This window comes from Brachyistius frenatus, unplaced genomic scaffold, assembly GCF_029030835.1.
Source record: "Brachyistius frenatus isolate BFR_SWC_R1_liver_20210118 unplaced genomic scaffold, ASM2903083v1 Contig_15, whole genome shotgun sequence".
NCBI classification, from domain to species: domain Eukaryota; kingdom Metazoa; phylum Chordata; class Actinopteri; family Embiotocidae; genus Brachyistius; species Brachyistius frenatus.
The window spans coordinates 424,613-566,938 of NW_027210614.1; the positions used below are offsets into that span (position 1 = coordinate 424,613).

At 38.8% G+C, this 142,326-nt stretch overlaps 1 protein-coding gene across 1 annotated transcript; it reads right to left on the bottom strand.

Moving 5' to 3' along the window:
• Positions 1 to 1,077: 1,077 nt before the first annotated feature.
• On the bottom strand, positions 1,078 to 78,893 carry galnt18b (UDP-N-acetyl-alpha-D-galactosamine:polypeptide N-acetylgalactosaminyltransferase 18b). The gene is made up of 11 exons (XM_069693439.1): positions 78,411 to 78,893; positions 43,858 to 44,053; positions 40,083 to 40,249; positions 32,411 to 32,594; positions 31,250 to 31,447; positions 30,975 to 31,089; positions 13,784 to 13,969; positions 10,944 to 11,081; positions 8,151 to 8,246; positions 5,547 to 5,711; positions 1,078 to 1,702 (listed from the first exon to the last, which is right to left on the bottom strand). The coding sequence occupies exons 1-11, from the start codon at positions 78,646 to 78,648 to the stop codon at positions 1,556 to 1,558; spliced, it is 1,830 nt and encodes a 609-aa protein (XP_069549540.1). The 5' UTR covers positions 78,649 to 78,893; the 3' UTR covers positions 1,078 to 1,555.
• Positions 78,894 to 142,326: the final 63,433 nt, after the last annotated feature.

Genomic DNA, 142,326 nt, shown 5'->3' on the forward strand with positions numbered 1-142,326 from the left:
TGTTAATGTGCAAGGGAGTACTGTTTTGGTGTTCTTTCAATTAAAATTTTGAGCATGCAGCGGTGCTCTTATTGCATATATTAAGATTAAGATGTTAAAATGTGTTAGTAGGGAGGTCCTTTTGATGAAAGTGGGTTTCCATGTATATTTAATGCCATCGTTTGCCGAGCTCTGCTTGAATGTGGATGGTAACGAGGACAGGCATGTTGAAAACAGGCTGTGCCACTCGTCTCCTCCCCAGTTACACACAGCCGTCAGGGCAGCTCAGCTTCTGCCCCGGCATGTCATTACAAACCGACAACATCACATCCATGGCTGTGCACGTTCTAAAAACTGCTGTGCATGTTTATTAGTCTGATTGGGTGCACATTGTTCAATAAAATGTCAAATCTTAGGCCAAATCTATGTTGGCTCTTCAAGTTCAACCCAAAGACAATAATAAAAAAAACAAAAAACACATGCTGTAACACAAAAAAAAACCTAAAAGGAAATAATGAGGATATCTTTAGTAATTTTCCTGCACGTGCAGAATAATGAAATGACGAGCTTTTCTCAGCTCCTCCGTGTTGAATTTCGTTCTTTAGTTCTCCTTACTTTCTTTTACTCCTCTGCTGGAGACTTGGCAGTAAAGAAATGTAACAATAATGAAGTTTTAACAGTCACATTGCATGAGCCACATATTATTGAATTGAGAACATGTCTGATGTATAGATTTATACAAAACAACATAGCCGGCATCGAGCGATGCAATAAGTAACTCCATGAGCCACAAACCACAGCAGCAACTGTGGATGTGTTGGTCGGGTTTTCTTGCCCCCTGGAAACTTGTTTTGCCTCGTAAATCAGTTCCGTTTTGTTCTCTGCAACTTGCAGCATTTCTGTATTTGTGTTCTCTAAATTTGCAGGGCATCCTGATGCTGTATATGTGATGTCGGCACACAAAGATTTCTGACAATAAAAAAAACAATTTGGGATCAATGGCAGATTCCAATCCATTTAATTTCAATGATACAGTGTATTTTGTATTTGATTGTGCATTTGGTAACACCTTTAAAAAAAGGCACTTGGACTCAGTAGTTTACATCAGTTCTTTTACTGTTATATATTACAAATATTCAAAATATTTACATTTAGAAAATATCATTTTAAGATGTATTAGAACATTTCCCACAACTTTACAGCTGATTTATAAAACCTGAGACACTAAAATAAAATAATTACAGCAGGGACAGATTCAGAAAGCTGCTACACAGTAGCAAATATGAACAAAGTAGAAAAACATATTGGACCCATTATATCTTTTAAGTTAACAAAAATCAGACTGTACTGTATTTACCACAAAATATACTAAATATACTACCTAGTCAAATCTGCAAAATACCCGCCAACTATGGCTGATCCTGTAGGCAAAATAAAATGTTTAACATTTGTCGACCGCTCATCAGAGGACATCATGGTGCTCCAAATCAACTAGTTCAAACATGCACTGCTCTCCTGCTGCTTATCCTTATTCTAACAAAGGAAACGAGTCCATCCAGTGTCTTTCAGAAGTCGATCATAGGGAGCTGCTAAACAGCACATTTGTGATGAACCATTTCTGTCCAGTGCACTTCTGCAGAGCCAGTTGGTAGCCAAACTCATTGTCACTGTTCACTACGAGCTCTAGGCATCTCTTTGATTTCCTGTTCTGAATGGATCCTCCCTGAAAAGATAAAAGCAGGCTGGTTAAAACGCTGGGCTCCAGAAGAACAATTTGTGTGCACAATATAACTTGCCTCCTTTAAACCCACACTGCTGTGAATGGATACGGATGTGAGCTGCTGAAGCGCCCTAAGCTCGCCGTTTTGGCTGAGTCACTATCATCCTCAGTGGGCCCACCAGATAGCATCAACATGGTTTGAAGGCAAAAAACAACAACACAATTGCCAGCACCGTCATTAGCTTTGTTCCTAGGAATGCCAAGATGTTGAGAGAATACACCGAATGAAGAAACTCAACCAAAATAGGAAAAATAGACATGAACAACACAGATTGGAAACAAAGGAGGTCGAAGAGAAATCAAAACAAAGACATGAAGGACACATTAAGTTTCACAGCCATTACAATATTGTTTAAAATCAATTATTTAATAGACAGGAAGCTTTTGGTTTATGGGAAGATGAGAAATATAAGAGCTAATCAGTAAGTGGAAAACAAAATAAGCTCCAACAATTTATTAACTTTAATATGACAGCTGTTGCCAGCGTCTGAACAAAATGAATCACCCTCATAAAATTATTGCACCATGTCCTCATGAAATGAGACAGGATTTTCTCATTACAGTGTCAGGACTGACAAAGGGCAAGTGACTGAAGAGGAGGCCTTCAACAGTCAATACAGCGCAGATAGAGCTGTGAGAAGAGATCTCTTTTCAGCGCTATGAGAGGAATGCAGAGGGATGTGGGAGGAAAAAGACCCAAGGATTGGACAGGTTGTACAGACTCAGCACTAAATTATTCTTTCTATATTTCCACAAGACTGTGGCCTGTCTATGAGGTTCAAGAGACATTTTTATAGATAACAGATTGGTAGTAATGGCTGGGAGTGGGCATTTATGGACTATTATGTAGGGACTGCCTGAGCCAGCCCATGGTGCAGTGTGTGGCACAGTCAAGGCATTAAACCAAAGGCTGTCAGCTGTATAGACCCTGACCTGCACTAGATCCTGTTTGCTGCTACAGTAAATCATTCTGAAAGAGTGGACTGCAGATAAACAGATTATATTATAATGTCTCAAATTCCACACTGCTGTTCTGAACTTACCAGAAATAACTGTGACATTTGAAATGCATCATCTGCCAACATATCGGCCAGCTTTAATTATTTTACCCAGAAATGAACATGTTTTTATGTTCTCTATTTAACACACTCAATAAACACAACGGTGGCTTCTCTCCAGCAGCATTATGGTGGTACTTAATGAAAAATAAACACTTTTCTGGAGTGTTCAGCAAAAGCTGCAGCTTCGTCAGACACTACAGTTTGAAAATTCTTTACGTCGGAGGTCCCTCTGTTTCCACTATGTAGCCAGGATGGCAACCATTGAGTGGGGAAAGTGTTGATTGTTTCACACTCAATGTTTGCACTGTTTTGATTGCATCATCCCAGTACTTATAGTGCACTGCTTGTTTCTGTACTTGACAGCGTGATCGCACTCATGTGTTAGTATGCAAGTACACCATGTAAACACAGCAACTGTGTGTTACTTCACCTGTTTCAGCCCTTCTCAGAGATGGCACACAGAGTTAACCCTGGTCAGTGCTGTTTAGGTTCTGAGTTTTGTGTACAGACGCCTGCATAACTACTCGGAGATCTATTTATTACTGCAAACCTTTAAGATGAGGTAAAATTGCATTGTTTTTAGCCTGACCTGTTCTGTAATTAAGTGACTCACTCCAACATATGTACTCCATGCTGAACTATTAAACCAGCAGGTAAAATATGTCTTATGGTACAATATATGCCAAATGCAGACACCTTCATTACTAACAGGTTAGCGTACCAAAGACTGCACCATTGGTTGTTTCATTTAGAGCAGACACTTTCCAACTGTGAGGTGGACCTCCCCAGAGGGACACCAGAGAGATGAAGGAGAGATGAAGGAGGGAGAGACATGAGTCACAGCTACTACGTGAGGTGAAGGGGACCAGAGGGACATGCAGGTCTTCTCCACAGCAGGTTGTTAGTCATTGTAGTTGTCCTGCTGATTTGGCTCACTTACCAACGTCGTTAGCAGTTAGAGTGACAGCTGAGGCTGAGATAGAACAGGAAGGATGTTAAGGGGCTTTAAAAGTCTCTTCCTATTTTTTATATTCCGTTACTCATACTTTGAGGACATCAATATCTCCGTTGCAAATAAATGTCCATAAATCCACTTAGAAATCTTGGAAAATATATGCTTCTCACATTAACTTGAGAACTTGCCTTGAGTTTTATCCCATTTTCTGTTTCTTTCAGTCTAAAAGTGATCCAGTGTCATATTTCTGTGCATCCATGTGTGCCCTGCAAATAGGCTGCACATTTTCCAGATTGTAAGCAAATATGTGTAGAGCTTTTCTCGTACAAATGACATCCTTATATTCTTAATCCTGCCTACAAAGCTGTGATTGGCTGATTGTTTCTCGAACAGCTCTTGGTAAACACATGACAAGATCTCTATGAATCTCTGAACCAATTGAAGACGTGGGTGGTGATTAACAGGTTTGGAATAAGGCCAAAGTAAAATCCAGAGTCCCTCCTACATTAATTTGTAAAAGTAGCTGCTCTGGGTTTTATTCAGCCAATTTATCGACATTCATTAAAATCTTGGTGCTGCTTCTTAAAAAAGTCTCCAGGATTTTGCAAATTAATATATTTATGAGCACATTGGAAGGTTTTCATTTGATTTAGGTTGCTATCGTTTTACACGAAATTTACAAAGCTACATGCAGAACAATAGATACTTGTTCGAGAAAAATAAAAAAAGCTGCACTTATCCACAAATCGAACTATACAATCCCAACCACTGATCATCTGACCTACCAGCATTTACCGAATCTTTACTTTCAAGGTTTCATTATTTTACAAATCAATGTTTACAAAAATCACTGTGGCTAATGAAAAGCTTTTAAAAGGAGGTGAAGATATTTTCCACATTTCATAAAAAATATCTTTGGTTAACCTGGTTTTGTGCAGAACACTTCAATATTTGAATTTAGATCAAATAAACTTATTCAAAGACTGCTCCATATCCCAAAGTTGCCATGGCTGCATCAGGGTGATCTATTTTAGTTTGAGCTTGACACTTTGCACAAGTGCAGTCAAAATTGTGTCAATAATTGATACCATCTTTCAGAGACATGATATGCTCCAGCCTTGATAATACATCCTCATCATCCCATTTACTGAGTTATACAAAGTTATCTAAAATAAACGCTTTGGGATCACTGTGAGGATATGTGACATATGAGTAGGAGTATGAAAAACCTTTTCATACTTTGTGCCTACCCCTTCGTAAAAACATAAAACACAGGTGTAGTGTTGACATGGTCAAAGGAATATTGTTCTTAACTAACAAGCCTTTTATAAAAGCACGTTGGGGATTTTATACATATTTGACTAAAGAGCAAAAACAATCTGTGATTACCACTGAACTGACAGCATACCAGACAACAATGTGAGGTCTTTTGAGCCCAAATCAAAGCGTGCAGTAAATCTAATTCACTTGCTGTCAAGGGGCATGTTGCTGCTTGTTCTGCTGAAATACAGTTTGTAACCACAGACCCACTAATGAAGAAAGACAATCATTAAATTTCAGTGAACTTCGTGCCCAAATAAGTCACAGAATTGAAGGGAATTCTGGCCAAAAGGTACATCAAACTACTTGCATGATAAGCTACCTGCACAGATGGTTCTCCTGTCACTTTCAACAAATTTCCCAAATGGAGGCTTTTTGAGAACAGAAAACTAAATGCTAACTATTGTTTCCTAATTATACTAAATGTGGGTTGTGTATCACGGGTGGTCACCTGAGAGAAGAGCCAGTGGAGCTTCATGTGTTTGGCTGCAGCATAGCTGCACTCAATGAGGCGTGGTCTGCTATTCATATCCACCAGGCACTTGTTGTCGTCGTCGTCAATGGTGGGACTGAGGAGCCCGATGTGGAGCTGCTGAGTACTGGTGTAATACACATTCTGAAAGAAACACCACATGCTGCTGTGAACAGATAACTTGACACCCTCCTGCACATTCAGACTGCTGCGGTTGACAGTTAGATAATGGTCTTGATGGAGCTGTATATGACCATACAGAGACTAAAATATGCAGCAAATGAGACTTACTCTTGGGTTGTCTTTGTAAATAAAAGGGACATCTCTGAGGTTGATTTACATACACATAATATACATATTCATACCATTTGCCTGACTGAATAGAGAACAAGGAAGGATCAGGCAAGGCAAACAAATGAAGCTCATTATTAATTCAGGAACGGAGACAAAACCTGAATAATTGTGCTCTCGCTGATGGAAAGCTTCCTAACCGCTTTTTTCAAGGGCAAATGTTTGCTCATATTAAGCTGACAAAATGCTGTAAATCATTCGCAGGAATACAGCAGAAGAAGCATGTCAATGTGTTCACTGGCACAAAGCTGGCTTTAGCTTGATCTAGTGCACTCAAAAACAAGAAGTCTGTGTACTGTCTACTGACAAGCATAAAACTTTTTCTTCTTCTTTTTTACACATCAAGGCTTCAGTGTCGCCATCTAAAAATGTCACAGGACCCCTTTTTTTTGTAGAACTAGCATTTTTACTTTGACATATCTTTTGCTGATTATATTTGGTTTTACTTAAACAGAGTTTAAAATCTAGCATTTTTACATTTTTTCTGGTATCTTTAGTAAAGGACCCGAGTACTTCCTCACTAGTGGCAGCTTAAAGCATAGAAGTGAACGAGAACTCAGGAGAACACATTCAATAGTTTGTGGTATTGAAATGATAAAAAACTGCAAAAAGAAAACTGGAAAGTGTGATTTATATTAGAGTATAAGTGATTGGGAGCAGACAATTACACAAGAGGTCTGTTTGTAGAAATGAACGAAAGGTTGTCTCCACCATTGTCTGTTATTTGCCTATTCTGCTGCTTGTGTTACTTTTACTCTTCTCATTTGTCAGCCCCAACTGCCTCCTTCACACGAGATATTAAGCAATCAGATTTTCTGTTTGTGCTGCTCATTTTTGGAGCGCAGCAGCCTGCCAGGCCGCATGTGGCGGTGTTTTCTACTGTAGCTGTGCTTAAGTCGGTATGTTTTAGTATAGCTAGAGCTGAAGCTTTGTACTGTATGTTTGCTGACAACCTGCTCTTGTAAAGTCAGTCACGTGTTGGACTGTAAGCTTTGTAATACTCCTCCTTTCATGTGTGCCTTTGTAGTTTCCTTTTAGCACGTTGATGTAGTGCGTTTAGTGCAGCACCTCGGGTACAAAGTCTATCTCTCCCAAAGCAACATCAATGAAAAGTAGCTGACGCTTACAAATGACACATTTTGACTGACTACAGCAAACATTTGCAGCAGCATATGTGTCTGTTTCACTATAATGGCAATCCAGAGACTAATTCCTCTCGATGATGTAACTGAAACATAAAAATAGAGCAGACAAGGTTTGTCTCGCAGAGGAGATCCCTAATCTCATTAGAAATGCTGGTGCCACTCCAATCCTTTTTTTGTTATGGCTGGATTCATAGCACATAACAGAATTATAATTAGCAAGTTTTAAAGTTATCTAGGTCTCAAAAAGGTCTTTGGTCGGTGTAAATATCAATGCCGTCTCAATGAGTGTGAATCACATACAGCAGAATAATTTGAATTGAGAGGGGTAATGTGAGATCAAGCCACACTCTATGAGACAAGTTTACAACTGTCACAGCAAGGTTAAACAATCTCTGAAAACAATCTGCTCCGTCGTAATGGGATGGAGGGATCGATATGAGCTGGAAGAGGCTAGAGAAAGTAAATGATAATCAAGCTGTGCTAACACTTGATGACACTTAAGCTACCCGTTATTTAGGCTGAGAAACATCCTGAACAAGTGGTCTAGAGATTTAAAGACACTGATGAATGAAAACGGATGAAAAACACATTGCAAGCAAGTCATTGAGGTCTATCAGGCTGCATGTTTAAAATTAAAACTGTTTTGCTCTTTTACAAGAAAATAAACCTTTTGACCTTTAAATTAAAAAAAAAAAAGCTGGAGACAAAGGATCAGGTACAATATAACTTTACCCAAAAATAATTTTACACTGTGTTTCCTTAATAATGTAGCATTTTATACGGATTCAGTGAGGACGTGTCATCCCTAAATGGAGAAGTATGAAATCAGAGACGAGTTTGATACGGATTCAAAAACAAGGACTGTTGTTGTGGAAGACAAAACAGAAAACATGATCCCGTTCTATGAGGCAAAGCTACTGAAAGGTTGAGCAATGGTGAGTTATTTCTCCGCAGGCTGGTGGAAGTTTTATTGAGGAAGAAAAACCCAAGATGGTAATAAAATAGAGAGGTGATATATTAAATGTGGCGATAGACTCAATGCTGCAGTGGTGCAGAGACAGAGAAGGGGGCCCGGGAGTGCTCTAACCTGTGGTGTCATCCCGTGACAGAGATACAGGATGGGGACGTTGTCGTTGTCCGGCCCCTGGTCCAGACACAGATCGTTCTTCAGGGAGTTTTTCAGCTGAGAGACAAAGAAAGAAACACACAGATGAACACAAAGAAACAGCAGATGTGATCTTTAGTCAGTGGTATGACAGCATTTACATGTGCAAATATGTAAACCCAGATATTAGTCACAGACACGTAACAGTGTGAAGAAGATCAAGTCGGTCACAATATATGCTGCCATCAATAATTATTTCTAATTTAGAGAAGGCTCACATTGTGAGGTGCAGACCAGTAGGAGCTTCAATTCAAGTTCATTACAACTAAAACAAACAACAATTTTCCAGAACAACATGTGTTATTGACCAAATGTGTTGATGAAGACATCAAGAAAAGAGAAAGGAAACAAAGTGAAGAAGTCTGTTTCTGCTGGATTTTATTTGATCTCAGAGAAGGAGTTTTTAAGAAGAAACTGAGCAACTTAAGTTTAAGTCACTGGAAACAAAATTTACATTTTTGAGTAAGTAAACTACATGTCGCTCTTCTTTTCTGCAGGTAACCCAGTAATTCTTTTGACGGGAGGTCAAAAATCTGTGAAGGACACTGTTGCATTTCTACAATTCATAACCATCTGCTGAGGAAAACCGAACATTGAAGATGGTTGAAATATTATGTTTTGTATGTACAGTCAGTTTTTTTTTATGTCGTTAGAGTAAATATTGTATTTCCTAAACGGTTTAAAAAAAATTATGAAACCATCGTTTTGAATACTTAGCATAATTTGAGAGTAATTTATAAATCAGATGCCAGGTCAATGGAGAACATATTCTGTAAGGAAACTGGAAATAATCTACGTCAACACCCTGATGAAGGCAGGATGGCTGAAAATTTCAGCTGAAATGAACAAAGCATGTGGTGCAGGAGAGTCAGGGCACGTCTTTTAATTTTGATGGACTGTTCCTGATCATGTGTGGCATCCAGTCTGCAGACAAAATCTAGTGCCACAACAGAGGCTGACTGAGGAAGCTGCAAACCACCTGCTCTCTTCAACTCTGCAGTGCATTATTTCTTCTGCAGCGGGACAAAATTATTATCCAAACATTAAATTCTGCTCACTGCTGTGCTTGTTTTTTTTTTTTTTTTTTTTAATGAAAATGTGCTCACGAATTTGTGTGACTTTGGACAAGTGTTACAAACCAAAAGAGGAAAAGCTGTTTACACAGTAATCACCTAATACCCACATCAGCCTGGCACCTTCACATGAACAGAATATAAAGATAAAAAAAAATAATTACAGAAAATACAGAAGAAGCTCAACCTGAGTGGGCTGAAACATCCAAAATGTGAATCATACTCTGAATCCTCTTGAAGTCATTTTTGCTTTATAAAAATGTAAATCAGAGGCGTCACGCTTCACGAACATGACTCAGTCTTTGAGGCCCAGAGGGTTATTCATGCACGTCATGACAAAGGTGTGCCTGATTACAAGATACAAACTGCACTATAGGGCGCTCAGGGATAGTGGTTTGTGTGAGGAGTGAATTAGGCAAAGATGCGATAAGAGGAGCACAGCTTGGGATGATTCCAGCTCCCCATTGGCTCCAGAGATGTCTGTCTATGTGATAATCAGTAAATCCACAGGCAATGCATGGTCCTGTCAATAGCTCAGCTGTAAACATCTCTAGTGCGGTGAAAAAATAGTAAACGTGCAACACTAAGTAACACCTGTGGGGACACAGTCACACTGGAACCGTGTTTAGAGCACCGTGAGCTTCTGTAACATGATGTATTTCTGAGTGAAACATGTAGCTGGAGAATAATACAAGAGGGTGTGATCAAACTGCTTTAACTCGTGCAGGGCTTAGCAAATACAAAAGATATGGACAGTTGGCCTCCATCCATCGCTTCTTCACTCACACTTTTAGATCAGGAGGGGAAGGGAGAAATAAATCAATTGGACCTCAAAGACTTTCTTCATAATTGTAATCAAGAAAGAAAGAAAGACATGTATACCACGAGCAATGTATTTCTGATTTCATTGTGTCTTCGTTGAGCTGTATGGTCTCTTCTGTTTTTTCCTCATACCAGTGTGCTAAACAAGGATGACAATCTGCTGCATGTAATGAATCCTCAAACCTCCATAGCTGACTTGCCCATGAAATGCATGTCACAAATATAGAAAAAAGAGGTCAACTAACTCCGATAAATTAATGTAATGAGGTCCGTCTATTTCCTCACTATATCCATCTGCCATTTGTCGGTGTGTAAAAGAAAAAAAAACGAATCCATGAAACGCAGAATGCAGTTCCATAATACTGCAGTCTGTGTGTCACTTCATATTAGGCTGCATCATATTGATGTGAGGTGGGAGGACTGTTGAAATAAAGCTGTTTGAGAACAACTAGGAATGGGCAAACAGAAACACTGCCAGAATGCCCTGTTGGCTGTCAACGTTTCTGGCTCCTCTGACTAATACATTTCTGCTGCAAAACCTTCTAGTGCTATATTATTTAAAGTAAGCTTTAATTAATCTATACATTAGTGTATCCCAGTAACTAAGTACAATGATCCAACAGAAAAGTGTTCTTCAGTAAGTTTGTGGGAGCGAAGAGTCAAAGTTGCTGCAGCAACTGAACTGTTTGTGTTCCTGACTGCAGCCATCCGGATCCCAACACAAGAGATTAAAATGATTCGCTCAGGTACACTTTAGCCCTGTTTTGGCTTTTGTAGATGGTGAATTGAATTTGGGATGAAGAGGGAGGCGGCAGCTTACCACTCCGTATGCGATGGTGTCGCTGTACATCCTCATCTCGGGGTAGATGTTGACCAGGTACCAGCGGAAAGTTTTACACTGCAGCCTCTTCCTCAGAGCCTTCCTCTCAGAGATGTCGCCGATATCAATCCCTGAGTCCTGGGTTTACGCAAACAGTCACGCATGGCAACATACAGACACACACACAGATGCACAAGAAGCATAAAATTGATTTACTGTGGTTTGTGAAGAAGAGAATCAGATAATGGGCCATTGAGGAGGATTGTGCAGCCGTGTGTTGTGCATTTGAACAGCTTCTACACGGTTTAGATTTTTTCCTGTTCCGACTTGAAAACCATCCGCTATCCAGCTGCCACATCCCACATTAACACTCAGAGACAGTCCCATGTTACCGGTGATGGAAAAAACTGAGTACATTTGCTCCAGTAATGTATTTGAATGCAGTTTTAAGGTGCCTTTGGACTTCAGTGTTTACCTTCTTATGCTATTTTAAGACTTCATTTCTGAAGACTTTTTACTCCACATTTATCTTATCTTACGTGTGTAGTAACTGGTTACTGGTCAGGTTAAGACTGTACATAGAAACCCTTGATAAGCCCACAAAATGCAATACATTGTTAGCATTAAACGAGTGGCTCCCACAGGAGTAATGATTTTAATGGTCTCATTTCACAACCCTCAGATTTAAAGCATCTGTGATTTTACTGCAGCAGGGTTTATAAGCAGTGTTATTTACAGAGTAATTAAACTTTGGATCTGAATATTTCTTCCATTACTGAAATGTTACCATCTGCCCTGTGTTGTCCACTGCAACTCATTGAACACCACTGACGCTTTTCTTTAATACCCAACAAACTGAAGTGGGTGCTAATGTTGCTGATGCGGCTTTCTGGTGCTCAAAAACACTAAAAACTTAACCAAGACCTTAAAATGAACACTGTGTTGATTCTTCACACTGAGATAAATTAACACTGACAATTTTGCTGTGTAGTTAATTCATGGGCTAAAGCTGGGGGTAAATTTCATGCTTCTTGAGTATAGACTCTGTTAAACGCCTCATTATTGACTGAATGAATTGCCTGCAGATGTTCATCTATTCATAACGTGGATTTACATATTTAAACAGATTATACAGGACAAGGAAAAAAACGACTCCGCGAACAAACATTTGACTTCGCCTCAGAGGGATGCTACATTTAACATAAGACGACATTGTATAATTATTTATTTTAATCGACTGAATCCAGTCCAAGATAAAATAAACCTCTGTCGCTTCTGAAAACTGGGAAAAATAACACTAATAGAGCTGTAAAATCACAAGTTTATGAGGTTGTTGACAAGGCAGATATCTTTATTCAATATCTCAAATAATACCAAAAAAAAACTAAAACAGAGCTTCAAGAGAAAAAAATCTGTTGCATTTCTGCTGAAAAAAACCCCAACTTAATAGGAATTATGTCCCTTTTCTATCTTTGTATCTATTTTTTTCTGTATTATTAATCAGTGTGCTTCCAAGTCACAGCTGTAATCCAGTTAGTTTCTTTAATTAATCTTTTAAAAATGTATTGCCCGCTTTTACAATGAATTTTCTAACTGCTAATGTCTCCATTTGGACCATTTTATTGACTCATATTATATATTTATATATTCAGAGGCACATATTTAATTCAGGCCTCTCTGTAACTGACGAGAACATCATTGAATTTGAGCCTTCGTGAGGTGTTGGGCCTCGTTCAACACGACATTTGCGACGGGAGGAGAACAGCTGATAACAGCTGATACTCAACCCGGCAGCATTTCGTTTAGGTGGCTGCAGAACGGACTGTGCTTGTTGGTCCTGCACATATATGGTAGTATTGGCTGATACCATCTGTGGCTTTGCGCATAATTTTTTCACATCTAACCTGGACGACTGACTGTATCAATACTCCCCCCTTTGGATTGCGACACAAAAGAAAAAAGATAAATCAAACTATGAAGAAAGCTCTTCGTCTTGTCATGTTTCTACGAGGGATGGAATAAACAATCAGCATTGCAATATTTCATAATGAGGTCTTTTGTGATACGTTATCAATACAATATCCCAGCGTAATATGCTTTTTAGGGTACTGATCGTTGTCTGCACCCATCTGAAGTGTCAGTGGTTCTGCTATCTGTAACCTTGAGCTGAATTATAGCTGACATCCGACAAGACTGTGTTAAAAAGGTATAAAGTCTATGCAGTTCAGCGTTCATGGTTTCTTCTCATCTGATTATTAAACTGTGAAACGTAGGACGGCTTATAATCAATCTCTGCTTTATGAGAAGTTACAGAAAGGAAGGCTTTTTAAAAAAAAAAATTTTTTTTACTTCTGAGCATTTGTCAACAAAAAAAATAACAGGTACTATTTTTAAAGAAATAGATTATTCTCCAGATTTTCTGTCCCTGCACATCCAAAATTGTTATAATTCCAGCTCCAAGAAGACCCTGTTCAGAGAAATAAAGCCTCCTCTTGGAGCGAGCACAGGTCAGAGCACTCTTCTATTATTATAGATTGAAGATAAAAATGGCAAATGCCATAGGATTCTTTGTGGCCTGGGGCAATACTAGTTTCTGAGGCTAAGGGTCCACTGATTTTTTCCACAGAAGAATATTAGATCTGTTCTTATTTTTGATACAAATGATTGACAAAACACATTTTCCTTGTGGTTGTAGTAAGTAAACCATCGTTATCTGTAGACACTGAGGATAAAATGTTTGCTTAATCAAATATGTAAAAAAAAAAAACATTTCAATAGGATGTTTTTTTTTTTTCTTTTTTTAATGACTACATAAAAACATGATTAATAATGTCACTGACCTCCATGGGAATATTCCACGCCATGTAGACATGGCTTTTAAACTCATCCATCCAAACCTGTGCGACTCTGAGTGCATTTCGCCGCACGTGAGACGTTAGATCCTCAGTGTAGGGTTTATGAGCACGCTCTATGTGGGCGATGTGAGCACAGGGCAGGACCTCCACGCTGCCTCCACACTGCCACACCTGGTTTTAAACATTGGAAATAAAAAGAACAGAGAATATTGTCATTGTTGTACAGTTGTAGCCCAGCAGTCAGTCAGTCTTCTTGATTTGAGAGAGTTCATTTGAAACATTTAATTTGTAGCCTTACAGTAATTCAAAAATACAAAACCAACACACAACCCTCAAGAGTTAAAACCACAGCGTACCAAAGGCTGCACAGACATTGCTGTTCCTCACTGTAGGGTCTTACACCTGATGCTCATGCCAGCTAGAATATGTTCAATTGAGCACCGAAAAATGCCCAAGGTTTTCTCTAGAAATTAATACGTTTCAAAGAGCAAGAAAAACACAATTTCACTATCAAGTCATTTCATTCACTCAAATTGTCATTTTTTCTGTTTAGAACTGCGAACACTTTCAGTTGGTTTATTTGGACAATGTTTCTAAATTAAAAATATCATGTTTGTCTAGTTTTTTTATCCATGTCTCCGTTGTGATGGCAACATTAGACATTAAAAACCAGACTGTGACTCAGGTGTGAGAGTTTGGGGAACTCCACGCTGTCAGTGCAGCGGGTCATGATGGCACCACGTTGAGGCTGCTTAAAGCACGTACTGGCTGACAAGCAGAGGCCCTTCATCACCTCAGCCGCCGACTGCATCCCTGCCTGTGAAGGGGAGTCCCCATGGTGCGGAATGCGAATAGCGCTCAGTGCCCTGGAGGAAAGGCATGACTCCTTGATGACTAAAAGCCAGCGGCACTGAGTCCTCACATAATGAAAACCTCTGGGAGCTTCAGGACCCTGGTGCAGGAAACTCTGCAAAGTCTTCCCAACTGTGATACCTCCATCGAGCAAATGGTGACGGATCACAATAAGTAAAGGGACATTTAGGTTAATACAGTATGTTCTGAGTTGGTTTTCTGAATGGATATCTGCCTTGTGAAAAACATTCCTCCAAGTACTTCTAATTAACATGTAATCCAGTTTTAAAAGTGATAGTTATGTGGTTACATTTTTTTTTTTTGACATATATAAACCCACTTATATTCTTATTTACATTCTTTCCTATGATCACTAAAAACCCATTCGAACATATTGGTATTTCAATTAATTAATAAATCAAAAGGAATTAGAATTTCTGAGTTTAAATAACACTTTGAAAAGAACGAGCAAGAATTAAAGCTTGGAGGGAAATGAATTAGAAAATAAATTAGGCCTTACAATGCTGCTGATTAGTATCAGAATAATTTGAATGGTATCTCAAAATAATTCAGAGACTGCAGAGCAGCAATGAAGATGCGCTCTTCTGTTTACATGCTCACACTGTGTGTGGTCATCAAAGGAGACGTCAGTGTCAGAGCCTGTGGAGGATGCTCAGAAATCACTTACATGTGCTGAGCTCAACATTAGCCCAGGACACCTGGTGTTTCAGCATGAATGAGGTTGAAATCATCACACTGACCAAAATAGCACAGCTGACATCCTTCCTGTCATTTCCATCAAAAAACCCAAAGAAACATGAAAAGAGTTTGGTGCAAATGAGCATCATCAAGGACAAAGAACAAAAATCAGATGTGACCATAAACTGTGGATACGAGTGGGACACAAATAACAGGATACTTGCTTTAGACATTAAACTGTCTGTCAAGAAGATGTGGCTATTACTTTGTCAGTGTGTTGCCGCAGATAAATATTCAGGAACCAAAATCACCTCTTCTTTCTTTTAGAAACATTTCTTTGACTAAACAAATGTTTTTATAAAGAGAAAGAGACGAGTTTTTCAGTTTCTAAACCATGAACCCGCAGGTCCCAGGATTTGAATTTAGAGCTGTTAATGAGCTGAGCATTATGTACTTAATAACACACTGTACCTATTTATTCATGCTCTTATTTACTGGGCTACAGAGAGATTTCTCTGGGACCAGTTCAGACGATAAAGCTGTCTGAAGAACAGCTTTGTATATTTATTGCCCAATTACAAGGTGGACATAAAGTTAAGCTTGTCATGTCATTATGAGTTGATTTCAACATGTAGTACAGAGTTATTGGCTCATGTGGTTATTGACTGGAAAATTGTAGCAGCTATTCAGGTATTTTTTAAGAATAAAAGGCCAGAATTTTTAACACTTCTCTGAATTGCTAATTTGTTCTGTTTCTATTACAAACTTAATATCTTTGAGGTTCGGACTGTCGCTCAAGCAAATGCTAACATCAGTATGCTAACATGCTCAAAGTCACAATGTTGACATGCTGTTTAGCGAGTATATTTACTATGTTTACCGTCATGGTTGAGCAGGTTAAAATCATGATATTTTCCCAATGCTGTTATCTTAGATAAAAGTCAAAAGATCAATTGATAAAGTATGACTGAATTTGTTGCAATGTTTTATTGCGTCTTGTTCAGCCTGAAAAATTGTACCAGCAGTTTTCTAAAACAGTCAATTACAGCATGAAGCCTCAGCCCAAAAAATAATTGTCCCCCCATTCGTTGGTGTCAACTTTCCTTCCTCACTATAAAACAAATGCCTCATGGCGCTTTGCCTGTGTGATGCCCCTGCAGTTAACTGCTAATTGTCTGCTGCCTTTTTCCAAATTCATTACAAGAAAAGGGCCATTACTGTCAAGACAGAAGTCAGAGTCCATCCAGTCGATTCTATCCAAAATACAATAGCTTTATACATTTGGATATTCCTAACAGCGCATTCCCCTTGGATAATCAAGCCCACCAACTAATTTGCATGTTGACTCAGACAAATTGTTTCCACTGCGCTGTTGAAGTGAAAAGCGCTGCACCAGAAAAGTACACTACCCTTTACTCCAGGGTGGTGGCACAATCTTGGATGAGAGACTGCACTCCACCTCCATGCTGTCAAATACAAGTTTTGCAAACCTAATTGCTGACACTTGGTCCATGTCATTTAGGGATGGCAGCACAGTCCACCAACACCAGGGTACAAATAAATCACCTCTCCACCACTTACAGTCCATGTTTGAGTCTACTTTGAGTTATTAGGAGTCAGGTCCTCACTCCACCAAGTCTCCCTGACTGCACAGGAACAATCTCGGTCAGGGAAGCACAACCACTCTCTTTGCTTGTAAACTTAAAACTCATCTCAAGAAATACCTCACGTCCCTTGCTCTGCTCCCTCTTCTATCAAACTGCTTTCTGCCATATCCTTTTGCAAATATACTCCTGTCTAAATCTCATCTTCCTTACCATCTAGCTGCTCTTCCTCAAATTTCTTTTTGTAGAACTTTCTGTCAGAGAGGCCGTTTCACATTATAGCTGTGTTTACTTGGATCTACCATCAGGGCACCACCAGTCTGAGCCTGAGCTCATGTTACTGCTGCCCTCATCATAATTTGCTTTGGATAAGAGCAAGAGTTAAATACCTTAATGTAAATGTAATGCGAGTGGAAGTGCTTTGTTCATTTTTGTGTCTAGTGGTGCCAGTTACAAAGCAGAGTGTGCAGAGGCTTAAGGTGAATTTTGAGGAGAGTATTCCACAAATTCTTTAATGTATACACGTTTAAGATTAATAATTGAGGTGTCAATCAAATTTTCATAAACTTTAGCCAACCTCTGGTTTATGTGAGCTTCACAGCCTTAAAGTACCCCACCTAAAATCTATCTTTAGAGTGTGAACCACTAAACCCTGCAGGCTGGAAAGGCGGCTGTAAGATGTTTGCGTTTCACAGCGGCCGCTTGAAGTTGTGTTTGTAACAACATATTCCAAAGTTTTCACAGCTCAAGAAGGATGAAGATGTAGATAAAACATCTGAAAGCACTCCACTGCTGCTCATGCTCAGGGTTGGCTAAATAGCCCTTTTTTTAATTAATAGATTAACTAATACTACCAAATTATTATGCAAAAGACCAGAAAATTTAGGTATTGTGACATCTTGTTGACAACTGACTGCAAACGGTCTTACTGCCAAAATATTACCATTGATTCACTTCCAAGGCTCAGAGTTAGCATCTCATTAACTAACTACATTTTGTGTTACAATACAAAAAGATGTAATCAGGACTATATATGTGTACCAAACTCTTTGTATGTGAGAGTTTAGGCCAGTGTTAGCAGCAGTTAGCAGAAGACAGAGCTGTCAACAAACCCAGTGAAATAGCATTAATTAGCTTGGCAGCTAGAGCTGAAGAAGTCTCAACGGTTGACGAGAGTTGAGCTGACAAAAGTGATGGTTATCGGTTAGAAATGAGAAACATCTTCTGTTGACTTCTGTCTGAAATCAAACAGTCATTGCTTTAAAAATTTAAATGAATTTTGGGACTAAATTGGCCACTTTCATCTTTGTTACCTGCATAATTTTGCATGCAAGACGGTAAAGCTGACAGGCATAGCAACAGTAACTAAGGGGTTGAAGCCTTTCAAACTCTTTACTGTTGGATACAAATTGCTACATTATAACTAGAGAACCATATTTATTACCTTGGGGAAGCACAGATATTATTAGGTTACAAATCACTACAATTATGCCCAATAATTAACTGTCAACATTATCCTTCATTAACTTATTATTACTGAGCTATGAAGTGATGCTCTTTATTTTTCATTCCTTAAGTCATGGAACACAATTAAAAGCTTTATTGCAAATTATTTTACAGCCTCTACATTCACTGGATTGTAAATACGTAGCCTACTTTGGTTTGCAGTCCTTTTCTGATGGAGCTGATGTTCTGTCTGAGTGAAGATGGGAAACAGTGGAGAAACCACAGGACCCCAAAAAGATTATATGGTATAATTTCAAGCTGCAGACTGAGATCTGAAGAACCATGAGTTCATGCATCAGTCATACCATGAGTCATCACTGCAAGCTGGAGTTGGGGTGCATTTTCCTGCTAAATATCATGCCTCTTAATAAATGCTGGCAGACATTTGATTGCCACTAGATGTGATATGATGCATCTATCTCTGAATAGAGTTTTCAGCAAGGTAACATAAGAAAAGATTTTTCTTTATTTGCACTTAAAACAATAAAGAAATCTCATGGAAATGGCTCAAACTGGAGCCCAACGTTATTCAAATGAGGATGTCCTCCTTTGTTAATTTAGTGTAAAACAGGTGTAGCAACGATGTCACAGGCATCCTGATTTTGATTTACACTTTTTGACAGTTTTTGATGTGAATACTGTGACACCTTATTGATGATAAATGTCAAACTTGAAAAGAAATGCAACAGCAAAAGAAATATATACTGCACATCCACGGTCTCCTTTCAAAGTGAGCAAACCCAGGGAACTTTTTGCTCCATATATTCCTGTGATTTATTATGCTACTTTAGGAATTTTCTTTTTTTTCCATTTCATACTTGTCTGTATATCTGAAGCTATCTCCTTTCATCTTCCTGCACCTCTTCTGTCCCTCCAGAAACCTTAACTGCCGTTAAAAAAAACACCCTAATATTTCCCACTGCATTCATTTCACATTTCCCCAGTATTTTGTGATAATAAAACCCTTCACATCAAAGCGCAGGCTCACTTTTAAGGTAAAGCTTAGCTTCCTCTTCTGCTGCCCAGAGCAGAGTTGAAGCAGTGCAGACAATTGGCATAGTTTCCACTGTGCATCAGCTCGTACAGTCTGTTGACTGAAAAGGGTTTCATCCCTCATCTTCTCCACAGAAACGCTGAACCTTTTACAGACAAACCTAACTTGGGGTGCCGAGGCAGGATATATTTCTGTCTCCACAAACATGTAGGGTCATACAGAGATACACAAATGATGTATTTATAGATGAGGACTGTGTTTGTCTTACTTGTCAATACCTATAACCAAATCACTCTTATTATGTTTCATATTATGGCAGAAAACTGGTTACATGTTTGTAAATTTGAGCCCCTCTAAGAAGTGCACTTCATGTAAATGTGCTGGCAAACATTTTTCATGTTTGAATTAAAGTCAAAATCAGAACTCCATAACAGTCAGACCATTAATTTCCCCAAACCCCAAAGAGGAGGACTGTAGACCAGAACTGGACTGAAACACATTTGAATTTGGACGAGAAGCAAAATTTTTAATGGAGCCTGACTCAGACCGCTTATAAGTGTCATGCCAACTCGCATGCATCTTTCAACTGCTAATTGCAACGGTAAGGATCAAAGTTAGAGGCTTAAATTCAAAAGAGTACAGGCCTATTTAAATCTATGCCTGCAAATAAATGTTGACTGTGAAAACCCTTTCTATTTTCCATGGAGAAATCATGAGACTAAAACTGTATTTTGTCAAAAACAGACATGCACAACTTGAACAATTTTGCCCCCAGACCTCAGGGGTAACAACTTCAAACCTTCACCAGGTGAATTGGTCACATTAAGCTAACAGCAGGACGATTGAAAAACACAGCAAACCAGTATTTTCTACATGAGCAACTTCTACTGCCTCAAACTCCCTGATCAAAAGTTTGATCAGTGTTTCTGCCTTGCCATCACTAGTTTTTTGACCGAGAGACCTGCAATTAAGCCGTTAAATCTTCCATTAATACAGAAAAATATAGTGTATTGTGCACATCATTCTGGAGTTTTAAGAATTTATCTAATTAATCTATAAAATATCTCTAAGACTTGTACTCCTGTCATAAATGTTCAACTTTAATCTATAGACAACATACTACAGCAAGAATATCCAGCAAAATGCTTCAAAGACAACATGTGATAATAGGAATTACATTTTTAAATATGCTTATGCTGTTGGACTGCAGGCAAATGACATAATTACCTGAATCTTCAATTCTATCTAATAAATGGTGACATTGATGAGAAAATTATTGGGGGATCTCCAAGCTTGATTCGAGGAGTGAAAGGAGGCAGTGAACGTCCCTCTCACTAACTGTATGGTTGTTAATTAAATCACAGAGATAAACAGTCAGTCAAATGCAAAATACGTTTTAAAACCCTCTCACTCACAGTGTGTGAAGGGACTGAGAACTCTCTTTCACATGATTGTTTTCCAGTGCGACTGTTCACTGTTGCACATCAGGTGCCAAATATTGCTGAACCATTGCGACCCAGTGCATCAGTTTGATCAGATTCAAATATTTATTACATGCCTTCACCTGAAAAGATGGATAAAACCAGCAGTGTCAACGATTCCATGTCTGAATTTTGACAGTCCGTTAATAGTTTCAATGAGGTTCACTCGTTTTTAGCATCTTGATTCTGAAGATGTGGTTGATTACGTTTTTTTGTTTTAAACTGGATATCGTTGGGTTTTGAATCGTTTATTGAACAGAAACAAGGAATTGTAAATTTTCCTGTGGGCTCCAGATTCTGTTTAAAAAAAATAAAAAAGTCTGACTTTATTTACGGAATGATTTATTAATCAAGATTATGATCAAATGACTTGATAATTATTAGTTATAGCCCTACACTAAGGATACTGAGAAACTCTTGTCTGTTCTTCTGTCCTTGACTTTTCTAATGGTCAAGTTATGAAAAGTATCTTTAATGTTGTAGGCACAACAAACAATTTCAATTACTTCCCCCGAAATTGTAATGTGACAGAAGCAGAAATCTCTGGCTCTAGACTAATTAAGCTAAAACTATTTTCGTGACTAGATACCACATGAGAGAAGTGAGGAAAAAAAAATACAGTATATACAATACTGTGCCAAAGTTTGAGTCACTTTTAATGTTTAGATTCTTTTCCATCATGTAATGCCATCAGGGAGGCATCTGCTCAGTGCCAAATGTATTCTGCAGCAGGACAACAACCCCAAACATACAACCAGAGTCATAAAGAATATCTTTAGAGTCCTGAAACATATGGTACTGCCCCTGTGGGATTATACAAAGAGACAAAAGACACAGAGACAGTCTAAATCCACAGGAGAACTGTGGCGAGATACTCAGAAAAGCCTACCTGCCATATATGCTGAACAATTGCCTGTAAGTGGATGAACTGGTGGCATTTTAAAGGCACAGGCAGAAATCCTAGCACTGAAACAGGCTGGCAGTGTTGTGGGTTAAAGTTTTACATGCCCGTTCACCACCCCATCCTCTTGGTATTTTTGCTGGCCCCCAGTTAGCTCTGAATATTGTTCTTGAAAATAAATCGCTCATGAGGAATAAATGCATAGAAATGGAATTTGTAGGAGACAAGGCTGAAGTAATCCATACAGACAACCATTTGAAGATTCATATCCTTGAATTATTAATATACCATCTACCACCACATCTTGTCTAAAACATGTAGTTTTCTATGATGACAAATTTGTTGATTGGTTCATGTTAACTAATTATCCAGTGTCTGTTCATGTCAGCCGAACAAACCTTCTTTTTAGGACAAACCTTTAGAAATCTGATTGTTGCTTCGTATACAGAGAAACAGGAAGCCACTGATGTGTTCATTTGTGATGAAACATAGTGGTAGGAATGAAGTGTTTAATGGATAATAAAACCAAACAGTCAAGGATTTGTGTGATTCAGGATTTGAGACTAGCTCTACAGAGCAAACGGGAAGCTTCTTTTATATCCACGAGTCTGAATCACAGCAGACGAGTACAATGTTTTCCTTCAAAATGCTGCTGTGATTGCTGTGGACCGACTCTACCTCCAGAAGCAACACTATAAAGAATTTAATTCAGCAGACTTAATGATGAGAATCTCTTGGCACGTCTGTTCTGGGGAAATCCCACCAGCGACCACTTGAGAAGTCCTTATTACAAAATAAAAGCCTGCAGTCTGAACGCCAACGTGCAGTTTTGCTGTTTGGATGCGATATTCATTCCACTGAGAAAACTGTACTTTTAAACTAGGGACTTGATGTTTTTTTTCTTATTTCCTTCCACTGCACAAAAATGTACACACATGCTGGTATATTGCACAACTTCTTGCACACTGGAATCTTCTGGGATGAAACATTTCACACAATCATCAAATAAGTTTTCTATCCACACAATAATGACCTCAAAAGGTATATTTATTTGAACTTTAATATCATAGTTACTTCTAGCTGTGTGAGTTTTAAGATAGTGTGGTCTTCAACAAGATGTTTCACACCACAGCACATAAATCACAGCATATCTAGATTGTACTTTGATATCACAATACACTGTACAGTAAATATAACTTTCAGCAGGGTAAAATAAAACCAAGAATTCTGTAGTAAGTTATTGGAGAGGTGGCTTAAATGCATTGCTTAGCTGTAATAAGAATAACCTTTTATTGTGTAGCACTTTTCGGTTTCACTAACAAATGAGATTAAATGAAAGGTAGTTTGGTTTTAAAAGGTTAGTTGTTGTCAAGTTCATTGATGTACTTTGATGGCTTGTAAACCCTTGTAGGTAATACAAATATTTTGTAAATCAATTCTAAAACAAACAAGCCAGAGTGAAGAAGCCAATCAGAGTAATGTGAGCAGACTGGTGTTCGTTAGGAATCGTGGATGCTGTAGACTGTGAAAAATGGCTCCCGTCAAAATAATGTCCCTTTTCTTTTTTTAGCATTGTAGGAAAAACACAAATGTCCTGCTGCTTACTGTAAACTGATTTTAATTACGGTTCAAGTAGCACAACACGGATCATTTCATAATGCATGAAGATGTGTCATTTTTGAAGTAGGGGGCTGCATTACTATTCACATTACCTCTGTTAGACTTTCTCATTGATTGTCCTGTTGGTCTGAGATAACGCAGTGGGGTTTGATAGATTTTTAGCAGCACAGGGGTCATGAAACACAATCAGTGCTGTTCTACAATTACAGACAGAGTCATTCCGGTATAATGCTTTGTTATTCATCCTGCATAATTGCACAGAACTCAATTGTTTGTGCTTTTCATATGACGTTGAAAGTCAAAAGAGCGATATAGTTAGTGAATACCGACAAAAGTTTAAGTGTCATATATTCGTGGTTACTGTCAATGTGTATTTCTATTGTTTTAGTTTTAGTCACTTAAGGTTGTCTTCACAAATAAAATTATTAGATCCAGCAATTAAGAAAAAGTTAAACTAAATATGTTTTACAAACCTAGAACAGCTACATTTGTATATTTATGATTATGTTGTACTGTTGCTGTTTGATATTGTATACACTGTGTGCACAATTATTAGGCAAGTTGTATTTTTGAGGATTAATTTTATTATTGAACAACTACAGTGCTCTCAGTCAATCGAAAATGTTAATAAACCTCAAAGCTGAATATTTAAGAAAGTAAAAGTGAAGTTTTGGCTTTCTTAGGAGAATATCTGTGTGTGCACAATTATTGGGCAACTATTAGTGTGCAGAATTATTATGCAACTAAATGAAGAACAAAAATTTTCCCATCTCATTTGTTTATTTTCATCTATTAAAGTGAAAATGAGAAACAAACAACTCAAAATTTACAAATGGTGGTCGGGTTTCAGCCTTCCTTACCTTGGCCAGGTCTCTGAACACTGAACATCTTGTACTTCTGGGGGCTCCAGGTAGGTTTCAGTTCTGGAATATGAGCACTGGAGGATAACGGCTTCCTGGTAGCTTCGCGTTTGATTCTTCTCAAATCTTTGGCAGTTAATTTGCGTCTTTCCCTCCCAACACGTTTCTTGCGACCCTGTTGACTATTTGCAACAAAACATTTGATGGCTCTTTGATCACGCCCCGATATCTTAGCAATTTCAAGAGTGCTGCATCCCTCTGAAAGACTTTTTAAAATTTTTGACATGTCAGAGTAAGTTAAATCTCTTTTTTGGTCCATTTTTCCAAAGGAAAAGAAGCTGCCCAATGCTTATGCACACCTTGATATAGGGTGTTGATCTCCTTAGGCCACACCCTCCCTCATTACACAAATACACATCACCTGATATGCTTAAATCCAATAGGCATTCAAGTTTATACAGCTTGGAGTTGAAAAAAATATGCATACAAATGATGATATGGTCAAACTACTCACTTGCCTAATAATTGTGCACAGTGTATATATAATTGGGGCTAATAAATATAGATTATTTTTAAAATTTTTACCTTACAGTACTTCAAATCTGTTAGTAGTTGCTCACAATGTGCAAGTTTACAAGGTCTGGTCAATAACTACTGTAATTTTGAGTATGATAGCAAAATAAAATAACAGTGAAACCCTGGCCCTGATTTAGCATTCCTGTGAGTTTGATTTATTCTGTCCTATCTGTGCTGTTCACACTGCTATTTAAAATACCCAGAGACATTACACTTGGTTTAAATTGAACACAAATTGCATGCTGAATATTTGGCTCAATTCTGCTGTGTAAATCATTATTATGACAGTAATGGTGTTTTATTGCCACTTCCGTAAATACTGTACACAGAGCTCGCTGCATAATTGTTTTTCATAGCCCTCAATGATCCTCATTTCTCAACACAACCTTCTTGGCACTGGCTGAGAGTGACGATGTCTGCTTTGGTCTTGTGATGCATTGTCCCAGGCTGGCTTCACTGGCGCAATACCCAGCATTCACAGGTGTTTTGGGAAATCATTTGTATTATAATTCCGTTTCAGGGTCGAGTGGCAATTTGCTGTGTCCTACCCTGCAGTCTGACTCGAAAAGATCCCTTCACAAGAACTTCTATATCTTAAGTTTGCAGCACATACACCTCAGGTTTTAAAAAACAAATCAACACATTGTGACCTGAAGCTCAAACAGACAGACAGTACTGTGAGACGGCTGTGACAAGCCAGATTTGTGCTGTGGATGTAATGCTGCATTGTGCTTTATGGTCGACACAAATCACACTTCTCAGGATTTTTTTTCAGCATTTTACTGCAAGGCGGCATAGACGGCTTCAATGTGACTTCCCCGTATTCGCAAGGTCTCTTCTGTATAAGTGATCAGGACTAAGGTAAAACTAGTGGAAGAACAACACACATACAGTGGTGTGAAAAAGTGTTTGCCCCCTTCCTGATTTCTTATTTTTTTGCATGTTTGTCACACTTAAATGTTTCAGATCATCAAACAAATTTAAATATTAGTCAAAGATAACAAGTAAACACAAAATGCAGTTTTTAAATGAAGGTTTTTATTATTAAGGGAGAAAGAAAATCCAAACCCACATGGCCCTGTGTGAAAAAGTGTTTGCCCCCTAAACCTAATAACTGGTTGGGCCACCCTTATCAGCAACAACTGCAATCAAGCGTTTGCGATAACTTGCAATGAGTCTTTTACAGCGCTGTGGAGGAATTTTGGCCGACTCATCTTTGCAGAGTTGTTGTAATTCAGCCACATTGGAGGGTTTTCCAGCACCAACTGCCTTTTTAAGGTCACGCCACAGCATCTCAACAGGATTCAGGTCAGGACTTTGACTAGGCCACTCCAAAGTCTTCATTTTGTTTTTCTTCAGCCATTCAGAGGTGGACTTGCTGGTGTGTTTTGGATCATTGTCCTGCTGCAGAACCCAAGTTGGCTTCAGCTTGAGGTCACGAACAGATGGCCGGACATTCTCCTTCAGGATTTTTTGGTAGACAATAGAATTTATGGTTCCATTTATCACAGCGAGTCTTCCAGGTCCTGAAGCAGCAAAACAGCCCCAGACCATCACACTACCACCACCATATTTTACTGTTGGTATGATGTTCTTTTTCTGAAATGCGGTGTTACTTTTATGCCAGATGTAATGGGACACACACCTTCCAAAAAGTTCAACTTTTGTCTCGTCAGTCCACAGAGTATTTTCCCAAAAGTCTTGGGGATCATCAAGATGTTTTCTGGCAAAAATGAGACGAGCCTTAATGTTCTTTTTGCTCAGCGGTGGTTTTGGTCTTGGAACTCTGCCATGCGAGCCATTTTTGCCGAGTCTCTTTCTTATGGTGGAATCATGAACACTGACCTTAACTAAGGCAAGTGAGGCCTGCAGTTCTTTGGATGTTGTCGTGGGGTCTTTTGTGACCTCTTGGATGAGTCGTCGCTGCGCTCTTGGGGTAATTTTGGTTGGTCGGCCACTCCTGGGAAGGTTCACCACTGTTCCATGTTTTCTCCATTTGTGGATAATGGCTCTCACTGTGGTTCGCTGGAGTCCCAAAGCTTTAGAAATGGCTTTAGAACCTTTTCCAGACTGATAGAGCTCAATTACTTTCTTTCTCATTTGTTCCTGAATTTCTTTGGATCTCGACATGATGTCTATCTTTTGAGGATCTTTTGGTCTACTTCACTTTGTCAGGCAGGTCCTATTTAAGTGATTTCTTGATTTTGAACAGGTGTGGCAGTAATCAGGCCTGGGTGTGGCTGGAGAAATTGAACTCAGGTGTGATAAACCACAGTTAAGTTATGTTTTAACAGGAGGGGGCAAACACTTTTTCACACAGGGCCATGCGGGTTTGGATTTTTTTTCTCCCTTAATAATAAAAACCTTCATTTAAAAACTGCATTTTGTGTTTACTTGTGTTATCTTTGACTAATATTTAAATTTGTTTGATGATCTGAAACATTTAAGTGTGACAGACATGCAACAAAATTGGAAATCAGGAAGGGGGCAAACAATTTTTCACACCACTGTAGTTAGTAAAGCCAGTTGATTTGAGTGTTGTTCTCTCTCACACTGCTGTTACTCAGAAGTCAAATCAAATGCATTCACTCTCATGAAAGCATGAATACTTGATGACCACAGTTGATAGTTGCCCCCTTCTGATACATGTGAATGTCTGATCTTTCAGTTTCAAATCACTAGTGTTGAAATCAGTTATGACAGAGTTGTGGTTAAACAAAAATAAAGGTGTGATTTTCTTCATTGTACTTGATGGAAAACATAGTTTCATAAAAATCTTTAACGTGCATTTAAATAATTCATCTTAGACAGTCCTTGGTAGGCATGGCACTCAGAGGGCAAACATGAGAATTTAATGGAAATGTGTTGAAATGAAATTAATTGCACATAGCAAAGCTTTGTGTGTTTTTTCATAGCTGGTAACAGAACAGAGGAGTCGGTGTGATTTTTGAAAGGATGTCTGTTTGTCTGTCAAAACTGTATCCAATTTAAACAAAGTATTTGTTTTTCAGATGATATTGTTGAATTCTATTGCATCTACATGACCATAATTTCATAATTTCAATATGTAACCAGTGTAACAGAATCTCCTGGTCATACTTTCATGTCAGAAGCCCCCACAACATGTACAGTGAAAACACTTGACGTCTCTGCTTAATTCACATAGAACTTCACAGGGCTTTATAATGTCCTGCTCATAAAGTATCTCAACATCACTCACCCCACTACAGTAGACTTGTCACAATGAGACAATGCACCTGATCGCAATCAATTGAGCGGATGCAATTATTTTGCATAATTGTTAGAACCGCTCCCATTCATCTGTATCAAAACAGCTGGATGAAACTAATAAAAATGTTACGTTTCCATAACAAATACCAAATTGTTTCCCACCATTTCAGGTTTAACTGGCGCTCTTTCACTAATGTCACATTGATGCGGCCCACTCTTCTTCTATGGTTTAATGGCACGAGTGGACAATTAGCGACAAGAGCTGTTATTCAACTTGCCACATTGCGTTGAGCATCTATTGACATTGCCATCATGGATTTAGTTGCAAATCCAAACACCACAGCCAATAAATTGCTCTTATTCAACAGGCCCATTTAAGATATATGTGTATTAACTGTTATTATTACTGATAAAATAATAGTGACATAAATTGATCAGAAAAAGTGAATTGTTAATCGTAAATATTTGTACGTCATGATCATTTTCAGTGGAAAGTTTGCAATCGTGACAGCCCAACAATCCAGCTGCACACTCGATATTGTTCTATGAAAACAACACATCATGCACATCATGATGGAAATATGATGCTTCCACTCTGTGACCAACTGTGGGCAGAGAGCAGCGGTTCATTTCCTACTCACACGACTGAGGACAGCCCTTTCAAGACCCAGCCAAAGCCTGCAGCCATTGGCCTGGTTTGCGTGTGTCTCTGAGGATCCGTCAGTAGCCAGTCTGTGGGCTGGCAGGTGGTCTGGAGGCATGACCAATACGCTACAGACAAGCAGACAGACCCTACTGGGGCTCTATGGGACTTCTAAACTGGGGCCAAGCCAGGGTCCTCCAGTCTTTTAGCTCTTAGCTCACTGTGTCACCCTCTGTTTCAGCCGCACCACACAACTATAAACTACATTTAACTCCAGGCAAGGGCGAGTTCCTTCACTCCAAAATAACCCAGCAAGTAAATAACATGTTAGGACAAAACTGAATTCAAAACTAAGACACCAAGCAATAAACCACAATGATGGTTTATAAAAAAGTGATAGAATTATTGATGTGTCTAGCTATAAAGCAGTAAGTGGGGCTATCATACAGACCAGGGATTCTAAAAGCATGTAATTTAAGGAGGTAAAAATGACTTGCAGGACTTATCTTCCTTCTTTTCCGATGATTGCATCTCTGCCATTAGTCAGGATGGATATTTCCACATTCGGCATCCTGTCATAAACTTGTCTCCATTTCCTTCTCACAATGCAATCTAATGAAAGTGCAGCTGAGGAGGAGTCCCTTGCTTCTTGCTGATATTGAACAGGCTCATAGCTACATTAATGATCTTGGTGCACTATCATTAGCTATTCCTAAGGAGGGTAGTTCTTACTCTGGCCCATCTGCTTGAGGCACTGCTGAACTGAATGCACACCGAACGATTTTCAGCTCCCAGTCAGAGCTGATGATAGCATGCGAATTAATTACATCACTGTGAGAAGAACACAAAACACAACAACAGACGCAGTATGTCTCTCTGCTCTGAGAAATGTCAGCATTCTCCTCACACATCATTGCTAACAGTTACAATGACTTTGAGCCCTACAAGTCTCACATGTACTTCAGAGGGATCACCAGGGGATGAAGGTGATCATTCAGACTTCAGAATTAATTAGTAGTGATCATTTGTTCTAGCTAAAACCACACACGAGAGAGGGAGCATGTCGCAGTGTGTTCTGGGGACACTTGCTGTCAAATCATCTAAGCGTTTGCACCAGGCTGCTATTAAGGCCTTTTGAAGGATCAGTTGGGTAATATTCTCTATGGACCACACGGTAGGTATTCTAAATGCTGATTCAAGTATTTCTAGAAATTATATACTTTTGGGTTGTGGTTAGATTATTTTGTCAACTGCTTTTATTAAAGGTAAACAATGAACTTTGAGCCTAAATGTTATAGCTGACATGCAGGAGCATTTTGAGGTGCTTAGGAGAAAATGGGACATCTCCAATTGGATGACAACTGCAAACACGTCCCAGGTAGCCAGCTTACTCATACTGATTGAGGCTAAATGTCGGCTGTGTTCTGGCAGCAGGTCACTTTTGGTGAGCCAGCTGTGGTCCCTGTAATGGCCACCAGACGTGGCTCGGTTTTGGGTGTGGGGATTTGGGATTTGGGCCTTCTACAGTATGTACCACGTTTGGGGACCTGCATTTTGGCAAGACACTGACCTGATTCAGTTTTAACACCCAGACCCAGCCAGTGTACTTTTTACGGTTCTGGGAAGTTATTCATAATGTACCTGGGCCAAGTTATTACTTCTAGTCTGCTGGATTTGGGCCATTAAGAGGCCAAACCATTTTGGCTACCTGGAAATTTACTGAAAAACCATGTCATATGAACGAAAGCTCAACGATAAATACTACATGGATCTTGAGGTGAGATTGTTTCATTATAGTTTCAATATATATTTGTACCCAGTTTCTAAATATTTGGTCCTCAGTAGGAATTTGAGGCCACGTCCCACCGCCTTATTCTATAATGCAAATTGTTGCAAAATAATAATCTTGAGGTTTTGCAAAGAGCACCAGTTTGACAGTTTGCAGAATTAATATTTTACATTTGCTGAAATGCTTCTTATGATCTCTTTAAGAAGTGCCACTCCACCTCTAAACAATGTTTAAATGCACAGCTAAATTACACTTTTCCAGGTTAGTATAATGAGTTAAGTATTTTACATACATAAAGTGAGCGAAGCCCTCTGTGACCTTGCTCCCAACAGCCATTAGGTGTCATTATCATAGTTAATTTTCCACATATTACCTGGATGAACAATGGCCCATAGCCACAGGAGTGACATCATTACTCACCCTGATGCCCAGCTCCACATTTTCTCCCCCGTACACCTCCATCCCTTCATCCAGCAGACCAATCTCCTCAAAGTAAAGCCTGTCCACCACGAAGCAGCCAATCAGGGCAGGGCTCCTGGGGGATTTAAGATGATGAAGATCATTTTTGTTTGTCAGTTGCTGTCCTCTGCACAGGTAATGTTAATGTTGCCCATATGCACAGTTGCTATAGTTACAGCAAGGACAATGAAATGTATCTGACTTCAGGCTATCAAGTCATTGTTGTTTTCACTTACTGGATTGGTGCACTCTTGTTACCCTTGTGCCACCAGGACTTGGGTGGGTTGAGGTAACGACACCACAGCTCCCAGTCAAAGCCCTGGGCAGACAGCGGATACTCTTCAATCTCAAACGTGTCATACTTGATGTTATCGAACGACGGGGAGATTATGCGGGTTCTGTCCTCTTTAATTCTCTGAAGGATGGGTTCAGCCCTAAAATTATGAAAAGAGAGAGTAATTTCAGTGCGAGTATCTGCTTTGACAGGTTTTCTCCATTAGCTTTGTGATAATGTTTGTCATGCGACGGCACTTTAAAAAAAACAATTTCACAAAATGATTTCAGTTCAATTTATTAGGCTGACAAAGGATCATGGCCCATCTCATAACTTAATGGAAATTATATTGTTTGAGCAAAATATGAAGATATGCTTACGCAGTTGCGAACACAATGAAAAGGAAACACTGCACAGTCAAGGTCATGTAGTTTGACGTCACCTCTACTGTTGAATATATACAAAAGGACTGACGTTTTTTGTGTTCCACTTCTTAAGGTGTTAGTGTTAAAAACTGGCTCAAAGAATCCATGCAAGAGATTTGTTTTAAACAAATGTAATTTATTAAAAGTAAACCTGACACAAAATGATAATCGATTTTGGATTTGCATCACAGGTGAGCGATATAGCGAGCAAACAGGCCACTGTTTATAACCTGGTAGGCCTCGGTGAACTACATCAGTTGACAAATGAAAGAATGTAACAAAGATTTGAAGCAATAGTTCAACATTTTGGGGAATATGCTGATTTCTTGCTGAGACTTAGATCAGATATATACGACTGTCCAGTAAATATAAAGCTTTAGCTCTCAAAGACAATTAGCTCAGGTTAGTATAAAGACTGGAAACAGGGGCAAACAGCTATCCTGACTCTCTCTGAAGGGGACAAAATCCACCTAGCAACAGTCATCAATCTTTAATTGATATGTTGTACTGAATGTTGTTTGTGGATTTGGGTGTTTTTCGTCAGACACAGAACACAGGCAGAAAGGAGCAAACCTGCAGGCTTTGTTTCAAAATGGAATAATTTTCTGTGAACCCACACACGGCGATATGACTCGAGAACCAGAGCTCTTCTGTTGAGCTGAGCTAATCACATGCTGCACTCATTGTGAGTGACTCACCATCCGACGTTGAACTCGACGTGGGCATCAAACAGGGCAACAACTGGGGCAGTGGCAGCCCTCCACCCACTCACCCTGGACCGTATCAAACCCTCCTGCTTGGTATGCCGCACCACCTTAATGAATCCTGGATGCTGGCTGTTTTTCTCAGACACAAAATCCTGCAGTTTCTCCTTAAGGTCATCTACAAAACACACAGACACACATGAATTTTACTTCAATATCTGAAGAGTTTCTGAAGATCTCATTTGAGATAGGTGAGTAAAGTGAGAGCTACTTGTGAATAAACCACCCACAAGACGTCGTCATGTCCCCCTCCAATGGGCAGTATTTCTTTGGTCAGAGGCCAAAAGCACTCATGCTTCACTGCTTTGATCACTGGACCAAATAGGCAGTAGCTTGAGCCAGCACTGAAGACCTCCATGGGGCTTACCAGTCATAACGGGATATTGCAATATTGAGGACTCAGCCTGCAATGCTTTTCAAAACACGGGGGGAGGAGATGGAGGAAGTCCATGTGGTTTGATGTTTGGCTTCAAAGTTTACCTCCATTATTACCTGAGCTATATATTGTATGATGAATCATAGCCCGCAGGATAAGAGCCAGTGCTACTTGTATAATAAAGAATCATCACTTTTAAGTTGGATAAGTATTGCTACTAATTTGATCAGAAATACAATAACGGCAGTGTGTTAGACGTTCCCCTTGTGTTTCAACGAGAAAAATTGTCAAAGCAAGCTTCGATGACTGCTGTAAAATGTCAAACCACAATATATCACAACTACATGCAGTTCTGTACTGTCAACTGAACAAAGCAAATATAAAATTTAAAATACTGTTTCATCATTCCTTTTACAAATCACATTATGTGAGTGTGTTCTCACTATTTCACTTTTAATCAGTGTTACCTTGAGAGGCTGAAGAGAAAGGGAAGCAGCTGCAAGCAGATGGAGTGGACGCTCTGAAATCTGTATCTGACTTTTTTAACAGACATCGTGGTGCAAATTTATCTCGGCAAAAAAAGTTTGACTATCTGGTAGTGAAGTGAAGTGTATGGAGACTTTGGAAGTTTCGTTCCCACCTTTCATCAACTCTACAAGCAGCATCTTTTCTTTAAATGAAAATATTTTACACACTTAGCACAACATGTAAACCTCATCATTGATTTAGCAAAAGTAAATCCTTAAAATGACATCTACTTCACCTTTAGGAAAAAAACACGTGTAAAAACTTGTGATGACATGTGACCACGTGACATGTGATAGTACATGTAAAACGGATTTTGCCTGTGAGAAACATGTGGTTTTGGAACATTTTCATGTAATGTGTGAAGCCCATGTAGATTCCCAAGTGAAAACTTTTCCACATATTATCCCCATCTTATAATATGATGCAACATGTGGTAAACATGTGACATACAGGTGAACACATGTACCATGTGGAAAACATGTTTTACTGTAAGGTTCTTATTCATTCGAAATTCCAGAATTCATGTGAATAAATTAAATTTCTAAAATTTAAAATGATGTCATACTTCACTTTAAAGTCCATTCTCAGTGTTTGCACACTGGATGTTTCAAGTTTCCCCATCACTTTTATATAAGACCAATATTGAAGCAGGATCTATTTTAGAACTATTTGTGATGTCACACATCCAGTCGTAGGGCTCGCCCCATAAAATGATATTTTCAATGAGAACAGAGAAAGTTTACCCTTTCAGCAGATTATTATGAAAATAGCCTTTGAGTTTTAACTTCTGCACTGTGAAACTCAAACATTCAACTGTAGAAACAACAACAAAAACATTCTCTTTGAAATACTTTTTCAGCAGTCTTATTTTCTCCTAGATGTTTGCCTTGATAGTTAATGTTGGCATCTGCTTTTAACAAAGTCTCACAGCATATCACACATCTACAGCCTTTAATTTCAACAGAAAAAGCAGGAATATGTATGAGGATCTTATCTTTTAATCATCAATCTTTAGTGGTTGGAAAAGCAGTAATTATTTTCAGCCATACGTGGAGTGTTAGAATTTCAATCAGTTTTTGCTCTGTTGCAAGAGGTCACACTACATCTCACATATCAGATAAATTCCCAACAGTATATTATATTTAATAAAGATAAATCAGGAATCTCAATTTTTTTTAAGACACTCTACTGCTACTCTTTTCTGCAGACCCTCTCAAGCTCTGTTAAGTTGAATGGGGACCATCGTCAACATCTATTTTCATGTCTCACCAGAGATGTTTGAATATGTTACAGTCAGGGCTCTGATTCAGCCTTTTAATTTCATGAAAATGTCCCCATAAAACGAAACTGCAATGTCCTTTGAGTCATTGTTCTGTTGGAAGTCCTAAGCACACTGGATCAGGTTTTCATTAACGATATCTCTTTACTTTTCTCTTTTCAGTTTTCCCTGTCCCTCCAGCTGAAAAACACCTCCATAGCATGATACTACCACCACCATGCTTCACTGTTGGGCTGGTATTGGGCAGGTGATGAGACATGACTCTTTCACTTGACAAAATCTTTGTTTCATCAGACCAGAAAACCTGATTTCTCACAGTCTGAGAGTCCTTTATGCTTTTTTGCAAACTCCAAGCTGGCTTTCATGTGTCCTTCACTGAGGAGAGGCTTCCATATGGCCACTCTGACATAACGCCCAGGTCAGTGTCACAGTAACCGTTGTCCTTTCAGAAGTTTCTTTCATATCCATACAGCATCTCTGGAGCTCAGCCAGAAAGATTATTGGGTTGTTGGTCTCCTCTCTTACCAAGGCCTTTCTTCCCTGATTTCTCAGTTTGGCTGGGCGGCCAGGTCTAGGAAGAGTCTGGGTTGTTCCAAACTTCATTTAAGAATTATAGAGGCAAATATGCTCTTGGGAACCATTAATACAGCGGAATGTTTTTTATAGTCTTCCCCATATCTGTGCCTCGACATAATCCTGTCACTGAGCTCTGCAGGAAGTTTCTTTGACCTCATGGTTTGATATTTGCTCTGATACGCATTGTCAGCTAAATTTCTACATACAGGTGTGTGCATTCCCAAATCATTTCCAACCATCTGAATTTACCACGTCTACCATAACAAAATGTGAAAAAAGTGAAGGGGTCTGAATACTTTCTGTACTCACTGCATGTTTGGTATAATAGTAACTCTTACAAAGACCCAGCAGTGGTCAGTTTTTATCCTGCCTGGTTAACTGCAATCAGTTAACATTCCATGTGTAAATTTGTCCTTGATTATATACTTTATATATAGCTTGAAGCAAAGGGATTCTTGTACTAATTCAGGTTTTAGGATATTTAGTAGACAGATTAGCTCAACAATTCCTTTAATTTGGACTCTTATTTCTGGTTAAAGGAAAGCTGTGCTGTAGTTACTCATGATCAGCAGAGATCTTTAATAATTTATGGTCTATCAGTAATTAAGACATTCTGATTTGCATGTAAATTAAAAGTAAGAACGATGCAGTGTTATGCCACATAACAAATCATAATAAAGCACACTTCATTAAACCAGAAATGGTCAATGGCCAACGCTCATCAATTTTCCAGGACTGATATCCTGCTGAAGCTCTGCTAGAAAGCAATGTGTTTGAGGATGAAGTTAGACTGCAACAACAAGTGAACAGATTTATAAAATCACTGTGCAGCCAGGCAGTAAATCCACGAACATATTCTAAATGTAACTAAGAATGCTCAAGGTTTTATCTCAGAAGATAAACAGCAAAGCTAATGGTGAGCGGCAGAACGGCGAAAACGCCATTTAGCATCTGTGTCCTCAGTCACATACGACACAATAACAGCAACTACCTGAATGTTTAGACACCGTTTCCTGAATCCAAAACCACATACTATGAAAGCTTTCGGTATTTGAAACGTTCAAAGTTGAACGTCGCATAAAAATTATTCTGTTTAGTTTTCCTTTGACTGTGCAGAGAATGAGTTGTCAGAGTACATATTTTTCTGTCTAGGCCCGTTTGCATCATGCATGTTCAAACTAAACACCATTTATCACCATGCGGGCGTTACTGCTTGCACAGCAGATGGCAAATCGGCATGAAGACAGGTCTCACACTTGCTGTGTAGTTTGCACTGCACCACTTGGCAATTTCTCACTACAAAACTCGGCGTCAGTGAAAATCTGTGTTTAAAATATCCAACTGACACTCGCTCTTCCTCCACAATCCAACCCTGGGTCCACTAGCAGTTTGTTAAAAACATTGTGGACACATGTTGCTGATGTGCCAGCATAAATATGCACTGTTTGTATATTAAGGTTGGCAGTACACATTGTAAACTTACGTTTTGTGTACCCCCCGGCTTTCATTGGCTAGATCTGCAACAACTGCTTGCTGGATATCCAATTGGTTTCCAACAGTTGCTGGAACTTGTCTGCACACCTGAGGTGCTGAATGAATCCACATGAAGTCAGGGATGCACAATGCTTCAAAGAGAGTAAAGCAAGCCAGAGGTTCTGGCCAGCAACAATTTTGTCTCACAAAATGCGAAGAAAACCCTCCTCAAATGAGAACATTTGCTGTTTTTCTTTGCGCTTTAGTAAACTGAATATCTTTTCATTTTATAGGGAAAATTTTATTCTAAACAGTTAATAAAGGATTAAATTACGAACTGAAATATTCAAGTCTCTTTCTTTGATGGGCAGAGAAAGACTCCATAATCTTCATATATGGGAAGATGACCGATTCAGAGAGTTCCTGACAACTAGAGATCCTGCACAGACATACTTCAACAGTAGACTTCTCAAAATATTTGATTCTGTCTGCTATCTATGATTTGCTAGACGTTAGTGGTTCATCACAAAATATTTTTCCCGAACATATTATCATGTAGGGTAAAGGATGGATTAATAAGTCCTCTGACAGCCTCTCTAATGAGTCAGCCCTTCTCAAACCCTGCTCTTACACAGACGAGTCTTTCTCGGGCCACAGCTTGGGACATTATCCAATTAAGGAGGAATCAGTTAGGTCAATTTGCCCTTCTCTCCCTTGATGGCTACACGTTCTCCTGCATGCTAATGGGTCTCGGAGGTGACCTGTGACAATGGTGGATGACTAACGTAAAGCTGTGGATGATGACCCCTTGAACAATCTCAGCAGCATCACGGGTCAACGGGCTAACGACATTTAGCACCGATAAGATTCACAGTCGTGGTGATAATGATAACACCAGGCCTATCAGACGCAGTGTGACAGAGTGCTCAAGCAAACAGGGTGAAATGCCATCAGCAAAATGTCAATGCATGACTTGGGTCCCTGAAGGAGCTAAAGGAGACTGCTATCCAGCTCTCAATTATGCGATAAAATATGAATGTTTACTGGCTATGATGTGGTAATCCTCCTGCTCTAGACCGAGCCGGAACAAACTTTTGGTTTTTCACCTTTACATTTTTTTAATGGAAAACTCTGGATAATTCAACTTTCTTGTCAATAATAGCCTGAGGGAGAGCGATCATTCTTATTCCAGTGTGCGCAGATAAATTACAAAATTACACCACAATGATATATATTCTGTTCCAGCGGGCTACAGGTCATGTACATGTTTTGCATTACTGACTTCAGTAAACATACAGCATTCCTCCCATTACCCGCATTTCCCCTGTTGTTTGTCCCTAAATACCATCTCAGTTCTCGTTACTAGCAGCACAGCTCATTTAAAAGTTTGTAACCTATAAATGACTTTGGCACGGTATCATTACCTTTTTATTGCCTGCTTTCTTCCTTTGTAATGTGGTTAAGTCTTAAACTGTAAATTACCAGGTCCAGTTTTCACAGGACTACAGTCACCTATCAGTGGTCCCACACATTACTCATCTCAGTGATAACAGCACAGAAAGAGTAGAGCTCAGCACTTGCACATTGTCATCATACATTAAATGTATTTTCGACCTGTCACTGTTTACACCACATCCAATGCATGCAGATGCAAGAATTAGGTTTACAAATGCATACGAGATATCTGCTAAAACTTCATCACCTTTCTGGATTGTTATCTGGCTTTGTAGCTAATTAGTGTTATTTATCTATCAGTTAGACCCAGTGAACACAGCCTCTAATTAGCATTAAAGGAGTGTGGAGGTGCGGTAAATATCACAGACACACATTTGTTCACGTGTAAACACTGACAGGTAAACTATAAAGGCTTTTCTGTACTTGCATTATCGTCTGTACTCTTGTGGATAAGCTATGATTTTCATCCTTAAACGGCTATAACATCACAACATATACACATATTTTTTCAAGTGAGAAAGTAATCATTTGAATTTGGAATATGTGGCAAATGTATCCTGATAACACTTATTCTGAAATTCACTTCAACATCTTCAGAGATGTGAGGGCCTGCAGCTGGGTGAGGGCATATGGTCACCTGGCAGACCTGCTCCAGTGATGACCGGGCAGTTAATGTCTATCGTATCCCGGGAGAACACTCTTATCTCGGCAAGCCCTTTGGTAATTTATCAAATGTCGCGGTGCTGCTCTGTCTCCGTAGAGTTTGGTTTATAATTCCTTCTGGAAGATATTTGTTGCTGGCATGTTGGGTTGTCTGAGGGGAGAGTTATGGTTTGTTCAGCGGAGCCTTTGTCGACTTTGGAGTTCTTAGACGTACAGATGTCCCATTTCAATAAAAAAAAAAAAAAAAAAAAAAAAAAATAGATAGATAGATAGATAGATAGATAGGTAGATAGATAGATAGATAGATAGATAGATAGATAGATAGATAGATAGATAGATAGATAGATAGATAGATAGATAGATAGATAGATAGATAGATAGATAGATAGATAGATAGATAGATAGATAGATAGATAGATAGATAGATAGATAGATAGATGTAGTTGTTACGATGGGGGAAATAGTTGGAGGAGCTGCTGCAACATCTAGAAATATACAAATAAAACATTTATAAATTCCAAATAAACAGAGGTGGCATAGTCTATATTGATATACATTTTATTTTCAGTTCACTTAGTCGGTAGGTAGGTGTAATTAGGTTATAAATTCAAATGAAAAGGGATTACTTTGTTGCAGTACATTAATGGATAGTTGTTGTGTTGAAGTGAAACTCTGTATGGCTGCTTAGATTACACTTCTGTTTTTAAAGTATGTTTTCATTTTTAACATTACAAGAAAAAAGGTCTTCAGGATGAGGACTAATAGTAGTAAATGGAAAATATAAAGCTATCTCATGTAAACTGTGTAAACCAATAAAGGTATGTTACACTCTAATGGCATCCAGAACTGGCTTCCACAAAGTTGTTTGTATAACCTGCAACGCAACAAAACAACATTTATCTGGTGATGTTCTCCTTGGCCTTTGAAGTAATGCTGGGTCAAGTAGATGTATGTTATATGAAAACTATATCATGGCATTTGAAGGAAAAGTAGATTACGACACTGCTTAATCCAGTTTTACCTTGTTATTTGTTAGTGCTTGTGTTTTTTGGTTTTAAAATAAGGCTAAATAAACAAACAAAAACAACATTTCCCAAACTCCATAAATTCAGACTGAAGAATCTCTCCAACTACAGACAAAAGACAATTGCTTCAACATGTCAATAATTATATACCTTGAAGGGCCTGCGGTGTCATGTTGTGATTGCTAAGCTACAACTGGACAATCACTGTTTGAGAAGGATGATGCGACTTACTGTTACTGCTGTTGTCGTCCACCAGGATTATCTCTTTGAGAAGGTTGGAGGGCGTCCTGTTGATGGCCGAGTGAATGGACCGCAGGATGACAGACAAAGCCTCATTCACAAAAATGAACACAATGCTCACTTGAGGGAGGTTCAAATGATAAGTGACGTTTTTGCACCTGTGGAGGACAAGTGATAAATCCTTGGTGAGGCAATGTTCAGGCCTTTAGCTTGTCTAAAGGCTGACAAGATGCATCTGATGTTGATTCCTAAAGAGCAGAGTATTGTCAGGTCTCATGCCAGCTCAGCTTCTTGGCAGACTCTATCAGGATCTTATATTCATTAATCAAGGCATAAATGCTGGCACTGTCACTGGTTTATGGCCAGCAGATTTTTTTTGACATTTAATAATTAGAGTTTCTGCACTAGTGGTGAGACTGCAATGCAGTTATAAAATGGATCGGTTCAGGAGGAACCAATATTTGGTTGTGTTGTAAAGTCTCTCATCAACCAAGCTCCTCTCTTTCCCTTTAAAACACAGGTTTCTGGAGCCACATGTTGACATTTGCATCGTCTTATCCCAACAGGAAACTGATGCCTTCTTCCAAGAAATGCAGAGTGAGAAAGCTCCAGGTAAAATGCCTTTCAGTTTGAATTGAGGTTTTTGAAATAGAAATATGAAGAGTTTTCTGTGTGTCTGACCGTAGTGGACTGTGGAGACAAATAATAATCCTCTTGAAATGACCGTTTAATTTAAATGTAAAGAGTGCATTGTGTTCTTATCTTAATTTCATTATCTTATCCGTTCTTGTCCAGCCTGTAAAACTGATCTGAGCTCTCCATGTTCATCACGTGCTCCCTCCTGTTGTACTTACAGGATGCCATGACTGAGGCAGACACACAAAATGTGTGTGATTAATGTGTCCCCTGGAACAGTTTTGGATGGGTGTACAGTCAGTATTAATGGAAATGAATGGTCTAAAGGGAATTTAGTGATGCGCGGTGGAGAAAATGCCCTGAAGATCACGAGTTTTTTGCTTATCACTGAAAAGTGAATGATCATCAAGCCAAAAATTAGCGCAGAACTCCAATGAAGATACGTATATCCAATGAGATATGCAGTGAGACTAGAGCAGAAACTGTTGGAAAGTTAATAGTTTGATGGGTCAATGGTTTATTTTTTCAATGAAACTATAAAATTTTGTTTAAGTTTCATAATTTGGGACATTTTATTAACAAATACAAATTATAGGTGGATTGCCATGAAATGTATTCGCAACATTTGTGGAGGATGAACAGTGACTTTATTAAGTGCAACTATCTGGTCAAAGTTTTCACTCATTCTGTGAAATATATCAACATCCTCAATGGATTGGCACATTAAGTACAGACATGGTCCCCAGATGATGAATCCTCAGATTTTTCTACCGGCGCCACCAAATCTGTGGTTTTGAGTGAAATGTCTCAACAACTGGTGGATGCATTTCAAAGACATTTACAGGATACAGTGCATCCAGAAAGTATTCACAGCGCTTCACTTTTTCCACATTTTGTTATGTTACAGCCATATTCCAAAATGGATTAAATTCATTTATTTCCTCAAAATTCTACACACAATACCCCATAATGACAAAGTGAAAAAAGTTTGTTAAAATCTTTGAAAATCTATTAAAATTAAGAACGAAAATATAACACGTACATAAGTATTCACAGCCTTTGCTCAATGCTTTGTTGAAACACCTTTGGCAGCAATTACAGCCTCAAGTCTTTTTGAGTATGATGCTATAAGCTTGGCACCTATTTTTGGGCAGTTTCTCCCGTTCTTCTTTGCAGGACCTCTCAAGCTCCATCAGGTTGGATGGGGAGCGTCGGTGCACAGACATTTTCAGATCTCCCCAGAGATGTTCAATCGGTTCAAGTCTGGGCTCTGGCTGGGCCAATCAAGGACATTCACAGAGTTGTCCCGAAGACACTCCTTTGTTATCTTGGCTGTGTGCTTCGGGTCATTGTCCCGTTGGAAGATGAACCTTCGCCCCAGTCTGAGGTCCAGAGCGCTCTGGAGCAGGTTTTCATCAAGGATGTCTCTGTACATTGCTGCATTCATCTTTCCCTCCATCCTGACTAGTCTCCCAGTTCCTGCCACTGAAAAACATCCCTGCAGCATGATGCTGCCACCACCATGCTTCACTGTAGGGATGGTATTGGCCAGGTGATGAGCGGTGCCTGGTTTCCTCCAGACATGACGCTTGGCATTCAGGCCAAATAGTTCAATCTTTGTTTCATTAGACCAGAGACTTTTGTTTCTCATGGTCTGAGAGTCCTTTAGGTGCCTTTTGTCAAACTCCAGGTGGGCTGTCATGTGCCTTTTACTGAGGAGTGGCTTCCGTCTGGCCACTCTACCATACAGGCCTGCTTGGTGGAGTGCTGAGGAGATGGTTGTCCTTCTGGAAGGTTCTCCTCTCTTCACAGAGCAACGTTGGAGCTCTGTCAGAGTGACCATCAGGTTCTTGGTCACCTCCCTGACTAAGGCCCTTCTCCCCCGATCGCTCAGTTTGGCCGGGCAGCCAACTGTAGGAAGAGTCCTGGTGGTTCCAAACTTTTACATTTACAGATGATGGAGGCCACTGTGCTCATTGGGACCTTCAATGCTGCAGACATTTTTCTGTACCCTTCCCCAGATCTGTGCCTCGATACAATCCTGTCTCGGAGGTCTACAGACAATTCCTTGGACTTCATGTCTTGGTTTGTGCTCTGACATGTCAACTGTGGGATCTTATATAGACGGTGTGTGCCTTTCCAAATCATATCCAATCAACTGAATTTACCACAGGTGGAAGTTGTAGAAACATCTCAAGGATGATCAGTGGAAACAGGATGCACCTGAGCTCAATTTTGAGTGTCATGGCAAAGGCTGTGAATACTTATGTACATGGGATTTTTTTCGTTTTTCACAAACAATGTTTCACGTTATCATTATGGGGTATTGTGTGTAGAATTCTGAGGGAAAAAAAAAATATTGAATCCATTTTGGAATAAGGCTGTAACATAACAAAATGTGGAAAAAGTGAAGCTCTGTGAATACTTTCTGGATGCACTGTATATTGGTATCGTTCTGGTGATCCACTGGCTGTTCATCTAGCATGCAGCCAAATTACAACCAGTCCAATACTTTGATTTATGACCAGCAAAACTCATGAATTTCCATCAGCATCAGCTGAATTTTGAGTTCACTGCTGTTATCAGGCTAACATGTTAAACAAAAATGGTGAACATGGTAAACAGTATACCTGCTAAGCAACGGCATGACGGTATAGCATTTGTGGGCATAATTTCATACTAACATCACCACTGTGAAATCATAGCCTCATAGTGCTCTTAATATGGCTGTAGACCCTTTTCATCAACAGGTTGTGGTACTTTGATTGTTATGGTGTGACTTTGATCGATTATCATATATCATGATAAGATGTGATAATGATTATGATATAAGGACTTCAATATGGAGACCCAAACATGTTAGCTGATACCATAACTAAACTACAGCATAAATAATTTTTTAACACTTTTGCATTCAACTCCAACTATTAAAGTACAATTGATGAAAAAAATATGTTTGCAGACAATAAAACTGCCACACTCACTCCCTATCTGTAACTCTAATTACTTCATAAAATAACAGTGAAATAAATAAGTTACTCAACCATGGGATACTTTACAGATCTATATTATTGACTAACATGTAGTGTGGGATGCTCGTGCTTGAGCACCATTCTACCGGCAAACTTACCCATCAGGCCTGAGGTCTGGTATTTGCCTGTCTAAAGAGAGACGATCACTGAGGTAGGCGTTATATCCATAGTATTGGAACATCTTCAGTGCCACCCGCCGGTTGTCTGGACCGAGCTCCTGACCCCAGTGAGCAAACAGCGACGAGTCGGAGAATGATGTGTCCGGCTGACCATCCTCTCCCCTCCCTGGAGTCTCTAGGAGGCACAGGAAGACAAATAACATATGAATAATTGTCTAGGCCACAGCATCTCTACCTACTGCTGAGGCTGAGCGTGAGGTGACATTTAAGGAATGTGGAAAAATGATGGTGCTAATATTATCGCTGTGATGAATGTTGTTTCCCTTGTGCTGTAATGTATGTTAGCAGGTGAAGGATAGCCTGTAATTTAAAGAGACTGACTGGTTGTCCTTCAGCAGAAACACCAGGAGTTCATACGCATGAAAAGAGGCTCTAGTGTCCATGAACAAACGATTGGATCCCTACCGAGCTGTTCTTTGCTTTTTGACCTGCACAGAAAGGACAAAGTAAAACTAATTTCCCTAAAGGCATCACTACAGTAACACACACAACCTTTTTGTTAATAATAAATCAAGTGGTAATATTTGAGTTTTTCTCTGTGTTCGTACACTAAGACAGAAGGGGTGTTTGTGTGTTTAAAAGGCTGAAAACAATGGTACAAAACAGCGACAGCACAGACAGCAGACAGACATCTAACAAACACACCTTCAGCGTGACAAACAACTGCTTATGGTCCTTGTCTATCGATTCCCTTCATGCCCAGACCTCATAAAAGTCTGGTGGCATCTTTTAAACATTCTGTACTGTGTCCAAGAGGTTTTAATGCACTTCAAGAGACAAACCTCAGAGTGGGCTTAACAGTCAGGGAGCTCTACCCACATGCGGCTGGTTTAAATGCCCAAAATAATGTAGATAAAAAATGAAGCAATACCCCCTAGTATTGAAGTCCACAGTAAAAGTTTCCAAACTGCTTTTGCATGATTACACTGTCTAGCTTGGAAAATATAAGAGAAGCCTGAGATTTCCCAGGTTTTTCATTTAATATGATTCCGGGGACCTGTGGGACATTATGCAGAGACTCAATAGTGTGCGGCAGTATAGTCTGGTATATAGTGGGTGTGTTATTGAACAGCACAGTGATATTTATGATTCGTGGAAACATGGGGTGCAGGTGAGAGGTTGATGGTAAACTGGTGAAAAAAAATCTTGACTGACATTTGAGTCTGTAAGACCGCAAGCTGCACGAGGAGCTGCCTCCGTATCGAAATTTGCCTAAAATTATACAACCCACACAAAAAAAAATATATACTGAATAAGGATTTACCCCTAAGCCATGGATAATAATGGCATATTGTTAATTAAAATGTCCTAATCAGCAGGAAATTGAAAACTAGCTCTGGTATCATGACTTAATAATTTCATTAAAAGAGAAGGCTTCAGTCCCCAGCAGCATATTGAGACTAAAGAACAATAAAAAGAAAGATACGTTTCATCACAAAGTTTCAGTATTTCAGGTTGCTGCTGACAGACTGGGGTTATCAGGGACAATTCCCATCCTACCTGGCATAATAAACAGCTTCGTTTTCTTTTTCAGAGTAAAATTAAATCCAAGCTCAGAAAAGTGACAAGTTTTCTTCCATTAATTGATAGTATTTGTCATCGTTGTGTTTTCTGCCATTTTTATAGAAACTGTTTTGAATTAGTACGTGTCTAAAGTGTCAGAATACAACAAAAATGAATGAACAGTTTAGGCTGTGGTAAATGAAGACTGAGATCCGTTTTAAAATCTCAGACATGAAATGAAATAGTGAGGAAGGAACATAAATGAAGCAGCTTCAAAGACCCACAGAGGAGAAAGGCTTTGAATTCTCAGTGACAATGCATGCAAAGGATAAGGTTAAGTTTGTGTGTGTGTGTGTGTGTGTGTGTGTGTGTGTGTGTGTGTGTGTGTGTGTGTGCGTGCGTGCGTGCGTGCGTGTGTGTGTGTGTGTGTGTGCATGTGTATGCATGCAGAGTGTGTGTTTTAAGCAGATTGAGAATGGTTAATATTCATGAGCAGATTGTTTTAACGTTGGAGTGACAAATCGTGTCAGCCAAGTAAGAACTAAAACAACAATATCGAGGGGAGGCAGGTATAATAGGATTACATTATTAACCAAAACAAAAATAACTTCTCCTGAAAAAGCAGGAGATAGCACAAAGTTTCTTTGAAAGATAAACAATACTTTTGTATCAGTAGTTTAAAATTAAAACACACATGCCTCTCTTCCACATCTGGTTATTAAAAAGGACATATTCATGTACCTCAAGCCTGAGTCTGATGTTAAAGCAGACACCAAAAGAAGCTTTCAACAGGCATTTGGTGATAACAACTTTCACTCAGTATTCATATAAATCTTCATTTACAAAAATGAAATTCAAAATGATGTTATCTGTCCAGCACCAAACAACACACACACACACACACACACACACACACACACACACACACACACACACACACACACACACACACACACACACACACACACACACACACACACACACACACACAAAGTGGAGAATTTCGTGGCTGGAGAGAGATTTTTCTCCTCAGGAGTTGGTGGAGACCAAAATAGAGATAAAGGGGAGTTCATATTGGACTTATATTTCCTAGTCGGTGAGAAAAATAAATAAATCTTCTCAATACCTGACGGATGTGTAAATGACCAACTGCTTGCAAACAAATCAAAATCGCAACATAAAATGTGATGATGTGTCAATGTTGTATTCAAACTTACTTTCGGCTGCCTCCAAGTGGCAACGAAATGCTATCATTAGTTTAAAGAAAAAGATCGATAATTTGTGGAAAAATCCCTTTTGTGTACTGAGAGTTTGATAAGAAGATACCGCCCTCTTTATTTCATGGTGTTGAATGTGAGGCTACAGCCAGGAAATGATTGATATAAATATATTATTTCTCATTTAGCCTGATAAAAAAAAAAAACAAGATGTCAAAACGATGAGTGTTATCAGGATAACTGGCTATAGGCTACAGCCTCATATTTAGTGGTCTCTAGCTAATACAGTGGGTACGGAAAGTATTCAGACCCCGTTAAATTTTTCACTCTTTGTTTCATTGCAGCCATTTGCTAAAATCAAAAAAGTTCATTTTATTTCTCATTAATGTACACTCAGCACCCCATCTTGACAGAAAAAAACAGAAATGTAGAAATTTGTGCAAATTTATTAAAAAAGAAAAACTGAAATATCACATGGTCATAAGTATTCAGACCCTTTGCTCAGTATTGAGTAGAAACACCCTTTTGAGCTAGTACAGCCATGAGTCTTCTTGGGAATGATGCAACAAGCTTTTCACACCTGGATTTGGGGATCCTCTGCCATTCTTCCTTGCAGATCCTCTCCAGTTCCGTCAGGTTGGATGGTGAACGTTGGTGGACAGCCATTTTCAGGTCTCTCCAGAGATGCTCAATTGGGTTTAGGTCAGGGCTCTGGCTGGGCCAGTCAAGAATGGTCACAGAGTTGTTCCGAAGCCACTCCTTTGTTATTTTAGCTGTGTGCTTAGGGTCATTGTCTTGTTGGAAGGTGAACCTTCGGCCCAGTCTGAGGTCCAGAGCACTCTGGAAGAGGTTTTCTTCCAGGATATCTCTGTACTTGGCCGCATTCATCTTTCCTTCAATTGCAACCAGTCGTCCTGTCCCTGCAGCTGAAAAACACCCCCATAGCATGATGCTGCCACCACGTTTCACTGTTGGGATTATATTGGGCAGGTGATGAGCAGTGCCTGGTTTTCTCCACACATACCGCTTAGAATTAATGCCAAAAAGTTCAATCTTGGTCTCATCAGACCAGAGAATCTTATTTCTCATAGTCTGGGAGTCCTTCATGTGTTTTTTGGCAAACTCTATGCGGGCTTTCATATGTCTTGCACTGAGGAGAGGCTTCCGTCGGGCCACTCTGCCATAAAGCCCTGACTGGTGGAGGGCTGCAGTGATAGTTGACTTTGTGGAACTTTCTCCCATCGCCCTACTGCATCTCTGGAGCTCAGCCACAGTGATCTTTGGGTTCTTCTTTACCTCTCTCACCAAGGCTCTTCTCCCACGATTACTCAGTTTGGCTGGACGGCCAGGTCTAGGAAGAGTTCTGGTCGTCCCAAACTTCTTCCATTTAAGGATTATGGAGGCCACTGTGCTCTTAGGAACCTTGAGTGCTGCAGAAATTATTTTGTAACCTTGGCCAGATCTGTGCCTTGCCACAATTCTGTCTCTGAGCTCCTTGGACAGTTCCTTCGACCTCATGATTCTCATTTGCTCTGACATGCACTGTGAGCTGTAAGGTCTTATATAGACAGGTGTGTGCCTTTCCTAATCAAGTCCAATCAGTTTAATTAAACACAGCTGGACTCCAATGAAGGAGTAGAACCATCTCAAGGAGGATCAGAAGAAATGGACAGCATGTGAGTTAAATATGAGTGTCACAGCAAAGGGTCTGAATACTTATGACCATGTGATATTTCAGTTTTTCTTTTTTAATAAATTTGCACAAATTTCTACATTTCTGTTTTTTTCTGTCAAGATGGGGTGCTGAGTGTACATTAATGAGAAATAAAATGAACTTTTTGATTTTAGCAAATGGCTACAATGAAACAAAGAGTGAAAAATGTAAAAGGGTCTGAATACTTTCCGTACCCACTGTACTTTAACTCTCCACAATAAACCAAATAAGAGAATATCCTAAGATGTTAACTTTTCTCCTTCAAGATTTTCATGAGACTTTTTCAAACTTTTAAGTTCATATTACTAAAAGCTGGAAGCTCACATTTATCATGTGTGGTGCAGTGTTGTACACGCATATTTATCTGTTACGCATCACAATGACAGAGCAGTGTTTTAAAAGTGCTCTGAAACATTAACAAAGCAAAAAGTTGAGGAACATCCAAGTTGAAGGAAGGCAGTGAACGATGCGAGCCTGAGGCAGAATAACTTCAACTCCTCACATTCAACACACAGTTGTTAAAGTTTCTCTGCTGTGAAGAAGACAGGAAGTGCCTCAGCTCTTGATGAGACAACACTGTGATTAGACTAAGGACAGAATAAAAGTTATGCAAGTCTTCCAATCTGAGCAAGTGTAGCCTGAAGTCCCATTCATCTGACTGCCTGTGCATGTTGGCGATTAATTAAACCTGGAGACAGTTTCCTCAGTGGTGAATCCCTAAAGCAGCAGTGAGGGCAGGTTGGTGTTGTTTGGACAGTTTAGTAACTTGATCTGTTCAGCATGTGCACATAAAACCAATGTTTGACAAACATGCTGCCCCAACCTTACGATAGAGGTTCAAATACATCACATCTAATGAAAAAAATTCACCGTTACCCAGCCTGTCACATGACTAGTTTTTCAGTCAAGCAGATCATGTGACTGACTTTAACTCCAGGCGTGTGTGGAGGGCAACACTAAGTGCTCTTTCATTGCGTGCACGGCAAAGCAACTGAGATATAGAAGCCATCTGCTCCCACATTCACAGAGGACAGGGGCAGGAGAAAAGATATGCACATACAAGAACACACTCATTGTCATTAACCGTACAAAATCATTTGGGAGCAGACAACACACAGCAGACACATCGCTGAGAGAGAACAATCAACCTCCAGCTCTTACACCGACGATAACTTTTTAGAGGCAGAGCAGTACACATGAAATTACAACATTTGATCCCATAGTTCATAGTGATGAAATCCTCCCACAATGTGCAAAGATTTTATTAAATTATATTTGTTCATCCACACCTGCCTGTAGTGAGGAAATGTTTTGAATTTCAAACACGTCATTATCATTTTTGACACCTCTGAGATAAATATCTGCTATGTAATGCTGGCTCAGTGGTTCAGATGTCAGACTTCTGATATGACTGCTGTAGGCAGTAGGAGTTTGCCTCTCTACAGTATACAGTTGGAGAAAAGAGGAAAACATTTGGCCATTGTAACTATTTGAGTGAAAATCAATAAAAGGGTAAAATCTCAGTCAAGAAATCCCCACTGTGTTCCCGATGCTTACATCAGTGCATGAGGAGTAAGGACGTAGAACGTCCTTCTTCAACTCATTTGTTATCAAAATGTCAAAATTGTTAACAGATTTTGTTTTGTTTTGTCTACATTTGATATGTTACAGTGCCTTTAAAGATGTAAGAGTGTTTGGGTTCTCAGTACGTAGCAGACCGGCGAGCACTGCAGCGCCTCACCAGCCATAAATTCTTCAGTGATTGGGTACATAGCCAGCTGAGAGCTCGTACCCGTTTGTTTTTCCAGCAGTATCAGTAACTGTAGCTTGTATAGAGAGTATTGTTCACTGTATTATTCCATTTTAATAAAGTATTATAACAGGTCAAATATACAGTGGTGTGAAAAAGTGTTTGCCCCCTTCCTGATTTCCAATTGTTTTGTATGTCTGTCACACTTAAATGTTTCAGATCATCAAACAAATTTAAATTAAACACAAGTAAACACAAAATGTAGTTTTTAAATGAAGGTTTTTTATTATTAAGGGAGAAAAAAAATCCAAACCCACATGGCCCTGTGTGAAAAAATGTTTGCCCCCTCCTGTTAAAACATAACTTAACTGTGGTTTATCACACCTGAGTTCAATTTCTCTAGCCACACCCAGGCCTGATTACTGCCACACCTGTTCTCAATCAAGAAATCACTTAAATAGGACCTGCCTGACAAAGTGAAGTAGACCAAAAGATCCTCAAAAGATCGACATCATGTCGAGATCCAAAGAAATTCAGGAACAAATGAGAAAGAAAGTAATTGAGATCTATCAGTCTGGAAAAGGTTATAAAGCCATTTCTAAAGCTTTGGGACTCCAGCGAACCACAGTGAGAGCCATTATCCACAAATGGAGAAAACATGGAACAGTGGTGAACCTTCCCAGGAGTGGCCGGCTGACCAAAATTACCCCAAGAGCGCAGCGACGACTCATCCGAGAGGTCACAAAAGACCCCACAACAACATCCAAAGAACTGCAGGCCTCACTTGCCTCAGTTAAGGTCAGTGTTCATGACTCCACCATAAGAAAGAGACTGGGCAAAAATGGCCTGCATGGCAGAGTTCCAAGACCAAAACCACCGCTGAGCAAAAAGAACATTAAGGCTCGTCTCATTTTTGCCAGAAAACATCTTGATGATCCCCAAGACTTTTGGGAAAATACTCTGTGGACTGACGAGGCAAAAGTTGAACTTCTTGGAAGGTGTGTGTCCCATTACATCTGGCGTAAAAGTAACACCGCATTTCAGAAAAAGAACATCATACCAACAGTAAAATATGGTGGTGGTAGTGTGATGGTCTGGGGCTGTTTTGCTGCTTCAGGACCTGGAAGACTTGCTGTGATGAATGGAACCATGAATTCTACTGTCTACCAAAAAATCCTGAAGGAGAATGTCCAGCCATCTGTTCGTGACCTCAAGCTGAAGCCAACTTGGGTTCTGCAGCAGGACAATGATCCAAAACACACCAGCAAGTCCACCTCTGAATGGCTGAAGAAAAACAAAATGAAGACTTTGGAGTGGCCTAGTCAAAGTCCTGACCTGAATCCTATTGAGATGCAGTGGCATGACCTTAAAAAGGAGGTTGGTGCTGGAAAACCCTCCAATGTGGCTGAATTACAACAACTCTGCAAAGATGAGTCGGCCAAAATTCCTCCACAGCTGTAAAAGACTCATTGCAAGTTATCGCAAACGCTTGATTGCAGTTGTTGCTGATAAGGGTGGCCCAACCAGTTATTAGGTTTAGGGGGCAAACGCTTTTTCACACAGGGCCATGTGGGTTTGGATTTTTTTTCTCCCTTAATAATAAAAATCTTCATTTAAAAACTGCATTTTGTGTTTACTTGTGTTATCTTTGACTAATATTTAAATTTGTTTGATGATCTGAAACATTTAAGTGTGACAAACATGCAAAAAAATAAGAAATCAGGAAGGAGGCAAACACTTTTTCACACCACTGTATTTGTTATCAATAAGAGAGGAACTTTGCTTCACTGTTCTATTAAAGATGTGTTCCTTCTGCCTGTAGTGTTGTAGTCCCAGCCTTTTTCTGCACGCACTACAAAATACAGTTCATTTCTGGGTTTTTCCTCAATAATTCAGAAACTATTTGCTTCCTGTCTGAACTCTCATTCAGATACAGAACACCACAATCCATCCATTATTACATGGAATGATAGAGCTGCTTGTAGGCAGCTACTGCAGAAGTCGTAGATTTTTAACAACAAACTCAAATTGACAGGCGACTTTTGCTTTAATTAGTTAAAGATCCCTGACCATGACAACACAACCATTTCAAAACCATTTCAAAACGACTGCAGGTCTTTGTCTGTTCTCATGATTTCATTGTCTGTAAATACTCTCCAATTAAAACGGACAGTTTGCAATTTACTCTCCTTCATTGTGTCATTTTACATCCAACATAATGAGGGTGGAGTACGAAGCCAAAACATCAAACGCTGTGTTGCAGTAAAAACAGTCATTGTATATTAGTTCTGACACAACTGAGAGTGAGGAGAAGACCTTGACGAAGTCTATGGTTTGTTAAAAAAAAAAAAAAAAAGCAGGTCTCATCATCCACATTAAGATTTCAGGACACACTGGTGTTTGTACAGCTTCATATCAAAGAAGCTGTCAGCTAAAAAGGAACAGGATTAAAACATGTTTTTACATTCAAGCCAGTTTTGACAATCGTGCAAAAAAGAAGAAAAATAATTATTGCCACAATCATATTTACAGCCTCAGTTGTCAGTGTCTTGTTTATCTGATAACTAGAAGAAGGAGAAAAAGAACTGTGCTTTCTAATACCCAAACTACAATACTATTAGTATGCCAGAATTTGTTTTTGTATGTGCTAATACATAGTATGTTAAATGTAGTATGCCAAAAGTACCAGGATGTCCTACTACATCTGGTTGTATTTTGCAGTATGCAGGCCAGCACGCTATTCTGGCTGTTCTGACCCACAATCCTCTGCACGGTGGAAGATACGTCGCATCGCCTGATCTGCCGATAGAGTTGGTGGTGATAATGCAGCAAAAGGAAGAAAGAGAAGAAGAAAAATGCCTTAAAAGGAAGCGTACTCGTTCCAACTCGCATCCTTTGTCCTTTTACTTCAAATGTGGCGCTACAGATTGAGATGGATAAGACCAAGAGGGTTGAAGTTCAAGGCAATTTTTTTTGATACATTAGTATGTCCCAACTATGTACATACTACGTGCAACAGTAGATACTTTGTAAATGTTACTGCCGTATGTATGAAAATTTTAAAGACAAAGTATGCAATTTGGGACGCAGCTAAAGAAGTAGAAGAAGGTTTTAATTATAAATTAACAAAAAGTACCAAAGATCTTATTTTACACGTGAAGAGCTTAGTGAGATGTAATGCATAACAGTGGAACACAATTCATTGCATTCGACATCAACTGCATTGATATATCTAAAAATACTCCTTAATATTGTGGTATTGATTTCAACAATACAACAGTCCTTTTTAAACATCTGTGTAGGTACACAATACATGGCTTAGCACTGGACTGGTCATCTCAACTACTTAGGTTTACTTGCTCTACAGCACAGATTACATGGGTGTTTCACTGCAGCTCTGTCATCTGTACAACACTTTTCAGTCAATATGTTGCTCCCCTTGGTCCCATAATTCAGAAATATTGTTCACAAATGGCATAGAACAGTGTTGGAAAGATGTTATTGTTCTTACAGTTATAAATGGTGCAAGTTCAAATGGTTTATTTAGCCTTCTCAACACAATAACTCGACAAATATCAAAACTCGAAGCGACTTGAAATAAAATCTAGGTGGAATAATCCGCCCTCGGGCTTTAAACAAGACTTGCTAATATGTCTTGCGGATGTTCTGCCTCTCATTAAAGCCACCAGCATTACTGAATGGAGGAAAAGCAACATCCCTGACATTGAGGTGGACATCCTTCACCATAACGCCGTCCAAACAACAAACCCTGAATACAAACGAGGGTCTTGATTTCTCTAATTAAACAACGGAACCTCAAGTGAGTAGATGTGTTAGGTATTGGGAATATTTTTAATTTGAACATAAGGAATGCTCTGAAGAGACGTGGAAATAAATAAATATTTAAATGCTTTAATGTTGCAAAAGCATCCTGCTAAATGAATCAGTAAGACAATGAAATATGAACCAGGAAATCAATAATGAAATAATAATACCATTTTCAATAATAGATTTATGAGTTTCACACACCAAATTGATGTTTGCAATAATCTGAGGATAGATTGTACAATTCTATGAAGGTTATCATGGCAATAATCTCTATGTATTTTTCGCCTCATCGACTGCAAGGTAAACAGCAGAAACACAATGTCCACACTGCAAAGTAGTTTATCAGGAATGTGAGCTTGCATATACAGCGTATGATGACAGGGCAATGCCAAGTTTTGCTGGGAGACAACATTTTGTTGGTTCAGTTCAATTGGTGGTTCAGAGAGCAGCGAAGGAAACAGGATTAATAAATCTGACCATTGTAGTGAATATCTTGTCCTTTATCTTCATGTTTTATTCCCAATGCAAACTCACACTGATCACTTCCACATCCAATCACTAGCATAAGAATAGTTCATATCGATATACATCAATTTGCATTTTAAAACAGCTTGACATAGATTGCATTCAAACGCCTTTGTCTAAATGTGTAGCTTCAAAGAAAGTTATGTTTTTATTCTTGACATGTCATTAGATTAAGAGACAACTTCAACCATGTTTCAGTTCATAAATACTGTGAAGACAAGACTGCTCTTATCTGAGATCAACATTGAGGAGGTCAGTCACACTCTCATCGCTATTTAAATGAACTTGTTCTCTTCCTGCCTTTTCCATTTTCACTTGTAGTAGTGGGAAATATTGCTGTGAAACGCTTAACAGAAGCTAAATGACACAATCACATTTCTCTAGTTTTATCATCTTTGCACTGGCTGTCTCTGAGGTTTGGAATGAGTTCAAAGATTTAATTGATTCTGGCATCGCCTGTTCAAAACCATTTCCCAGGTCCCCTAAGAGCCAGGCCGCAAGGGTCCTGGATCTTTAGAAAGAAGGTTTTGACTCGTCTGCAGTCTAGACTGCAGAAGGACAGGGCCTTCAGTGAAAGCTCTTTCATAAACAGATATTTATACAACTGCTTTGAATCAGAGTAGGTGGCGTTATTGTTATCACTCTTTAATTCACATGTTGTTTAGGTGTGAGCATAAACCATACACTAATAATATCCCTGAAATCAGAAAGAATGAGCAGAAAGAAGGCAGAATCACGCAGGCTACTGTCAATTTGTCAATTGACGATTATTAAACCCGCCCTAATGTGCAGGTTTTAGTATTCACTGCAGTTACTTTACCGTACTGGGCTGCAGTACACCTTCTTGCCGGCCCCTGACATGGCCAAAATTCGAAATCAATCAATGCTGAATTAATGAAGTAATACCAACGCTTGTCGACAGAGAGGGAGGAAAATGAGTGAGGTTTATAAAAGTATGTATAGGTTACTTACTTAAAATGACTCGGCACTACCAATGCACTCATGCAAGTGTACTATGAAGATTCTCATGTTTGCATAACACAGAAACTCTGACATCCTGACTACGATAATTTTTTCATGCTTATATAGCACAGATACACGTTTGTTATTACTCCTTTCTCACTATAAGACCAGTCTTTCCCAACAATAAAAGCAGCTAATTACCAATTAGTCTGTTTACTGGCTGAGTCCACCACGGTATAGGTGCTGTAAGGGCCTCTGTGACTTGAGGAGGGAAAAATTCTCTCATTAGGACGCATCAGTAGCTGGCACGTCACACTGACATTTTCCTCTTGTAAGAGTAGATGGGTGTGTGGCTTTGTCTTTCTCTTTGTTTATTCCCAAGAGGGGATATGCAGTGGCAGAATTTAGGAGGAGGGTCATGTATACTTGGAGCGGCCTTTGTCATCTCTACCCCTTTTGTTCATTTCTCCTCATTAAAGCGTTGAAATCACCCGTGCCCTTCAGAAGGTTACAAAGGCTTTCTCTGTGCCTTTTCATGGTTTAGTAGAAAGATTCTCCTCCAGAAATTCAATGTCATTAATGGCAAAAAAATTCAGAGCAACTAGCTGCAATATTTTCCTTCTTTTGAAGAACAGCAGATATCGTGAGACAGTGCCAGCATAACTTGATATCAGGCTCTGGACACTTTGCGTCAGAGCCCCATTTCTCATTCCCACTGTTCTACTTGAAAAGCTGGATTTGTCATTCCATTAAATTCAGTCATCTGAGATGCCTTATAACCTCCTATCAGATCTGACTTCCTCAGCACTGAGTCTGTAGAAAAAGAAGCTCCTTCACTGCATCTTTTCACTTTTTATCTTGCAATTCTTACCTGTGCCCAGCATTTAACATCATTTGTCCTTTACGGGGGAGTTGTTTTCTTGGAGTCTGGGGTGTAGCCTCCTCTCAGAAAAGCACTCATCGGTGTAGGATATAAATCAAAAATATTTCAGAGCATTGAGAGCAGAAAAATAAACTGATGCAGCCCAAGGCATGAAAAAGTACAGGGTGAAGAATCCCATGAATCTCTAACAAAAGACATCCATCTTTCTGAGCCAATACTTATTACTCACTGACAATGAAGTTTTAAAGTATAACCTACTAAGACCTACTTTTCATGTCATTTTCCATCTAATCCATATAATAATAACACAATTATAAAACAACAGGACTATAACAAAGGTGCACATTCTGATACGCAAGAGACAAATTGTTGAATTAAGAAAAGAGTAGAGAGATTTGTTCTGAATTGGGATAGAAACTCAACATCGAACTGCAATCATTGTTTTTAAGGAGAAGCCACAAAACAAAGAGAAAATCCTGGAAATTGCATGAGTGGAAGAATGAGAACAAAGGTTTTAATATATTTCAGCAACCCAGTGAGCTGAACAGAAAAGGCAAAGTCTCTGTGGAAACAAAGAGTGTAATCAGAAAAATATACAGTTTTCTGGGTGTGAAGCTGCACTAAGGCACAGCTTTGAGCGCAACATCAGCGAGCGAGCATGTTAACTACAACAGGGCCAAAATGCTGACATTTAACAGGTGTGATGTTCAACATCTGCCATCCTGTTAGAATTGCTAAGATTTACGACTCAATAGTAGCAATCAATCAATATTTTTGACCCCAATCCAACTCCTTTAACAATGTGTATCTACCAATATTACATCTGATATAATACTTGCATTTATTTATATGCTCAGATATGTTACCTTATTTTTCATGAACTACTTGAGCCAAATACTGAAAGTCCTGGTTCAAAAATATCACATTTTATAAGTTTACATTTTACATGAATTGGAGTTTAACTAGAAATGTGATTCTTTAAGCTGACGTGATGTAATCTAAAGAACGGATGTATCACTGTCTGAGATGTTTGAACTACAGAAATGCTCAGTCAACTTCCAGCTGAACACTTTCAGCCGATAAACTTTTAAAATATGCCTGGATTGGCCCCTGTACTGATCTCTTGTCATTAGTTGTTACAGGTATTCTGTCACAAATCAAGTAATTGAACAAAATGGTATACTGTCAGCTGCGCTGCAAGTGTGGCTAAAAGCCAAAAGGTTTGTTTGTATATGTTTGTGTGACGCACATAGAGTGTATATAAAAATGGACGTTGTCTCTGGGTCTGAAAAGTGAAGCCAAAGCGAAAGTGCCTCAAAAATACAATACCACAAAAGGCCACTAGGGTCTGCCTCCAAAAAAAACGTGTGGCTCCAATAGACTCCCACTCAAAGAGCATCAACTTCTCTCATGTAATACTAAGTTAATACATTTGACCACCAGTATTATGATGTATTTCGTTTAATTCACTCCTTCCGATCAGTGTTCTGGTCATCCTTCTGATAATAATTTCACAAATTAATTAGATATTAGGCATCAAAGAGAGGAATGTTTCGGGGCATGCCGGGTTTGATTGACAGGCCTGGGGTGCAGTCAGGTTGTCGGAATAGGTGGAGTCGTCAGGCTCTCAGTTATATCCACCCCTCACTCCTCCCCGCCAGGTGATACGGGGAAACATTTTAAAACAGCCGAACTGCCTTAAGTAATAATAAAAAATAAAAAAAAGATCTAGAGTAGTATATGAATCAAAGTCAAAATAGACGTGCCAGTACTTTATTCTCATTAGAATACATATTTTGTTAAAGTGTTGTGACAAATGAGCAATAAGTCATGGTCTGTCAGTAATTGTTATATTATCATAAATTATTTTACCTTTGGTATTTCAAAAGAGACATATTCAACAGTGACGCCACTAACTTCTCAGTTTCTTTTTCAATATTTCCCTATTTGATGGCTTTCTAGCAATAAAAATATATCAAGCTGAGCTGTAGAAAAATGTTCCCCTACAATAGCATGACTCCATGAAGAGACTATTTTAATGAATACGAAAGGATCTTAAGATGTGAAGGACTGTGACACACTGTCTTTAATATTTCACTGACAAGGAGTAACAGAATCTTTGAAACTCTGTGTTGAGAGTCGAGTTTGTCTTTTTCTTAACCACTGCATGTAGAAACAGAAATCTCTGCTCTATATTAATGAAGTCGACACGGATTTATATGGCAGATATAGACATCGAGTCTTTTATTTCATGTTTTATTTTTGATCATGTCCTCTGTTGGTGGCTGGTGAGGGGTGTATATCAATTATTCAGGTGGAGAGCGCCTTGATTTTTCACTTGGGGAGTTTTGAAGGAAATAAGTCACAGGTCACTTAACAGAAGGAACTTTTGTGAGAGTGACTATTCAAAAAGCTGCTCATCTCCTGAGGCTTTGGTTGTGATTCTCCTCAAATGAAAGCGCTAACAAACAGTACAGGGCACACTAAAATGTACTATTCACGCTTTTTACGCTACTACGGGTAGGAACTGAACAAGACAACATGTGATTGATGTTTTTGTTGTTGCCTCAGTTTGGTACAACTGCTGAGCTGCTCTTCAGAGTAACTAAAAGGATTTGAGTTCGCTGTCTGATTTCTGAAACAATATGTGTAAAAGAAACTCAGCTTCTGTAATCAGGAAAGGGAGATGGAGAAACCTTAGTTTGCCAGATATATTTATTTCACCAGCCATGTTTCTAATTGTCTTTTTAATGTACCATGGTGTATGACAAATACCTCAAATGCGGGAAGTATAGCCACAGCATGACGCTAAAAGTTTCCTCCACTGAACAGTTGAGTATTTATTTAATTCAGACTCATTCACACTGTCGAGAAAAGCTGTACAGGCACCGATCGAGACTCTTCTCTAATTGAACAATCGCCTTCCTGACACACAAACCAACTTAGTCTCCAAGAAATTAGATTTATATTGAAGTGTGATCAAAACATTCTGAGACTGCTTCTTTTGCTCGAGAACAGATGCACAGCACAGAGATGTGCACGGAGAAGCAGAGGGCGCACAGCAAATGTCGCGTCCAACACAGGAAATCGGCATCAGGGACCTTTCAAAAGCTTCAGAAGGCCTACGGCGAAGAAGTGATGAGCCAGGTGAAGTGTTTTGTGTGGCATTCGTATTTTGAAGAGGAGAACATCAATGTCCAGGACCGAAGAAGGCACGTCAGGTCAGCGGAACGAGGTGGGTGTTGTTTGATATTTGTTTCAAGAAACAGCAAAAAGCAAACTTAAATCTCGGTTGAGTCACTTGCTCACACGTTTGTCCTGAACAAGCTGAACGTTGCTAATGAAATCAACCAAAGATTTGATTGATTTCAGCGAGGAAATAATTAGTTTAGGGTTTAAGTCAATATACTTCACTGTTATTTGGCTGGCCTTGATGCAGAATTGTTTCAAAATTAGGACTTTAGTTAATTTAGGTTTCATCACAATATACAAGGAAGCAGAGGGAACAAACCCCTTCTACGAAAAGTAAAAACTGAAGAAAGACATTTCTGTAACGGAAATGAATATGAGGCATGTGAGTTAATGTTCTGAGTTAAAATCAGTGGCAATAACAAAAACATTATTGTGCCTGGAAATGCTGACAAGAAAGTGAAGTGAAAGTAAAGTGAGATAAATGTTGTGGAGTAGAAAATGGGCTCTTGGAGTAGATAGGCTGAGACAACAACGGTCAAGCTCCTAAGGCTTGATAACCAACTATCAATTCTCAACATCTGCAAGTAAGCTGAAAGCCTGGACAGTGATATCAATCAAGATTTCTCCCTTTCTGGAGGAGAGGAGGAGAAAAAACCTCAGGTCAACCTCCAGAGCGGTCTGCAGATGGGGGAAACAAGTTGAAATGTGGTGAAGCTGTTGTCAAAACCAGAAGCCACAAAATTTCATCAGAAAAATACACATGCTGATTTTTTTTAATTTATTTTTTATTGTGTTCTTCTGCTCTAATTTACTCATTGACTTAACTGGATAAATAGCCTTCCCAAAGACTGTTCCTCAATTTCCCTTTTACACTTCTAATGAATTACTGAAATTAGATGTGTCAACTGTGATCATGGAGAAGCAGATCATTTAAATCACCTGGACTTGGGTGTGTTTTCAACTACAGGGCCAAATATAGTCAGGTTTCAACTGAAAACATGCACACTCATAGCACATGGTATAATACACCTCAATATGTTTAACAATCGCTAAGATACTAACAACAAGAATAACTTGATGTTTATCTCACAGGTGTGTCACATCTTTGTCCTCCAGTTCCAACTACACTGATGTGAAATGAGATAAGAAACGCTGCAGCTGTGAGACGAACTCTGCATTTTTTTTGTGTGCCTACATCACATTTACATCTTGTGTTATTGATTATCTTGTGTACAGTTTATGGAGGCCGAATCAAAAAAGTTTCACCTTGATGAGAGCTCCCACACTTACTTTTCAGTTCCGTCAATGTCCTTATTTGCTGTTTGCCCTTGCCTTTAATGGAGGCATTTGAAAAAGAGCCCTATGAGGTTTCTTTTTTTTTTCCTTCTCTCTTTCTCTCTCTCTCTGTGTGTGTGTGTGTGTGTGTGTGTGTGTGTGTGTGTGTGTGTGTGTGTGTGTGTGTGTGTGTGTGTGTGTGTGTGTGTGTGTGTGTGTGTGTGTGTGTGTGTGTTAACTGTCTTCTCTTGCCTCTGTTTTATAGCTTTCATGTTAAAATAATGACAGCATCTGGTAAGTTAGGAGCTGTTAGACGGACTAGTGGACTGAAGGTTCTGAATCCCAAAATTCTGTGGAAATTAAGCGTTTAACAGGAAAAATATTTTCACAATACTGAATACTGAATGTTTTGAAGGTGACTGTGCTGGTACATTTAATGTGTGTAATTTAAAGTTTCTCAACAATAGTTGGTTGCTACACTTGTTCCGTTTTTGTGACTCAGGTGAGAGATCAATAAATCCGATGGTGCAGTGATTGGTTGGAGAAAAAAAAAGGCTCAGCTCTGTCAGGCCTTGATGACACTTGGTTGAGAACAACTTGACAACAATGCTCCACTATCAATGGATATGCTAACATCTGTATAACAATGCATTGCTGATTATTTGGTGAAGTAAGGAAAAGACAGGCCAGAAAAAAATACAAGATGTAAAACCCTGAGGAACTGTAAAGCATGGAGGACAAAATGATTGCTGCAGTGATTCAGCTCTTCTGGAGTCACGTTATTGACTGTAAAATACAAGAGTTACATTTTGTAAGAGCTGTTTGCAGTCTATACTCCATCGAAGTACACAAATTAGAGGTAAAACACAGGGAAAAATAAAACAGAGGTAAAAGGGAAATAAACTTCACACCAAATAAAATTAATTTTATGATCATAGATGTCATTAACTTCAGTCACATTAAACCCAACAGTCCAGATGGAAATATGAGCTGGCGTGCTCATTCATGAGGAAATTGAGAAAAATAGCCTCAGGCAGTCTTCTTTTGCAACACCAGCTGGCCAAATGCGCTGCACCTCTCACATCACCCGTTAAGGGTGAAGAAACAAGCTAAAGGCCAATAATGAGGCTTATCAAGCCTTTAGAGAAGAAAAAAAAGGATGGCCAGTGATTTATAAACGAGTATGAACACCAACAATATCACATCAGTGGTAAATATGTTAGAAAGATGAGATCTTTTTCAGGGGAGGAAATAACTAACCGAGTCAAAGCTAAGGAGAAATTTGAATTCCTCCCATTTTTTTTATAAAATAGAAACTATAATGACAGTGAGACTATTAACTGCATATAGTTTTTAACTTTTAAAATGGTGCTGCAATCCTGTCCAATTTTGCATCAAACTCCTTAAAATGCTTCAGAAAGTCTACAACAATGAGTCGAGGATCTAGGTGAGGAGTTTTGAGTGGTATTCATGTTTAAAGAGAAGCAGAAGGTCACTGAGAGCAAAAGGTCAGGTCAGGAGCTCAACCGGGAATTTGGCATTTGCGGGGTTGTGCACAATGAATTTGTCCCCCAGGGTCAGATTGTCAACACCGAGTTCTGCTGAGACTTTGAGGAATCTGAAGAAAAAAATTCTGTGCAAATGACCTGAGGTGTGAAGGGATAGCACTTTGGTTCTCCAACATGACAACGTGTCTGCTCACAGCAAGTTGAAAACGCACAAGTTCCTTAACTTCAACAACACAACCGTTGCTCCCCACCAATGGATTTGGCTCTCTGCAACTTCATTCTGTTCCCCAGAAATCATACACAAAATGTGATGAGCGCTCTCTGCTCAAGTTTCATGTCCATGGTGAAGTCACAAATGAGCCCACGGTCACAAAAACATGTGTATCTTGGGTGTTAATTTGGATCAAGCAATGTAATTTGGAAAATTTATCGCGAAGGCTACAGCTTCCCTGTGCTCTGTCCATTTGAAATCCATCTGAAAATAATCCCCTCATTATTTAGAAAGAAAGCCTCAAAAAGCTGTTTTTGGGGGCGTGTCTGTTTGATTGACAGGCCTGTGGTGCAGTCAGGTTACAGCTGTCGGTGGGTGAGACGTAGTATTGCCACGTTTCCAATCAGATCAATTCAAATCCACCGCTCGCTCCGCCCCCAGCTCGTCCAAATATGGTCGCTTCCTGCTCCAAACCGCTCCGAATTAGTAGGATGGTGCCGGACAAAATCCAAACAGGAGGCTTCACTATGGCTGTTCACAAACTGGTCACTACCGAAGCCAACTATGTAGGAGGCCCTATTGTTGTAGAAAAATAAAGTCAAAGTTTCTACTATTTGTACTTAGCTACTACATAAATGTTTAAGTCAAAACAAACCAAGAATTTCCGATTCATTTGCTTTTAGGAAATAATTTTAGTTTGACTTAAAATGCAGAGTATTTGTATGATGGAATACATCAAAGAGTGCATCCTGCCTCCACTGTCTTTACAACGAAGAAAGGGCTGCTACATTATTTGTCTGTTTGCAGCTTCAGCCGAGGAATGGACGGACAAGCTGTTTTAACGTACCACCCAAAATGAAACCACCATCCAACAGTAACTGTTCTGCCCAGGAGCCCCTTCAGTGTTTCAGCTTGTTGAGCCAGTGATCGCTGGGAAGTCTGGTGAGTCCATGTGTTGAACCTGAGGCTGCTGATTCAGAGGAACTGCCAAAGCGAGATCTAAGTAAAGAAATATGCAGGTTTGGTTGCTTTGTGTTTTAGTTCTGTAATCGCAATGGAGCAGATGTGCTACAACGTTTCACCCATTCCTTTGAAAAAAGCTTTACATCCTGCTCTGTACTCCCACTATCACCAGTCATGACTCTGCTACTGAACGTATAGGTTGAACATTAATTCCAACCATAATACAATGGTATATATAATTAGCTCCAAAACTCAGTGCTTTGTTGGAAAAAGTGAAACAGCCGAGTCCTTATCACCGTATAGCAGACACCCCACAAAAGCACATGACAGGGGAGTTTTTGCATCGAGTTGGTTTGTACCTCAGGCCAGGCAGACTTCATGGCTGCCGGCTGGTTGCTGATGGCAGTCACTGGCCTTTCTAGCAGACTGGCAAAACTCTGCCTGATGGCTGAATCCCCCAATCATGTTGTGTCAGAGGATCCAAAAGCTTTTAGAGAGCTGTCTCAAAAAAAGGTGGACAACGAAGGAAAGTTATTCACAAAAGTCATAATAACCTGAGTCAAGGTAAAGTTTATTTTTCATTTTCTTAAAAAATAAAAATGCACCACAGCTTCTTATTACAAGAGACAAGCTGACCCGTGACCACATGTTGCAGGACAAAATACACAACCCTTCCACTTAACATGTCTAGCAGCAGCCGGTGTACAAACCTTCAGAGGAGTACAGATGGTAACTAAGGGTGTTGTAAAAAATATATTTCTGGAGCTGTGATGCACCAACTGTTGTTCTCTGTGTACAACTCAGCTGAGACATCCCCATGCAAATACAAACCAAGTTCTGAGTATTATCTGTTGGAAGAATATGTAATGACTTCATTTCTGCACCGAATTACCTCCTTAAAAAGGATTGCATCTATTTTTATGCCAAGCATTTGCATTCAAGAGGCATTTGTGAATATTTGATGGCTTGCACTGGCACCAGGAAGAGGCTCAGACATGCAGGGGATGTCAGTGGAGTGCTTTAGGCATCCACTGCTTCTTCATGTGACCAAAATCTCTTGTGTGCTCATAGTTGTGTTGATTTAATACAAATAGGAGCATATGTGTTCTTTTTTTTCTTTTTTTGTAGTCTTTTAATTAATTATGTCCTCTGGAAGTTAACGAGTCTGATCATCAGTTGAAGACCTGCTGGCGGAGGTTCTTCAAGTAAAGCAGTCATTTTTGGCTTTTTTTTTTTCTGTATTTCAAGATCTCTGGTTATTTTACACACAGACAATAAAGCCCCTGAGGATGTGGTAACAGAGCCTTGTTAACCTGGCTTTCTAAAGCCGCCGCACCGCGCTAAAGTAGCGAGCCAGGGTGTCACAGGACGTAGACCATGCACCGGCCTCCATGGGCACTGTAGTGCCAAGTTCGTCAGGCCTCAGAGCACACTGCTAGGAGTCTGTAGCTTAGGTTTAGTTGGTGGGAGACTGAGGGTTGATGGGTTGGGAGTGAGGTCTAGACTGGGGGATGTTTTTGACCTCCCTAGTTCCCGCTGGTGGTAGCCTCAACCAGGGGAGGTCTGCAGGCACTGACAAGGGCAATGAGAGGCCCAGGTGGCAGTGGACTTATGTGCCTACGTGGAAGCCACTGAGAGAGCGACAGAGGGAGACAATTTGTTGTGTGGTGCCAAAAGCAGATCGGGTGAGAGACCCTATTGAATTAAGAAACAAAAAAGAGTGCACTGAGGATTTTCTGGTGACAGATATCTATATGGAAGACAAGGAAAAAATATCATGATGAACAGCCAAACCCGCATCAACTGAAATTCAGAATTACAAGTTGGGTGCAGCCCTACTTTCCATTTGTCACTATTTTCTTTTTCTTTTATTATATTCATAAAATGTGAGATTGCTCATCTGTAGTTTTTGGGAAGGGGGAGTAAACAAATTTTTGTTTAAGTCACAATTATTTATATTTCCATTGATGTAGGTAAAACTGTATGTACACTGTATCTGAATGGCTGTTTGTGAATGGCAGAACTAAACCTGAGGGGATACACATATGTCATGTGAATGTGGTGATTTAAGGAAAATGTTCTTTTTAGAGTGACAGAAAAACCAATGTAGCATTCAGTTGAGCGGCTTAAAAAAGATTATACTATGCAAAGAGTACTAGAAAAAGACAATTCATTGCATTTATGATTAAAGTAATCTGGTTGTAACAATTACACTAAACCTCCAAACTAAAGATTAGTTTCATTAGTGACTGGTCTGGCAAATACTTTACAGATTAATCTCTTGTTTGTCTGGTTAGAAAATGTCAAAAAAAAACTTTAAAATGCCAGACACAAGTAAACAGAGCCAATAATGATTCCTATAAAATGCTTTTTTTTTTTCTTTTTTTTTTTTTAAATCAAACAATGCTTCAAATGCAGATGTTGCTGCTAAGAAGCTACAAACTCTACAACGTGAATACTTCACACACATCTTCAACCCAAAAGCACAGAAGTTCCGGCCAATCACCACAGTTTAAAGGTGGACACCCAAAATTTGTGTCACCAATTCAGTATCTGCCTAAATATGAAATATGGTCACAATCTCCTTTTCTGTTCCCGAGTTATGGCGTTGAATAATGTTCAGAATTATTTTTTTTTGCAGAACATTATGATGTCAGAGAAGTTAATATATCATTTTATCCAATAAAGATATTTATATAAGTTTAGTCATAATTCACGTATAAATTCTTAAATTATGGCCACAAAACTGTTCTGTGAGTCACAGTGACCTTTGACCACCAAAATCTAATCAGTTTATATTTCAGTCCAAGTGAATGTTTGTGCCAAATTTGAAGAAATGGCCTTATTGCATTCATTAGAATGGGCCTGATAGAGGAGACAGACATGAGGTCACTGTGTCCTTGAACTTTGACCTCTGCCGGCTAGGAAGCGTAAAGATAAATCTACATGACCATTTTTTTTTTTATGTCATCACTATAGCTGTTGTTCTCTGGATTTGTCCAGTGCCACACTTTGTTGCAGCTAACTACAGTTCCAGATTTGTATGCATCAGTGGTGGATTAATGATGATTGAAGGTTGAGAAAATGTATTTTGATGGAAGATCTCAATTATAGTTAGCTATGATTAATCTCATTTCGAGGCCACAGTAATTCACTTCTGTCTTGTCGAGTCTCACCCTGTAATCCATTTCCACCTTCCCCATCATAGCCTCACATCAGCAACAGCTGACCCAACAAAGATGAATAGAATGCTGACAGCTGAAGAGCACTCTCTGGTACACAGAAAGATCTCCTCGGCAGAAGAAAATGCAGCTTCAATCTAACGCCTGAAAAACGTTGCTTCTTCTGACACAACTCCCTCGGTCAGATTAAAGAATCAAATGTATTTATCATAAATATAAGTTGATGTGCGAGCAGACTGGTTTTGTGTACTGACTGCACACATGAACTGCACATTATACATTTGCTATGCAGGCTGACACTGCATGCAGGGCCACATGGTTCATGAAAGTAAATCCAAGCAGCTGTCAGCTGGGTGATGGTCTGTGAACACAAACAGCCTGACAGACACTGATGCACCAGCAGCACACAACAGTCTCCTTCTCAATCTGTCCTGCTTTATGTGTCGAGATTAATCAGTTTTAAACTAAATTTATCATCATCTATTATACTTATACATTTAATTAGTGTTTTTTTTTTTTTTAAGTGCTTGCCTTTGCATTGTTACAAACTCAACGAGCTTGATGTGCGGGGTCACATTCCCAGGAAAAATCTACAGCGGAGTTAACCACAAAGTTTACATGGTTGCTCCGCCAGAGAAGGTGGACGGAGCTAACAACACATGCTCACTCTTCAACTGCCAACTCTGGGAAGTGAAGTTCAAAAACACAGCTGCAATTACAGGTTATCGCCACAGGTTCTGCCAAGAGAAAAAAAAAACGGAGGTCTTCGAGATACTGACTTTCAACAAAAATGCCAAACATGACTTCGTAGAAGCCTCGAAAATATAATGACTTACTGTTTTTTTCTCATTCAATAGTAAACTGAACTTGAACTTTAACAAAATAATTATATTCATTGATATTATCTAATTAACCTGCAGGTTAATTTATAATTAAAATAATTGCTTGCTGCAGTCCGAATTGCATGAAACTGCTGATGTAGATGGCAAAATATGAGCCGTTGTGTATGAAGTGACATAACTTAACATAAAAATGGGAAATAAATTTGGATATGGTTGGCAATAAGGTGCATTTTTTTTTCCTATTAGTTGCCTTTGTTAGTCCTAAACCTTTTATTTTGAATAAGATATTTGTTGGTGAGCTCACTTATTTAAAACACTGATGAATATTAAATAGAATTTGACACAAACTTATATATATATACGATTCATATATATATATATATATACAGTGGGTACGGAAAGTATTCAGACCCCGTTAAATTTTTCACTCTTTGTTTCATTGCAGCCATTTGCTAAAATCAAAAAAGTTCATTTTATTTCTCATTAATGTACACTCAGCACCCCATCTTGACAGAAAAAAACAGAAATGTAGAAATTTGTGCAAATTTATTAAAAAAGAAAAACTGAAATATCACATGGTCATAAGTATTCAGACCCTTTGCTCAGTATTGAGTAGAAACACCCTTTTGAGCTAGTACAGCCATGAGTCTTCTTGGGAATGATGCAACAAGCTTTTCACACCTGGATTTGGGGATCGTCTGCCATTCTTCCTTGCAGATCCTCTCCAGTTCCGTCAGGTTGGATGGTGAACGTTGGTGGACAGCCATTTTCAGGTCTCTCCAGAGATGCTCAATTGGGTTTAGGTCAGGGCTCTGGCTGGGCCAGTCAAGAATGGTCACAGAGTTGTTCCGAAGCCACTCCTTTGTTATTTTAGCTGTGTGCTTAGGGTCATTGTCTTGTTGGAAGGTGAACCTTCGGCCCAGTCTGAGGTCCAGAGCACTCTGGAAAAGTTTTTCTTCCAGGATATCTCTGTACTTGGCCGCATTCATCTTTCCTTCAATTGCAACCAGTCGTCCTGTCCCTGCAGCTGAAAAACACCCCCATAGCATGATGCTGCCACCACCATGTTTCACTGTTGGGATTGTATTGGGCAGGTGATGAGCAGTGCCTGGTTTTCTCCACACATACCGCTTAGAATTAATGCCAAAAAGTTCAATCTTGGTCTCATCAGACCAGAGAATCTTATTTCTCATAGTCTCGGAGTGCTTCATGTGTTTTTTGGCAAACTCTATGCGGGCTTTCATATGTCTTGCACTGAGGAGAGGCTTCCGTCGGGCCACTCTACCATAAAGCCCCGACTGGTGGAGGGCTGCAGTGATAGTTGGCTTTGTGGAACTTTCTCCCATCTCCCTACTGCATCTCTGGAGCTCAGCCACAGTGATCTTTGGGTTCTTCTTTACCTCTCTCACCAAGGCTCTTCTCCCACGATTGCTCAGTTTGGCTGGACGGCCAGGTCTAGGAAGAGTTCTGGTCGTCCCAAACTTCTTCCATTTAAGGATTATGGAGGCCACTGTGCTCTTAGGAACCTTGAGTGCTGCAGAAATTATTTTGTAACCTTGGCCAGATCTGTGCCTTGCCACAATTCTGTCTCTGAGCTCCTTGGACAGTTCCTTCGACCTCATGATTCTCATTTGCTCTGACATGCACTGTGAGCTGTAAGGTCTTATATAGACAGGTGTGTGCCTTTCCTAATCAAGTCCAATCAGTTTAATTAAACACAGCTGGACTCCAATGAAGGAGTAGAACCATCTCAAGGAGGATCAGAAGAAATGGACAGCATGTGAGTTAAATATGAGTGTCACAGCATGTGATATTTCAGTTTTTCTTTTTTAATAAATTTGCACAAATTTCTACATTTCTGTTTTTTTCTGTCAGCATGGGGTGCTTAGTGTACATTAATGAGAAATAAAGTGAACTTTTTTGATTTTAGCAAATGGCTGCAATGAAACAAAGAGTGAAAAATTTAAAGGGGTCTGAATACTTTCCGTACCCACTGTACATACATGAATTGTATTATGCTATAGCCTCACCCAAAAAAATATAAAACATGGATTTTATTAATGTTGAAAATGTGGTCTGACAGATTAGATCATACAATGAGAATCAGAGGTCTGAAGTCAGAACAGAGGCACCACAGTGCTCTGCTGCTTGAGAAAATGACTCTTGTTTATACAGTAGACGAAAACATTTTGCACATAATGGCATGAGCCTGTTCAAACCAAAGCACACCTCATCTCACTTATGCCATTAATTATGAAAAAGTGCAGAGGAGTGATAAAAAAAACAGACTGCTCGCAAATCTTGAAAGCAACCAAACACTTCAGTCTGTTCTTTACTGCTGCTGCCTTCACTGAAGCACAGTGGTTTTACAGCATGGAGGTGTAAAGACATTACAGAGGATTAGAAGATAACTATGAGGAAAAACTTAGTTGGTGCATTTTTTGTTTTAAATACTTAGAAGCATTGATTTATGTCCTCGAGCTTCATCACCTCATGCCTAACCAATGTGTAGCCAGGACCCAAATTCTGTCTGAGTGGTTTGAGTCGCCAAAACATAACCGTGAAACAGGTAATGATTTAGCAGTGGGTTGACTGTTAATATAAGCAGAAACACTCACTATGAAATTTTGCTTTTGCAGATGCTACAATACAAATATTTATTTGTGGTTAAAAAAAAAACTGTCATTGCAGCCTTATGTTTCCCGAAAAACACACTGCATTTAAAAATGCTAATTTTATATGGATGTAATTTTATGATTCCAGTTTTGGGAGTGATAATGATCTTTCTTAGTAAAGCCACTGAAGGGAAGCTCATGTTGCTCCATGTCCACTGAACATAGACAGTAACTTCCCTGGCTACGTCTCCATCTATAAGACTGGGATTGTTTGGCTGACTTTCTGTTGCATGCTGATCAAAAATAGTTTGATGCAGCTGTGATTTTATCCTGAGATAATTTATTGTTTCTTTAACAGACTCCATGCAAGGAAGTTCTTATCAATACATCATAGTATATCATTGTAGGGAGATAAATGACTTGGGCTATCATGTAAATGTCATTCAGTCACAGCTAAACCATATTTCCAGCTGACTGACGAGGGTTAATTTCATATTTTTGTTGTAACTTGAGGAACTCAGTGATTAAAAAAAAAAAAAAAAAAACTACACTGAGAACATTTACAATAGTGAACTGATCAATTTAGTGTGAATTGTCACGGGAGGACTCTTGTAAGAGGGTCTTCTTTGTCTATTTTAGTCTCTTCATGATGATTTAGCCTTCTGGAGTAAAAATAATTAATTGCTTTCATTACTAAACACTCTCCAGTGGATTTATAGCCCTGTATTTCAATAACTTATTGGAATTACAACCCAGAATATTCCCTCGTTTTATATTCCCAGTCCTTACCCCAGACTCTCACACTGTCTGCAGCCCTGCCTACAGGCTGCAAACAGCAAGCGCTGACAGATGAATCAGACATCATAAATCTACAGCAGAATGTTTACGGCCACAGTTTCATTACTATATGAAGAACAGTGAAGCTTTGTGCAGTCTGGTAAAGTTGTACAGTAAATTCTCTGTACTTTTTCAACAGATGCACCGTACGGTGATCAGTTCACAAAACCCTTTTCGGGGCTTTGGCTATTATGAGCATGAAAATGTCTTTGGGGGTCCAGCACCATGACACACACGGAGCAGAGGGAAGCTACTTTAGAGATACTTTTAATGGGCAAGGATTCCAAGTTATGTTGCTTGATCAACATTGGTGATATATAATTGCTGACTTTTTACCATTTACTATTTTTATGTATGTGCAGTTATCTGAGCACACCTACGATTTCACTATAGACTTGAGCAGAGTGCACGTCATCTTGTGTGAAACTCGAGAAATTGGCACTGAAACCCTTGAAATGTTTGTGAAGCATTTCTGTTCTGTGGTGTGATGGCACTTGGTTTCTCCAACATGACAATGTGTCAGCTCAGTGCTTTGAAAACGTGAAAGATTCTCGCCTGCAACAACATATCCGTAGCTCCCTACCAGCTGGATTTGGATTCCTGTGGCTTCTATCAAATTCCCCAAAAATTTGACACAAAATAAATTGTGCACTCTCGGCTTAAGTTTCAACATCAAGATGAAATTGCAAATGTACACATCCCTGGTCACAAAACTGTGCTTGCCAAAGCTGCTGATATTGCCAAGCTGTGTAACTTGGAATATTTACTCACAAAGGTTATAGCCTCCTCTCACTCCGTGCACATCTCTGTCAGGAGTTCAGTTTTGCCCCCGATCACCTCTCCTCCTGTGTCCCCTGTCTTTGCCTGTGGCCACGCCACTCACCTCCCGTGGCCACGCCCCTCACCAGTCCCAGCAGATGCAGCCACTCATCCCTGATCACCACCTGCAGGTGTGCTGCATCTCCCTGATCACCTCCCCAGACTATATGTACCCTGCCCCTGCACAATTCTGGTTGTCGGTTCATTTTTTGTTAGCCACCCGTCCGTCTTCCGTCTGCTCCCCGTCAGCTCTCTGTCAGTCCTGTTCCTGTTCCCGTTCCTCCGGCCTCTGTGTCTCCTGCGGATATCCCGGTCAAAATCACCAGTCGGTGGAGTTGCCCTCCCGGCTAGGAGGATTGTTGACGCCGTCCCTTCTGCTGGTCTGCCGGCTGCCCTGTTACCCGTGTCCCCCTGGAGTTGTCGGTTGAGTTGCCCTCCCGACTGGACGTAAAGTGGACACGCTCGGTGCCACGTTTTGGTTTGTAGTTTTTTGTTTGTTTATTTTTTGGACAATAAAGACAGTATTTTTTGGAACTTATACCTCGAGTCTGTGTGCTTGCATTTGGGTCCTGGAAGAATACACCCACCTCATAACACATCTCTGTACTACACTCTGTACATGTGGAACAAGAGCAGTCTCTGAACTTTTAGTTCACTCCTCATAGTTTGTCTACTATGTAAACCAGTGACGGTAAAATACCTCACTCAGCAGAAATCTAAATTCTATAATAAACAAATTTAAGGGGTCCTTTAAAATGTTTGATGTTATATGGTATAAAAATGAATATCAGATGAAGTACTGACTTCAAGCGTAGTTCCAACATGGCAACGTTTGCCTGTCGGTTAGTCCATCACTTTGCTCTAAACTGAAATATATCAGGAACTACTGGATGTATTTTAATCACGTTTTGCTCTCCATCATCACATTAATTTGTCCAATACTTTGGTTTCAGACCAAATAGCAACTGCAAGTAATCTGGAAATGCTTATTTGATATCTATATTTTTTGGGTTGGTGTATGACTAAAGATATTAGTGAACTGCAGTTCAACGACTTGTCATGGCAACATATTTTTTTATCTTAAGATACTTTTGGATTTTTCTGCTCAACAGCCTTTCCAGCCAGTCCGAACCTGTCCCTTCCTTTCAGGCGCTGCCGCCTCTATCCATCCAGCAGCAGTCCTCAGCTGTGCCTCACCTGCCAGCAGCTGCCTCAAATTCACCTTAATCAACCACTCAGCTTATGTCCACTAACATCAACCTGCTGCCTGACTGTAGTGCGCCCCTATAGACAAAAGATCAAAATAATGAAGTAGAGAAGAAGGGCTTCCCTGGCTTTAGTTTTGACAAATATTTCCTGGCAACACAACACGTGAGCAGCCGTACGTGATGATCATCTTTTACATTTGAAAACAAAATTGATGGAAAAATAATGAACTCATCATACTTGTCGAATGTTTGTCTATCTGTTGCACAACATGTTCTTATTGTCTCAGACAGGACATGTTCTCAGACACGACGTCTCCGTGTCTGGATCCTGTGACCTACAACCTCACTCAGTACTATCTGTCCACAGCATGATCTAATTTTACGACATCCATATGTCCTTATCTTGTGACCTACAACTGAACTCAGATGTAAAGGAAATGGGGGTGGATGTCAACTGCTTGTCACACTGTATAAAAGCTGCCCAACGGAGGAGAGACGCTGAGCAATGCTGGACATCTTTCTTTGAGTGTACATGTATTTGTTCCTTTTTGCAAGAATAAATGTCTGATGTGTTTGATTTTGAATCCAGCCTCTGAGTAATTTTTCTAACAAAAATAAACATCACAACCTCTCAATATGTTGAACATCAGGCCACATCTGTAAGGAAAAAGGCTGCATTTTACCCCCTCACCATGGCAACAGCATTTGTGTGGTTAGTTGCACCGTTCACCTGCGGAAGAAATGAGCTCTGAGTTGGCAAATGAACATCTGTTTCAGAAGAAGTTACATGAAACATTTTTAACAGCCTTATAATCACTGAATTTCAGCAGGTCTCTGCAAATGACCATCATTTTAAAAAGAGAGATTTCCACATTTCTGCAGTGAAAAGGATATTTGAGTCAGTATAATGATTGTGGCTTTTTAAATTGTTCTGCATTTAATATATTTTTCATACCTTTATACTCATTCAGGCATTTTTATATCTACTAGTGTGTTATGTTATATTATCATCTATTATCTTTAGTAAATAGAAAAACAAACTGTTTATTCTGTAACAAACAAGGTGCCTTCTTCAAAAACTGTATGAGAATGAATCTTTTGACTGTTTTTCCCGTTTAAGGCCTGAGAGTCCGGAAGTATGTGTGAGTGTAACTTGTACTTTCCATAGCTGCATACCATAGCCTGCACAAGCATGCACACAAACACCTGCACACATGCATGTGGACGAACACGCTCATGCACTTCTCTTAGTTTTCACCCTCACTCATTCATTCCAACGCTGCACTCATTGTCACCCTGGATAACTACGTCAGATAAATAGCCAACTACAAGTGTCCTCTGAAACGGTGATTTACTGAGCTCGTCAATTGACTTAACGGGTGGATTTGCTTGAAGCCATCATAGGAGCTGTCACGATCATTTGCAGCTAAATCAGCAGCACGTTAATGACTAACTCTCATAGGCCTTCATGTCCATTCAATCAGACAACACACTTGTAATACATATCCTCAGAGGTCGAACGCAGCGATGAAACAAGCTGGCTTTGACTAAACACCACCCGAATGAAACATCATGACAACAGCATGTCTGCCACGGCGAACATCGTAACAATATAAACCCTGCACGGATAATATCATTATAATCAGAATTCCACATAAAGTTTTGATATTTTTTAGCTTTGAGGCTGCACTGACTCACTTTTCTAACAGAAACAGAGACATCAGCAGTATTCAATTCATAAAGCTGCTATCACTAATTAATTAATTGACAAGTTGTTTGAAAGAAATTTATCTGCAATTATTTTGGTAATTGATTAATTGCTTCTAAATTATGACAGCTGAATTCCTTTGTTATATATGACAGTAGACCATGAATCTTTAGGTTTTGGACTGTTAGTTGAAAAAATAACAAATTATCAGACGTCACTTTGGACTCTGGGAAACTAGAGGGGATGGGGGGGGGCACTGTAAAAAACAATCAAGATGATATGTGGAATTTTTATAATATATACACTGATAAAGAAATATATAAAAAGTATGTCAACATATGCACAGAGACAAAGCTGTACAGTAGCACAGAAGACATTTTGAAGAATAACCTGGTGTTCTGTAAACTGTAACAAGTGCACTAACATCCAGCTGCAACATTTGTCCCTGCTTTTTTGGTTTTGGTTGGATGAAGCAGGAGAGAGCAGCAAAGAGCCCTCATGGTGGGCATGTGTGAACCTGCTTGGTCGAGCTATCCAATAAATTCCCCTCGGCTGACTGTACTTAATACAAGACAGAGTTCAGGCGGTTTACGTGCTGTTGCCATGCTGCTTTGTGCTGGTAACAGGCCACTTCACGACTTGGTTACACCAGTGAAATGTTTCTGTCTCATCCCCGAGTGTGAAGCTGACACCAGAGACATCTCTGTCGACTGTCCACAGCGAGTCGGCTGCAGCAAATGTTTCATTCTCACATGCAGTAATGCTCTCCGGTGTGGGAGCTCATGTTGGCCTCCAGTGCACTAAAACTAAGTGCACGTGCAATTCGTAGCTGTGTGAATAGTGGACGAGGTCGCTCTAAGTGTACACAAGTCACAATATTAAACTAAAGAATGCATGAGACAGAACATACAATTTCTGCACTTATCTCACATCATGATACAGGAAGTGAATGTATTTTTAGAGCTGTCAAAAGTGCACTAATGACTCTCTGGCTCTTCACTGACTGAGGATGCTGTCGGCACCCCTTACAGACTCAGATTATGAGTCTACATTAGCAGCGAACCCATTCAAAGCAATTATCAAGGAAATCCACACTATGTTTTGTACTTAAAATGACAGGTCATTTTGATGTAACATGTTTTTATTGCTGCAAATGTGCACTGATATGTCATCAACAGTCTCCTCCAGCATTAGCCCCAACAGTTTCTGTTGTCTGCAGCGGCACTGTGCTCCCAAACTCTAAAAATGACAAGCACGGAGACTTATTGTTGCTATTAATGTGATCTCTGTCAGGTCCCTGCAGTTTATGTCAGGGGCCTGGAAACAGGTTCACAGACTGAAATGAGTACAAACTCCCAAAGCAGCCAATAATGATGCTGGCTGGCTGACTGTGCGAAAGCCTGAGAGAGAGAATGGGTGCAGAAGAAGTGAAAATGTTTGATATGCATGGCATTATTAAAACTAATTACAGAATGACTGACCTAGTTTTAACACTAGCATAAAAACAATGAGGCACGGACAGTTTTTAAAGGAGGAGGTTTCACATTTGGGAAACACGCTTTACCCTCTTACTGCCCATGAGTTAGAAGAGAAGACTGATACCAAACTAATGTCCGTATGGTGAATACTGTATGAAGCTACAGCCAGCAGCCAGTCACCTTAGCATTAGGAACTTAAGAAACAGCAAGGCTCTGTCCAAAGGTTAAAAAAAGAAAAGAAAGAAAATGACCTACCACCACCTCTAAAGCTCAGTAATGAATATGATGTATCTTGTTTGTTTAATTCATACAAAAGCCAAAGTCGAAAAACATGAAGTTGTGGTTTACGGAGGGTTATGTGTGGACACTATTTCATGGTGCGGGTGCAGAAAATTCGGAGATATGACATGTTAATTAGTGCGCCTCAGAGGTACCGCAGGCACACTTTTATTATAATTATATGTTTTACCTTTGGACAGAGCCAGCTGAGTTGTTTCCTTGTTTCCACTCCTTTCTGCTGAGCAGCTGCTGGCTTTAGCTTCATATTCACCAAACAGAAAGGAGGTGAGTCTCATCATCTGATGTAATGCATTTAAAGTGAATAAGCACATTTCCCCAAATGTCAAACTGCACCTTAAAACTGGAAGAAAGTCCTAGTACTGCGATTTAGATTGTGTGGTCCATCTGTCAAATAAGTAGCTTAAAATGAAGAACCACTGATTATAAAGACCAGAGCTTCTTCTGTACAAGCAGTTATGTTTATGAGTAATCTTATTAACTTTCATTTCAGAGAATAAATGACAAAAATCACTGAAGTCACCTCGTAGACCAAGCTGATTTTTTTTTTTAACGCAAATCTAGCATGAAATTATCGTCTCTGTCAGAGTAACAGAAGCAGCTGAATCGTGCTGTGGAGGTAAGTCACTGGGGGCACCTCAACAAAGCTCCACCCTGCAGCTTGATGCCTGTGGGTGCCAAGCTGAAATGGAGACCTGCCTCCAGGAAGAATGTTTACCCAAGCTTAGCATAGAGCTGCTCAAAGGAGCCTGAGTAGATTTCTGTCTGCATTTCACTTCTGCACCAGCTTTGTGCCATTTCAAATTGAGACCTGCCCAAAATGAGCCACCTCCTCCCTCCCATGTGATGACAAGAATAGCTCTTCTAAAGTCACAGCCTGGAGAAATTATCAAGCGGTAAGTAACTGTACACCAGCAAGGAATTTGCGCAAAAAGGATTCCTGACATTTCTAAAAGTATATGAAAAAGTTGAAGTGGAACAGTGTTTAGGGAGTAGGGAATTACTTTTTAACGGTTTAATTAATAAAAACCAGTCCATTCAGATGAGGCAACCAAGGAAGGAATGAAAAGAATATATCAGAACATTATCTTTCTCACACACAATCAAACTCACTGCAGCTGGAAAAGAAATACTGTGATGTGTTTCTATTAAAATTCAGATTTGTTTTCTATTGCCTGCACTAAACAATGAATAAGACGTTGGCTCTCAAAAGGGAATACATAATGTTGTGTCACAGTACATTTTCAGGTGAATAAAGGTTAAAGTCATATCAGTTTTGCATTGTGCACTTTCTACTGAATAAGCAGCTCATTTCAGCAAAACCAACATCCAAATTGACCCTAATATAGAAAAATGGATTTAACATCATGAATGAATGAGGCATCAGGAGAGAAATGTTGATCAGACTTCTTTCCATTTTATCTTTTTAATGCCAGAATTTCAATTAAATACTCAAATATTGGAGCCTAGGTAATTATTCAGCTCTTTTATAAGTAGTGCCGTTCTCATTTACGTGTATATTACAGTAGGTTACAGCCTCAGTGTGTTGATCCTTTGGGGACACGCAGCTTCTCTTACTGTGCTTTGTCCTCAATCACATACTCCAGTTAACCTGATCTTCAACAGACAAGAGAAGTTCCTGCTGTATCCATTTCCAAAAACAAGCAATGCAAACTACACCAGCACGTCGCAGTACCATACACCTTGAGAGCACACGTTGCTGTAAAAAGTAAAAGGTATTAGCCCACTGAAACTTTCTCATGGTGGCGCACAGATACCAATGTGTGTGTGTGTGTGTGTGTGTGTGTGTGTGTGTGTGTGTGTGTGTGTGTGTGTGTGTGTGTGTGTGTGTGTGTGTGTGTGTGTGTGTGTGTGTGTGTGTGTGTGTGTGTGTGTGTGTGTGTCAGCAGTGAGTGCAGTTTTCTTCCAGCAGTAAGTTCAAATAAGTCTTTACCTTGTATGTGCCGGTTGACCACATTCTCCAGCCGATCAAGCCTCTCCATGATCCGGAGAGTATCCCCTCTTTTGTCACCCTCTAACTTTCTCTCCGGTAGAGGCATTGGCACCTTGATGTAAATATTGGCGATGTAGTTAGTAACCCATCCGACATAGAGCAAGCAAACAATGTTGGTCATGCCGCTCAGGATCACGCATGTGGACACCAAAGTTTTGGTTCTCCTGGTGCAAGCCATCCCAACATCCCTCCATACAGCCTGCAGTATCCCGTTAAACCGGAGAACGGGGCGACAGTCGCCCGCAAAAAAAACCTGGAAAAATGAAGTTATTTCCAGAGACTGTGCAGCAATGCAATATCCGAGACGCAGAGCATTTACTTCAAAAGTGCCGTGACTTTTTAGTCGATGCTAAAACACGGACTAATGTCAAATATCTACAGGTGAAGACTCCCTCTCTCGTTCCATTGTAAACCTCCGTCAGCTCCAACTGCATGTGAGGATTAAGGAAACAGGAGAGACACCGAGCATCCTGCTGCAGCCAATGGGAGGGATGGTGAGAACTGACAGCCTCCCCGCTGCATGCGTCCCCGCTGCGCACTGATTCGCTATGAAAGTGGATCTGACCGGACTATTTCTATAGTTCAGGACAAAGTATCGCAGCCTGTTTCTGTTTAAACGGCGAGATATTTGCGCCACGCCAACATTACGCTGCGTATTTGTGTGCGTACTTGATTTCTTTCCTTTAGGGAATCCAGCTGAATCTCTGACAGCTGTTGGTTATGTTTTTTTGTCCCATTCATGAGTAGAGGACACTTTCGAGCGATGAAATCTCTTTTTAACGAACTACCTGCTGCAATACTGGGTCAAACCACGAGATAGAGACAACGTGTCTCCATGAGAAATCGAGGGCGTGGGGTCATTTTATAGGTTTGGCTTTGGTAGACCTCAGGATGCAGTCATCTCACATGCTGCCTTAATCACACCAGAGCAGGCGGAGATACCAGACAACTAGGCAAAGAAGGTCATTTCTACTAAGCTGTAAGTTCTGGTTAACTTAAACATCTACACTTTTGAGGCATGTTATATTGTTATTGCCTTTGTGTATTAGGTTCACTTTTCATATAGCATATGGTGATGACGGGCCTTTTACAGGAGCACTTTTCTTAATGGTTTTGGTCTCACCTTGTGTCATTTTTGCAGCAGAAGAGAATAGAGCTCATTTATTGACATGAAGCTCAAACAAGAAGCTTAAAATGTGGCCTGTGTGTAGATGATTTTTCACATGTTCGCTCTCATAATATCACTAATTATCTGCAGGAGTGTAATATGTTTGGTGCACTTATGCAAGTGGTTAAGTTATTTTCTTTATCTGTGTGTCCAATTCTTGTTAACCTGTTATGTATTTTTCCTCTGTAAGAAGATCAAATCTATTTATATTGTAGTGTGTTGGGATAGGTAATGGGGTTTTCTCAGAATGCTCTGAATTAATGTGTTAATGTTTCGCATTCGGCACCACAAGTGACGTAAATTGGGCGTTATTGTAATGCCCTGGGCATCTCATTAGTTTTCTTAAACTGAAGATCTACATGAACAAGGAAACCTCAGTGTTTGACTGATTGTTGGGTCTTTGACTGTATTTCTACAGACATTCTTAACAATGTTTTGACAGCTCTTTTAGTCTCATCTTTGTCAGTTGATTATTTTCTAATAACAGCCTTTGCCATCCAATCTGCCAGGCTGCTACAACACTGCGGGCTGCTCGAGTGATACATCGATGTGATACATTAATTGTTTTTTAAATGGAATAAACAGCATTATTGTGACATTTGATTTCCCATATTTTTGCTGAATGACTGAAGCCTCTGAAAACAGAGCAAATGCTGCAGATTTCTATGTTTGTAATCATTGAGTTTTCAGAGCAAAAGGCAATTGAATTGTCTTCTTTGTGATTGGCTGCTGTCACACTTTGATTATAAAGAACCGAATCAGTCCATTAAACTAACAACAGGCAATGTGCTGTCATTTGAGAAGCAAGTTTTAAACCTCATTGTTTTAATATGCAATACATTTCTGTCTTTTTACCTTCACAACACATAAGGATATCAGCAACTGTCTTTATTTTGTCAGTCTAAGATTATCATTGTTTCTTTATTCATGCTTTCCTCCTGTGATGCCCACAGCAGTCATTGTTGTTTGGTATTAACATTTCCACTCAACCTCATGTTCAAAGTAATTCTACCCTTTTTAAAAAATTTTTTTTACACACTTTGGTTTATAATTAAAGGGAGATTTTCAGAGAATTAAACATCACCATCTTGCATTTTAGTTTCAGTAGTTGTAAGTTATTATTTGAAGAAAATTATTTTATTTCATTTGTACTCTCGATACAAAGTTTTGTTTAAGACAAATCAATAGGCTACACTTTTCTTTTACTTGAGTTGCATTTCTGCTGTCACGGGGGATTGGACTGAGCTCATGAGTTTTGTTAATTACCTTCACCTGGGCACAAAGGCTGTACCAACTGCCTGCTAAAGAGGAGTTTGGGAGAAGGAACAGTGTTTTGTTTAATTGTTTGATAACTTTCAACGTTTATTTGCTACTTTCATTTTGTTTCCTTTGAACGTGGAAATATCAAAGTATTTTCTAGCTGTCTGTGTTGTTTTTTTTATGTGTTCTTGATTTTGTTCTGTTTTGTGCATCCGTCCTGTGTCTTATTAGTTTGCTCTGAGTTTAGTTACCTTGTGTTGTCCTCTTTTAGGGCCCAGTTTAGCTGATAGTTCTCTTTTCCATATGTTTTCTCATTTTTCGCGTGAGTGAGCTAAAACTTCACCCTCTTTCAAATTGAATCCCTGCATCCAGTGTCTTGGCTCCCAGCACCTCTATAACCCAGCTCTAATGACGGACTACCTTGTCTGTCCTGTCCACTCTGCAGCAGCCATATATGGCTGCGAGATGATCAATGCAGGAACATGCTGCCCATTCATCTCAGCTAACAGACCTGCCACAGAGCAAAAATGCCCTTTATTAAAGTCTGCAATATCAGAAGCATTTTTCTACCTGCTCATCACATACATGTGATGAAAAAGCATTTTCTTGCTTTGCTGCTCATTTCTACTCGTCTTAACCCGTTAGATACTGAGATTTGATATAAATTGTTTGTGCTTCCAAATCAGAGTAAACTATCCTTAAATAAAGGTCCATTATTACTTCTGAGCCTGTTAGAGCTGAGAGGATTGGTCACTTAATTGATCAGAAAAAAAATCCGATTTTTATAATCAGTTTGTTTAATTAGTTTTTTCACATTGAAGTTCTAGCACCTCTATCGTGAGGACAGTCTGCTTTATTTCTGAATCAGTTGAATTTCTTTGGTTTTTGATTGTTGGACAGACGCTTTAGCAATTACTTTCATAATGGTTTATCAAGTCAGCTATTTTCTTGATAAATATCACTTTCAAAGCGACAACTTAAAAGATGTCTTCTTTTATCCAAAACCCAAACACATTTGATTTACAAAGATATAAAACAGAAGCTGGAGAGAACTTTGGCATTTTACCTTAGGAAGTAATTCATTGTTGTAATAGTTGCATATTTATTTTGTTTTTCAGCTAATTGATTCATGGACTAATTGTTTCAGCTCTAAAATAGTGTGATGCTACTTTTTGATTCCCATTTTATTGGCAAAGCAATTTATTTGGGATAATGTGATTAATCATTAATAGAAGATTATTGGTGCATCACTGAAGTCTGCAAACTTTTAATTTAAGTCAATATTTGATGTAATTGAACCGTGGTCATGATTGATAAAATATTTGAATCACTCGGGGGCTTTATTTACAAATTTCAGATCACCTAAAAATACTTTTCAGATGTGAAGTTCAGACATAATTCACTGGAATAAAGAGATTTTATTATTCTTATCCAAACTTGGGATGATTTCTTTCACTGAGTTCAAATGGCCTGTGATGCTTCTCAGACTGCAGGAGATGAATACAATTATTGAAATTATAATGAGTAAATTATATCTCTGCTAAGTCACCAGACAGTCACATTGAAAAGATTGAGATTGAAGATTAGCTTGTTTTCTAACTAAGTGGTACACTATGATGTATGAGTAGCACTGGTGTTCTGGTTTGACGTTGTCCTTGTTGTTGTTGTTTATGACTCTCCTCTGTTTAAAGGGCAGCAGTGAAAAATGAAGCTTGTACATGAGTGTACAATCACTGGATGTCCGGGTAACACAGACAACCTTAAAGTCGTGTGTGCGTTTAATTGACGGATCATAAACACCTGCAGGTGTTAGACTGACAACTTCCATCGATTTCTTTCCAACCAGTGCCGGGCTCGGGGACACTGAGGTTGGTATCAGGGACCTATGATCCTCCTGCTGAATGATGCACCCAGCCAAGCAACTGTCACATTTAGTCTGAGCGAATGAGCTTCTTCTCAGCTGATTAATTACTGCGTGCAAGAGGTTATCCTATAATCATCACTGTGAGGTCCCTGAAACAGAAGCACTAGCCCTTCAGCTGTGGAGACAGCAACCATTAATCAGCAAACCGCACGCTCAACATGTAAGTGTTACTTAAGTTGAAGAGAATGTTAAAACGTGTATATAAAACATCACAACTATCTTCTTTTCTATGTTTTCAAGACCGAACACTTACATGTTGAGCGTGCGGTTTGCTGATTAATGGTAACTGCTACAAAGGGTGGAGAACTATCAATAAAAAAAGGGATTTTGGAAAAGACTTCGAGGGTGCTGTTCTGAGGCTGGCACGTAATAATCCCCCCTGAACTGTGAACTGTCAGTGGTAGGGGCCAACAAGAAAAAGAAAATAACCTACAAAACACAGGATCGCTTTCAATTAATTCAATTTTAAATGGTGCACTCTGTTCATTGTTGTACAGGAGTTGAAAAAGTCAATTAATGTGAGGTTCAAATAATCTTTACACCATAAATAGATATAAAGTAACTGTGGTGCCACGTTTGAGGCAGATTTCCAGTTTGGTTGTTGCTATCATGTACAATATTAAGTCTTACATCCACGGTAGAAACATAACTGTTTACAACATGGCATCATGCTCTAAACACAACCAATATTACACATTTATCCATATACATATGTACTCACCAATGCGCTCATAGTGATCCACACATGTACACACAGACATGTACTACATTATTTATTAGACTTCTGGTTTTGTGGGTGGGGTGAGGCAGCCTTTTGATTTCTGCATATTTTCCAGTTTTTTAAATTTTTTTGGAACAAGAACAAATTATTCAAATAACTTGTCTGCAGTTCAAATAGCGGCTAAATTAAGAAAATAAAAACAATATTTATAAACGTTATGTTATTGTTCTTTAAATGTATAACTACACATAACAATTTACACAAGAACCAGATTGATGCATTTATTTTTAATTGAGATCGCACATGCTTTCAGTCTCCATTAGAATTTGTATCACCTGCAGCTTGTTGAAAAACATGATTTGATTTAAGTGATATTACTCTTCACTGGCAACAGCTGAAATTCAGATTTGAATAGTCTCTTTTATTTTTTTGAACTCTAAACACTGAAGTCTTCTGAACATTTGAATTTTTAAATAGGCTCACATATTAAGGGCCATGTCTGTTTCCTGATGTGAACGCAGGGATTGTGAGAAAAGAATCACGTTAAGTTCAAGCTCATTTATTTATAAAGCCCTTCATCTCAAGCCCTTCTCAAAGGACTCGGCAGAGAGAAAGCACGAACCTATGCTGATACCTCTAATCATAATCATTCACATGACAAAATGAAGTGCTGTAATACATGATGAAACAAGTGAAATGCAAGGCAACAAACAAAGTGCAAAACTGGGAGTAGCTTCATACATCCAATTAATTTACAAGAGGTGGACACAATATCAGGAGTACTTGTACCATTTAATGCTGGAAAATCCAATTGAACAGGCATGTTATGAATAATACAGTTTACAGTATGATGCTGTTTTGGTTGAGAGTGGGTAAGAGAGCGGCTGGAAAATTTGACTTTGTGGTGTTTGTATTGGATTAATCAGGGGCCTACAACCAATAGCTATTGGTTGAATATATGTTGGGTGTTGTAGCTCTGAGAGGAAAAATGGTTTGAGACCCCTGGATTAAATATACGTCATACAGTGTTGACCAGGGCGGGTGTGGACACAATACAATGAACACTTTTATGATTTTCTGCATTTGTAGGTAGTGACTATTGTAAGATCTATAAGGCTGCACAGATATTGTGCTCACTTCCTGTACATATTGCAGCCTTGTCTTGTTTACGTGACGCATAAACAACTGAGACAGTCAGGACAAACCTCCACCCTCTCCGCTGCACATTCAAAGCTGCATCCACCTGGTGAGATCTCATTTGAAGAATAGCATCCTTTCACAAAGAGTGATTTCAATAATCTCATCTGTGCATTCTGAGATCAGTGCTCTGAGTGTTATTAACATGCTGTTTTCTGCAGGCTGCCTGTGAAATACAGGGTCCCATCTTTTCAAGTAAAACCACCAAAATGAGAAGACACAGGTGTTGAGTCAGTAATGGCCTTAATGGACCAAGAAAGCAATATGTGTGTCTTTAATTTTGGAAAGTATTTGCTAAGTAAATGGGCTCACAAAATGTTTGTAAATGAAAAGCCAGAGCCAGAGGGTAACCAATGAGGGGGTTTTCACTTTCTCAGCTGGGGAAAAACAATTCTTCAGGATAAAGGCAGTGGAGTCTTTTTTTTCTTCTTTTCTTTTCTTTTTGATGTAGAAAAATTAACTGATGCATCAGAAAGTGATGGCAGGGGGTTTAAGGAGGAGCGGAAGTCTGGTTTGGCAGAACATTGAAGGAAAACAATAGAGGTGAAATCACCCGGGCTTTGAGAGGAAATAGAGTTTGTAAGCTCAGTTTGGGGCCCTAAAAGAGAAGTCGCAGGACTCTTTTTTTTCAAGCAGGAAGGAAACAACTAAGGCTGTCACCATCTGTGTTAACAGGAGGAGTCTAAAAACAAAAAGGTAAGCTAAAGCATAACTTCATTTTCATCTGCTTAATCTCCTGTATTGTATTGCAGTCAAACACACTGGAATTAACAACTAAAAAGGAGGCAAACAGAGAAACAAAAAGAGATTTTGATTGAACCACCGACATGATGGCACCCAAGTGTTAAGGATTAACTTCCAAATACGCTCTTGCTGCATGCTAAACTCTCTGTAAAGATCCTTTTGTGAGGGATCTTGAAAAATATTTTTGATTCACAAACACATTATTCTTAAATTGTGCTGTGATGACTCAACCTAATCATAAACTATCAAAAATATTGAAATATAAAGTCACAGCTTTAAGTGAATATGAGTATCACATAATATATCTGTAAAACATATTTGCTGACACGTTAAAAAAATAAAATAATTTCTAATAGTGCAGCAAATATAGCCTAAACTCAGAATACATCAGGCTTCAACATCACACGCTGTCCTTGTTATAAGGAAGTGATACATTATTGTAAATTTTTATGCAAATGATACCCAGCTATATTTATCTATAAAGCCAGACAAAACAAATCAGTTGGTGATACTTCAAGCATGTCTCGAAGACATTAATGCCTGGATGACCTGCAACTACTTTTAAACTCAGTCATAATTGAGGTAATTGTTTTTGGTGCTAAACACCTCAGGAACTCACTTTTTGACCACATAATACTCTGAATCGCAATGTTTTAGCCTTCAGCACCACTGTGAAGAACATCGGGGTTATTTTGATGAGGACATGTCCTTTAATTCATAAAGCAAGTTTCTAGGACTGCCTTCTTCCCCCTGTACAATGTTGCTAAAATTTGAAACAACCTGTCACAGAAAGATGATGAAAAACTAGTCCATGCTTTTACTACGTTTTGGCTTTAACTTTGAGTCTTTGTGTTCATGGTATTAATGCAAACAGGGTTTCCCCCTCCTGCGTAACCAGCTCCCAGCTCCAAGGATTTAGAAGGCAGACACCCTCTCTACGTTTAAGATTAGCCTCAAAACTTTCCTTTTTGACAAAGCTTAGTTAGGGCTGACTCAGGTGACCTTAAACCGTCCCTTAGTTATGCTGCTAACAGCCGAGGCTGGTAGACCTCCCATGACGCACTGGGCTCCTCCTCTCCTCTCTCTTTGACTCTCCATGCATTCATATCCCACTATTACAGCTCATTATATTTATGCCTTCTCTCTCCTGTTGTTTGGTTTATTGCTTATTGTTCCTCTTTGCAGTTTTCCTTGCTCCCATTTTTGTGCTTTTTCTGTCGGTATCCGTGAGCCTGGAGCTGCATGTTTCTTGTCTGTGATTACTGGCCCCACCGACAGTCTTTTATAGTGTCCTGTATATACAGTATCTATGCTGTTCTTTTCCCTATCCGCTCTCCTGACACCCCAACCAGTCGAGCCAGATGTGGTGCCCACCTCTATAATGTTTTAAGAAGTTATGTTGTGATTTGTATATACAGTATATACATAAAATTAAATTGAATTAAATTCCCAGTGGGGAAATAATACAGAATGGAAGTTCTAATGTAAACAGATTGAACTTGTAGTCATAACCATTATTAGTGATTCTTACAAAATTTTTGTCATAGTTTTAAATAGTAAAATTCTAAATTTAGACAGATATTTTGCAGCTTCATGGATTTGAGAATTACTAAACTGTATTCAGAAACGATTTTTACTCAGTGAATGTGGAGCAGAAATGAAGTCATCATCACTGACCATTATAATAGTGGAGCCTAATGCCCAGCATAAAATCTCCTTTCTTTGCCCTAGTTTTTCCCGTTTCAGCTTTGGGTTTTTCATCTCATGCAAGAATGAAGTGAATTTGGTCAAACTCAGCAGCAGAGTACAGCAGAATCCAGTTTTTGACATCATGCATATAGATATGTTGCACAAAATGAGAATCCCCTACAGTATGTATTTTTTTTTATAAGGGTGAAGATAAGTAAATTTCCTCAAGGCTTTGTGTGGCATCACAGGGATTTGAATCTATTTAGAGTCAATTAAGACATTTTTTTTCACCTCATTCAATCATTTCAAAGTGAATATTCTTTGTAGATTTGTTTTAATTGTATAATATACTGAATTATTCTTTTTGTCATTGTCACAGTGAATGAATAAAGAAACCCTCTTTATCCCTGAACACTTCTTTCTCCAAAAATTCTGTGTCCTCTCTATATTGTACGAACCCTCAGGCGCTTTAAGTTTAATCCTTATTATATGAGCTTTGTAGAAAAAATTAATCTGTCCTAAATCCATTTGTTTTCCAAGCCTTTAAGCCATGAATGATTCACAATTCCTAACAAGCCTAAACATTAAATGCTGAACCCCAGTTTGTCTACAAAAAAAATCCTAATAAAATGTAAGTTGTAATGTGCAGAACATCCATTTAAATTATTTTTTGACTGATATTAACGATGGCATTTCTTTGCTGTGGGAGACCGACTACAAAATGAGTTCTAAATTTTGAGTCAGAAAAAGTCTTTAAGGCGGTTATGACCCAATACATTCATGGTTGTGTGTTTGTGTGTGTGTTGTGTGTCCCAAATAAGACAAAAAGAGAAATTATGTCTCTCACAGGACTTAACAACATAACAGGTGATGTGAAAACGACACCTTTGATTTCTGAACCGCTGTGGTCGCAATCAAAGTCCTCCAGGAGAGAAATGGTACTGGATGTTGAATGGGTAATATTGACCTATATGTAGAGTTTCAATCGTTACTTGCTACAGAAGAATATATCATAATCCTCTGTTGTATTGGTCTTCTTTTGATCATCTACTGCACTGAGAAGGAATCTGAAAAATCAAACTGAGAGGTCAATCACAGCAAAAGCAAAAATACAACAAGTGCTGGTATCGAATGGAAGTGAGTGATGAAAAATTACTAATTACAGACATGACCATATACTGTACAGCACATACTGCTGACTGCACAGCTTTCAAATATAAATCAAAGCCTTTCATGCTGTAAAACTGTGGTCGACTGATTCTGATGCTGATGCTACACTCGTACTGTGGCTATAGCTTATAACAGCTGAACTTTGGGCAAAGGCGAGGTACACCCTGGACACAGGTCGAGAGTCCATCACAGGGCCAACACAGAAGACAGACATGTATTCTTACGCTCACATTCACACCTACAGACAATTTAGAATAATCCATTAATTTAACATTTAAGTCTTTGAACTGTGTGAGGAAGACGAAACACCCAGAGAAAACGCACGCATTACAGAAACTTTTACGGTTTATTATTGTATAAAGACAATACCATAAGTAGCATGCACAAGTGGCCCCATTATATTAAATGTTGATTTTAGATTTGTTGAAACATAAAGTGTTATGTGTTCTTTCTCGTCTGTGGCTTTTATAGGTTTTGATGAGGATAACCATGACAAATGCAATTGTAATCTACATGTGGTGGTTTAATTAAAGACTGACTAAGAGTAAAGACAAAATTGGCACATTACTCCGTACACCATAAATCAAAACACTCACGCACTAAAAAAAAAATAAAAAATTAAATGCTAAATTCTTTTCTGAAACATTCACCCACAACTGAATGTTGATGAAGTTTTTCCTGAAAGATGTGAGTTTTTTTTAGCAGAAAGGATTCAGAGCTGCACATTTGTGCATTCAGAACCAGTGCCAAATTTGATAAGAACCCGGGTGTGAATGACAGGACATGAACAGATCGATTTGACGGTATGTAACATGTGACAACAATACAAAACGACTCCCTAATAATAAAAAAAAGTTCTGACTTCATCATCAAGCAGGCTTCTCTAATAGTATACAGATGTGAGCTCTAATTATACAATTTGCTTATTTTCTTTTAACTGTAAAAGCTGTTTAATTGAAATCTCCAACAAAAGAAGACGACATTGAATGTACAAGTACGAAGCTAAACCTTATATTATATTGAGGGAGGAAGAGTGCCTGTCAAAATAACATGCCACTCGGTGGTTATTGTGTTTGTGTCTACAGCTGATGCAGAGATAAAGGACAAACTGAAGGTGTATCTCTGAAAAAACATCACGCTCCTATCTGTGTAGCCTCATGAATTTTAATTGGCAGTTCCTTTGGTAAGTGGCTTTACACACACACATGCTCGCAGGGTATTGTAAAGCATTATTGACCTATACATTTGGTGAAAAAGATACACTTACATCTGGTTACACCCTGCATGCCCTCAGTGCTGCAAAATGGTCTCTGGTGTATAGTCTGCACTTTACTTTCATACATCAGTAGAATCTGATTTACACTTCAAAGCAACACAGAAAATGGGGGGAGAGAAGAAAAGACAGAGGCAGGAAAAGGAAGAGAAAGAAAGAGACTGAGAGGCCCGTGGCTTGGTTTTGATTTGATTTTCATTAAGGAGAACATAAAAGTAAAATCAATTAAAGTGTGAATCTCTGTACCCTGTGGTCACTGCAGGTTAGCGTGTCTCTGCCATCGGGGCGAGCAGGGAAGAGCTCTCCACACCCGGCTGTAAAGTTACAGATTCAGGCGCACATTTGATTAGAGACTTGATCTCCTGCCTCTCAATCGTGCTTCTCCTTCTGTTTCCCTTCCCTTTTTCCTTTGTTGCTCAGAAGGAGCATGAGCAACTAACCTTTGCCTCCCGCTAGAGCTTCCTTTTATTAGACGCAGCTATGAAGTCGGCACTGTGAACTGCCTGATTTGTCATAATAAAACACAACGAACGGACTAGCCTCAGAGATGAGGTGTTGCTTGGCGTTCTTAAAATAGCTCTGACCTTATTCTAATAACTTAAAATAGCAGGCATCTTTTACTTTATGTTAAACTAGATCATGAACAGCCTCCAACACGGCTGTCTCTGGGGATTCTGATTTTGCATGGTTGAAGGGTAAAATTCACATGAATAATGTAATCATGCATTGTTTTTTATGCTTCTTTAAAACAACATGCAGATGACCAGACTGATAATTACAAGATGATGTTTGATGATTTTGGGACTTTTTCACTTCATATATGTTTTTTGTGCTCTTCATAATCAGTCGAGCATGCAGAAAACAGCTCATATCCACATATCACAGCAGGCTCACCAACACAGACTCTCTCTGTATATAGACGCTATACTGTAGCCTTGGAAAGGCTTTATAGCAAGACATGGATTTTGTTCTCTTGTTTGCTAATTCCACATCAGACTGTATTTTACAATAAACCATTCATCCCCGACAACACAAGACCATATGTTGCTTGACTCATTGGCATACAGCAATGCACATATGTTCGTTCAGCTGAAATGAGATGGACAAGACAAAAAAAGCTAATTTGGATCAAGTGTAATTTGGAGAGAAAGTGTGGTGACTAAAGTCATCCTTTCGACCATCAGAGGAACACAGGGAAGCAACAGTGAGCACTTTGTAGCTATTTATAGGCAAAACAAATCGTTTGTCTTCTATGTTGCAGAACTCCTTTCATTGCAATTAGTGCTTGAATGAGAGATTATACAGTAACCCAACAGAACAAGAAACGACAAGCCTTGCTCTTCATTTGTCTTAATTAAGGGGTGTAATAAGAGAAAAGATTAATCTTCGAGCAAACGTATGTCTGACCTGCTCAACCATGCGTAGTTTAATTTAATCTTGGCTTTTACACTTGTGCCCTATTTCAAACCCACTGGTTCTCACTGCTGTCCCGGCTGCGAGTATTCACAGGTTTACATGCCAGAAGAATCAAACCTAAATAAGTGATGCAATTATAGCTCTACACTCAATATATAACGACTGCCAGGGCACAATCAAAACCATTAGCCTACTTCACTAATTATCTACAGATGAAAATATTTCACATATCATTGTTCACATTCAAGAGACAAGATGCCTTGTTAATATTCGTGCAATGTAAATGGATCATACGAAATCCCCAACTATCTCGCACCAATTTAATGAAAATAGTTGCATCAAATGTGGCACAAAGGAGGGGTGTTACAGGAAATTAGTCTGATGTCACCAGGCCCAAATTCACAGCATGAATAGATAAGTCTGTTTACACTCTTCAGGGGTCTGTTTCTAACCTTTGCATCCTACCGAGCGTAGACCTCGGGTTGAGTTTGAAACTGAAGCCTTGAACCAATCAGCATTGATCACCATATGACATGTCTTTCCTCGCTGCCATTGTTGGAAGTCGTTCAATTTCGTTGCTCTTAGACTACAATCATGATGAAGACTGAGGCTGTGAGTAATACTCGGGCAGAACCAGCCTCAGAGGGAATAGGAGGAGATTGTTTTTCTGTTCACGCCTTATGCATTGTGGATCTCTTTAATAATTGGTGTGAAATCATCAGAATTGAAGATAAGATCATTCAGTCTTTGTAAACTACAGGCAAAATATTATATGTCTCCTTAATGGAAAGAATCTGGAGCGTCAGTTGATAATCAATGGCCAAGTAGCCTCTCAAGTTGCCTCGCCATGTAAAGCCTGACCTTTTACAGTACATTAGAGAATGATGGCTATTGAATTGTATAGTTGATATTTTGTTATTGTTTTGTCCTAAATATCTGTGTGAGCAAGTACGAATATGAAAACCAATTGATATACTCAACCATAAGGCAAGGCCCTAAAACTCTAGTAATTATGACGGGAGAAAAGAAAGTAGTCTGGTGATGTTGTTATAGAGGAAGAGAACAGAGAAGGAACAGCTTTCTTTTTTACTGCCTGACTGCCATTATCCACTAAACATTACTACATGCTGTAGTTATTATACCATGTCGATGAGGTACCCCTAATCTTAATGAGACAGATCATTATAACTCAAACAGTCATGATAACCCAAACTACAATGTCCCTCCAACCTTAAAATAATTGTTTTACCTCAAACCATGATCCTTCCTGAAACCTAAAATTTTCAAGTCTAAAAGTAACCAGGCTGTAACCACAGGGCTATCACATCATAAAACAAGACATTTTTCAACAGTGATTTGTTTTCGAAGGCAGACAAATGATGTTGTCTAGCTGACAGAGGCGTCAGACCATAACACATTCCTGTGTGTTGGTCTAGAGGGCATTGACAGATGAGGTATTTTGTCATTCAGTGTGGCGGACTTGTTGGGCCAAAATATTTCTCTCTTCTTTCTGTTCAAATACATCTGTTTCCCATTTTAACATGTCACAGCAGAAAAAACACAGGTGTAACTGTTAAGAATGACTGCAGCGGTGCTCATGGTATTGTGCATGCCGGCTCACTATTACAGCTTATTGGGAACTGAACGATTAACTGAACTATAATAAATTACCAGTACAAGCAGAAATAGCGGGTTACACACTGCACTGTGTGCTAAAGCAAAACAAACAAAAAACACAAACATAAAGGAGTCAAGATAATTGAGTGAGTTTGTTGTGTAATTTAAAGAGGGGTAATAATAAACAACACACACACACGCACACACACAATGTACATTGCAGTTGGGATTTCCATATTTAAAGTCTCTTTTCTCTTAGTAGATAAAAAATAATAATAATTGTGATACTTCTACTGTGGCTGAAATGGAAGAACGTAATTGTAGTGGCGTTCATGAAGGAAATATACAGTATATCAGTTTTAAGTGTTTAGGTTACTGAGGTTTCTCTTAAGCCCTGTAAGGTCCTTGTGTAGCCTATTATTCCTATAGTGTAAAGATGTGACAAACCTGCTGCAACCTTCACAAACATGTTTCCAGGGACATCTAAAGTCTCTGCCTGAACCTGTGAGCTCCCACGACTCACAGCTTCATGTTATGCCGGAACAACATCAGCAGTGTCAAAACAGCCTTTTTTCTTTCTCAGTTGAAAAGCACAAAAAAACCACCATTCTTGGTGTAAACACCCTGTGTTCTATTCCCAGAGTTATCTGCTGGTAATGTGTGCATTGATCTGTAAATTGAAACATCTGTTCTCCTGCAAATCTGTCACTGGTCATGTAAGTCCAAACCGGCAGTGTCAATCCTCCCCGGGGCTGTAACATTTCTCCTGTTACAGGTACCTACATACTAGAGCTGCACCTAGTAGTCGATCAATCGATTAGTTGATGGACAGAAAATAACTGCCAACTATTTTGATAACCAATTGATTGTTTTTGGACAATTTTAATGAAAAATCCCCAGACTCTTATTCCAGCTTCTTAAATGTGCATGTTTTCTGGTTCCTTTAGTCCTCCATGAGAATGAACTGAGTGTCGTTTGGTTGAGACAAAACAAGACACCTTTAGCTTTAGGAGATTCCGATATCTTAATCACTAATGAAAATAAATGCTATCTGTAACCCAACTCTTTTTATTTATTTTTTTTTTTTTACCAAAAGCTACTTCAGATTAGCAATATAAACAGAATTTTTTAGAAAACAGGGTGTAACTTAACTGTAATATGACTGTATAGCTTCAACTAAGAGGTGCTTTCTATAAGCTCTGAAGATGTTCTTGTTGCACACAAACTTTTGCACTTCTGCTGCTAAACAGAAGCCATCAGTGTGTTTATTGATTGTGTTAAACAGCGGGCACAAAAACATGTTCATTTCTGGGTAAAATAATATGCTGAGGTCATTGCAGAATGGCAGTGTGTAATTTGAGACAACACTAACCTGTCAAAATTCCTTCACTATAAGTAATGTTGAGTTCAGACCAAACACGAAGCAAATTTTTGCCTCACGTTACTTGCATGAGTAGAGCTGCTCAACTTAAACATTTTCAACTCAAGCGGACGCAATTTCACGTCCCTTCACGTCCCTTCGCGTCCCCCAGCGGACATTCGGGTCTTTGCATTAACTTTGTATGTAATTGCGCCAAGGGAAAAATTGGCTTCGCATTTGGTCTGAAAACAGCTTAAGGGTCCTAACATGTAAGAGCACATATTGGTTATTGTACTAAAGGAAGTATGTTATTTGGAACACAGCACTGGTGTTGACAGTCTGATCCTGAGGGACCAATTCACTAATTCAGTGCACAACCCTGTGAATGTCAAAGAAAACCCTCCCGGCTGCATTCTTGACCAAACAACATCTTTTGTCTTGGACAGTGACGTTCTTCCCCTCCTCAAACACAAATGTCATTAAAACCTCACAGCTTCATTGCCATAAGCTTTCTGGATCGTTTCAGGTTGTTTTTTTATTGGCATTTTATTTGAATGCGCATGTACCACTGCTTTAAAAAACAAGTGTGATACAAGTGCTGATGTTGATCAAGCAACGTAATTTGGAAAGTTACTATTTCACACACATCATGGTGCTGTGCTCCATTCGTGCGCAACAGGAGCAGTCTCTGAATCTTTCGACGGCAGTTGAGATGTTGAGGAAGATGAAGGGGCCATGGCCTGAATCCGTCATAGTTCAACACAAACTGCTTGTGTGGATGTTGTGTTTTCACTAACCTACTTACTGTGTTTTGCTTCCAGAACTACAAAATAAATAGCCTCAGATTTGATATCTAAATCTAAGTGATGTTTTGTGTTATATTGTTGTATTATCTCCATCAAATATATATTTCATTCCTCACCACAGATTTTATTTCACTGTAGGGATTATTAAAGTTTCATCTTAACCCCCCAAGAATGAAACAAGGATCTGACTTTCTTGCATCTGACAAGAAACAATCTTTGAAATTCCTCATGTTGCAGTTTGATACTGCAACTTTCTGAAATTATGAAGCTTTTCTTCAAGAGCCTCAGAGCAATTTCTGGAAATATTTCTGGCTTGTTATGGAAAATAAAAGAAGAAAACAAATCAGGGGAAGGGATAAAAATACATACGACATCACAGAAACAGTTTGTAGATATACTAACTCATATAATCTTTGAGGCATACTGAGCAGTAAAATTACACTGCCCTGCTCAAACACCCGCTTCAAGTCCCAATGCATATGTTTGCAAATGGGATGTAATGGTGGCTGCTTGGTATACATGCTGAGCGGGCGAAATAGTTTTTCTCCCCAAGCTCCCTGCTGGGTCACTATGGGTGTTTCGCACAGCATGAACACACGTTCAGTAGCATCATCAATGAAATGTGCAACCCACAGGCCAGCTCTGTTTAAAAGCTTCAGCATCGGAAAGTCTGCCCATCTTAACTCCCTCTGATCAGAGAGCTAATGGTCCCCACAGGGAAGGAGTCTGAGGTGTTTTGCTGAGCAAAGTGGAAGTTCTTAGTTTTTTGTGATCAATAAATGGAATCCGTAAAAGAGCTTGTGCCTCGGTTAAACTAAAGAAATTGGCAGTGACTACAGGTGACAGATTCATTTTGAGTCTAAATCTGTTTTTTGGGTGAACAAAGTAGGAGAGGTAAATGCGGTGGACAGTCAGCTGATGGTTTTCACCATTTGAAGGGCAACCTTTGGGAACAGGGTGAGAAGGGCAGCTTTATATATCTCAGAGAAACCTTCCCATTCCCTGTCCTCCAAGTATGAGAGGCTGAGAACTAATCCATTTTTTCCATCACTGCAGTGGGAAGCCTGACATCATTTTTGTCATCTGCCTGAGCCCATAAGGATCCTTGTGGACTCCTCTGAGGTGACTGTACACACTTCCAGCACGGCGATTGCACATGTGCCAGGAAATGTGGCGTAAAGAGGAGATTTGCCATTCCACCCGAGAACCCGGAGAAAACGTGAAACTCCTGGTGAAACTGTTCTCCTCGAATATGTCACCATCACTTTCATAACTGTTGACCCCATGTCCACCAGTGTGACATGATATAACGTGCAACACATGCAGCCATGAGAACAATGGAGACCATCCGTTTGTAATTGAAGTACTTGACTTTGGAAGTGCTTTGATCTGTAGATGCTTCCCATCAATGGTGCCCAAACACAGAGGGAAGTTCTAATTTCTTTACAAATCCTGTGTCAGAAATCAGAAATCTCACTGAGCTCGGGAAGGACAGCAACAAACTCTGGCTAGTGTGTAAATAGTAAATTCAAGCATCCCAATAAACTGGAATATGAATAGAAACTAGGGATGGACCGATTATTCTGCCTATATAATGGCAGAAGTTAAAAACACCACAGTCCTCTTTATTTAAGTTGCAAAAACACCTCAATCATGTCATATTTACTATTTAAGAGTTTAACGTTTCATAAAAGTTGGTCTCACACCGTAGTGACTCATCAGTGTTTCTCCCACTACTGTCTGGGGAGGCCGACGGGACCTCCTGCCCCCCAGAATAAAACAAGTTATTATGTTATTGACTGAGTCTCTGTGCTCCCGCTTCATTTCAGAGCAGTCTGAGAGTCACTCGTGCATTTTTCTGTCACTGAAAGTCACGCTAATTTCTGTGCTGCTGCTCTTGTGTTCCTCTCTGTGTCATGAAGACGGTGTGTTGCTCACACATCAGAACAGACGGGACGCAGGTGAACGTTACTCCACTTGATAACAACTACACTCGTTACGTGACGGTAAAAAAAAGCCCAATAAAAGTCCAAAGTGAAGCTATCAATGATCAAACCCCAAATGCATTTTAAAATAATGTATCAAACATTCTGCTGGTGCTTCAATACATTATTTTTTTTTCCAATAAATACCCCACATTGCAGTATACCTTCATAATAAGATTAGAGAGTGGCTGCATTTGTTTACTTAAAGTCATTTGAATTAAGTTTTGTGTTAGAATTTGTTATTACAAATTTTCACACAAAGATTTGTAATTACTGCAACTGTATATTGGTTTCACATATCAGTTTATCGGTCTCCTTGACTACCAATAATCGGTATCAGCCTGAAAAAAACATATCGATTGGTCCCTAATAGAAACTATAAATTGGCCTTGTGAATGCTACAGGATGTTTCTAACACAAGAACGCAGAAGTCGAGAGGCAGCGGTCATTGTAAACTTTTTCTGCAGGTGGTTTTGTTGAAGCTTCATAATCTATGTTTTTTGTATTTTCAATGGATCACATGACAACAGTCAGCATCTTTTAGCTGTTTTGTTTTCAGCACCAAAAAGCTGCTGCACACAACCTGCTGAGCATCAAACAGCTGACAGTCACATTTAGTGACTAACTGATGAACACAATGGAGCATTTAGCAGCCGAGGAGCCAGATATTTCTCTCAGCAGAGGGAGAAAAGGAGAATTGCCATAGTTAGCCAGAGACATGACTTTAAATTAATGTTGCTTTGTACTTTTTTAGGTGTGAAGAAGAAATGCTTCCTGGGACATTGTTTTTCATATCAACTTAAAAGATCAGAGCCTTTTTCTGCTGCTCCCATTGTACAAAAGGCACTGTATATTATGGGTTTTGAATGTTTTAATAAACTGTCAGACTGGATGGAAAACAATTTTAGACCTTTGTGGGCAATAAAAAAAAAACAAGATTTCAAATAAGTGCGTAAGGCCTGTGCAGATGCTGATCGGATGGATTTAGACACAATTTATTTGTATTTGTTTACATAAACATAACAAAAAGAAATGTGTGTCACCCGAAACATTCAGCGCCATTTACCAAATACAAAATAGCATAAGATACAAACATTCAGCGTACCAGTTGTAATTGAAACAGCATAATAATAATAAAACTATAGTTTAATCTGACACTACAGACTTACAGTTTAGGCCTCTATTATTGTCACATTATTTTCTTGTTTTGGTAATTACTCTGTGTTGAATTGAATGTTTTAATCATACTTGCTCTGTCAGCCCAAGTGTCGATTAAAAGTCAGTTATTTCTCAAATCTCATTCGAATGTTTGATTTGGAACAGTTTTTTTTTATTTTTTTTTTACTAAATCTTTGTATTTGCTTTTTAGAAAAAAAAATGTTTTGTGTAAAATTAAACTGTAATTTAAAACGTTAAGTATGTTTTAATAACTGGAAACTTTTTGGAAACTTTTTAAGCTCTGTCTCAGATGACAGTTGTCAGATCTTTCATGGTCAATTTCTGATTATTTCTCATCCGGTATGTATTAATCAGATGTACAGTCAGTGAGTGGGACTCACTGGACAGTGACCTTGACAAAAGCATCTTATCATACTAATTAATTAATTACTGCTCCTCCAAGTCCCATAAATCAACGTGTCACTCTCAAACTTGAAACAGATGTAGAGGACAGTAGACAATCTATTTTATTCATGTATAAGTGCTGATAGAGAACATCGTTATGTTGTTGAGGATGAGAGGACACGGCAGCCTGATACAGTCAGCAGAAGGACTTTCAGCTACTTTCAGCAACATAATTTGCTGAGAGGTGATTGTACATTGATTTATACCTTCACCAAGTCTAATTTAAATCAGGCCAAGTGATAAAAACTAAATCACCAAATCTTTTACCATATGATATAAAAAGTATTTTTATATTTTAGCTCAGAAAAAAAGACAATAAAGCGTGAAATTTAAAATGCAGAAACATATTCACAGTAGTGTAATGTAACAAAGTACTTAGAGTATCCGTACTTTTCTTGAGTTTTTATATTTTTGTCAACTTTCACATTTACTCCACTACATTTCCAAAACAAAATATAAATTTTCCTCCAATACATTTCCTCTACTCATCTTAATTACTTTATTACCACAAAATAAAATCTGAAGAAATTTGACAGCCTGATGATTCAGACTGCATTTAAGCAGGTATGGTGAATAGGTCGTTTTGGCTTGCAAGCTATCACCTTAAAGCACAAGTGCAAACCAGTTCTCTCATGCGTCCACTCAATCCCAGGCATGGTAGATGCTAGGAAATTGGGACTACATCATGATAATTGAATAATATTTATCCTAATTTTTTACTCAAGCAATTCTCTTAATTGGTGACTTTAACGATTACCAAAGACATTTCCTGGTAAGATATCTGTAGTTTTACTCAAATATGACTTTAAGGTATTTTATACACCACTGCATGTAAAAGCTTGGGACATGAACTTACACAATACAGAGAAGACATGCGGACAGAAACAATCACACTGAGGAAAATAAAGATGGTTGAAGGTTTGTTCATGTGTTTGTCCTATTTTCTATTGCAGAACTGATTTCTTTGATTTTATCATTAAAGCAAACTGTGAAAAACTGAGAAAACAGGTCCTTTAATCTGGCTGACTTCACTATCAAACAGGATCTTCGTGGATCTTATGTTACCCCTGCTGCAGTGTGCACTGATACTCCTCCAGTTCATGCAGTATGTTCCGCCCAGTACCCTGTGTCTGACCGACAGGGTTTTGTTCCGGTGTGGACCTCTCTGAACCTCACAGTCTCGCTTACCTGGCTGCACCTCCACCCACACACCCCCTTTAATCCTCTAAGTGTAGGGTATTAAAGCTCAGCACCTAACAAAGAATGTCCTTTAAGCTTTCTGCTGAATGGATGTGTTCAGGATTTGATTTTCAATATGTAAAGGTTATTGGAAGTCACATGCTGCTATCGGCACTCCAACAACTGAACAAACAAATAACTCGAAACTATATGCACAGATGAAAGGCAAAAACCTGTGGGATCCTTGTGAAATGCTTACCTCGGGCTACTCAAACTGATTATGTACGGCTCTCACATCTATTAGTATTGGCGAGTGGCTGTTTCGAGCCTTTTTCAAATATAAAAATTTCCACACTTTGTCACCTGCGACCTCACTTTATTGCATGTCCTCTAATACAGTTATTTTTTTTCTAATTCTTCTTCTTTTTTTAAAATAAAGAAACATGAGGGGAAAACTGAGTGTGATGGTAGAGAGCAAGCACAGTTGTTGTTTCTACCTGGTCACGACTGCAATGTGGTCCGGCTACACACCATGTATGATGCAACAAACACAATCTCTGACACTTTCATATTCATTCATCCATTGCTTTCACAACACAAGAGCAATAGAGAGTGGAAGATATTCAATACATCATCGCATAAGTGCAGGCCTTCCTGACTGGTACTCCTGTTTGCCCTTGCTTTCTGTGGCTTCACCCTCCCCCCTCAGAGGGTCTGACCTCGTCATGGCAGATCCTTCCTGAAGCCCTCCCCACAACACAGCCATCATCCTGCTGCACCTTTCTGTCTTATATTCAGTAAACAATCATGAAGACACTTCAAGGTCCTTCCCCCTGAAGAATCACCTGGTCACAGCATGTGAAGAGCATTTACAAAACAAGTCTCTGTATGTGCGTGTTGTCTTCTTCTTCTGCCAAATTTCTCCAAGCTTTTCATACGGGAGCATTAAAACCGATCACTTTGACATTAGACTGGATAAAGGCAAAACAAAATCAACGTGTTTTAAAATTTTTCCAGACTGAAAGCGGTCTAGGCCTTGAATACGTTTTTGATAAATACTGCATGCTCTGCCAAACCTCACTGCAGCCTTCTGCAGAGCAATAAAATAAACAGTGCATGACGTGGTATTCCAATATAAACAAACAAGGCAAAGGGCACACGTTACACACATATCTGCTGTTTAACACAATCATGTCAATCAAATTAGTTTGGTTTACCGTGTGTGGACATGATGTTATTGTATCTTTCTTTTTTTGGGAGGACTACCACAAATTTTACAGTAAGTGTGAGAAGTAACTCCTAATCAAATAAACAAGATCTCAAGCAATACCCACGAAGCCATTATAATCAACATTCTAAACATCATCATCCTGAGATGGTCTTAATAATATTCTTCTCTTTACTCGTGATTGAGATCATGGAGGTTTAATGGCCTCCAGAATATAAAACTCCTGACAACAGTCCGAGATTCATTTAAAGATGTTCCTTTCAAGAAGAATCAAACTTTTCTAATGATCTCTAAATTGCAAAAATGAACAGAAGTGAGTGGAGATAATTTAGAAGTCAAGTTATTCCCTGTTTCCTACCAACATCTGTTTTACACTGACTGACTAACTATGCAAACATGAACGGTATAATGTTCCACGCATGGCTTGCTTCTGTTCTACAAATCACATCAATCAGCTTGTACATCTGCTTCTCTGCTTGAAATGTGTCATCTGCTAAGTGAAAAAGAAAGTAAGATGAATTAATGATGATGTGCAACTGTGACAACTGAAGAAAAAATCCCTCATTTTGATTTTCTCCAAACTTTGCAAAGAATATTTAAAATGTTTTGCCTCAACTTCTTCTCGACATTTTTTTCTAAATATTCAACAATATTTCTGCGTGTCACCTCTATGGTTATCGAGAAAAACACAGTTAATCTCTTATAGAGGGCTTTACATCGACTTTTAATTATTTGTATCTTCTGTAACCAATCAGCGCTGTCAGCAGGCTTACTGCATTCTGTACATTCAGCAGCAGAGCTTGATTGCTGTGTGAGGCCTCTACAGTAATTCTTTCCCTCAGGCCAAGCATTTTTTTTGTTTGCTCTTTATTTAGAAACAAAATAATTCCAAGCTGTTCCCCCCCAAATGCCTCATTTGTACCCTGAAGCCCTCCGAACATCATAGATTACTGAGTAGTCAGGTTTGTTCTGTGCAATCTTGTTTACATCAGCGTCAATAAAAAATAAAAAAAAATCATAAATAAATGCACACCCTGGCTTCCACTCTATCTCTGGAAACTGTTGTCTTTTCTCCGGGTCATCCAAAATCGCTTTAAAAAGGACCACTTACCATACAATGCATAATATTTGCTTCAGTATAAACAAAAACTGAAGCAACAGAGCGCACACAGTAAGCAGCAATCAAACACGAACACAGCAAAGGAGAGCAAAGCTCCATAACTGCTCCCATGAAAGACTGTTTTTTGTTTCCTATTAGTCGGGGACTTTTGCGAGTGTGAGTCTGAGTGTTGACCATGTTGCAGAATAATAGAGCAAAGCACAATAACAGTTTTTTTTTTTCTTTGATGGCTTGCTAAATCAAAAAACATTTAGTCTTCAATCAATCCAGTTATGTGGAAGCGAGAGAAATGTGACCACATCAGATTTGTGCTTTTAATGCTTTTTTTTTTAACATTTCTGTCTAAAAATAAAATCACATGCAACTGTGATGAATCCTATTCTGAAGGGGAAATTGTGGGAAAATCAAGGTAAATACAGAAAAGGAATTTGTCATGATGCATAACACTGACAGGCATCTTTACATACTGTGTTGAGCTGCCTGATTATAACGGAAAAACATTTCAATGTCACATCATAAGAATCTACCATCCTCATTAATTAGCCACATTCCACTATGACAGCTGATTCATGGGTAAATCTTATAATTCCTCAGGGATTACTGTTTCCAGGAATGGTCCAGGAAACATGCAAGCAATTTAAATTTACACCAGGATCTTCAATCTTACTGACTATCTATAGATGAATATTGAGACCCACTGTGAGCAAATGTAGCATGAACATGAAAGGCCCTGGGGTCAGTATTTGCCAGCATCCATGTGGAACATCTTGTTAAAATCCATTATTTTTCAAAGAGCACTTGCCGTTTTGAGAGGAAAATATAGTACCATTGAATGAAGAAGGTGTTCTTAATATCATGCACACTGAGCTCAAAGCACAAAAATTAAGTCTGAAATTCTCCTCAATTCTTGGACACCACAAGCTCACAGTGCAGAGGAATGAAAGGCTTTACTTTATCTGAACACCAAAGTTCTTTTTGCCCACATGAACGAGAGGATCTACTGAGGCAGGACATTTCTTTTTCACTGCGGAGACTTCTAATTCTTTTGCTTAATTGCATTCAGGGATTCTATTGTTCAGTTTTTATCTACCAGCTTTTTTCCTTCCGAACCATTTCCCATTCACCCATGCCTCCCGAACAGACAGCACACAGTGGCTGAGGCTGGCAAATTTAACTCATAAAGCTAATTAATTAAGGAAAACAAATGGCTGGGTAAGAAATAGTCTGGAAATTAGCAGTCATCTGGGAAAAAAAAAATCGATTTGACTTTTATGTGAAACTATAATCAGGTGATGTAGCTACAGCTACATAAAACACACATACAAGTATTTCACGCAGTTTTAACTTCAAGCTGGTATGTTTAAAGTTTTTGATCAATAAATTCCTTGGTGAAATACAAAACACTAGTTGGATATATAAGAATACTGCAGAGTCCCACAAGATCATGGTGGGGTATTTTTATGGATTACTTTTGCATTACCTCACTTCCTTTTGTTTCACCTCACAATAGATTGCATTTCCCCATTCCATTAGTTGGGTGGTCCAGTCCATACACCGGCAGTTAAGGGAGAGACTCTAAAGAAGCAACAGAAGGGAGAGATGACATTATACTATATGTGATGCATTTATTGATTATTACTCGACATAAAAGGCAGACAGTATAAAGCTAGTGTCTAGCTGTGTCCTGTGAAGCTGTGGCTGTATAAGCATATTGTTTAGACTTCAGCTGCTGTTGTCGTTCATTGTATGGTGCTATGTACAGTACATGTCTAGCTGCAGTATTTGACCCTGTGCTGCTTCTGTAACAGACGCGTTCAGGAAAACAGCAGCTTCAGTGCAGACCGACCATCACTGCTCTCACAAAACTGAAGCATTAACACAGTGTTACAACCTTTAAAAATGAATGAGTCACAGCCATACTCATAACAACCAAAGCAAAGCCATGGCTAAAGCCACAGTGACAGCTGTGTCATCCCAAGTCTGCAGTCACAATCAGAGCTACAGTCCGTCTCTGCTGTGGTCAGAGTGAGACCTCAAGTTTCCTTTCTTGATACAAGTGTGCAGACTTGTGCCTGAGCAGACACAGCTGAGGGTGCAATGACTGTCACCACCAGGGGCAGTCAAATATAATACATGATACAGTATCATAATGCAACTCATCGTTTCTCTGTGGGTCAGAGGAAGTGTAAACATAACTGAAAGCTAATGCTAAAAAAGAAAATTCCCATGTCGTGGTCTTTAAGGGCCATTTGGTTCATTCGTACCTGATTATTAATATCCATACAAAATGCAAAGCTCACTAAAAGTAACTCAAAACAGCACTTTTTTAACAACAGGTAACCTGGGGTATAACTGTAACGTGGAAGGGTCCTCAGTCCTTTCATCCATATTCACAGTGGATGAAAGGACTGTGTAACTGAATGAAAAGACAGCTCAGACAAAAGAGTTGACAACATCTGGTCAAACAGTGGTGGATGCTGTGGAACTCTTACTATGAAATGCAGCACCAGCTGTGGTCAGAAAAACGCAAAGTTGTATTTGTGAAATACTGACTCATACCTTAGTGCGATAAGAAAAGTTTTCTGTGCAGGGTCTTCAAATTTTGGATTGCACTCTCAAACCAATTCCACCTTTTCTGACCTGTTGTGTTCAACATCCAGGAGGAGGAGTTGGTGTTGCTTCGTCCGAGCTGAACAGGAAGAAGATATTCAAATGGTTAGACAGTCATCAGAATCACTTGTCTTGACTTTTTGTTGGGTGACTGACACCGAGCTGAATCTAAAATGAGATCTTACTGAGTTCGACTCCACTTGACCAGAAGCCAGAGACACCTGCTCAATGCTTTCTTTGTGTTTGGACCATTATTGATACTTTGAAGACATACAAAGTCTTTTAGGATTAAGGTTAGGCTCAAGAAATTAGGCTCCAATTACAGCCGGTATTATAATGCCATCTGCCCAAGAGTAAGTTATCTCAATACTGACATGTGATCCATGGTCCTTTGTATTTACACCTAGTATTAAAATGTTTTCTTGTTATCACAAATCATGAATGTAATTTCTATCTCAATAAAGCCTCCAAAAATGCAGTTGTTTACGGAGAATCATAATAATCGCTTGGATAACAATAGGGCTTTCGCACCATCCGTGCCCGGGCCCTAATGAGTCAAAGCGGGGTGTGGTTAGCTCAGCTACAGGGGGGGAGAGAGTGAGGGAGTGGTTCAGGGAATGGTGCCAGGAGGATAATTGGCGCAGCTGAACTGAATGGGGAAATTGGGAATTAGAGAGAGAGAGAGAGAGAGAGAGAGAGAGAGAGAGAGAGCAGCCTGGGAAGGGACGCTTGGCAGCAGGGCAGGAGAGCGCCGACACTGTGTTTAGCAGAGTGTGTGCCGCAGTGTGGATTGAACAATAAAACAAAACCATAAACTCAACTTTGTGGCTCAGCGTGTCGTCATCTGTCTCAAAGGAACCCCCACGGTAGCTCAGACTTGCTACAGCTGTCTTATCCACTTTTCCACCTTAAGAATGATGCATTTCTGGACTTAAACAGAAGTTAATAATCAGGACAACGAAATAGGCAACATAAAACCAAACAGTGTTATCAGATGTTCAGTCAGGGGCTGAATCCTGAGAGACTACCTGACTCACAGGCCAGAAATCCAGTGATATCAGCTATCAGCAGTGTAGTCCTTGTTCTAAGTACAAAGCAATCTTTTAAACCAGTTTCAAGACCCACATCCTCGTACAAACAGACATGTTTAAATTCCAGGATGAAGAGTAACACTTGCCATGTAATAGATTTATTTCCAACATACTGTATAGTGAGAATGTACTACAGTAGTGTGCAAATGTTTTAAACACTAAAAATAAAGTGAGAATACTTTAAAAAAATAATGACGTTAATAGCAAAAATGTATTAGATAGATAGATAGATAGATAGATAGATAGATAGATAGATAGATAGATAGATAGATAGATAGATAGATAGATAGATAGATAGATAGATAGATAGATAGATAGATAGATAGATAGATAGATACTCTATTAATCCCACAAGGGGAATTTTTTTCACTACAGCAGCATTATAGGTACAGGAAAGCAATAAAACAAAGGTAAAAAATATTAAATATAAAAATGCACAGTATATACAATAAAATAAAATAGAATAATTAAATTAAAACTAACTAAACAATAGTGCAAAGATTTAAACAGACAACCAACGGTGTTATTGTTGTGTGATGGATTTTGCCAGAGGTGAGTTTTTGTACAGTCTCATTGCAGTGGGCAGCAATGATCTCCTGTATCTGTCCTTGTGACAGCGGAGCTGGAGGAGTCTTTTGGAGAAAGTGCTCCGCTGTCCCTGCAGCAGGTGGAGAGGGTGGTCAGGATTATCCAATATAGATAATAGTTTCCTCAGCGTCCTCCTCTCCACCACCTTTTCCAGGCTGTCCAGTTTGCAGCCGATGATGGAGCCGGCCTTCTTAACCAGTTTGTTAACCAGTTTGTTAACCAGTTTAACCAGTTATTAATGACCTTCTTACATATACTTCATTCAAAACCTATATAAAATCAATATTTGATGTGGCCAACCTTTGCCTTTAAAGGGTGCACTCACAGTTTTTGAAGGTACTTGAAAGATATTGTTCCAAGCATCTTGCCACAGTTCTGTGGATTTAGTCTGTCTCAGTTTAGTCTGTCTCTGCATTAAATTCCAGACTGACTTCATGGCGCTGAGATCAAGGCTCTGTGGGCGCCATACCATCTGCTGCAGGACGATTTCTTCTTGTGGCTGAATATAGTTCTCTAGCTACATGTTTGGGGTCATTGTCATGTTGCAGAATTAATCTGAAAGCAATCAATCACAACATTTTTGCACAACATTGTCAACTGTATATGTTTGATCTTAAAAAGAGGAGAACGATTCACACAGCTCAAGCAGTATGAATCAGTTTTTTTCAGTTGTTCCATTAAATTGAAGTGGTGTTAGTTCGATACTGTCGTCCCAAGGAGAGCGGTAATGTCAACAATTTCAAGTCCACCAAGGGAAAAGGTCAGAAGACCACTGTTTGTTTCTTGCTTCCACCATCTTGATTCCATTTGACCACAGAGGGAGCTGTGGCTGAGCTGGTAGAGCAGCTTGAATCGACACCTCCTCCACATGCAGCACTGTGCATTTCGTGGACTGGTTGTTTAGTTGCCATTGGTTTTTGTTAGTTTAGGTGGGTTTTTTTAAACAGTGAGAAGAGTAGATTTTAGTTCAGGTCCAGGACACACAGGCTGCGCACAGTGTGCATGTGTTTCTACAACTGCAGCACCAGCAGTGATCTCAGCCCTCATTACATTAAAATCATTTTCTCTGTTGTATAATTTCAGTTTCTCAACATTTTTTTTTATTTTTTATATTTTGGTACAGGAGAAGATAGTTTTGGTACTCTCATATTTCAGTAACTTATTTTCTAGATGCAATGTAATATGTTCTCTCACTTTGTAATTTGTGGTATGCTAAGAAGGGCGGTATCCATGTTTACTCATTAGCCCTTCATTTACTTTGAGCATATTAGTGTATATTAACCATTGATGATACGTTTCCATATGGCACACCTTGCTCCATTTGATCCATTTATTTACCTACCTATATTTAATAAACAGGTTACTGCCAGCTTCATCCCCTGCACACGAATGACTCCCATTTCCTTCCCAGCTTAACGTGTTATTAAGCCTCTCGTGTAAATGTTCTGGGGATAACGGATTCTTAAATGCCGATGACCACAGCAAAGTGCAGTCCTGCTGTACACTACACCTAAGCTGGACCGCTGTGACACCGCAGGATGCTGGAGGAGGTAGTCTGACTCCTCTCTCTGCTGCACTACAAAATATGTTCCTGAAATATGGACAAGGATCAAGAAAAAACATTCTTCAATTCACTACAGGGCATCTGAAGCATAAGCCTGGCAAGCACCAAGCTGTCAGAGCAGTCAAATCTGTCCATGCTCATAACAGCCACGATGCCATGCACCAATATGTTATGACAAACTTAAGCTTAAGAGACACAATTAGGAGAAGGCAAGAGCAGCCAGTTATCGGTTGGAGGGAGAGCAGATTGACAGCTAAGGAGAGGCAAAGCGGCATTAAAGATCAGCTATGTCAGGAAGACGGGGACACAGCTCTGTCATCTCTCTAGAGCCCTCACTCCATGCTTTTCATTTCCAGGTCAGCATAGGATATAGGCAAGGAGCCAAACTGCCTAAAGAGGGCCAACTTAAGACAGCAAGTCCTGTCCTGTCTTATCCTGGGCTCAGGGTGGAGATAAGAGCAGAAGGGCTTTGAGCACAAGCCCTCACTGATGCACCACTTGAATAGAAAAAAACAGTAAATCCCACCAGCAAGACATGAAAGGAGAAAAAAAAACATTGTTTTGCTTTGAAGTGTAGTTAAAATATCTATATAAAGTTTGTACAGTTTCACTCCCTCTCTACTCGTTCCTCTTGATGAAATGTAAATCTTATACACTTCTATCCTGTATGCGTTTCACATTTCACTCTTAAAGGCTCCTGTATATCACAGTGATTTTACAGTTTTCTTGCATGTAACATTGTGCGTGATGAGTGTGATAAATTAAGGCATGGTGGACTGTGCATGACTAGCCAATAACATCACTATGATGTAAATAGGAAACTAGATCATCTACAACCACGTTAATGACTCTGCAAGGCTGTGCTAGTACAGTGGTGCGTTGAGTTAAATGCTAACATTAGCACAAACTCAAAATTACAATGCTAAATGTTGATTACATTTTTTAAGATTTGTATCACAGTTTAGTGTGTTAGCATGTTAACATTTCCTAATAAGCACAAAAGCAAGAAGCAAACAACCGTGACATCTCCCATTAGTTTGTGAACTGCCGCTCTGAAGTTCTGAAGTGGTGAAGTTCATATTTTGGCCGTCACCACCTTCATATTTTGTAAGCAGAAGTGAGCACATTTGGACAAGCTGGCGAGGAGCGAGCAGTGGATCTGACTTGGGAACACGACGCCCACCTATCTATAGCAGGGACCTGACTGCACCACAGGCCTGTCAATCAAACACACACACCCCCGCTTTTTGAGATCTCATCTTGAATTAATGACACCATTATTTTCAGATGGGCTGCCAAAAAACTAGTAAAAAGAGCCTTCCTCAAATGACAGCACAATGACTGGCCGTCTATGGAGCCAGAGCCTTTTTTGAAGCCAACCACTAGTGGGCCACGGTAGTATTGCAATTTCAGGCACTTTGGCATTGGCCTCATTTTTCAGACCTAGAAGCTGAGTCCACTTTTGTATAAAGTCTATGCAATATGCACTTTGTCTAAAACAAAGAACAAATCATCATTATCATTAAATCATTAGTACAGTGACCCCTCGCTATAACGCGGTTCACCTTTCACGGTCTCGCTGCTTCACGGATTTGCATCGTGCATTGTGTTCTGCATTCTGATTGGCTAAACAGTCTCTCTGCTTCTTCTCTACCTGTTTGTCAATAACGTTGCGGTTTAATATGTACACGTACGTAAAACAGCTCGCCAAATTAAAAATAATCGATGGTGGCATGTCGGTTTATAAGAATCTTTTTGCCCAGAAGAAAAAAGAGCGACAACAACTACCGATAACTATGTTCTTCTCTCGAAAAACCACACCTGCACCGCCGGCTTTAGAAGAAAGAACCGCTGCAGAGCGGAGTCAGGATGCAGCGGCTCAGTCAGAAGAGCAGTGAAATACACGAGTCACTATTTGTCCTACTGTACTTTGTATTTTTTTTCATAATCATTTTTCATTTTCTCCCGTTCTAATCCAATGACTCGGGTCGCAGTGGGCCGGTGCCGATCTCAGCAATTTGAAGCCTTCAGTTCGTATTGATGATTAAAATTATTATTTTACAGTACAGTAGTTATTTGTAAAAAAAAAAAAACATTTATACAGTACTTTTATTTGTTAAACAAATGCTTGGGCCTGTAAAAAGGTTTTGTTCTTTGGTTTCAATGTATTATGGAGTATTTCATTGTATAATAATTGTAAAAAAAATAAAGGTTACTACTTCACGGATTTCGCCTATCACGGTCTCTATTTGGAACGTAACCCCCGCGATAAACGAGGGTTCACTGTATTTCAAGCATTTTTGCGTTAATAAAAACAGTAGGCAATATCTTATTACTTATTTGTCAGAGAAAATGTTCAAAGTTCAATACATACTACTATTTGATGTATTGAACCAGAGTTAGAGGATTAGTGAAATAATTAGGATTCATTTGCAGGGCTTCTGGGAGTGTCTGCCCTCGATTTAACCTCATGATGTTGCTAAAGGCAAAGTCAGGTGATCAAGTGTTTAGGGAGGACAGACATTTCATGGCTTTGCATTCAGTGGCTGTTCAGATATTTCAGTCTGGTGGGCAGAATGACCCACATTGCAATTCATACTGCCAGTGTGACTGAAAATAAGACACTTCATCAACTTGTGTTACATGGTTTGAAAATGGGTCCACAATTTCTTTTTTCTTTCCTATGGTCCCCTTTTGTTTGATATATTCAAAGAAAGGATGATTTGCACACATGAAACAATTCACCCAGTTCCCTTCATTTGATTTATCACTTTCTATGTTTGACACGGGGGATTAAAACTCACCCATTGGCTATGCCTACCTCAGTGTGCAATAGAGACTCAGCTTCACAAAGAATATGATTTTTCATCACCAGAGAGCGTAGTTCACCTTTCATCCAAAGCAAAAGGCTTTAAAGCAACACTATTGTTGCTTTACTAATTTACCAACAACTTTGATACGTAAAGCAGAAGCAACAGAGGCATTTGTGGCCACAAGCAGTAATTAAACACAAAACACAACAGTCATCTTGCTGTGCACTAATGTGAAGTCAAAATACATGGGATGCTACTGCAAATCAAATTAACCCTACAAAACTTGAACGCCTCAAACGCTAAGTGATGCAAACTGTGGTGGCAAGCTAATCTACAGTTTAACTTGACACAAACCAACAAAGGGGCACTTATTATCTGCACTGAGGCCCGAGTGTCTCATCTAGAAAGTTTACTAACTTCACCTTGAGATATCTAGGTGGTTGCTAAACCTTGGGCTGACGTGGCTATTGACCAAAAACTAGCAGGTTGTCAATTTTGCTAACAGCCAAACACCAAGAAAGTGCAACAACACAACATACAACACAACAGCAAGCCAGCTAATATTACTTACTAATCCAGCGGCCAAGGGCCAGCTAAGTGTCTCTCTTGCAGCATTTTATTTGGCGAAGCACTCTTCAACAACTAAAAGCCAGTCTGAGATTTACCCTACACTCTGTCACTCTTTTTCTCTTCTTAGCTTCCTCCATAAACATCCTCTTCGGTATTTTTCCTCTGCTTTGATCTCCATAGGCTACTAACACCAGCTAGCTTTTTTAGAGGTTGCTGAAGATCCAAAGTTGGTGTTTGATAAAGTGATGTAAACCATTGCGCAATCTTCAGGAGAGTTCGTCAACCCACGTTACAGAGTGTAAGAATATCCGTACGGGATGCAAAGTGATACGGAAAGAGTTCATTTTTCTTTATTACATGTGAGTTTATCGTCAGTGATTTTGAAGCTGCTCTTTTAGGGTAGAACAGTTGAATAATAATGCTACAAAACCGAAGGATCCATTTAATAATTGTCTATAATTGTTTACCTCCATTCCAATTGATTAATATGAATGACACACCTGTGTTAGAACTCACATGATACAGACACAAGACCATTCAGCTCTGCATACAACACCTGCACTCAGGGAGATTAGAGGGGAGCAGGTGCATCTCACATGTCTCAGGCATTTTGGTATGTTAATGAGGGCCGAGTATGAGTCTGTGTGGACTGATAAAGAAACAGAGAAGACTTTGTGTGCAGAAAAAGTTGAGTTTGAGGTCGGTGGGTTGGTTCTTCGAGGAGCCATTGTTCAATATGACAGCTGGAGAAGTGTTTCTTCAATACCTGAAGGGGAACATTATTAATTCTGACACATAACAGCCTCATGTTAAATATTCAGTGTGCCAATAATTCAATAAGGTTTAATATGACATGAAGGAGAAAGAAAGTCAATCAAATAACTCCATTTTCATGATTAGGGTAAAAGGGGTCCACATCTATTGACGGTGGACACACTGTGAATCAATGTGCAAAAGATCTCTTGTAGTTGAATTGCAATCTGTATCATTTTTCTCAGAGTACCATTTCTGTTTTTGCTTTTAAATTCAACTGTTGTTTTAAAGCTACTTTGCTCATCTTGATTTAGTATTTTACTGCTTGTCCTGTTCCAAGGTTTGTCTTTTCTCATTTATAGAACTCCTTGAAAAAAATGTTTTGCCTTGTACAGCACACATGTAAGGTAGACGTTGTTACAGATTCATTTGCAACCTCCTTGCAAACAGTGAAATAAAACATACATGAGAAAAGTAAAGGCCATGAAAGATGAAAGAGCTTATATTCTTTTCGCAGGTTAAACATTTTACTGCAATTGGGTTCATGAAGAAGCTTAGCTGAAAAGAACTTTGGGGAATGGAGGCTTCCAGGATTAGATGTGACATTAAGATTTTGTTTTCAAGGGCCTTTCTCACAAAGCAGGATTAGTGGGTTACCAGGCTAAAGTTAGGCTGAGCCCTGGCTTTTGTGTCTCACGACAATGACGTTGTTTGAGGCTAAACTAACCTGCTCAAGCTGTGCGGATCACACTATAAAGTCCTGTGAACTCTGTGGAAAATGTAGCATGGAGCCCAAAAAGGAGGGAAAATGATGATTTACTAAGTCACAAATAGAAATACTTTTTCAGGTTACAAAAGAGACTCGTATTTTTTTTTGGTATATTTACAGAATAAAATTTACTGTTGCATATTAAGTGTGCTGATCTTCCTTCATTGGAGTCTCCAGTGACTGAAGCTAAAGATTGCGCTCATATCCACATCAGCTCAGCCTTTAGGGGACAGAGCAAAGCAAACATTGTGAATTAAACTCCTCCACCACTTCAATGTGAAGACAATCGTAGTATATTAACAAAATAAATAAATAAAAACACAGAGCTTTAATGACCTGGCAATGATAAGCCTATTTACTTACACATACAGTTTTCCTCTAACTATCTTTTTGGAGCTTGGCAGCAGCCACTCCTATTTTTTTTAATTCTTTTTAATGTATGTTATTTTGCTATGCTCATTTGTATTCGTTTTGAGCATTATTTGTTCTTCTTTACAGATAAACAAGTTACTGTTCTTTCTCAAGTGTCCCACTTTTACTGCCTGCTTCACAGCCTCCTATCGCAGCAGAAAACGGATATTTTGTTTGATAAACTAATAAAGCATTTCCATTCATTTCATGCAGCTACATACGATGTGCAAGTTTACATTGTGCTACAGCTGGAATTTTGCGATATACACTCCCTTATTTTATTTTCAGCTCATTCTCAGCTCACTAAATTTTGTACGGGTACCAATCTTGTTTTCATCCAGATAAAAATTGTCCATATTTGCTACGTGATTGTGCAATCTGCATTGTTTGTGTTGTCTATCCAAGACTTATCATCATCATTCTTTTGTTTTAACTTCCATTTAGTCCTAGAGGAGGGGATTTTATAATCATTTGCGGTCTCTGAATTACACACCTCCTCACTCACAAAGAACAAACAGCTCAATCAAGACAAATATCTTGGAGCTTCGAAGTTTGATCTTTCTAAATGAAAACATCCATAGTCTGTTAAAAGTCTGGTGCAAATTGTTCTGTTGAGTTTCTGTAAAACAAGGCGTATTCAAACTCTGTTCAACTGGTGAATTGTTCAACAAGCGCTGGGATAATCACATCATGATTGTCTCCTCACTGAGCTTTTCACCAGGAAGAAACTGCACATTCAGTCACCTGTGAAAAAAGCTCCTGATTCACACAGTGAGTAATGATCAGTTCAGCATGGGGACACCTTCATGTTAACGTACGGCCACTGAACATCATCAAGCTAGATTTAAGCTACTTCAGTGATGTATAAATCATTACAAGTGCTCACCGTCCTATTTTTCTGACCTCTCCGTTCATTCACGTCCTCGGAGGATCACATTTTTCTTCATGTTTTGGGGATCAAGAAGAAAAATGGAGAAGTTACAGAGCATTTTCCTGCCAAGATCAGTGACTTTGGAGCCAATTTCCTCCAGCTAATTCTTCAAAACAAAAAAAAAAAACTTCCAACCCCAAACTCAAACGCAATCTAGTGCATTTCACTGTCATGTAACCCTGTCTAGTTTGTGACTGGTTGTCTCTCCTCGTTTCAGCCACTTTCTTACTTTCTTCTCCACAGCATTAATGTAGCCTGTGACTGTTGAGAGTATGTGGCTGCATCATTACTGTCACTGCCTGTCTGCTGTCTGTATGTCAGTGTGTGTTGCTTACATAAGGCTCCTCTGAGTATGTGGGTCCTGCTTAGTGTGGCAGTGTGCGTTCAGCTGTCTGTTTGTCTTTCCTCCTTACAGGCTCCAGCTGCATTTCAGTAATGTAATAAGGCAGTGGTAACGTATGCATATTATAGTGTCACCTTCTGCCTCATCATTGGTCTCATGGCTAATCTTATCTCGTCTTTTTGTACCATTGTCAGTATTCATTACTGTTTCCTATAGTACCTGTTGTGCACTTAGGTGGGGAAAGCATGTTAGGGTGAGACATCTCAAGGACTTGGTTACGATGAGAAAGATCACAATCACAGTTTAATGATAAAATCTAGAACAAAGCAACGCCTTGTCCTTGACCATCCCTTCACTTCTGAGACTTTTGTCCCTGAACACCAAATGTCTCCTTTTACTTTGACTCTTGACTTCCTGGCCCCCTCCCTTTAAAGATATTTTGTACAAAGGGCAGACTTCCAAGCAGTATAAAAGGTGTGTTTGGAAGGGATGTGACGAAGGATGCAGGGCCCATCTCTGTACGAGCACAAAACATTCACACACAAACACACACACACACACACACCTCATATTATCGTGCATAAATAATGCTATTGTATATTCATTTTTCAAGGTTATAGTAATTATTTGTCACATGCATATACCTGGGCACAGAGCCAGAATACTTTTGGAAAATGTTAATACAGGCTGTGACACGGACTAAACTGAAACACGTGCCTGTGGACACCACACGCGAAAGGCCTTTACAAGCACAATCAAACAGTGAATGAGATAGTTCCTAATGAACATGCGATCCTATGATGAAAACAAAAATGAAAGTATTAATTACTATATCTTGGACATCCATACATGGAGATTGTGTGCGCCTTCTGCATTGAGTAGAACACGCCGATCGCAACAAGCATGAAACACAATCTCTGAACAGGCTAGCTACTTTGTTAGCTTCACAGTTCTTACCTCACTTCTCTAGAGATTGACTCCTACACACCAACTTGTTTAGAAAAAAGATCATTTTCTGTAACTGTTACCGTTAGTACAGTGGAAAACATAGTCGGTAATTCTGGATTCCAAAATAAAGGCGTCAAAAGAAAAAAAAGTATTTAATATTAAAAATGTAATCAAATTATTAAAAAAAACATAGTGCACAAAGGCCAGCTTCCTGAATCATTTTTGGGTCAAGTATGGGAGGTTTTGGAGAAATATCAAGTGGAGGAACTGTGGGACACATAAACATAAACAAACAAACTTCACTTGTAGGATATCAAGAACAATTTCTGAAGGGCTGTGAAACCTCGACAAGTCTGATCAGGATGACACCTACCTATGGAGGTAGTTTCAGGAAGGTCGACTGGGAGAAGACGCTGGGATGCAGAAAATGCTACAGGGATTACAGCACCTCGTCCGGGCATGCTGCAGGATCCCCCAGAAAAATGGAACATCCATCTTTGGACAAACATGTCCTGGCTTTCTTACTCACCCTGCTGCCACAACAAGCTGCACCTGGATGAGTGGAATCAAATAATGCATGTATTAAAACATGTCAAGTGAGAAAGCTTCAAGGATGTCAACTAAGTAGTGTGTTTGGTAGATGTTTAGAAAATCTTTTAAACAGGGAAATGAAGCTTCTTTGTACATATCTTTAGAATGTTTTTATTAGCAAAACATCTTTGCTTGGCTTTTAAACTGCGTGATGTGATAACTGCTCTCTTCACATTCCCCTCATTACCTTCCTACTTTATTTAATTTTGTATTGACATATGTGACAACTTATTTAACCGATAATTTTTTTGTTTGAAGCATCTTCACAAGTTCTTTAATCACAAAGAAAATGATTCAATAGGCGGGTTGCCTTGAACAGTTCCTGTACATGTGGCTTTAAAATGTCTGGATCAGGAAAAATGCATGTTGCCGGAACATGGTCTAATCAGCCAGACTACATTTGGAGGTGATCAGACTCACACTGTGATCTCAGGCAGGAGTATATGTAGCCCTGGGAGTGTGACCTCAATGTCACTTTACATTACACTGCCTCTTCCTGCCAACCTAAGCAAAAAGAAATAATATATAAAGCCAAAACAACAGCATTGCCTCCCTTGACCTGGGATGTACCATGTTTGTTGCCAAGTTTGCAAGCCCACCCTCCAAATTTATATAGTAAGATGCGATCAGAAAGCGGGTGCAATCAAGAAACTGTCAATACATTTCAATACAGAGTATAATGCAGAGAGCCATGAATCACACGTCGTTATCCTGATAATGTTTCCAAATACAGATCACAAGACTCAGGGCTGCATACGAGTACAACTGCTCCACTTATTCTTCTCTATGCAAAGTGTTTTTTTCCCATCTGTTTGTTTTATGAGATATTCAATGCCACACTGAGGTCAAGGTTTAGGGCACTGAGCCAACAAATGCAAAATGTCAAGATTTTCTTTGCAATTGTCTGTCATCTGTTTAATCTGCAGCTACAACCAAAAGTGTACCTTCATGTGACAGGACAGTGTGCTGTAAAGGGAATTTGTTTTTGTATTGCTGTGTACCTTAGCATACGAATCTCTGTGGAGGGCTGGGAATAGGGAATGGGAATTCACAATATTAACGAGTAGTTTGATAGACATTATATATGAGCGTGTGGTGTACCTGCACACACAGCACTTTGAGTCCAGTAATGGCAGCAGGATAAATAACTGTCTCTTATTAGGTTTTATATTGTGGACGTGATGTAAGAGGGATGGTCTGGTCTGGTCTGGGACTGAGAATGAGCAATGAGGCCATTTGATCCTGCGCATGGCACACATAAGTTATTTGAAATTATTAGTGTTTTAATCAATAGTGTTTACACAGCAGCTTGGTTGTGGCACGGGCTCAGAGCCTCAAGTATGACTTCACTGCCTTCATTTGAAATTTCAATAAAGACATTATTCATCAAACAGCTGGGCATAAACCAAGACACTGCCAGGGACAAGTTGGAGATGTTACAACTTGTCTTTCAGACCCTCGTTTTACTTTGATTGGGTCAAAAGCAAACACCGGTCACCAGACATTTCTTTCACTGAAGTGAAAATGACAAAGTCAGCCATGTTCCAGTAGCAATACACATCATTTACATCACAACATTTGAAGTGTTTAAAAAAAAAACATGGATCAAAATGCAAAGTTACATTGTTTGTTGGGTCTGGCACTGCACCTGTTGCTTTTTTTTTCTTTTTATACTTAAATATTTATTTTATGAAAGTTTTTTTTGGCAAGAAAAGAAAAAAAAAGAAAAAAGAATATACCATGCAACTTGCTTTTTCTTTCTTTTTTTTTCTTTTTATACTTAAATATTTATTTTATGAAAGTTTTTTTTGGCAAGAAAAGAAAAAAAAAAAAAAGAATATACCATGCAACTAAAAGAAAACCACGTCAAAACAACAGTGCAGCACATCAACAAGGTTGCCAGACACTTACGTCAACCATAAATTTAGTCCAACAAACAGATATTAAGGAATATATACAACGGGGTCTGTACACTGCATTACTTAAACTTGAATCTAAATATACGGGAATGGTATAGCATCCTGCATGAGGAGGGTAATTGACATTTTAAGAGACAGAAAACAACAACACAAAAAAAAAAAAGCGTGCGTGAAGTTAGGAGGTCAACTCACCAGCCAATTTCTTTATTCTGACATATATTTGTATATTTGATCCATTTTGTCCATCTTGCAGTATGTGTCTTTTCTTAATCTCAGGAGAAAAGTCAGCTTTTCCATATCATGAATTTCTTTGATGATTTCAGCCCAGTTTTTGACTGAAGGTGGGTCGGTTTGTAACCATTTACAAGTGATTGCTTTTTTTTCTGCTACAGTTAATATTTTCAGGAGGTATCTGATATTTCCTGTTATTCCTTGTGGTAGATTGCCCAAATAAACTGACTAATGTGAACAGGATCTACTGCCCAGGAATATGCTGCATAATTCAAAAAAAAATTCCCAAAATATTTGTACCTTGGGGCAGCTCCAAAATATGTGGTGGTGGTTTGCACTCCCATCCCCACAGGTTCTCCAGCATGCATGATTTGTTGTAGTTAAGTATGTTTTCATTTTAGGAGTAACAAAGAAATGAACAAGGTTCTTCCAACCAAATTCACACCAAGAACAAGATGTAGAAAAATCTGTTTCACACATGTTCTCCCATTGCTGACTGGGTATTTTATCTTCTAGTTCTTTCTCCCATCTCTCCTTGATATATGTTGAGGTAGTTCCTCTGCCCTTTGTAATTCCCTGGTAAAGTTTTGAGATTACTGATTTGGAGCTACCAGTGTATGCCTGTACTATTAATTGTATTATATCATTAGGTTCTATAATTACCAAATTTTTCCTAATTTCTTTAAAAAAAAAAAATACTGCTGTAGCTGTAAATATCTGAAACAATCATGCTTTTCCAAACTGCATTTTTCCCTTAATGTCTGAAAGTTTTTTATTGTGTTTTTCTCCAGAAAGCAGTAATATCTTGGTTTGTCTAGTACCTGAATCTAGAATCTACACAATTTGGTTTAAATTCTGTATAATATGCAAGCCATCTGAGTATTTTTTAACTGCGTCCACACATTTAATTGGTTTATAACATCAAACCAGATGTGCAGGGTAAATGAGACGATGGGGTTCAGATGGTCACGATAAGTTAACATTAATTTGTGGTCTGTGATCATCATACCTTTGTGTTCACTTTCCATCTCCTTCCACTTAGCCTCGTGACCACTGTCACACCAAAGAACTATTATTTTTAATTGATCAGACTGGAAATAATGTCTAAGGTTAGGGAGAGACATACCACCTCCCTCCTTACGTGCTATATTTTATCCTTGGTTGAATTCCTGTTTAATGTAATTTCTAAAGTCATTTTTAAGTCCATTAGTTCCTGTTTGAGTTCCGTATTCAGGCTTTATATATCTTTGCCCAGGTTTTGGATGTCTTCAGCCGTAGAAATGTCCCCCACCTCTGCACGAGGGTCCATCTTCTCTTCTGGCTGTATTGTCGTTCGTTGTTTTCTTTCCTCTTCCTTCGTTGTTTTTGTTTTTCCCTGACACTGATTTCTTACTTCTAGCCCCGCTCATTCTAGATCATTTTAGTTTTTTTTAACAGCAGTTTTCTTGTCAGTGGGGTCTTTTTTCTTAAATTGCCCAGGAGAGTTGTCAATCTAAATCACCATCTGGAAACGTTCACCAGGAATCAAGACACAACCATTTTACATGAAAAAGTTCTCTTCTCTCTGCACCTATTGCTTTTATAGAATGTAAGATAAGTTTCAGTCATCTGAAAGATAAGCTGAGGAAAACTAAATTTGGGGATACCAAAACAGAAAATCCCTGTCTCATAGAAACAATTATGAAATCTACTGTCTTCTTCCACGTTTTTGTTTCAACCATTAATAGAAAACTCACCAAAGCAAGTAATTGCCCATCTTTTTAAAACATTTCATAAATTTTTCTTAGCTAAATGTCTGATTTTGACTATTTTGAATTAAAAATGGATTAAAGATACACAAGGTGCATAAAAATAATTAAATGTCATGGTAAAGGACACAAAGGAGTGTTTTTTTTATTCCTGTTTTTTTTTTTTTTTTATTAGAAAAACCTTTTCTTTTGGTAAAGGTTTGTCTTTAACTTTTCTTAATTGGCTCTCTTTCACTTTGACCTCAATGACACCCTTGAATAATTCCAATTAATGCAAAAGCTCTCAGGGGAAGGTCTAATTACTTTTCCACTGCCACTGCTGTGATGATGGGTCTGGGTCGTCCCTTGGGCTTTAACTCCAGTAAATAAGAACATCAGCCTTCGTCTTAACTTCCTCTTTCAGTCAGATAGTTTTGCTCCAGCATATTCTGTAGCGTTTGTCTCCCCAGTGAGTAGCTCTCGTTTGCAGGCAGCCCCTCCACCCCGAGGCATCACTTATTTGTTTCCTGCATGAGCTCTCTGCCATGGCAACTTCCACACAACACAATAACACTCTTCGTCTGTAGTTATGCTTATTATCTTTTTCCTGTATTCACTCCAGTGTTTTCATGGTCTGTATTGCATCCCTGTTATTACCATGTCCTCAGGCATGCTCTTTAAAAGAGCTGGCTGAATCTGAACTAACCAAGCAATCCTGTTTATGATCTGTGAAGAGTCTTTGTCATTAAATGGAACAAAATGTTTGGCTAATTTTAATACTAATTTTATCATTTCTTTAAAGCCATGACAGGCACTTTCCATAGAGAATCGTTCGCAGTTGTTGCCTCTTACCAGGCGTAAACCTCAGGTTAATTCTAAAACTACTGGAGCAGCCTTCTACCAATTGACAATGATCACGATATGTGTCCGAGTTCTACCATTGCTGCAACTACATTTAGAAAAAAACGCTCGACTTCAATGTCATCGCACTTAACCACTGACACTGGTTGTGGATAGGTCGGCCCTTCAGAGTGTCTGAGCCAACATTAATGTGAACAGGGGTTCCAGATTATAACCACAGCTAAGAAAACTGAGGCTGTCAGCAATAATCTGGTAACACCAGGCAAGCCATCATATGGAAAAATCCATCTTTACCCCCTTCAATAGCAAAAAACCTGATTGGCAGACAGAAACACATACCACTACAACTGTTTATGTTTACAGCCAAGGACTGCATGCATAAATGAACGTAAACAGCTTCTTTGACAGATAATGATAAAAACACCAGGCAAGGTGGTCACTAAAGATTTTTAATGAACATTTTATAAAGTGTTAAATTAGATTTTTAAGCAAGAAAATAAAATTGTTGGGAGACAACATTTGCACTGAAACTGAAGAAACTTAACTGGATATGAGCATGATTTTCCATAACTCATTTTGATGGCGTCTCGTTTGGGACCTGCGTTGCATGCACCCTTCTTTCTCTTTCTTATTTCATTGTCACGTCTCCATCCCAAAAATAGAAAAATAATTGCTATTTTACTTACAATAGATATTTAGATAAAAATGAGGAACACAACAATATTTATGTCAGAGTTAAATAAATAAGACTATGTAGTCTAGGACAGTGTTTTCTTGGCCTGCTCCTGGTTTATCTCAGTTACCATGCTGCATCTTGCAAAGATGCTGCAGAGGTTATGATATATGATTTATTCAGCTGCTCCTTTGCAGTTTTCCATTAAAATCCTGGTCTGATTGGCAACTAACTGGTTTCTTGTTGTGCATCCAAGTTCATACCTGAAGTCAAGGTCCATTTACTCGCTTTTCCCAAAGTGTTTAACTGCATTTCAAATGTTTATCAGCAAATGGAGTTGCCTCAGTTGTCACCAAAGAGCAGAGACAGTTACAATCCCACACCACAGTTATGACCTCCCATATATAAACAAAAGTTTCACACATAAGCCTTCAGATAACAAGTGAACAAAATCACTGAACATGAAATGTCGTTTAAAATTATGTTAAAAGTTAGTAAGTGGAACTCGAGCATTTCAAATTGTTGTAATATTACCTGTGGCAGTAATTGCTTTGGGCGAGTAAAGTTACACAACATTGGCTCAATAGTAAATAAAAGCACACTGAGTAGAGTTGCATGTATTGAACACTTTCCAAAGAGAGCTGTGCATCACATTCAAGATTCAAGGCAAATGTCAAAAGTCACTGTGGGTTTAAAGTTTTTGTTCAATTTGACATTTCCAAAGAGGATGAGGACAAGCTTTTCATTTTTCCCCTATCTCACAGTAGTGTATGGTGTATTTCTATATTTAAGTTTATTTGAGTTTCCAAGAAGATTTCTCTTGGAAACTCAAATAAACGTAATCCTCTGGCTGTGCAGTCCGACCTCCAGCCCCGCACAGTTTGTTTCCCTTCAAACACCCTGATCTTCTTTTGCGTCTGGAGCAGAAGTCCTGGGGACAGATGAAAACCTGTAACCCCTCACTTTGACCACTGTTGTTGTGTCTGCAAGGCACATGGAAAGATGAAAGTGTGTTTTTGTCTTTGGTCTGTTTGTGCCCGCGGCTCTGTGTTTCACGCAGAGCAGCTTGAGGTCCGAGCAGAAAACACTAAAGTCATTATTCAAGTTAGGATTTGTTGTTTAAAAAAAACCTCAATTAGCTTTGATTTAACATTAAGCCTCAGAATGACATGAACACCTGCAGAATATGATGCAATCCAGCACGAGCAGCACAAAACCACAACATCAACCATTAATCAACAGCTCTGTCAACTTCACAAAGGCAGCATTTTCTGTATCCCGGAGCTATTGTACTGTGTTTTGTCATACATACGTTGATGTTATTGTGTCCACCCGCTTGTCTGTGATTGTCAGCTACACACTATATAGAAAAACAACAATTACTGAAAAAAATCGAAGAGCCCAATCACAACCTTTGTTTGCAATGATTTAAGCTTCTATGATTTTGCTCTGTATTTCACAGCTGACATCTTTAGCTTGCAGTGTTTGTCTGTAGCATTTCTCTCCGACTGGCAGCAATCAAAATGTCTCCCTTATGTTGCTTTGTGTATTCAGTTTTCTTCTTTTCAGGTCTTTTCTTGCTGTTCCTCTTTGCTCTCCTCTCTACTTTCAACCCTTCTTGTTCCAAATAACTGAAAGTTTATGCATGTAGGGTGTAAGAGGAACAATTATTAGTGTCTCAGAAGCTTGTTTTGTGTCCTCCTTTAGCCTTTCAGAACCAAACAAATAACAGCGAATTTCCAAAGGTTAAGTAATGGATTAAATAGTTGAATTATCTGCTCAGATTGTAAAGTTCAAACATTAGTCTGCCTGGCTCAGTAGCCTCATTATCTCCAAAGACAAAGTGTATGACATTATTTAACTACATTATTAGGGACGAGCAAGTACAGCATGATCTGTATCTGTATCTGTTAAACCAACTAAATGATCTGATTCATAGCTGTGCTCGGATGGGGCGAGGCTTAATCAGAAAGTGGGAGAGAACTAACCGGTTCATTTAAGTCTGAGATTGTTATGGGTTGATCTAAAATTGAAAAATGTATTATTTATTTAATAACTATTTCATTTTTAAAATGTAATTATTATTTTTTTAATTTTTTTTTTTTTTAAATAAACAATAAATGTTGTAATTTTTTATCAAACCCACATATAATTTAGTTGGATTAACAGACACAGATAATGCTGTACTCGCTTGTCCTTTGTTTTTTATTCAATTTGGCTTCCAGTTGTGATGCAGCCATTCTTCCAAGAGGCCCGTAGTTTTTCAGTTATAAGACAATCAGTTACAAAGAAAGACCTTGTCCTGAAGCTGTGATTCTCCTCTGTTTGATGCTCTCCGACTGCTGCAAGTTACCGAGACTCATTACATCCTGTGGTGAGAGAGTTTCTACATACAAGCCGGGATATATCCGAAATAGGCAATTCTTCCTCAGATAAGGAGCATATGCATTTATGAAATTAGAGAGGATGAAATGACCATAATGTAATTATATTATTACATTTCTGCAGAAAGACTAAATCGTTTCATATATTCATTGTGGGAACCCGTGGATGCACTGCAGTCGAATGTAATTTTCTATCAGGGTGTCTAACTAGCTCACAATTTGTGGGCTATTATTAAAAAGCTGAATGTCTTCGCCTCCCAGTGTAGTTTCACTTTTTATGAGTTGCACACGGACGTGAAAGAGGCTCTTCAAAGAGCATTTGCGTTTTTACAAATATAGATATATAGATAGATATAAATATAAATTATGATCATTTTAGTGGCGTTACTTTGGCCATGATGACTAGGAAATACAAATGATTATGGATCCTCAAATATTCAGGAGGCATTAAAGAGGTTACAAGTACCTTTTACGTGGAGAACCTCGATACATTTAACCTGCTGAATGCAAAAGGATGAGAATAAATGTTCACAAAGTGATTGTTTTCATTTTGTAAAGATTCAATAAACTAAATTTAAACTGTAATTACAATTATATGTAGTTTGATTTTTGTGAGGGGCCATTAAAACATTTAATATTTTTTGTCCGGAACTGCAGACCCAAAATCAATAAATTAAAGTCATCAGGCTTTGTTTTTTGTCACACTTTGTAGACCATTTTAATTATTGGGCCTTTAAGTTAGAGTTGAATTACAAAATATCAATGTACTACAAGAACTTGTGTTTGGAGGGTCATTAGTACTAATATATGCTGTGGCACACATTCATATAAGATACTGCTTTTACTGACGCTGTTGGTTTTCTTTCCACTTTTCTAAATCCTAATCAAATATGATTGATACCTTTGTGTTTCTGTGTTGCACCTAGAATTATTGGAGCCTGTGTTAATCATAGCCTCTGCCCAGTAATACTGCAATGAAGAAGTGCACATAATAGAGTGGGCAGGATAAATCCAGCTGTTTGGTCTGTGCCGTTATTAAATCATTCTGTGTGTACCTTGTATCATTATGCTTGTAGCTATGCTTAACTGATGCCGGCAAGAATTACTGGTTTATTGTGCCTTAGTGCTCGAGCCTGCACAAATTGTTTGGTCGAGTATCATTATGTAGCTAACATGCTCTAAACTGTAGGGAAGTGTACTCAACCGCACAACCTGTCACTGACTCGAGGCAGCAAACAAAGAGCCGAGAGCACTTTGATGTTTATGCAGTGCAGAGCATATTCAATTTCATTTGGCGTAAGGATGACTTTTGCCTGTCATTCGATAAAAGCAAACCATAGATTGGTGGCAACATTATGTTTCACAGAAAATGAAAATGCCAAACTCCCTCCTAGAAGAGGAGATATCAAAGTCAACAGGCAGAAGAATATTGTTTTTGTCATTCATTTGTAAATCTGGCACAACATTGATAGAATGATCTCGTTTACCAACATATGATATTGTTTTGTAATTTGAGCTGTGAAATATGATTATGTTCTCTGAGGAGGGTTATTTAGACATTCAAGGTAATAGGAGTTGCTGGGTTGACATAACATTCATGAATTCTGTTTTCAACGTAGTATGTCCTACATGGAGTTATGCATATTGCACTTATAAAGGCTGACACTTTATTATTTAGTTTTTGCTCTCCAGCTGAAACACCAACCACTTTTGCTTGTTTGCAGCCTGCAGCTGTTTCTCATTTGTTGCATTGAAGGGAATCGTTTTCGTCTCATGTCTTTTACTTTTCCTTGCTCGCCTGGAAAAAGCTAAGTTTTTGTTTGCAGTGGAAATATGACAACGATCCAATAAAATCCATGTTTTAAAGTAGCATAAAAGTCCCCTATTCCACGCTATTACTGCGGTAAAGACCAGTGTTACAGAAACACAAAGCTCATGTCTCTGATTTTTACTTTGTGACAACTGAAAACAAACAATCTGATGTTTTCCTATTTGTTTCTTTAGCTGCACAACAGTTAAAAATAACCCAACATGTGTCCCCTCCTAGCAGAGACTGTTGTGGCCACTTCACTTCACCACAGCAGAATGACCACCGAGTTTAAAGCAGAGTCAGCAAAATAAAACAGAACAGACATGACTGACCAACCAGCTGGACGTCAGGAACAAACTGCAGCTCGCTAGCCTGTATGTTACTGTACATACTGCAGCATTGTAACAATGATACTACATTGTACTTGAATTAAGAGGTCAAAGGTCGTATAGGCTTATTTGTAATGAAACTGTTATTACACAGGGTGGTGTTCATTGCTCTTATAGACAACAGGAAGTAGGATATATTTTTTATAATCAGGGTTATTATAATAAATCATGAGGATAAATGAACACAGACTGAAAACCTGCATAGACACCTGTGCTATATATACATTTAAATATAATGCTATAATGCAAATAGAGCTGTGAGTCATTTCATAATCTTCAAACTCAACACGTATCTTCTATCAGTAAACTGTTCTGAAACTGAGTGGACCTAAAACCACAACAGCTACACAAAACATCTGTATAGCATCGCATGTTTGTTTGTGACCTGTGTGCAGCTCACGATTATTCACCCAGTAACATTAGCATAAGTACAGAGTAGATCAAATGTAAATTCCCACATTGTTAATGACTTATTTCCTAACTTACCATCTTGTTCCCTCGAATCTATGAACGCACAATCCTCGTACAGTTTAAAGTAGGGAAGATTATGCGGTGTTACCCTGACCTCATGCTTTTTGGAGATGTTATTGTTCAATTGAACTTGGCCGCTGATGTACGTATTGATGTATGCATCGTCAGTTTTACAAGATTTTTTTTAAAAAAAGGTTTCTGCACATATTTTATCCTTTAACAGAGACAAGCTAGATTTTTAACATTACAGGATTTTGGGGGGTGCTAAAATTCTGCCTATAAAAACAATACACTTCAGTAATTGTGATGTATAATTATATTTGTTGGTAAGGATTAATTATTTGCTTTGCCTAATTAACTCTAAACTCTCCTGGGCCATATTTCATCACTTCATTTGCACATTTGTTGTTCTTCATGTGCAGCTTTGTAACATTTCCTTTCTGCACAAGAAGCAAGAGTCAAACTTCCATTATGTTGAACACTAAAGTCAGTTTAATAAACGACTATGCTCCAATACACCTGCTAGTCTTTAGTAGTGCACCAGTGTTCCATACTCTCAGATCAATATCTGTCACCGCTGTGCATTATTTTCCTGCTCTAAGGTACAAATAATGATTTTCAAGAGGTGAGACTGTGAAACTCATGTCAGAAACTCTGAACCTGCACGTGGACCATTTTCAGAGATCCAAGCAATGGTTTGGATGTAAATTATATTATTTTCCATTTAGATAATGTCCATCACCAGGTATGTATTTACACACAGGACAGCGTGATATACGAGAATTGTGCATACTATACTGTCGTCTATCGTTTTTATTTTCTATTTCCCAAGCAAATAACCTGAGCAAATATCTCCTTCGAAGAAACCCTAAATCCTGTCTTTATTGACTTCAGGCGTGGTGACTGCAGCTCTCATACCTGTTTGAACAAAGGTGTTCACTGATAGCAATGTGTACAGAGGCTGCAGTCACTTTGTGCACGCACATTTTGAAAAAATGTAATTCTTTTGGAGCTTTAGGGAGCCTAATCTTAAAAGCCCGGATTCTCTCCGAAGAAAATTATTCACTGACGCTGTTGAAAGATTAAAAAACTGTAAAGACATGCATAATAAATTGTATTTTATAGTCATAAGTGTGCGGTTGTCGAACCATAGGCTGTGACAAATTGAGTCTCAGCAGGGAACTCAGTGGGTCAAGCTATTACTCAGTTAGTGCCGGAAGGTTCAAATGTTATTTTATTTTGGAATATTACAAGTCTGGTCCTCAAAATGTCTTGTGTATTTTAAGTTTTGGTTGTTGGACACATTTTAGGTCACAAGAGAGTAGAGACCCCTCACATGATGTGTAGATGTAACACAATGTGATTCATCATCCTCACAGGATACATAAAGCTGACAAATTATGAAACCAAGAAGGTTTTCTTTTTCTTGTTGATGCTGTTTGAGCATTATTTTTACATTGAATCAACCAAAGTCTACCAACTCATATGTTTATTATTACTTACAAACAGCAGGCACAGGATAGAGAAACGTGCCTAACGCTGTCTTGCCCACGGTTTTACAAAATTAAATTCAATGTCCAGCTGCTTTAATAGACTTTAAAAGACTATTTTACGGAGTCAAGTTGTGAAGTTGTTTGTGAGACCAAAACCTCTGACTGAATGTCAACAAAACCAAAGAGCTGGTTGTGACTTTGAAGGAAGCAGAAGAGGAGATACTGTACATACCCTTGAGGCTGAACAGGACATTTATGAAGAGGGTGGACGACTTCAGGTACCGCGGAGTCCACATCACAAGAGTCTGACTTGGTCCACACACACAGATTCGGGGGAGAGAGGAGAGGAAATGGCTTTAGCATTTCACACAGCTCAGCTGCACGTAGCATGGGATCTGTGGTGCCCATTCTGCAGGACTTACACGCCAGCGTGGACAAAACCAGAGCCAGGAGGATTATGAAGGATCCTCACCACCCCAGCAAATACTATCCCCTCTTCCGTGCGTCTGTAAGTCCAAACCTCAGACTATCATCAGGAAGATGAACTTTGACCTCTGTACATGCTCAGCCTTGATGACTCAATTATATTGTGCTGCACATTTGCATTTTGCATTAAAGAATGTACAAAACTGGAATATTAAAGTTTGCCTTAAATATTTGTAAAATGTTACCTTTTAACATACTGAAAACATGTTTAATTATTTTTGTTGAATTTTCTAATGGTTACACTGAGTTTAATCATCATTCTTTACTGCACAGCCTCATGAGGATGACACCTAGTATTTCACAACACAAATTGTATGTGAAGGTGACCAATTAATCCTTTGTATCTTGAATTGAATTATTATAGTGAACTATCTATACTATAGTCTTCTGTTCATTTCATAAAAAAAGATGGTTAGATAGATTCTTAATGGGTAACTTGTGTTTGCACTCCATCATGAAAATTTAAACAAGCAATGCTCCAAGATATAACATTTTCTGACTCTGAAAAAAATATATTAAAGTCTACTGAAATTCTGATTCTGCAGAGTGAAACTCTTTTCTTTCCTGTCTGTGTTTATCCTTTGGCCGTTGTTTACCCCACTCAGTCATCGTTCAGACTACAATCTGTCAAAACAATTCATTACAAACAATTTTGACTGCATTTATTCAGTCTGTGACAAAGTAAAACACTTTCAAAGTTCACTGCAGACTGCCATTTGGTGGTGATTATAGGTGGATTACAATTTTACACTGAATGTGAGTGTCTGTCTTACTTCCTTTAAAGGCCACATTTTTGCATGTTCCCTCGTCAGACACAAAGAGGATACTTTCCAACAATAGCTCAACTGCTGGGTTTTATATTTGGTATTGAACAATAGATCTAAATATTCTTTGAAATCATAAAACTACCAGTCTTGATTTATGGGGGAAATACAGACTCTGACTGAAAAATAGTTTAGCATCTGACAGAAGTAGGAAAGACACTTTACATTTCATCCCTGGTGATATAATTTTCATCCGCAGAGCAGCTTCTGTACTCAAACTGTTGGCAACAGTTCGCCAGTAAGCTCTGCGGTTTATTCTAGTTGACAGCTCTGCAATTTAATTCAGCCGCAGCACTCATCTCTGTCACCTGCTCAAGTCTGCAGGTTGGGAATCACTACTTGCTTGAGCCGCACGCCACTGCTATCTTTTTCTTTTCTGCAGGGCTTTCAAACATAACCTGCAAATAACCTCTGATCACTGTTGATTTCAGCTTCACCTATAAAAGAGACCAAACTGAAACCTCTGCAGCGAGACTGACCTGCACAGTCAGAGGCCAAGAAGGGCTCGATAAGTTATCGGACTTCCTTCCAATAAAACGCAGCGGTTGGTTTGAATTTAATGAATACTGTAGAAATGTAAAAGGTTTGTGGCTTGCTCACAAGTCAGATAATTATAAACCGTGGTTACTGAGCTCTTACGGTAACCATGGAGACAGTAAGCAGTTTTTAATCCTGTTTCCTGTATATTTGTTAGCAACTATAACTCCTCCTGTGGGAACCCATGGGTGGAGGCTGCTGTGTAAAATAACAATAATTTAAAAAAAACATCGGTATATAAAAAATATACCTTCATTGGATAAGTTGTATTTATTGACAAATACTGTATATTAATAAATACTTATGTTAGCTTACAACAGAATTATGTTATAAACCATTTACCAAGTTTTTATATATCCTCTGTATGCAAGAAAGCAAATAGGTGTATTTCCAATAATATCAAAGTGAGTACACAACATTTCTGATCTTTTAATAAAAATAAAGAATTGGATGTGGATGTAGCTCAGACCATAAATGTTTAGAAAAGTGTCAGCTACTGATTATACAATTAAATTAAAAAAATTATACAATAAGTGTATAATCTTTAACCTGACGTGGTATCAAAGATTTTTATAATTGCTAATGTAAGAAATGTATGCAGCTACATTTTTCATTTTATGCACTAGTGAGGATGACAATTAAGAAATATCTATTCAAGCATATATATATATACAACAGGATTATAAACAATATCTTCATAAGTATACAGTTAGCGCCTCATTCGTTTGCATAAAATGCTACGACTTTTTAGTGTTGTGTTTTTATGGGCGGTTGAGCTCTAGTCACCATAACAAACTGGTTTATCCAACAAAAGCATTTAAACTGCCCTTTACTTTGTAATTTGACAAATAAACAAGTGTGAAACAGATTGTTTACAGATGAAAAAAGGACTCGCACTAAGTGCAGCCTGTAGTTTACAGATGAAGAATAATTCACATATAACTTCTTTACAAACTGTTTTTAAAGACTGCATTGAAAAATGCTCCAACTCAGAGATATCTGGCTGAACAGACTCTTGTCTGTCCTTGACAGACCTTGAAAAGGTTATCCATCCGTGCATCTCATCTTGTCTAGACAAACTCCCTCTGCTCTCACCAAAGCCGCAACTGCCGGTCTCTGAACAAACCCCAAAAATAAATGAGACAATAATTGTTGCCTTTCCTCTTTGGCTCTCTGGCTACATTTTAGCATGAGAGCTGGATTTAACAGCTTTTTGCTCTTGTTTTATTACTGTTATTTTCAGAGGTTTGTATATTACATATTTTATTCTCGATTCTATGCTGTTTTGTCCCTTGACTGCTATTGCTGCATTATATTATTCCACTCAGACATGGCAATTAAATGGTTGTTTTCTACTTTATTTGTCTTCTTCTGTTTTGTGCCCCTTATGCTACGTCGTCGGCTTGCTACTTTGTGAAACAGTTAATCAACTTTGCAAAGGACTTAGCAACTTTAAAAGAGCTTTTAAAAAGATTGTTTTTCTTTTGAAGAAGTGAAATCCATTAGTGTCACGTCACTGAATGAAAGGCAGTTAATAGAATCGTTATTGGCGTTTCACCGTTAACCTTGATCTGGCTCTATCATCAAATGCCATTTGTGCTGTGAAATAACAAATTCCAAGACACATGCAATATATTGGTTTGATGAGATGAATGTGAATGCAAATCTGTGCTGTTCATTTATATACTGTGTGTTCAAGAAGGCAAATGCATCTCTTTTGATTAGAGCACTCCACAGCTCAAATGTTAAGGCTCAACATCTGGTATATCAGTGATGTTGGCCAGATTTAGACACACAGGTAGATAAACAGATCACGCAGGCTCCCACATGAAAATTATTCAGCAGCAACTCCACCATCATGCATTGCTCTGAAGCTAAGAACAGTTTTATTAATCTAAAATACAAATAAATCAGTAGGTGAGTTTAAATGGTGAACAATTTTTTATTTTTTTTTTAAATCTAAATAACACAATCCTACTTTTCACTTGTAGTCACAGAGGCCCCAGTGAAGAACGTGTTATGGTGTTGTTGTTTTTTATAAGAATAAACTTCATAGTTCTCAAATTTGTAACAGCTTGATTTTTTAATAACAACATTTACTCTTTTTTTTTATAATGCTTGAGTACATTTGATATATAAAAAAAAATACTTTTGTTCCTCAAGAACAAGAAATATCAAAATACTTTAAGACTTTTATTAAAGTAATTTCCTAACAGGCCACTTCAACTTTTCCCACTGTAATTTTCTTGCAAAATAGCTGTACTTATACTCAAGTGTGGCTCTCAGGTCCCACATCACTGATCTAAATACATTATTATAACTAATGCAAAGGTTCAGTAGACTTCAACAGTCTGTTTCCTTTTACTCCTGATTTGACCTCCTGCTGTCTGGGACAGCTTGCAGGCCGGTCTAACATTGAGCACGTCATTCAGTCAGCTCCAGTTGAGCAGCGTTTGTTTCTGGCCGGCTACGTATACTGCTGCACAACAAAGCAGTTCACTCCCCAAGCAACGTGGTTTTAATTCTTTGTTTCTCTTGTCCCCATTAACCCATTCAAGTTTAGAAGCCACTGACTGTAATGATTAGCTTTTCCTTCATTTTCTTTTAAGTGCTTTCTCATTGTTAAGTTGAGAGAATCTAAACAAGTGTCTCCAGGTTGTTGCTCACAAGGTGACTTTTGTGTCTTGAGTCCCTGTCGGTAGTGCCGCAGTGTTTTTTGTTTTGATGTCCAACTCACAATGTGGCATCCTGTCATACCTCCGGTGAGTATTTGAGTGTGCCTGCCAAACCGTAACAGAACTGTAAAGTCTGTTATTTGACCTCAGTTAACTCAGACAACCCTGTTCGTGTGTCTGTGTTTTGTGTGTGGCGCTACTTCAATGTTCCAAAATACAAAATACACAATGCAGCTCAACTCCGAAGCTGCTGACCACACTTAAATTGCTCATCACTTCTTTTATTACATGACAGCTAAGTAAAGAAATAAAGACATGAGCCATGTATTACCGCTAATCAGGAAATAATAGGTTCTTCAATAAAACCGCAGCAGCAGAATCTGTAAATATACAACAGAAAACTAAGCTATCAGCTTTCAGAATTGATTTGACTTCAAACTTTTCACATAAACATGCAGATGAATCTCCCCTTTCTTTCTCTCCCTGTCTTTTCCCCTGCTTTGTTATCATCCCTTTTAGTATTCACAGGCTGATATTTTCCTTTCACAGCAACAGCAGCTCCCCCAAGACACTTTTGGTCCAACATGTCTTTGACTGGCCTGCGTGGTACTTTATTAAAGCAACCTTTCTCTGTATTAAATATTCATTGGCTAGAAAGAAGTTTCCTTTTCCACTGAAAAGGATGTGTCAGGTTTTCATTCTGCAACTTCACACCAAAACTTCATATAAGTAAATTTTACTAATACAAATTTCAGATAATTTTTGTTCTTTTGAACGAGTGACACAAATATTTACGAGAGGTGTGCTTCATAAGCCATTTGTAAACCCTGTTTACTTAAGCTGGAAAAATGCTGGCAGTATCAAATATTTGCACTTTAAAATTCATAAATGTTCAAATGATCAAAAGCTTGGGGCATCAGATGATGAATCACACACTCGTTGCATCTGCTTTCAGCTTTGTTCAGTTCAGGAGTGTAAACAGAAGAGACTGCCAACTAAACACTGCCAAACAACAGTACTAAATTTGAACTTACAAATCAAATATTTTTACATGGTAGTTACAACATGAATTATATGAATTTAAACATACAAACATTGTACCAACTGTATTATGGATATTAAACAAAGAAGAGGTGTCAGCCTTTGTCTCTGAGCTCAAGGTTGTAGAATAGTGGTGATTTAAAAAACAAAACAACGTACAATGCATGAGAGGATAGTAAGTCAATCTCACATTAAATTGTTTTCCAACGTTAAACACACTGATCACAACTAATTAGAGTCTGGATCTGGCCCTATTTTCCCATGAATTTCATTTCGGTCTCTGAGCAATGCAGCAGTCTTTACATTTGAGAGAAAATCAATATGTAATGCAGAACACGAGCACAATCCTGAGGGGTTTCACTTCAAACAATGCCATACTAGTCGACTTTTGTTGTTTTTGTGTATTTCATAGGCAGACAATGCTACTGTGATGTTAATACAGGCTTAATAACAGCACATCAAAAGGATGCATGTATGGGGACGTGTGTGTACATTTACCGCTTTGAAATATACCTGTAAATCTGAAGTCAGCTGGTGAAATGTTACTGCACAAAGTGCAAAACTCATCTAATAAACAATGGTTCTGATAATGTATTTAACTAGCTTAAAAGTTGGCAGGCTACAAAGCTTATTCACTGCTGAGCTGCAGCACACTGAACAGCATACAAGTGTACCTGTAAATACAATCTGCTGGTTAGATGCTGCTGTAGCTGTTACTTCCACTGTTCTGCCATGTCAAACAACCCTGCAGTACAAGTTTGTTTACTTTTATTTGCCTCTTACTTCCCACTAGCTGCTTTCAAAAAAAAAACTGACACGTCAATCAAACATTGACACTTTCCCCCAGCCAGTGGTGGAAGAAGTATTTCATTTTTTTACTAAAGTAAAAGTACCAACACATAAAAGTAAAAATACTCCATCACAAATAAAAGTCCTGCATGAAAAATCCTACTGAATTAAAAGAATATATTAGCAGGAAATTGCACTTAAAGTATTAAAGTAAAAGTGCTAGTTGTATCCCTCACACTGATATATTATTATATATGACATCATTATCTTATTAATACTGAAGTATCAGTGTGTAAGCAGCATGTTACAGCTGCAGCTGCTGCAGGAGCTAGTTTGAACTCCTTCATATCAAGGGACAGCAGATAAATCTGAGGGTTGTCAGGTGGTTACTCAGAAAGAAAAGATGTTGGATCATTTGTACATTTATTAAAATGAAACCATGTGAGAAGTTTAGAGGTTAAAAATCACAGTTTGGTTGAGCTGGTAACGTGTAGACATCTGAAATGTGACCCTGACTACACGCTTACACGTAAGACATCAGAAGACAAAAAGGTTTGAAACAACTGGTTTAATTGTGTTGTATTTTGAAGGCTTGTTATGTTATCCATTGTGTCAAATCTTTATCTGAACAGTAACTATAACTGTTAAATAAATGCAGTGGAGCAGCTACAAGGTATCATGTTTCCCTCTGAAATGTAGTGGAGTTGTACAAGGAAGGATCAAATGGAATTACTCAGGTAAAGTACAAGTACCTCAGATTGCATTTATGTACACCACTTGAGTAAATGTACTTTCCACCACTGCCTTCAACCACAGACACAAAGCTGATATTTCACAAAATACTTTGTATACCTTTTAAAAACAATTAACTATTAACAATACATTTAAAAGTGATATAGATTAAATTATTTTGATGACAAAAAGTGGATGAACTGAAATAATTTCAGCAGGATGAGTATCAGCGACACATTACTTTCACTATACGAGCCCCTGATTAATGAACTGACTGAAACAGCAGCACTGATGATAACTCATTATGGTGAGCTGGAATTTAAATAGAATTATTACATTTTCCTGGCCAGCTTCAGAATTGTTTAATCTGGTTGTTTTTCGTTCTTTCTTACTGTTTAAAGTTATTGGGATTGTTAATCATTTGTTGGGACAGTAAAGCGGGATGGGACTATATTTTAGAATAAGTTAATGAATGCGATATGCATTAAAGGTTGGACAGGGATGATTCTTTGACAAAATAGCATGAAGGGGATTAAGGCAGATGCTCATGACCTTTTTCCTGCATAATTCATCTTCTCTGAACCCTTCTAGTTGATGATCAGCTCAGTAACTTGTGTGCGTAATTCTTCTCAGTGCATCTGCTGTTTAAAACAAAACCATTGTGCGTTAAGAGTGCTCATGTAAAACATGAAATTATAAACACCAGCATTTGTGACCATTCATACGTGCAAAGCATTGCCTTATTCAGTGCATAGCTGCAGTCTCTACGTGTCGTTTTTCCAACTTAATAAGGTCAACAGCCTTCTCTCTCACACACCAGGAAAAGTGGAGCCAACAAACACTGAAATTTTGCTTGCACAGCATGACTCAGAAGTAATTTACATGCTATATATTTAAAAGCTGGCAGTTTAAATATATTTGGTAAAGTATCAATACTGTGAGGATGATTTTGTATTTATTCTATAAAACTTTTTTTTTTTTTTTTTATGATTTCATATAGTGATGTATTCAACAAATTAAATTCCACATTCACATTCATGACAGAAAGTGGAGAGGCTTTTGTGAATAGAGCTTAAATTCACAGCCTCATTGAGAAATTAGTATTGTCACCTGAAACTTTACAAAGAGGAATTTTAATTATTAGCTTACTAGTACTGTTTCCACCAACCTCCATGGCCTTTGCAGCACCCGTGCCGTCACATTTTACATTTACAGTGGATTTTGTTGTTGGCTAATCTTTTCCACCACTGTAGTTTGCTTTTAAGGTCGGAAAATAAACTTAATGCATTTCTATTCTTCCTCCATGGTTTGAATAAAAACATGCAGCTATGTAGTGTTGGGAATACAAAGCTACAACCAGCACTGGAATAGCATGAGCCCAGCACATGGCACCGTGCAGCACAAACTGTGCGAGGTATGTGTCCAAAAAAGTGCAGTGCAAAGAGGTGAAGAGGGAAACACAGAGAGCAGCAACACCATACATTATCAAATAAATGTTTAGACAGGGATATTTAAAATGCGCTGTGGCTTAGTGCAATCACTGATATATTTATGTACCTGGAACCACCTTTTCTACTAAAAAGTGCATTTGCCCTGAAATTCATATAAAGCCACATGGGACCTGAGTGTAAACTTTGCACTGAGTAACTGCTGGAGAAGCCCAGTAGGTGTTGTTTTGCTCTTCGTCTAAAAGTAGATGTCAGTATAGTAGTGTTTCGTGTGTTCTGTTTTGCACTGCTCTTCCCTTGACAATGCAGCTCTGATATTTTCATTTAATCCCAGAGTAGATTCTGCTTAACCCACAACACACTCCACTGCAACTGGAGTTTATCTTGTCCCACCTGCCTTATCTCACATTTTAGATCATCTGAGGAACTGTTTAGTTGATTATTTCAATCGAAAAGGTTGATTCGCTCTTTATAAAAGCAGTAAAATGGGTAAATTGATTATTATTTGCAAGTAAGATAGAATCTAACATGTTTTACCTACATTTCAGAAGCTCATCATTAAATACAGAGAAAGTAAATATTAAGTGAACCTTATCATGTGAATCTGTCTGCACATTTGCATGGTGCACAGTCTCTATCATAACACGCAAGCCTAAACTGCTTGTGTTTCCTTTCTGTATGATTAAATGTAAAAAAAAATGTCTTTATGTATTCAGGCACGGTACAATAATTTGAATGAGTTGTGGTTGCTCTGGTGTAAGCGCCGTATGATAAAAAGGGAAAGCACAAAATACAAAATACAAAATACAAGTTCACAAATGCATGACCAATGCTGGGAACTGCTATTGATCAGAAGCTTTGAAACACAGTTGCAGAAAATAGCACAAATACAAAGTTGAACTTTAAGGAGTAATTCAAATTAAAACTGCAAGCAGTGATAACGGGCGCACTCCCGCACGCCGCCTCCCCTAAGCCGTCTCCCCGACGTGCAGCGCGACGGACCCCATATCCCTGCTTGAAGTTGCTATTTTTTGTCTCGTTTCCTGTCTTCAGCAGTGGGCACTACGACAATGACGGAATATTGCTATCAGGTGTCTTCAGGGCGGGACTGCTATCAAAGATTTAATGTTTGAGGAAGATTGGAATATGTACAGAAAAGTTAGTCAGTTGCAGGTTCATGGCGAGATGCTCAAAATGGCCACCACGACACGGTCACACCAATCGACGAAAACAAATTCATGATGCCGAGACACTTGTCGGTTCATCTCAGTGTGATACACAAGTCCAACAAATTTAGTGCATGTAGGTGAAACTAGGTGCCGGAGCTGCAGTTTAGGGGGCGCTGGCGAGCCGTTTGGCCACGCCCACTCGCAAAACACATCAGATGTATCGTCTCACCACCCGGACGGATGTCACACGTTTCATGAGGTTTCAAGCATCCTTTGACCTTAAACATCAACTTACTGTGTCACGGAGAGACATCAAATTTTGACGCATCAGCACGGCGACGCCCATCGACAAAGTCAAACCAAATTTCTCAATATATCATCAACTACATGTTTACTGTATTCTGATCCCGACTTTAGGTTCACGTGATCAACCAGCTCGACGTAGCATGTTAAAGTATGAAAAGTGTCATTTTGGTGTTCAGCAGGGGTTAGGGTTAGGGCTATGACTATGAGCGAATATTACCATACAGGGTATCAATTTTCATGAGTTTTTGAATATGAGAAAGCCTCCAAAAATGCTGTTCTTCTCAGAGAATAATAGTAATAATAGTAGTAGTAATAATAATAATAATAATAATCATTCGAATAACAATAGGGCTTTCGCACCGTTCGTTGGTCGGGCCTTAAATATGTCATGTTATTCTTAAGTAATTTATTTCTTAATTCAAAACCTACAGCTTCCTGTTTTCATAGTTGGTTTTTTACCACCCTTTTCTTTGCTTTCCTATTATTCTGCTTTGTCACTTTTTACAACAATTTTAAGTGCAAACTGTGACCTCAGTGCTGATTTAGACATGTTGAATGTCAAAAGCTCTTCAATGATTATATTTACAACGTGTTCAAAGGGGACTTGCAGTGAATTTGGTCCTGTTTAACTGAACTGTTGGATCACAGTGACCTCTTGTGGATCAAATCTAAAACTATATTGTGGGAGAGGCAGGTTGCTTGCAGAGTTAAGACAATCCATTACTCCAGGGTCAAACTGCACGTACAATGCTCTGACATTGAACAATTACCATTGTGTTGCTATGGTTACCAAGGTGACACCTCTGAAGCTATTTTGTGCACAGCAGTAGAGCTGGGGGAGCTATTCTGCTGGTGGAGCTCCCAGGTGTGAAAGTATAACTGTGTGTATGACCAGCAGAGCATAACCAGGAAGAAAATATGTGTACATGCCTAACTTCCCCCTGGATAAATAAAGGTGTTACAAAATCTGTGTGCACTCAAAAGAAACTGTCACTCTGGCTGCTGCTCCACCATCCTGACAGATTTGGATTTGTGTTCTGGTTGTTACTCTTTCAATATGAATGATTTTTGATCAATTTCTTTCCTCCTAGATTTTTACTACTTAGATTAATTTGCTGGACACACATGGTCGCCATTACACCCCCATAAACCCTTTAAAGGTCATGCTGTTTAACCCACAAAGCCAAAACCTGCAGGGCTTTATTTTAAATTCATGTTATATTACCAAACTTTCCAAACTATGTCCGGCTGGAATTTGGAAAAACAGTCATACAATTATCTAGAATATTTTCATTAGATTAAATTGTGCAGGCAACCAAAATTGGTAGTTTTCCTTGAAAATAAAAAGGGACAAAATATATGTTAAGCAGTAATCAGAGATTATGATATTGATAATTATTTGTGTATATGAGAATAAAAGTGATAATTATGAGGAAAAAACTGACCAGTGTGCTGCTGGATATCCTGGTGATCTTTTTCTTTGTAATCTATGGACTCCACGCTCAGGCAGTGAGGAGATACTGACTTCTAACTTGACACCACCAGCACCTGTGCCGGGTAGTCAGACGTTGAAACATTGGAAAAACAATGTGATAGATTGATGTGAGTGTGGGTATCCACATAAAAAGGCACTGACAAGACTGGTATATCCTATTGAACTGGTTTCATGGAGGAATAAAACATTCGTCTGGCAAATACAGTGTTGAGCAGCTCCAGCAAGACTTGGATGGACACACATCTGAAAGATTTATTGCTGCCCTGAACATTAACCCGCCTCATAAGAGATAAATTGTTATCCAATCGCTCTGATTTAGATATGTATTCTACATGTTTGTTTGGTTTCACACGCAAAGGCGGGATGATGTCGACCATCTAAATATATCCTATTGCGTTACATGATATTTTCAAGTGAGGTGACCTCACTTCATGAAAAAAGCAACTCCATTTATAGATTTCAGGGAAAGCATTATATGGCCGGGGTGTCCTTCCATATCTTTAACTAGAGAAAAATGAATCGTTCCCTCACTGCATACATACAAAATTTGTATACATGTATAAAACAGCTGGAGCTATTTTCATTCCAGATTTCTGTTATTAATGTACATAGAGCAGAATTTAGGTATGGTAGAACACTAAATAAATATAAATATCGGTAAATGGCACCGTCTAAACACTAAAGAAAATTCTCTGAGAACCCAAATGGGTACAGAGGCAGCCTATTTACAGCCAAGAAACTTAAATATGGTTCAAAGAGATGAGTCATTTTATGTGTGTTACTTTTTTTGTGACATGGGGGTGACCCAAGTTAATGATTTACGTGCAATTCTTCCCATCAATCCCTGTCGAGTCCTCTTGCACACCAACAGCATACCATAACTTAGATGGCTCACATTGTGACAGCATGAGCTAATGAGAGCAACTTGGTTGAGTATACTACACGTGTGCAAAAAATCTAGCCTAGTTGAAACCACAGGTGGTGCCGAGTGCTGTTTACGAGCAGGGTGGAGAAAGCCGATGAAGACACGGGTCATCTATATGGCCTTGCATGTCCTAACCTTCTGTTTCTCCCAGAGGAGGACCAACCTAAGCCAGGTATTCTGGCCTTTTAGAATAACTTCTTATATGGATCCTTGTAGTAGATCAGTGATGTTTTCAATACTACTCCATTTGACATGAATTAGGCTGTTCTGACATGTCGTAATCATTTACTCATACTAATATGGGACCACTTCAGGCTAGTTATACAGCCAAACTTACTCATTATCTCAAAATATGGTATTACTGCTACGTTATTAAAACAATTAACAATATAGGACTTAAATGTTCAAATATAATGTAAAAATACACCCAATGCTGCAGAAAAGTACATCATATAAGAGTGCATAATTGCTAAAGGACACTGTAAACAGATGGCATCATGCTGAAAACTTAAATGACAGAAAGATATAGGTCCTTCTGTGGCACTTATTCCTTCAGTCATGGCATAGCCATTCCTTTGCCACATTTAGAAAATGTCTTTCATGGTTACCTAATGCACCCTGTGACACTGTGACAAGGTTATCCACAGGCCATACATCACACAACTGCGATGCTACACATTCAAAGGGATATTAACCGTACTTTTTTCAAATGATCAGTCATCCTAATTGGTGTCCCGGTGCAGCTACAGATGGGACCGCTGTGGAATCCCATACTCTTACTGCATAGTGCAGGTGATATTCTTTAGAAGAGGAAATACATAGAAATTCAAATTTGGCATTATTTTCTGCTACTAAAAGCACCACGGTTGGTTACATTGACTTTAATTACAATGTAAATAATACCGTTTATTTTTAATAAACCAGATTATAGGTTGGTCTTTATTTCTTTTCAATAAAGACCAACCTATAACAGCTCTATATCTAATGCCAATTTGAAAAGTGAAGAAGTCAGTAGAAATTCAGTCACCTGCCTCCATGAACATTATGCACAAAGTAATAGTGGCTATACTGTATCTTCTGAGACCTACTCTGGTTGAGAGTAACTATTAAATAGCACCAGTTTAGTTGCTTTGCTTCATTCCCTTTGGGCTGTTGAAACTCTCTGTGACCTCTACATGCTTGCATGAGATGAACTATAAAATATATTTCATTGCTAATAAATTAAGCTTGACAGTCATTGCTATTTCAAAGAGTATATGTTTTCACTGCAGTCCCACTGCATGAGGCATATCCAATTAGAGACATCCTGACCAATACAGGGATTTGTTTCATAAAGTTTATCATGCTATACACATACGTGTCATGACAAAAGTCTCCTTACTCAGCATGAAGGGTGAAAATGGAACAAGTTCAAAAAGAGTGTGACGAAAAGGGCTCTTAGCGGAGGTGTTGAAAGATGAGTTAGTGGTGAATTGTGGTGGAGGTGGTGTCATGCAGATGCCTGTTGCCATTGATGCATCAACATCAACAGTGAAAATGGCTCATTGATGACCAGGGGAGGGCTACCCTGTATATAAAGGAGAGAGTCTTCGACACACCAAAGACTGATCAACAAGTTTGACTTCTTTCCCAGACTCGAACAGCCCCATCCCAACGAAACCTGTCGCACATTTTACTGGATATAAGGACCGAAAATCTGGTAAGAATGGCACGACCACGGATATCTATTTGAATTTATCATTATAAACTTGTATATGATTAAAAAAACAAAAAAGAATGTGCTATATCGGAAGGGAACTTTTTTAACTCATACTTTATTTCATTTGTTTCAGTTACTCAACATGTTTCCATTAAGGTGCTTGAAAACATTGGTTCTGATAATCATCCTCGCCAGTTTCCACACAGACGCTAAACCACTGAGGTAAATTCTGTTTTTAGTTTGAGTCTTCATGTTGTGAAATATCGTCTTTGGGATGAAAATGAATAATGAATTATGAATATTCTGAATG

What these genes read in the sequence shown, in the direction of transcription:
- galnt18b (XM_069693439.1), bottom strand. Translation starts at nt 78,648, where the DNA reads ATGGCTTGCACCAGGAGAACCAAAACTTTGGTGTCCACATGCGTGATC. An exon ending in ATGTGGAGCTGGGCATCAGG is followed by an intron (nt 13,970 to 30,974) that starts GTGAGTAATGAT and finishes GTTTAAAACCAG; the next exon opens with GTGTGGCAGTGTGGAGGCAG. An exon ending in TCCACTGGCTCTTCTCTCAG is followed by an intron (nt 1,703 to 5,546) that starts GTGACCACCCGT and finishes TTATCTTTTCAG; the next exon opens with GGAGGATCCATTCAGAACAG.